A 144,179-nucleotide genomic window follows, 5' to 3' on the forward strand; every position below is an offset into this window, starting at 1 on the left:
CAACTGCCCATGTGGCACCATCGAGAGCTTGTATACATCGTGGTTGACCAATCATTGTGACAGGAATCTTTGTGGAAAAGTATCCAACTGGTCTGTATCGATCACCTGGTTTTTGACACAGTACTGCTGAGTAGGTCTCATTTCCCACCCTGGTCCACAAATGGAATGGCAATCGTCCATCGGGAAGTCCCAAGGCTGGGGCTGATGTCAGTTTCTCTTTCATAGATGTAAATGCTTCCTCAGCTTCTGGTGTCCAGGTTATCTGCTCCACTCCAGGCTTTCCTCCCTTATACAAGTCGATGAGAGGACTAGTGATGCTGGCAAAATCTGGTATATACTGGCGACAGTAGTTGAAAAGTCCCATCACCTTCCGTATTCCTGTAACTGTTAGAGGTTTTGGGAGTTGCCGTAATGCCTCTACACGCTCTGTTGTCATTCTCCTTCCCTCGACAGATATTTCTTGGCCCAAGTAGATAACCTTGGTTTTGGCCAACTGTGCTTTGTCGGGGTTGACTTTGAATCCTCCTTTCCTAAGGGCTTGTAGGACAACATTCAGAGCAAATATATGGCTGTTTTCATCTGGGCTTGCAATCAACAAGTCATCAACATATTGGATGCAAACACTCCCTGAACTCTCAATTTCAGCTTTTCACTCCGTTAAGAACTGATCCAAAGTTCTATGGAATACCACAGGAGATAAATTTAGCCCTTGTGGGAGTCGGTTCCAGGCAAACTGTTTTGCCCCCACTGTGAAGGCCAATTTCTCTTGAGATTTTTCGTCAATAGGTATAGACCAGAAAGCCGACAGTACATCTAGTACCGTAAAAATTCTTGCATTTCCTGGAATATCATTCAGAATGGTGGCTGGATTGGCCACAATAGGATGCGGTTTTGGTGTTACACTGTTAAGTCTTGTATAATCGATGGTTAATCTCCATGAGTTATCCGATTTCTTGACAGGCCATACAGGACTATTAGTGGTTGATGAAGTTTGTCTGATGATTCCTTCAGCTTCCAAGTCTGCCACTATCTCTTCAACAGCTTGTCTTGCTTCAGGTCGGATAGGGTATTGTTTATGAGGGGCATGTATCGGTCCCTCAATAACAACAGGGTCAATGTTGGCTTTACCACAATCCAATTTGTGTTTAGCCCAAACATCTGGATATAAACTGCACAGAAGTCCCCACACACCGTCTTTTCCCCAATCTCTGATAATTGGTTTTGCTATACCAACAGACGTTAGATTACATGTGCGATCTTCGTGTGGTATTTTCCCAGCTGTTGTAGCGATTTGACGACTGTCGGTAAATATGATCATGTTCAACAATGGAAGAATGTCCATGCCAATAAGGCTTCCTTGTGAATTCGGACCCACCCAGAAGGATGTCCATAAGACTTCATCTTCATGTATTTGCAAAGGAACTTGTATACTTTTGCGAAATTGAGTGATACCTCCTCCAACTCCTTCAACTTCCATAGTTTCATCTGTTGTAGGTAGGTTCAGATCTGTTATCGAAATCGCTGCTCCTGTGTCAACCAAAATGTCACATGGGTGGCCCCCTATCAATGCATTGACGAAAAGGCGATTGTCTCTTTTCTTACTAATACAGGGGGCCGCTGATTCCTATTGCGGATGCATAATTCCCTCTATGAGCTGACGGACTTGTGCTTCAGTCCACGTCTTCCCTTGAGAGGTTTCATCATTTTTTTTCGCACTGACTTGTTTAAATGATGGACCTTGACCTTCTGCTCCACCTCCTTTAGCCCAACAATCTTTTATTGAGTGGCCACGCTTTCCACAGTTGGTGCAGAAAATCATCCTCTTCTTTGTGTCCATGTTGTATTGAGCTGTTGCCACTCCTCTTCTATTTGGCTTGTTCCCTTCTTCCTTGTTTGATCTCATAGCCATCTCTAAGCGGCCAGCCCATTGCATAATTTGATCAAATGTCTCACCTGGATTGACTCCAAGTGATAAAGCTTGTTGGTATTTTGTACTAAGTCCATCCACAAGTGTGTCAGTGAACTGTACATCATCTCTGTCAGGTTGTTTCTTAGCACAGAGAGCCCATCTCTCATAAGCGTTCCACTTACGCAGAGCATATTCATCTGGAGATTCATCATCCTTTTGCTTAATCAATGTCACTAATGTGAAAGGAATTTTTCCGCTGCCCAAGATTTCTTGGATTTCTTTTCGAAACACATCTAATGCTTGCCAAAGACCCAGGGGTCGCCCTTGGTCATCAACCCACAAATTTATCCATTGGGCTGTGGTTATCGAAGCTGGCAAGCGTTCCCATCTGTCTCTTGGGATTTTAGCTTTCACAATGGTGTGTATGTCTTTTAACCCTCTGAGGTCGACAAACGCGCCGGCGCGTTTTGCTGGATTTTCTCCACATTGTAGCACTATAAACTTAAATTTCTCCGTCATTTATGGTCATACAGAAAAAAGAAATATAAAAAAAGAATCTGTGGTATTTCTACTTTTGTATGTGTCCACTTCCAATCAAATCAAAACATTGTGCTTTTGTAAAATAAAGAAAATAAACAGTGTGTGCGTTCTGCCTCTCCGTCGCGGTGAACTTTTTTTTCTTGAGCACGTCTATAAACTGAAACAAAACTCAGCGAATACTTGTCACACATTTATGAGCCATATACCTTTATAAACATTTAAGTGTGTACTTTTAAATGATCGGATTCAAAACGAAAACAAATATTCTCTGTTTAAGTAATTTGTATAAAACCAACAAGATGTCCAGCTTCTCAAACGCTTCCTAATTATTTTTAATTCGGCCACACCCACTCGCGCAAAAGATATTCACATGCAAATCTCCACATGGAACGCGATCGCCCTCATTACCTCAACAACAAAACACTTCACTTCACTTTTCGTCGAGTTTGAAAGACGTGCCTGAGCTTACATTGGATTTACATCAGAAGAAGAAGAACGATATTTGAAGACAAGAAAGATAAGGTAAGAAATTCTTACATATTAGTTTGCTATTGTTGCATACATTTCACGTTGCAGTTGAACTGTTGCTAGATGGTGAACATTATAATATTTAGACCCGTGTTTACTGTTACTGTGTTTGTGGATATCTGCTCAAACGTAGATATGTATATGGTAGGCCTAACCATAATGTTTTATATTTGATCGCGATCGCGTTTTAATGTATCATATTTTTGATCGCGATCGCGTTTTAATGTATCATATTTTTGATCGCGATCGCGTTTGAATGTATCATATTTTGGAAAAGCAAAACGCTCCAAACGGCTTCATGTTTTTACTATTATCTCATTTCATATCATCATAACGAATGGAAACATTTGAAGTAACATGATAATCAATATATTTTTCTCTAGCTTAGTTGTTACTGAAATCTTTTTGAAAATATATATAGGCTGCTATATTGTTATTATTTTATGCAGCACTGCGCATAGCCTATACCTACAAGGCACAACAAACCTGGTGTTCATTATATATTGTTGGAAACATTTGTGTGAGTGTGTGTGTGTATTCTGTGAATTTTAAAAAGCAATTTTAACAAGAAAAATCTAAAATGTATTCCCAAAATCGTGCAGGCCTTTCTCTTGATATCAGTATGTGCACTTTTTTTTTTTTTTTTCAGGGCCCAGATGCCACTGAGTCCTGCTGACTTCAACATTCACAGTACATGTCTCTGTACATGAACATGGTAAAGTGAAAATCAAACACCTTAGAAAATGAAAGGTATGTACAATGTTTTTAGGAATGGCACAAAGGTCTCTTTCTTCAATAAGTGCTTTTTTGTTGTGTATCTTTGGATTATGTTGTGTTGTAAATAAATCCAAACAATTTTAAAAGCCATTCTTTTTTAAATCTCCTCATTCTTTGTGCAAGGGTGGTCAGAATGATGGGCCCTGATAAGCTCCTAATAGGGCCATTAGGGAGGTTCTTTGTCTTTCTCAGGTGTGGAAAGCTTTCATATTAATGAGATGATCCGCCCCTTCGCATATTGCTTTCTAACACAAAACACGTCGTAAATTTTTTAAATCAATATATTGTCTTCTCTGAATGAGCAGTCAGGGTGATTCTCACATAGTTTTAGAGCAAATATTCTAGGCTACGTCATACAATTTTCAAAAGTCTTGTGAAGAAATAATCAGTAGGGGTTTCATGACCTTATTTCAGTGAGAATTTATTTTTGTATTTTCACAAACCACGCATAAATGTCATTATCTCAAAACTACAAACTTTTACATACATGCTGCTGATATATTATTGTAGCAGAGTTTGTGCTGAATACAGTGTAATTAGACTTTAGCCATGAAAATGTCACAAGTAACAGAAATAAGCACAAATGTCAGAGCATGTCAGAACACCTCCAGGGCCCAGAAAACAGCTCAGACCCCAGAGGGTTAATGTCATTTGATGTGCTTCAACCAGAGAGTCTAATTCTCGCCAAAAGTTCTCCTGGTGTGAATGGTCTCTCTTCTGTCATCATTTCAGATTGTAAGTCTTCCCTTTTAACAACAGGTGAAGAAAATTCAGGACCGATCTTGTCAACTGTGATCATGTCGTCATCTCTTGTCTCATCACCCCAGTCAGATCCATAATTACGAGCTGGTGTACATCGTAACATGTCTCTGTTCGGCTGGGCTGATTTAGATCTTGTTATTACTGGAGCTGCTTGTGCAGATGCAATGTACATTTTGTCAACTGGACCTCCATTTGATCTCGAAGCTTGAGGCTGTGTCAGAGGTTTAGATGAACATATATATTGTTCAGGCAAAGCTGGATAAATTGGTTTGTAAGGAGGAGGCGTTACTGTGGCAGCGGATTTCACTGGTGGTTGTGAATATTTTCTTTCCGCTTCAGTTATTATATTTGTCCAATCTGGATCAAACGAATCATCATTGGTTGTATTTTCTCCATCTGAACATTTAATAGACATGATTTTGTTCAACTTATTAAATGCTTCAATTTGAGGCTTCATTGCTTCAGCAAGTGGAACTGGACCGCCATTTATATCACAACAAATTCCACCTTGCTTTACAATCCAGTGAGCTGCCAGTATTGGAAATGCTTGTGATTTTATCTTGTCTTTTTGAGACTCGAACCAGTGTAACTGTGCATCGATATTTGCATTTATGTCAAGTCCTTTTTTCAAAAGCTTAGCTTGTTTTTTGTTCTTTCTTTCAAGGTACCAAGTTGAAATTGATCTACTGTTACAGTCACTTTCTGCCATCTTGCAAAGTTTCTTCGTGCTGCTCAGAACAGCAGGGATGTGTGTGTCTGTGAGTGTGTTTCTCTAAGGGTGGGGCTATGGTACTCTGCTTCTCTCTCTCTCTGTATGTATGTGTGTGCGCTCAGAACTGCAAGCCTATGTATGTGTGTGTATGCATATGTGCATGTATGTATGTGTGTGTGTGTCAGAGGCTGCCCTTCTTCTCTCTCTCTCCCTCCCTTCTCCAAACTACAGTATATGTGTGTGTGAAGGTATGGAGCAAATTCTGAAGGGAGGGGCTGCCTCACTCTCTTTCCCTCTCTTCACTTCACAGAACAAAAGAAAATTTTAGAGAAAAGTTAACTTAAATTTTTTCAATATTTTTTGTTTAGTTTCCAGTTAACTCGAAACAGTTTTTTTCTCTTTCTTTTCTAAATATTTGTGGATTTTATCTCAAATTAATTTCTTTGTTTTCTTTTTCCTTTTTTTCTTTTCTTTAAGCTTATTCGGACCAGTACCCTTAAATATTTGAACAGCTTTACGGTCAAAATTGGAATGCACGCGATCCTAACTATTTTAACTCGTATTACTCCAGTGTATTAACGTGCTTTAGAGTTTTACCTGCCATCGTTTTAAACAGACTCGCCACACTTTAACCACTCATGTCAATCGAGCTTTGCTTGTGTTTCACCTCCTCGCCTCGAGTACGAATCTTCCGTGATGGGTATACCTCTTTAGGGATTATCCCTCACCAAACAGTGACAACCAGCAAATAATAGTTTTACCGTCTTACAGCTAATTCTCCCAAATTTTGACTAGATGGTCTTTTTTCTAAAAAAAAAAGATCCATCTCAATCCCAGCATATCAAATAACTTTAGAGGTTTACTTTTCAGAGAACTTAAATAAGCCAAATTAAATTGAATTATTTTTATTTTATTATACTATGTTTTATAATCATTGGCAAAACCAAAGGTCCCTTAAACAACACAGTTCTTTTTAGCAGTTACAGTCATTGTCTCTAATCATCAGGCAGACTTAGAACTTTTATATATAAAGAAAAAAGTCTTACCTTAATGATTAGACCAATGCCTGGGTTATGCAATCCGGTTCTTAGTGACGCCAAGCTGTTGATTTAAAAATCTGGCTTTCCCCTGTTGTTTAATTTCATGGAAACAGACACCTGTGATTTTGCCAAGAGATCTCTTATTTATTTGGTTTATAAAACATAGGAGGGAGAGACAATGGACTAAGCGAAGATCTAATTCAGCTTCTCAGTCATCTTTCCTACATTTCCATCTCTTCCTGATTTTCGGACAAAAGGCTTGGTCTTTATACCACTGACCAAAGAAAAAAACATCACCATAGGAACACATACATTCAGCAGAAGAACATATGGTTTCCATTAACATAGGAATGTATACACTACATATACATTTCAGTCTCCAACTCAGCACACAATTCAGTCCAAAGTCTCCCTTTCTCCCTTTCTCACAAAATACATTGAGTACAAACAATTATGAATGTATATAAAAAGTAATAAAAGAGATACATAATACTACTGATTATGAATATTAATAAAAAGTAATAATAATACTAAAAAACATTAAATGATGAAATTTGAGTCTTCAACCGGTATGATTAAACCGTAAACTTTAAGTGGTTATATATCGTCAGGAAACAAAACGCGGACACATTGCCTGCGTATGTGTCTATCACAGCAATGAGTGAGCAAGTGAGTATGACAGTAATAACAGCAACAATAAATAATAATAAAACAATTAAATAATAATAAAAAAAAAAAAAAAAAAAAAAAATTGCACCGGTATATGTAGCAGGGCTGGTCAGAGCCAAAATATCGATAGATTGTGTATATCCAGAATATCTAAATAAAAATAAACTCAGAACAAAAATTATAAGTTAATAATTAGGGACAAATACCTGTAAAAAAATTAGGAGAGAGGTCCACGTTCATATCTTGTAACTCTGAAGGTAAACTCTCAAAAGATAAGGCTCATATAAGTGGTCCAATTAGCAAACCAGTTAAATAACGAAAAATAGTCGCCCAGTATCCATCTCTTCCGATGCTGTCCCATGTCAGCAGTCACAGACGATATAACCTTTCACTCCTCATCTTCCGTTCGGCAAAAGTTTAGTCACTGTCTAGGCCTACTGTATAAATCAGGTGAAAAAAGATTAAATTAAATCAAATAAGAGAAAACAAAGTTATCCATATATTCCACACGCGGAATTCACCATTCTTGCTCAGGAATTCCTCTGCTTCTCGTGGGCTTTTAAAAGAGCGTTCCTCTCCGTTGAAGATGAAGCATAAGCTGGCCGGGTAGCGCATCTGGAAACGTAGTCCTCTCTGGATGAGGCGTTCACAGACTCCATTAAACTGACGCCGGGACTCCCTCACCTGGATTGATAGGTCCTGACGGATGTTAATCTTGTCGCCTTGGTAAATGATCTCACCTTTCTTTCGGACTGCGGCGAGGATTTGTTGTTTGTCACTGAAATTGTGCAGCTTGATAATAACTGGTCGATTATAGTTTTTCTTCGGCGGGCCCAAGGCTCTATGTGCCCGATCAATTTTAATCGAGCCTCGCTTGGTTTCTAGACCCAGTACATCTGGAAGCCATGACCCAAAGAACTTGACGGCCTGATTCCCCTCTGTACCTTCCTTAAGACCGAGAATTCGAATGTTATCCCTGCGGCTCCTGTTCTCGCTGTCTTCGGCTCGGTCGGTAAGGATCTTCACTCTCTGTTCAAGTTCAGTTAACTTGTTTTCCAGGGTGGTTGTACGGTCCTCGCCATCAGAAATGCGGTTCTCGGCCTCAGTTAAACGCTTTACGTTGTCTTCTACACGGCTGCTTAACTTGTCCAAGGTAGAATGCAGCTCGGTGAACTTCTGATCCATGAGAGCGCCGATCTTTTCAGTGACAGTTTTAGAAACTGTGTTAGCCACGCTTTCCTCAAACGATATGTCGCCATCATCCATGCTAGCCTCCGAGTTTGACGCGGACGGCTTCTTTGCTTCAGGACGAGCTCTACGCGATGTCTCCCGAGTATTAGTATTCCCTTTAGTGCCATACATGTTTTCCTCCGAAAGGAGCTAAAATAGTTGCGGTTTTGACCGTCAAAAATGAAGATTATCGGCTGAGGAAGCGAGAGGTCGGTAAAAACGATCCTCTCACTCTGAATGCATCACGTGACCGCCAACTTCAATTTTATTTTCATGAAAATGTTTCATAAAAATACATTTCTAATACCTTTACAAAATTTTGAAGCTATTTATAACTATATTTTTCATTATGACAATAATTAATTCTACATTTACAATAAACTGCCAGGTGTCAGCTTTCAAATGAGATCATACTTGTGCTTTTAGTGCAAAGGGATCATGAACTGCATCTGTTTCAGTTTGGGTATGTCATTTCTGGGGATTTTTCAAAAGTGGGGTTGCAGCTTAACAGGTTAAAACAAGTTAGGTAATGTATTTTACTTAGTTCTTTTAAAGATATCAGAAAAAAGGGTAAAGCCTGGTTCTAAAAATTTTTAAGCCTGATCATTTGAACATATCAAACAACAGCAGTTAAAAATACATCAGGCGAATATACAAAGTTTTTCCTTCACATACAACTTTAATAACTTTTTAAAATGATGCAGAGCTTTAAAATACAAAGGTGTAGGCTAGTATTTAAAACGTTATCAGAAAAAAATGTAAAACAAGTTAGAATGTTTTCCTTCACATACAGATTTTAAAACAAAAAAAGTCAACGTACAATCATTTAAAACAAGTTATAGAATGTCTTTCACAAACGACTTTTAAAGATACCAGACAAATGGTAAATTATGTTTTCCAAAACAATGTTTCAAACGTGAGCATCAAACATAACAAACAACAACAGTTAAAAAATACATAAAACAAACAGTTAAGCAAAACTTTTTAACATTACATTTTGCTACTAAAGTTTTGTTTAGTTTTTAGCTAAAATATCTCTTAGCCTACACTGTTCCGTAGGCATCCTTGAGATCCGAAAGCACAACACGAATGAGAAATAGACTGGCCTGTGAGGCGAGTCTCCGCCCTCCTAACACTCACCCCACCGCAGGAGAATACACGTGTGCAGAGGTAGCTACACATTTAAATGGTGGTAAATAATTAAACATAATAACTTTAGGTGCGCGCGCCGTCACTCCTCAACATGCATGGGGATTTATTCATATAAAAGTACACAAATAAACATCCAACTCGGTTCACAAAGAGAAAGAGACAAATAAAAGTTAGAGAACAAAAGTCGGCAGAGCGTTATCTCTTCTCCTGCACAGCTCTCGCATCTCATACGGACACACTCTCTACACACACACAAGCTGTTGTCATTCTACCTCACACTGCCGTGACTCCTCCAAGTGCCCATTACAATGTGTATGCATTAAACATATCATGCAACAGTAGTTAAAATATGTCTCAAACTATTTTTAAAAACATGAATACAACTCTTGCTTTACAAAAACTGGTATTACACTAAAACAAGACACAAAATTGTATATTTCATTTACCCCCACAGTTTTTCCCAGTTGGGCATATAGTTATTTCTTTTTCATTCTCTATTTTTACAGACCTAAAACCATGATGCTTCAAAGTATGGATTAGAAGTAAATTACCAAAGACACAAACAACTTCGAACATTTATACATTAGTGTGTTGCAAAAGCATAAGTCTATCTTCTTTAAATAAAGATTCATCTTTATTCATGCTTTAATTTCTTTTATTTCTGTGATTAATTGATTAGTAATGTTGCGAGAGGTTTCCTCAAACGAGTAAAAGTGCTTTAGATGTGTTTGTGACAAAACATTGTATTCACTTAGACTTTATAAATGTATGACCGATCCTTTTTTCTTCTGACCAACTTGCATTTCATATGAATTACCTGAGGCGTAACCAGAGCCGGCCCTAGACCTTTGGGGGCCCTATGCAAAATTTGGTTGGAGGCCCCTTTGATCATTTTAAGACCTAAAGAAAAGCAATGACTACCTAATAACTATACGGTACATATTATTATTATTATTATTATATCTACTATGTTTGATGTCTAAAAGAAACAAAATTATGATACCACTGACTGAGCTGAGTGGCAGTGCAAGACTGAACACACACTGAGGAACTTGCTGAATAAAAAGACTGATAAAGTGATTTTCACTGACCAAATATATTTGACAACAGACTTTAAGAGTCACAAACTACAGCATATATATATATAATTTAAATTAAATAGAGCAAATAGAATAACATTTAAATAAAATATTATATAATATAATAAATAGAACATTCAAATGTTTGAATTTTTCAAATAAACAAAACAATAACATCTAAAACACCACAAACAAGATCAATAGTAACAATAATAATAATAAAAACAATAAGAATAAGGTAACATTTCAATAGAACTATTCAAATCCAAACTTATTTAGTACTTATGTATTTGTGTGCGTCTCCTTGGGAAAAAGTAAGTCTATTTCTAGGTTAAAATAAAACACAGAACTTACCAACATTGTTAGCTTCTTGAGTGACATGACTGTGTTGTGAACTAGGAATATATGTGGTTGATGGAGCTGCAATGACTTAAAGAAAATAATTATATATAAAGGTAGAATTAATTTTTAAAATGCAGAAGGTTATAATTTTACAACCCCTTTATACTCACCAACAGCTGGTGCTTTGTTTACTGGTAGCATGTAACTTAACGTTACTTTAAAAGTGCTCCTGGACATAAGGGATAAATTAATGTTAACGTTAGCCCTTTAGTGTAGAAGCCAAACTGGGTTTATATTGCTGTTAAATGCTTTAACACCACATCGAATGATATAGGCATGATACTAAACTAATTTCATGCAGCAGCATTTTATTAGCATGTAAACACTGTAGCATAATGAAAGTTAACACAAGCACGATTTGGGCTAATGTTAATATGAAGCAATTCCTAACGACTTTTGTTAGTGCAGATAGGTTAACGTTATCCATACAGGTATCGGAAAATTAGGCTTACATACCTTTATCTTCTTGTTTATTCTCTTCTTTTGACATTTTTCATGGCCAGAAAGATGTTTTCTTTTCTTGTCAGACATCGTCAACGTCGGAGTCACTGTCTGACTGACCGACCAAGCAACAACGAGTGACATCATAGGGTCAAGACTCGCGGTCGCGGGAAAATTGCCAATCGCCATAATAAATAAATACTATGCTTATGATGCCAGATAAAGAGCACTGTAGGCCCATTTCTTTTTATTTATTTATTTTATGTTACTTTTGATGTGTGCTTTTTTTTTTCACCCACTAGCTAGCAGTGACTCTAGGGGGCCCTCTGCTGGTCACGGGGCCCTTTGCAATTGCAAAGGTCGCTTAGTGGCTGGGCCGGCTCTGGGCGTAACATTCGGCGTGCACATGAGAGCGGTTCTGCCCTGAATGCCATGATGAGTTCAACAACACTCGCAACGCGGATCATATCGTTCATATACGGACCGGAGCGAGCGCGTTTCACGTTTTTATGGACATTTTTCATATACTCTAGTGCTCTAAACATGAACCAGCGCCGCGTATGTGTACGTCTTCTTCACATGAAATGTATGTGCAAATAAGGACTACAGCTGTACGTCTGATCATGAATGTGATGACACGATGAATTATTCTGATACACAGAAGACAATGATGTAGACAATTCAAAGAACAATGGACACAAAAGTAAATACATTTATTCTTTCTGTTACACTGAACCATCATATGTTCAGAGACTGTAGTGCTCATAAATGTATGAATATATTATTATTAGACCTTTTTAATGTTCTTCAGTGTTTCTCCCTGTGATATATAGGGTTATATTTGTAAAATGCATCAAGGTGCCCTCAACTCAGTTTTTGCTTCCGCATGAGCTCCTCCAGCTCGCAGAGCCCAGACATCCCAAGTCATCCCATCCCCTCAACCGTCAGTGTGGGCGGGATTGTCCTCTCTCTCAATTGTCAGAGGGAGAGTGCCCCAAAAAGTCATGTTCTGTGGTGAAATGTCATATCCGAATCCCAACACCCCCCAACACCCCCCAACACCCCCCTTGCATGTGCTTTAAAACCTTGCCGGTTAATCATGTAATTCAAAACCCAATCTCACTATTGTGTGTATTCATGACTTAAATAATGGTAATATTTTAATTAATTGTTTTTATGTATGTTGTTGTGTTTGTATACCACTGTAACCTCTAAATCATTCTACAACATTCCCATAACCTATTACAATCAAAAATTGTCCTTACCTGCAGGTTAAAGATGCTGGAAGTTGTTTCAGAGTCCTCGGCGGTGTCCGATCCAGTTCAGTCTTGGGTCCGTTTCACTGGGCTTTTGCTTAGTATAAATATCTAAACTACAAAGTAAAGATACTTCTAGGGAAAAAATCTTGATCTTTCTAGGGAAAGAGACCTGTTTTAAAAGTTTTTCTAATCACCAAAAAAATGGTTTCGTTTTACTTAAAAAAGTTTCAGAATAATACAAAGACAATAAATTCAAAAAGGAAAAAATAACAGAAATGCGTATAGGTCTTCACCTCGAAATGCGGCTCCGAGCAACAGGAAACAAAACTTTTTATATGGTTTGATTGGGGCCATCTTAAGAGTTTGGGGCTGGCCATATAATGAAGCAATCCCTTACAAGGTAAAATAACTGGCCTGGAACTTTCCACAGTTAAAGCTATTATGCAATAAACACATATACATATCTCATCTTTTGCCACCTACACCTAAAAAGCTTAAAGGAGAACTCCGGTCAATTTTAACATTGAGCTCATTTTTTTGTACATTTGGAGTGCTGTCAGTACAGAGAACAACGACAAAAATCGGTGTTGCCTACACCGTGTTATCCTCTTTTTACAATCTTGACTTCAATGGGGCAAGTACTAAACCTGCTTTTAGCCTCTTAACATCCTTGATGTGTCATTACAAGTGCACAGGTCATGTGAGTGATTCCTTCAGAGTGAACACGGGTGAATCTGACTGCAGTAGATGTGAAAGATATGAATAAAAATGATGTTAATTCAGCCAGCGCACATACCTGTGTTTACATCCTGCTTTCGGTCGAAGTCCATAGTAATCGATTGTCGAGTTCACACGCATAGGTTTAGTTACCTATGATCACGCGACAATCGACTACTGTGGACTTCGACCGAAAGCAGGAAGAAAATACAGGTATGTGCGCTGGCTGAATAAATATCACTTTTATTCATATCTTTCACATCTACTGCAGTCAGACTCACCCGTGTTCACTCTGAAGGAATCACTCACATGACCTGTGCACTTGTAATGACACATCAAGGATGTTAAGAGGCTAAAAGCAGGTTTAGTACTTGCCCCATTGAAGTCAACAGGGTGCAAATTTTAAAAAGAGGATAACACGGTGTAGGCAACACCGATTTCTGTCGTTGTTCTCTGTACTGACAGCACTCCAGATTTACAAAAAAATGAGCTCAATGTTAAAATTGACCGGAGTTCTCCTTTAATATACATTTAACCGTTCTTTCACCTGCAGTTGTTAAAACATCCCGCCTCTCGCCTCCCCACAGGCTGTGAGGGACCTCTGTCTTTCTTCTTAAACTATGATAAAGGCAGGGCTGCCAACTTTTGAGTTTAGCTTGGAGTGAGAATTATGGGATGGGGTGGGATGGGGTGGGGTGGGGTAGATTGGTGGGACGTAAAAAAAAATCTTGCATCACAATAAGCGTATTGTTATTATCAAAACATCTTAGTAACTAAACTGAATTGTATTAGTTTTAGTGACAACATGTTACAATGTTTACATGGTACAATTTCTGGTAAGCTACAGTGTTTTATTATTGCTTAACACAAATTTCAGATTTCAATTCAATTCTTGTGATTTGATTTAATATTGACTCATTTGGATAAATATTAGGTACACAAGAAAAAAAAAGAAAAAAACTCACCTAATGCTGTAAACATACAGAGAGCCCTATTATTTAAGGTTAAAAATAACTCAAATTAAATATAATGCGGGTTTTTTTATTATAATAACTTTATTTAATGATATAAGTAAAAATATAATACATATGTATAGTACACATATTTAGCAAAATACTCTCTATAGTTCTTTTTTTCTAGCCAACTAACGTGCTATAGCTTATTATGGTCATTAGATGGCTTTCCTGAGGTAAATGTTATGTGACATAATTGTTCTCCAGCTGTTTTATTGACCCTTTCTGCGGTTGAAAAACACTGATTGATCGATATTATGTATGAGGCATACACCTTTCGGTAAGTTGTACGGTATCTTTCAACATTGTTCATTCGTGTTTATTTACTATTTATTTAATTTATTTATTTATTTATTTCGATCTCCATTAGCTACTCTTCCTGGAGTCGATACAATCCAACATGCCGCTTACAAGACTTTTACACCAATATTCAATGCATTACTTTTTGCAAAACAAAACACTAATGCAATTAAAAACACCTCTACTCACACATACCTACATACAAATCCAATACACCAGACCTAGTTTAGTCATAATTCTGAGATATTAAATAATCTTCTGTTACAATAATACAATTTGGTCATGATACTGTAAGCAAAAATCTATAGTGGAATAACAATTTACCATTTGCAATACATTTTAGTTTATGATCAGATGCCTTTTTAAAAGGACTTTAAACTGATGTTTACTGTGTGCATTAACAATGTCTCTGGGAAAAGTGTTCCAACCGGACATGGCTCTATACAACATAGTTCTCTTTCCATAATTTGTTTTTACTTTGGGTAGTATAAACTTACCCTCTGTAGCATGTCTAGTGGCATAATGGTGCTCATCAGAACTAAAGCATAGCCTATGATAAAGTACTTTTGGTAATTTAGTTAAAATAATGTTCCTTGTTAAATTTAGCAAGGAAACTGTAAATCTTTCTTTCACCTTTAGCCAGGACAGTGTGTTATGCATCCAGTTCACATTAGTTCTGAATGGACACTGAAGTACACATCGCGCTGCTCTATTTTGGACCATTTGCAAATCTATTATATGTGTCACAGCAGCACATGACCAAACCTCTGAGCAATAGTCCAACTGTGACAAAACAAGTGATTTCATAACATCTGCCCTCATGTTAAAAGGCAGCATGTGAGAACACCTTCTCACCATAAAAAGACCATTGCACATCCTGCGCACAACTATACTGATATGCTTCGACCATGATAAGTGGTTGTCGACTTCGATACCCAGAAGCCTCGTTTGTAGGACCTGCTCAACATACATATCTTTAATTACTAGATTCAATTTGGGTTCACTCAACAACATGTGTCTGGTACCAAAAACAATACTTTTTGTCTTGCCAACATTTAAGACTAGCTTATTATTTGTAACCCACTCTACTACAGACTTTAGTTCTTCCAATAACACAATTTCAAGGTCTTCAATTGTTTCTTGAGATGAATAGATAGTCGAGTCATCAGCGTACATAGCTATTTTTACTTTCTTTAAGACTAATGGCAAGTCATTTGTATATATAGAAAACATGAGTGGTCCTAGGCAACTTCCCTGTGGTACACTACAGTCAACTGCTCTTTCATGTGAAAAACTTCCATTGAAAAAAACAGTTTGCCTCCTATTTCCTAAATAACTCTGAAACCAAATTGTTGCTGTTGAGCTGAAACCATAACAGTGTAATTTGCTTAGTAAAAATTAGTGATCAATCAAATCGAAAGCAGCGCTAAAATCTAACAGTACAGCTCCTGCCAACGTTTTATTATCTAATGCTATTAGCCAGTCATTTGTCATTTGAGCCATAGCAGTGGTGGTCGAATGACCTGCTCTATAGGCATGTTGAAATTCTGTATTTAAATTATGATCAGAAAAATATTTCTGAATTTGTTCCACAACAATCTTCTCCATAATTTTACTTAAAGGCACAATATGTAACTTTTTTGCTTTAAAATTAGCAAAAATCACTATATCTACGTTATATATATTTTTTTTAGTTGTGTACTTACATTATCCCGACTGTTTCCAACAACTTTCAAACCAGGAGAAATTTTAATTTAATTTTTAGACACGGCACGTTTCTTTATTTCCGTTTTGTCTCAGTCAATGGCGTCATATCCGCGTGTCCCTGGTTTCCGCCTATGGTTTCCGCTCGTGCTGCCATGGTAACCAGAGCTATGAGCAGAGCCCTCTGATTAACCAAAGCGACAGACGCAGACAACTGTGGAGTTCGCAATGTCTATTTGCACGCTGTTGTTGTTTCGTTCAAACGTTACGGACCATGGCAAGCAGACTTTGGATAAAAAATGAGAACTAAAACGAGAATCAATATCAGCGCTGTGTTTTCGAGATGCCGAGAGCTCCCATAGACAGTATATAAACGAGAGCTCCACGTCCGAGACTTCGACCGCTCCTACATGTACTTTATTAAACAGGTGAGCACATTTACATAAAACTAATCAATGTTTTATAGTTCAACAATGATAAAATGTCAGAAAATGATCTGTATGTTATTCTAATGTTGATGTAGCTCACTGCTAGTCTCATACAGACAAACTAACACATACTTTTCAACACATTTAAATGCAGTTTAGTGTGATAGTGTAATGTTAGACCAGGTGAAACAGAGCTGCGTTACCTCACAAGTTTAATTTGTCTAATAAACTGACCTGTGAGTAGTAATTCTGCACTCGCGTGTAGTTCAGTAGAATGAAATGTCCATATTCCTTTTATATCCGCGGGACTCGCGTCGCGTGTGGAGCTGATAGCTGTCTCTTAGCAATCCCAACCGGCTTCATATCACAGTCACGATAAAAGCATCGATGTATTCACTCATCCATAAACATTATTAGATCGGCCGGCTTGACGTTGACGACAACATCCATAATTCTTAGCATGTGTTGCGTCATCAAACTACGCCTTTGTTATTGTAAAGAGGTTAGCGACCCCTAGTGGCGAAGAATTCCATACTGTATGTTTAATAATAGTGTTTCTTGGGTACTGAATTCATAGTTCTTTACAATGTGTATATGGGTATCTACCCCTTTAAGAGCATCGTTAGTGTTATAGTTTGGTTGTAATTTACATGTGCAAAACATGGGTTTTACCAGCAAGTTAGTGTTTGTCCGTTATTCATTGGTGAATAATTGAATAAGCTCGCCTGATATCTATGCAATGTGAAGTTTGATTGGTTCTTGAGAGAGAGAAAGAGGGGAGGCGAATGGTGCAGGTGTGTGTCGAAGCGCGCCGTTGTATGTGAGAGAGAATCTTAAATCTTAATAAATTATTTAGCAGTATTTGTTTTGTTTCCGCAAGGTTCGGTGGCTGTAAGCTGAAAGCTGAGTTAACTTTCTGTTTGTCTGTACACTTGTGTGAGTTCCAGACGAGTTAGTGCTCACTACAAACAAAATAGTGACTGAGTAGCTAAATACTAAAGTGGACTTTGAATATCAGCGTGAATAACAGTGATAAGGAGAAGCTGCACGATCAAACATCCAGGTAGCGCCCTGAAGGAACACACATTACATTTCAATTAAAATGGCAAAAAGGCACTATATTCCTGACCTAAATCTCACTTCAATTTCATCTAAATGTTGGGAGGGACAATAAACATAACATTCCTCACGAGCAATTTTTTGAAGGGGACACCAATAATATAGGCAAAATTGTACTTTCTATGGATGTGTGTACACAGAGGAAAGCCTTACTGCTATTATTAGTGGAGCTAGACCGTGCCATTATCCTTCTTCTCAAAGTTCTCTCTGGTTCATTGAAAAAGCTGACTAAATTGACCAAAATATTCCTCATTGGTGTGATCTCTATATTTTCAGGGATTTTATCGATAACGATAATTAGACAATATTTTGCTGAGTGTGTTATTGTGCTGGTAACTTGGCATGTTTAGGACTGCCGAGGACAGCCGACTCCAAAAGTTTTTGATATTCTTCATATTCTGTGTGGCGGTTCAGTTCACAGCAGTGGCAGAAATCATTTTTCCAATAAGTTTCAATAAATTTTTACCTTCATTGGCATTTTTACCTTTATAAATGTATTTTTAAACCTAAATATATGCATGCATCATCTTTTGTGTCAATTTCATACATTAAATTAAATTATAATAATAAGACACAATAGGGCTGTTACCAATCAAATTAAATAAGTATCAACAAAATCTTTGCAATGGAGTGGAACACAAAAGTTGCATTTGAAATGGCATTTAGATTTTACACAGACATAAATAATGTTTTGTTTAAAACATAAAACGTTGAATATTGATTTATAAAATTATTTAAAACATGAAAAGATACTTTAAATGTGAAATTAAAACCGCCAGTAGGTGGCAGCAATTCATTGTTAATGAGTGAGTCATTGTGATTCAACTGATTCGTTCAAAAAGCTGATTCATAGTTCAGTAAGGAAATACCTCAGTGTTTCTCAGAGACGCAAATACAGTGCTTTGGCTTAGTTTTAAACTATTTTCGTTGGCGAAATAGAGTTAAAACAGGCAATATGGTGTCTAAAAGTAAACTTTTCAATTATCAATTTATTAACATTTATTATCATGTTAATATCTGGAGAAAAACTGCACTCTTTGTGTGATATTATATTAGATTAACTATATTAAATTATATAAACTGACTAAATCACACAATGAAAGTGTGAAAATCTAAATGCGCACTTGTCTAATCTACAAGACTTGGTGTATGCGTACACTCTATGGGTGTGTGTGTGAGGAAACGGTTTTAAACAATCTAGGTAAACGCACAGACTGTATAAAACAAGGTTATAATCGCCAACATAGCGAGGCGGACTACATCGGTGACAAAAGTACATTGGTTATCATAACATTTTATGTCAATGATTTATTAATGACGCAGACGCAGCATATTCTGTATTAAAGAGAAAATAATCACTTCATCCGAGGTTTAAAGTGAATAAAATAGCCTTGACTTACTGCAGTTTATTGGAGTTGTTTGTGATGAGGTAAAAGGGGAGCGGGCAGTGGACCGAAGCACTGAGGCAAGGGAGGGGGGACTCAACATTTTAAAACGTTTATTTGTATTTGCCCCGTTTGCATTTTTATTGTTTTACTACTTAAACAATTATTTTAAGTATATAGGCTATCATTATATTATTTACAATACACATATTTTAATTATATTTTTAGGAGGGGACAACCCTCAGATGGGGGGGTCCTGACCCCCCCGACCCCCCCGCGATTTCCGCCTATGGGTTCAGGGTTCCCCTGGCAACGGGGATCGCGAGGATCGCCAGGACGCGCATATCAGTGAGAACTGAGTGAATAAAGTTTCCTAACGAGGGAGGATTCTTCACAAGGTATCCCATTTAATATTTATTTGGCTCTTCGGAGTGAAGCGGCCAATTATCTTTTTGTTTTTCGGCCACAACGCACGCGAGCAACGGTTACAGGCCTGCAACGAGGGGTGAGCGTGATTGTGTGTGTGTGTGTGTGTGGGCCCACGTGAGTTAATGTGTGTATACGTCAAATTATAACTGCCATTGTATTTCCTAAGAGGGGTTTGATTTATTAAATAATAAATCAAACCCATTCCTTTTCTGTTAAAGGGAAGTTTCATATAGCCTACATGTGAATAGATGGGCATTTAAAAAAGTGTAAAAACCATATTGAGAGACATTTGATTTATTATTGGGTAAAACAGTCATACTCAACTGCCAAATTCATATTCATCTGTAGATTGACATACAATTCTAAAAGTACATTAATCCGAGATTGTGTATCATATTAATATCCTAACTGCCCAGTTGTGATCATTTTAAAATAGGCAGTTAATTGTAGTTTACTGTTTATTTATTCTCCTTTTTGTTTAATATTTTCTATTTTTCATTTAAATTCATAGGCTATTTGTTTTAATAAACATTGTAATCGTTTACTTGCAGTGATTTCATCAAGTCTTACTGATTGGTTTGGTTGAAAGTTAAATTTAATATCTCTATTGGGTTAAATCATTCTCATAAAATGCATGGTTATAGCTAAACAGAGGAGATAGGGTGTTGTGCTAAAGGGTGTTGAGAGAGTTCCCTTATAATTAGTCGAGAGACTGCAAAGTTTGAACCCGAGTACCCGCCCTAACTGTGCGTTCACACCGCCGGCGGCGAGAGCGTCAAAGTGGCCGGAAGCCATTCATTTTCAATGAGAGCCGGCGGCGAGCTCCGGCGAGGGCGGCGCGGCGCGTCTTGGACGGCGAGAGCGGCGAGAAGAGTTGAAATCAAGTCAACTTTATGGTAATAAGCTATGACGCGGTTCGGCGGCAACCAGCGGCAACCAGTCGGAATGTAGAAGTCCTCCGCCTGAGAGGATACGAGAGAACACAATTCTGTAAACTTTGGTTCCCACCACATTAGTTCCTAAGCAAAATGGAGGAAAAATTAATCATTTCTGTTGCGGGTTTCCCGTTATTGTACGACTTGTCATCCATAGTGTTGTTAGTTGATTAGAAAAAGCTGCGCAACACTATTTATAGGCAACATTTTCGCGCTAGAACTTCTTTGAACTAAAAACGCTTGTTTTTTAAGCAGGAATGCAATTCATTTGCTCAAAATAATAATGATTTTGACCAATTGCAGCAACGGTTTTTGCGGCCCCTTTAAATGAAGTTTTTTATAAAATCACGCATTCTAATCTACGTCAGAGCGTCAGAGCGTCCCCGAATCTTTCTACGGCGTCGGTGGCAGGGCGGCGAGAGCGAATTTTGCCGCTCTCGCCGGCGGCGGTGTGAACGTACAGTCAGAGCTCAAGTGCATCATTACTGAGAGGGAAGAGGGTGCTACATGCGTAATGGAGATTCCAAAGCGCTCTTCTTTGGTCAGAACCATGGAGAGCAATCGCGGATTTACTTTTAACAATGCAACAAAATATTTAAAGAGCATCAAGCTATTAAAATCTATATTATGTACGCACAGATAATATACAAGTCAATAATTTTTTATTAGGTTAAGCAGTGATTGGATAACGTTTTTTTTTATTTAACGTTTTTAATTTAAGGCCCACCCACTGGCCCATCCAAAACTGGAATCCTGGCGCCGTGCCTGGTTGGACGTGCCAGTTTTGTGGTTATCAAATGTGTAAATAGCATCGCAAGAAGTACACATGACAAAGCCAGCACTTTGGTCATCATCTTTCATTATTTCGGCAAATGTCTCCCACACTTTGCTCTTTCTATTTGTGTATTTGCGGAGCTTCCACTCCCCAGTCTTCACCTTTCTCTTGCCGCCTCCATCTCTACCTGCAGACTGAGCTCGCGCGTCATCTTCGCGTCAGTGTAGGCCTGTGTATTTCATAGAAAATCGTGTCTAGTACTATATAAATTGCAAAGGTTTAATTGGCATCTTTATTTCAAACGACCCGACCGACCGCGACCCGAATATCTTTAAAAATATTTTTGGATGACTCCTAACCGCGGGTGACCGCAGGGACCCGCTCATTTTGGATCAACCCGCGCATCACTGGTGGGGGTGGATGTAATGGGTCCTTACTGAATCCATACACAGTGATCAAGGCCGGAATTTTGAGTCGCATCTCTTCTCAGTGATGTGTGTGAAAAATTAGGGTTTTACAAAACAAGGACCACCCCTTTGCATCCCCAAAGTGATGGCCTCGTTTAGAGGTTCAACAGGACACTGGCGGAACAGCTGGTCATTGTGTCTGCCAAGCATCAGCGAGATTGGGATACGCACTTGCCATTTATCCTAATGGCTTAATAAACAAACTACAGCTGGTCCAAAACGCAGCAGCTCGAGTTCTTACCAGAACCAGGAAGTATGACCATATTAGCCCGGTTCTGTCAACACTGCACTGGCTCCCTATTAAACATCACATCAATTTTAAAATATTGCTGATCACTTACAAAGCACTAAATGGTTTAGCTCCGCAGTGCTTGAGCGAGCTCTTAATGCATTATAGTCCTTCACGTCTATTGCGATCTCAAAACTCCGGCCAGTTGATAATACCTAGAATATCAAAATCGACTGCTGGCGGTAGATCCTTCTCCTATTTAGCACCAAAACTTTGGAACAGTCTTCCTACCATTGTCCGGGAAGCAGACACACTCTGTCAGTTCAAAGCCAGATTAAAGACACATCTCTTTGACCTAGCTTTCACATAATACATTATAGACTTCTATAATTTAATGTTAGGCTGCATAGATTAGGTCAGCCGGAACCGGGAACACTTCCCATAAATCCTGATGTACTCGTTACATCATGAGAAGAATGGCATCTACGCTAATATTAGTGTCTGTGTTTATCCCGAGGTTTTCCTGCAGCCTGCCGGATCCAGGCCGTATCCAGATCTGACGAAGGACCTTCGCCTGGACCCGATGTCAACGCAGTGCTGAAGTGCCAACTAGTCTCTCCCTATGGAGGATCCCACTACCACTCTACAGATAAGGCGTTGCCAGAAATTTGTTTTGCGTACCTACCCCCGAAGTGACAAAATAAAATAAAAGTCTGTATCAAAACTATAAGGAAACACCAGTACTTTGTTTAGGCTTGGCTTGTAGGGAATTCCAAACCTGCACACATATATTCAAACACACATAACTATAGAACCCGTTCTTAATGCTCATGTGAACGCCATCAGTGTTTCTCACAGGTTCGCGTTTAAAGTCTGTGTAGAGGGAATGGTGTCGTCTTAGCGGCCCCTAATTTAATAACAAATGATCGTTGCGACGGAAGCAAATCAATTAAAAATGAAGCTCTAGCATAAGTTCTGCCGGGAAGACTCAATTGTTAGGTCACTTATTACCTTCTCATCTATCCAATCATATTCCTATACTTATGGTATAAAATATTGGTACTTACACACGTCTGAGTTCGCAGATGCTGATGCTTCAATTCACCTCCATCCTCCCCACCACCACCAAGATGGGTCTTTCCCTCCATCCTCCCCAACACCACCAGGATGGTCCCTTCCTATACCTCGCAGGGGGTCGGCTGCGCCCCTGCCTTCGTCTTCAGGCAGGATATGCAGATCCGGACCCTCGGAGTGCAAGCTACGGACGGGGCCTACGCCAAAGAACTTGATTGCTTGTTGGGCTGTTAATAAATGTTAACTGTTACAGTATTTATTCTCCCGAGTCTTTCTGGTAGAACTAACTTTAGCTGGAAAATAACTTTATTAAAGAACCGCTATAAAGCCAAAACCATCTCTGTTACCTTAAATGATACGTTTGTCTCTGTAAAGCTGCTTTGAAACAATTTACATTGTTAAAAGCGCTATATAAATGAGGATGACTTGACTTGACTAATGGCGTGCCGATCCGATGTGCAAGACTCAACCTCTTGCACACCCGCCCTTTTGAAGTTGGGGTGGAAGATCAGAACACCTGGGGAAATGGCTTTTGGGGGGCCATCTGATGCGCCTGCTGTGCCCTGAGGCCCTGAGCCACTCAATTTTGTAAGGAAGCAGTTGTTAAAAGAGAGGACCCGGTAGAAGCGAAATTATGACCTGAAAGCAAAAGGGCGGCATTTCACAGTAGGAGAGCTAGTGTGGGTGTACAGCCCTCAGAGAAAGAAGGGCAGGTGCCCTAAACTGGACTCCAAGTGGGTTGGGCCGTGCAGTGTTCTGGAGAAGTGGTTTACTGAGTGCAGTTGCCTCCGAGGGGTAGGAAGGTGGCCATGCACAGAGACAGATTGGCACCTTATAGAGGAAGTGCCGCAACAGCCCAAACACCGGCCTCCTCCACAGTTGTGCCTACCCCAGAGGGTGGACCAGGACCCTAGTCGAGCACTTCCAGTCCCCTGGCAGACCCACGTACAGCCACACCAGTTCTTGAGCTGCAAACCTTGCATTCATATAGCCCGGTTTCAGTTCCACAGGAAGGGCAACTGTGGCTTCAGCGTGTCAGAAGGCCGCCGAGACGGTTCAGGGATCGAGGTCGAGGAACTTTGTGAAGGGGGAGCAGTGTAGCAAGTCTAGAGACTGTTTATCTTCAATATGATCTAGATGCATGTATTTTCTTTCATGTGTTATGTGTTCTGGTTGTGTGGGGCTTTAAGGAATGGGCTGTTCTTCTAAAGAACGAGCCTGCGCAGGTATGCGTGGGAGAAAGGGGAGTTCGAGAGTTTGTGGTTCGCTGGACTGTGTGAGGCTGGACTGTACGTAAGGGATACAGTCCTCCGCTCCGCGTCAGGGTCCTGATCAGCCTGTCGGGCTTGTATTCGCTATAACAACCGCCTCGCTCTACATTATCCCGCTTATTACATGGCTACCCACCAAATAAATAAAAAATTTGACACAAAATATTGATTTAAAAAGGAGTTTATTGATTTAAGTATTGCTTCCGCTAAAGAAAATAGTCCGTTCCGTCTCTACGGTTAGAATCCTGCGTCCTTAGCAACGCTCTGTTTTTCATGGCAACGGTGTGCTATACTCAGCAGTGGTCTGATATCAAGAAATAACACACCCCATTCTACATTAGAATTCAACCAAGCCATGTAATAAATAAATATATTTCACACCCCAGACTATACAATTGACTCAGATTTCACAGTTATCTGAGGTGTTTGATGTGTATATAATGTATTGTTTACTGCATTTGACCTGTTATGGATGCATTTATGTTTGTTGATTGTAACACGCTTTGAGCTTGGGAAACAATATATAAATAAACTATTATTATTATTATGAGCTGAAGCAGTAAATCAAGGTCTTGAGCAGTTAGGCTGGTGTGATGGAGCGAGGTGGAGCCGTATCAGAGCAGTACTAACAAAACAATGACATTTTTTATAATCATTTAATTTTTTAAAAATGATAAACATACATATATATATGCTAGTCTGTGCAAGTCATTGTCTGATCTCCCAACACTGATGTGCTGAGATGAGAGTTGAGTCCTCCTATAGAGTGGCGAAGTGCAGTCTGAGGTTCTTCAGGATCTGCTGAGTGTCCACATGTTCAGGGAACGCATCCTCAGACCTCTGAGCGGCCGTGTAACTGTTCTGGAGATCTCCGACCTTCAGGAACAAACAAACAGCATTAGACACACACATTTATTTAGCTGGAAATACACTTCAGGGGCCGTATTCACAAAGAATTTTAAGGCTAAAAGTAGCTCCTAAATGGCGAATTTAGGAGCAACTCCTAAAAATAATGGGCGTGGCACTCCTAACTTTAGGATTCCTAATTTTTTTGACTAAGAGTAATTCACGAAGCATTTTAGCCCTAAAAGTAGCACCTAAGCCTGGGACAGCTTAAAAGAAGTCGAGAGGACTCCTAACTCACTAAGACCTTCACAAAACGCTTTTGTGGCATTTCACGTTGCGATGTTCTGAAATGCGTATGCGGCGGCTACAGGAGCTTCCCATCGCGAGGAACAATTCTGCATTGTAGGCATAACTAGGGATGCAATAACGCCACCAACAACAACCAAAACTAGGCTACTCATTACATGTAAACTAACTGTAACGTTTCATTGTGAATCAAATTAAAATGTTCTTCTCTTTGCAAACGTAGGCAGAGGCATATAGTGACAGATTAATTCAATAATGTTGCAAAGATATTGCATCAATCCATATGTTTCATTAGGCTATAGGCTATTTTTTTGCCTTACTCTTTATTCATTTAGGCTATTTATTCAGTTATTCATCATCTTCCGTCCTTCGCACTACTTGTGTAGACCTGTCACCTGTCACTCATCATCGTAGGGGAGGGGTTTGAATCATTCCCGCGTTACAATCATCAGCCAATCAAGGTGGTCACTTCAGTCAAGCTCGTGCATGAGTAATGACGTCATCCATAGCAACGAAGACTCACTCTTAGTTTAGGTGTTGTCATTTTTCTTTACTAAGAGTAGGTCTGAAAGGCGTTGTGAATAACTTTTAAGAGAAAACTCCTAGCTAAAATCTTTTAGTGCGATTTAGGAGTACTCCTAGTGGTAAGATAAAATGCTTTGTGAATACGGCCCCAGAACTATTGTACATTAGGACTGTAAATATGGCTTTATTTTTGTTGTTTCAATTAGTAATACTTAATTATAACTAAAGATAATAAAAAATAATGGAGAAGGCATGTTCTCATAAAACAATGACAGAGTAACACACATCAGAATAACACAGTAACACACATCAGAGTAACACACATCAGAGTAACACAGTAACACACATCAGAGTAACACAGTAACACACATCAGAGTAACACAGTAACACACATCAGAGTAACACAGAGTGACACAGTAACACACATCACAGCAACACACATCAGAGTAACACAGTAACACACATCAGAGTAACACACATCAGAGTAACACAGTAACACACATCAGAGTAACACACATCAGAGTAACACAGTAACACACATCAGAGTAACACACATCAGAATAACACAGTAACACACATCAGAGTAACACACATCAGAGTAACACAGTAACACACATCAGAGTAACACAGAGTGACACAGTAACACACATCACAGCAACACACATCAGAGTAACACACATCAGAGTAACACAGAGGGCCCTATCTTGCACCCAGCGCAATTGACTTTGTACACCGACGCATGTATCATTCCTATTTTGCACCTGCGCAAAGCGCGTTTTTCCCTCCACAGAAGCACGTCGCTAAACTAGGGAATGAACTTGCGCTCCCTAGGCGGTTCAGCGCAAAAAAGGAGGCGTGTTCCGGCGCAAACGTTCCTTCATGCTATTTTGCAGGTTTAGAAAACAGTTGCGCCACTAACCAGGAAAAAATAGTTTAAAGTCAGTGGCGCGTTGCGCATGTTATTCATATGCTATTTTAAGGGCGCATGCTTGGCCATAATCAATGTAGCGTGTGCACAACGCGCATACACTTTGATTCTCTCATCTACACAGAAGCAGCAGTTTTCATTTTTGCAAATCATACATTATTACGATAGATAGATAGATAGATAGATAGACAATTTATTATAAAAGCATACATCTAGCTTACACATTTACCCAAATTATCATACGCCTTTTTAACCGAAGTTAATTTGGGTGGGTTTCTCCATCCCCAACGTCCCTGACGAGAGCGTTGCTCTCCTCGGCTGTGAACCGATCCTGGCGCGCGCCTGGCAAATCCGCCGTTATAATAGGAATCCGCTATAGAACAAGCGCGTCTGCTCTTAAAGGGAATGTGAGATGACGCTCTGATTGGTTTATTTCACGTTACGCCCAAACCACACCTATGAATAATGAAGCTACTTCAGACCAACACATTTTAGATTTGCGCCTGGCGCAAGAGTCATTTATCCCGCCGGGAAAATAGCAACAGCGCCAAGACCCGCCCACAAAGTTACTTGCGCTTTGACACTTGCGTTTCAGATCGTTAAAATAGGGCCCATAGTGACACAGTAACACACATCAGAGTAACACACATAGAGTAACAGATCAGAGTAACACACAGTAACACACATCAGAGTAACACAGAGTAACACACATAGAGTAACAGATCAGAGTAACACACATAGAGTAACAGATCAGAGTAACACACAGTAACACACATCAGAGTAACACAGAGTAACACACATAGAGTAACAGATCAGAGTAACACACACAGAGTAACAGATCAGAGTAACACACAGTAACACACATCAGAGTAACACACATCAGAGTAACACACACCAGAGTAACACAGAGTAACACACATAGAGTAACAGATCAGAGTAACACACAGTAACACACATCAGAGTAACAGTAACACACATCAGAGTAACACAGTAACACACATCAGAGTAACACATCAGAGTAACACACATCCGAGTAACACACATTAGAGTAACACACATCCGAGTAACACAGTAACACACATCAGAGTAACACATAGAGTAACACACATCAGAGTAACACACATCAGAGTAACACACATCAGAGTAACAGACATCAGAGTAACACATCAGAGTAACACACAGTAACACACATCAGAGTAACACATCAGAGTAACACACAGTAACACACATCAGAGTAACAGACATCAGAGTAACACATCAGAGTAACACAGTAACACACATCAGAGTAACACACATCAGAGTAACACATCAGAGTAACACATCAGAGTAACACAGAGTGACACAGTAACACACATCAGAGTAACACACATCAGAGTAACACAGAGTGACACAGTAACACACATCAGAGTAACACAGAGTAACACACATAGAGTAACAGATCAGAGTAACACACTTTAGAGTAACACACATCAGAGTAACACAGAGTAACACACATAGAGTAAAAGATCAGAGTAACACACAGTAACACACATCAGAGTAACACAGTAACACACATCAGAGTAACACACATTAGAGTAACACACAGTAACACACATCAGAGTAACACACATCAGAGTAACACAGAGTAACACACATCAGAGTAACACACATCAGAGTAACAGACATCACAGTAACACACATCAGAGTAACAGACATCAGAGTAACACACATAGAGTAACAGATCAGAGTAACACACAGTAACACACATCAGAGTAACAGTAACACACATCAGAGTAACACACATCAGAGTAACACACATCAGAGTAACACACATCAGAGTAACACACAGTAACACACATCAGAGTAACACACATCAGAGTAACAGACATCAGAGTAACACATCAGAGTAACACACAGTAATACACATCAGAGTAACACACATCAGAGTAACAGACATCAGAGTAACACATCAGAGTAACACATCAGAGTAACACAGAGTAACACACATCAGAGTAACACACATAGAGTAACAGATCAGAGTAACACACAGTAACACACATCAGAGTAACACACATCAGAGTAACACACATTAGAGTAACACACAGTAACACACATCAGAGTAACAGACATCAGAGTAACACATCAGAGTAACACAGAGTAACACACATCAGAGTAACACACATCAGAGTAACACAGAGTAACACACATCAGAGTAACACACATCAGAGTAACACACATCAGAGTAACACACACACCAGAGTAACATGCATCAGAGTAACACTCACCAGAGTAACATACATCAGAGTAACACACATCAGAGTAACACAGAGTAACACACACCAGAGTAACACACACCAGAGTAACACACATCAGAGTAACATACATCAGAGTAACACACACACCAGAGTAACACGCATCAGAGTAACACTCACCAGAGTAACATACATCAGAGTAACACACACACCAGAGTAACACGCATCAGAGTAACACACATCAGAGTAACATACATCAGAGTAACACACACACCAGAGTAACACGCATCAGAGTAACACTCACCAGAGTAACACACACCAGAGTAACTCACAGAGTAACACACACACCAGAGTAACACGCATCAGAGTAACACACACCAGAGTAACACACATCAGAGTAACACACCAGAGTAACACACATCACAGTAATACACACCAGAGTAACACACACCAGAGTAACACACATCAGAGTAACACACACCAGAGTAACACACAGAGTAACACACACACCGGAGTAACACGCATCAGAGTAACACACATCAGAGTAACACACACCAGAGTAACACTCAGAGTAACACTCAGAGTAACACACATCAGACTAACACACATCAGAGTAACAGAGTAACACACATCAGAGTAACACAGAGTAACACACATCAGACTAACACACATCAGAGTAACACACATCAGAGTAACACATAGAGTAACACATAGAGTAACACACATCAGACTAACACACATCAGAGTAACACACATCAGAGTAACACACATCAGACTAACACACATCAGAGTAACACACACCAGAGTAACACACAGAGTAACACACACCAGAGTAACACACACACCAGAGTAACACGCATCAGAGTAACACACACCAGAGTAACACACACCAGAGTAACACACACACACCAGAGTAACACGCATCAGAGTAACACACACCAGACTAACACACATCAGAGTAACACTCACCAGAGTAACACACACCAGAGTAACACACAGAGTAACACACACCAGAGTAACACACATCAGAGTAACGCACATCAGAGTAACACAGAGTAACACACACCAGAGTAACACACATCAGAGTAACACACATCAGAGTAACACACATCAGAGTAACACACATCAGAGTAACACACAGAGTAACACACATCAGAGTAACACAGAGTAACACACATCAGACTAACACACATCAGAGTAACACACATCACAGTAACACATAGAGTAACACACATCAGACTAACACATCAGAGTAACACAGAGTAACACACATCAGAGTAACACATAGAGTAACACATAGAGTAACACACATCAGACTAACGCACATCAGAGTAACACACATCAGAGTAACACACACACCAGAGTAACACACGCATCAGAGTAACACTCACCAGAGTAACACACACCAGAGTAACACACACCAGAGTAACACACACACCAGAGTAACACACACACCAGAGTAACACGCATCAGAGTAACACACATCAGAGTAACACACACCAGAGTAACACACACCAGAGTAACACACACCAGAGTAACACACACACCAGAGTAACACGCATCAGAGTAACACACACCAGACTAACACACATCAGAGTAACACACACCAGAGTAACACACACCAGAGTAACAAACACCAGAGTAACACACAGAGTAACACACACCAGAGTAACACACACACCAGAGTAACACACATCAGAGTAACACACATCAGAGTAACACACACCAGAGTAACACACACCAGAGTAACACACACCAGAGTAACACACATCAGAGTAACACACATCAGAGTAACACAGAGTAACACACATCAGAGTAACACACATCACAGTAACACATAGAGTAACACACATCAGACTAACACACATCAGAGTAACACACACAGAGTAACACACATCACAGTAACACACACCAGAGTCACACACATCACAGTAACACACATCACAGTAACACACACCAGAGTAACACACATCACAGTAACACACATCACAGTAACACACATCACAGTAACACACAGAGTAACACACATCAGAGTAACACATAGAGTAACACGCATCAGAGTAACACAGAGTAACACGCATCAGAGTAACACACATCACAGTAACACACAGAGTAACACACATCACAGTAACACACATCACAGTAACACACACCAGAGTAACACACATCACAGTAACACACATCACAGTAACACACATCACAGTAACACACAGAGTAACACACATCAGAGTAACACACATCAGACTAACACACATCAGAGTAACACAGAGTAACACACATCAGAGTAACACACATCAGAGTAACACATAGAGTAACACATCACAGTAACACACATCAGAGTAACACACATCAGAGTAACACAGAGTAACACACATCAGACTAACACACATCAGAGTAACACAGAGTAACACGCATCAGAGTAACACACATCAGACTAACACACATCAGACTAACACACATCAGAGTAACACAGAGTAACACGCATCAGAGTAACACACATCACAGTAACACACAGAGTAACACACACAGAGTAACACACATCAGAGTAACACACATCAGAGTAACACACACCAGACTAACACACATCAGAGTAACACACATCACAGTAACACACAGAGTAACACACACAGAGTAACACACATCAGACTAACACACATCAGAGTAACACACATCACAGTAACACACAGAGTAACACACACAGAGTAACACACATCAGAGTAACACACCTCACAGTAACACATCAAGAGTCGCAAGTCGTACCTTCTCAGAGAGTGTGGCGAAGTTAAAGTGTGGCTCGTACATGTGAGGAGACAGTGCAGCAGCCGTTTGCAGGAAAGCCTTCGCCTGGGACAACACACAAGTCAAGTTACAGCGCTGTTCAATCCTGATACAACACAAGTCTTCGCTTGGTCTCACTCACTCGGATCTACCTCATTATTGTACAAGTGTAGAAACATTAGGAAACAAGTAATATGCCGTTAAATCTCATTATTCATGTATCATACACTAGAGTTGTGTGTGTGTGGGGGTGAATCACATAGACATAATAATTTCCCATAACTCTCATAATGAGAATTGAGAACAATGTCTGCTTGGTGTGCTGCTTGGGGCTGTGCAAATCACCACACAACTGAAGACAGGTCTCGGGGAATTACCTTTCACAAGCAAGACTGAGCATTTGCTTCTGGTTGTATTTGGTCATGATATAATTAGTAGTAGTAACGTTAGTTGGCCACCGGAGTCAGTCAGACTAAAATCGCTATTGATACATAAATGCTTGTGTGACAGTGACAGGATGTCCATCTTTAGACATACGGCCGATGCGTAGTAAGCCATACTCAGGGTATTTTTATTATATATATATATATATATATATATATATATATATATATATATATATATATATACAGTGCAATGCATAAGTGAATACACCCATGCTAAAGTTGACTAAAAAGAGGAATAAAAAATCATATTTTGGAAATTGAACTTAATGCCTTAATTAAAAAAATTAGGAAAAATCCAACCTTTAAGGACACCAATTTTCTTTGTGAATGAATAATGTATCGTAAATAAATAAATGTTCTTCCTTAAAATACATGGTGCATAAGTGAGTACACCCCTATGTTAAATTCCCATAGAGGCAGGCAGATTTTTATTTTTAAGTATTTTTTATTTATTTTTTTAGGATACTATGCATCCTGATAAAGTTCCCTTGGCCTTTGGAATTAAAATAGCCCCACATCATCACATAGCCTTCACCATACCTAGAGATTGGCATGGTTTTATTTCAGTTAGCCTAAAAGCTAGTTTGATTTGCATTGAGAGATGATCTTATGGAAAGTACCCCATGCCAATATCTAGGTATGGTGAATGCTCTGAAAAAACAAACTCCATCCACTGGTCCCTTAATGCTGGGTTCTTTGGGAATCTGTGCAGGGTTGTCTTGCCCTGGCAACCAAAAACCCACTTCTTTGGTGACATTGACTTCCCTAAAACCGAGCAGAGCGCTTGGATGAGGTACTGCTTTCGCTCTCTTCTCTGTCTGGTCTACGAGTGCGCGCGCGCCCGCGGAGAAGTGCCCTTAGGACCCATATAAGGAAATTCCGCTACATCTGACGTCACGAAGACCCATACTCGAAAAAAACTTTCTGAAACTTGTGACAAACCGGAAGGACAATTTTTGGCACAGAAATACTCCTTCAAACGTACAATTTAGTTTTTGAAACTTTGTCCATGTTTAACATGGGAATCCAACTCTTTACCAGTGTAAAAAACTCAGCATGCATGAAATAGCATTTCACCCCCCCTTTAATAATTCATTTTTTTTTCTCATACTAATGACACATGTAAGTTTGTTTGTGTGGAAAGCCCGCTTTTATTAAGCAACTGTAGGAAGGCATTCGGAAATGTCAACAGGATGAGTGCATCAGCGTGCACGGAGCAACAAGCACACTTAACACAGGCGCGCACGCACGTGTTTCGTTGTCACGGCTACATAAACAAATTTGCGCACACAGGAAGACAGATGTTATGGTAAAATTTTACATGTATTTTAATCACAAAAAAGAATGTTTGCATCAAGTGAAAGCATCAGGCACATTGGCTAACGTTACCTACATAATAAGCTGTTTTAAATTTAAAATGTTCAATGCCTTATCGTGCTGATGTGACCGAGCCCGACCCGAACCCGAACATAATCTCTAAATATCTGTCTGAACCCGGCCCGGCCCATCGGGTCCCGTCGGGCTCGGGTCGGGTATCCATCCTCTAATGTGTGTGTGTGTGTGTGTGGTAATGCATGTATGTGTGTGTGTGAGTGTGTGTGTGTGTGTGTGTGTGTGTGTGTGTGTGTGGGTGGGGGAGTAGTGTGTGTGTGTGGTAATGTGTGTGTGTGTACACATGTGTGTGTGTGTGTGTGTGTGTGTGTTTGTGTGTGTGGTAGTGTGTGTGTGTGTGGTAGTGTGTGTGTGTGTGTGTGTGTGTGTGTGTGTATGTGTGTGTGTTTGTGTATGTGTGTGTGTGTGTGTGTGTGTGTGTGTGTGAGTGGTAGTGTGTGTGAGTGGTAGTGTGTGTGTGTGTGTGGGTGGGTGTGTGTGTGTGGTAGTGTGTGTGTGTGTGTGTGTGTGTGTGTATGTATGTATGTGTGTGTGTGTGTGTGTGTGTGTGTGTGTGTGGTAGTGTGTGTGGTATTGTGTGTGTGTGTGTGTATGTGTGTGTGTGTGTGTGTGTGTGTGTGTGTGTGTGTGTGTATGTGTGTGTATGAGACGGTTAGGGAAGACTAAACTGACCTGCTCGATTCGGCCTTTCCGTAGCTCTAACACAGCCAGGTTATTGTAAGCTTCTCCATGGTTGTTGTTGAAAGCCAAGGCCAGTTTGAAGCACTGGTAAGCCAGAGTCAAGTCACCAATGCCCTGCGCAACACAGAAAAGACAAACATTTACATGATTAATAACTTGGCTCGTGGAATCAGATTATCCAAATGTTTCAGTAACACTTTATTTTTAGGTGACGTAGTTACTACACATATACTAGTCTAGTAATAACAGTAAATTGTGCATAATTTCAAGTAACTAAACCAAACCCTAACCGTAACAAGTACATGTAGGTAATCATTATACTCAGTACAATGTAACTACGTCACCTTCAAATAAAGTGTATCCAATGCTTCTGCTTTTGGGCACAATAGCAACATTTAATACTTTAACACTTTTCCTTCTCAATCAGTATGCTATTTTATTACAAACACAAACTTCTAATACAGCTGATAAAGACAATCTACAATAAAAGAGGGATAAAAAGTCATTATAGTTTGTTTGTAGAAGTATACCTATCTTTTGCTGCTCTATTAAATGTTTGGTTTCATTGAGTGAAATGATCTTAATCTCCTGACTCGATATGAATTACTAAGTGTGTAAATCACACGTTAGAGTAAGTCAGAGCTGCGATCACTCAGTCCTCGGGCCAGGGATTGTTTCGGCCAGGCTCTTCCTCGTCTGCAGACTGTCACACACGTGACCTAAAGCCTGTGTGAGTGTTTCTGCTCACCACTGCAACGTGTCCCAGATTGTACCAGACATCGGCCTGCTCCTCGTCGCTGGACGCCAGGGCTAGTGCTCGCTCGAAGGAGGACAGCGTCATGTCGTACTGCTGGGCGTAGAAGCAGCACAAGCCCAGGTTATTATACAGCTGGCAGTTAAACACCCCCATCTGCAGCAGACGCCTGGAGACAACACACAGAGGCTCACACTTTACTGTTTACCTGCACACTTTACTGTTTACCTCACACTTTACTGTTTACCTGCACACTTTACTGTTTACCTACACACTTTACTGTTTACCTGCACACTTTACTGTTTACCTGCACACTTTACTGTTTACCTTCACACTTTACTGTTTACCTGCACACTTTACTGTTTACCTGCACACTTTACTGTTTACCTCCACACTTTACTGTTTACCTGCACACTTTACTGTTTACCTGCACACTTTACTGTTTACCTGCACACTTTACTGTTTACCTGCACACTTTACTGTTTACCTCACACTTTACTGTTTACCTGCACACTTTACTGTTTACCTGCACACTTTACTGTTTACCTCCACACTTTACTGTTTACCTGCACACTTTACTGTTTACCTCCACACTTTACTGTTTACCTGCACACTTTACTGTTTACCTGCACACTTTACTGTTTACCTGCACACTTTACTGTTTACCTGCACACTTTACTGTTTACCTCCACACTTTACTGTTTACCTGCACACTTTACTGTTTACCTGCACACTTTACTGTTTACCTGCACACTTTACTGTTTACCTCCACACTTTACTGTTTACCTGCACACTTTACTGTTTACCTGCACACTTTACTGTTTACCTGCACACTTTACTGTTTACCTCCACACTTTACTGTTTACCTGCACACTTTACTGTTTACCTGCACACTTTACTGTTTACCTGCACACTTTACTGTTTACCTGCACACTTTACTGTTTACCTGCACACTTTACTGTTTACCTGCACACTTTACTGTTTACCTCACACTTTACTGTTTACTGTTTACCTGCACACTTTACTGTTTACCTGCACACTTTACTGTTTACCTCCACACTTTACTGTTTACCTTCACACTTTACTGTTTACCTCCACACTTTACTGTTTACCTCCACACTTTACTGTTTACCTCCACACTTTACTGTTTACCTTCACACTTTACTGTTTACCTTCACACTTTACTGTTTACCTGCACACTTTACTGTTTACCTGCACACTTTACTGTTTACCTGCACACTTTACTGTTTACCTCCACACTTTACTGTTTACCTGCACACTTTACTGTTTACCTGCACACTTTACTGTTTACCTGCACACTTTACTGTTTACCTCCACACTTTACTGTTTACCTGCACACTTTACTGTTTACCTGCACACTTTACTGTTTACCTGCACACTTTACTGTTTACCTCCACACTTTACTGTTTACCTGCACACTTTACTGTTTACCTGCACACTTTACTGTTTACCTGCACACTTTACTGTTTACCTGCACACTTTACTGTTTACCTCACACTTTACTGTTTACCTGCACACTTTACTGTTTACCTGCACACTTTACTGTTTACCTCCACACTTTACTGTTTACCTTCACACTTTACTGTTTACCTCCACACTTTACTGTTTACCTCCACACTTTACTGTTTACCTCCACACTTTACTGTTTACCTGCACACTTTACTGTTTACCTCCACACTTTACTGTTTACCTCCACACTTTACTGTTTACCTTCACACTTTACTGTTTACCTCCACACTTTACTGTTTACCTTCACACTTTACTGTTTACCTTCACACTTTACTGTTTACCTCCACACTTTACTGTTTACCTGCACACTTTACTGTTTACCTGCACACTTTACTGTTTACCTGCACACTTTACTGTTTACCTCCACACTTTACTGTTTACCTGCACACTTTACTGTTTACCTGCACACTTTACTGTTTACCTGCACACTTTACTGTTTACCTCCACACTTTACTGTTTACCTTCACACTTTACTGTTTACCTTCACACTTTACTGTTTACCTGCACACTTTACTGTTTACCTTCACACTTTACTGTTTACCTGCACACTTTACTGTTTACCTGCACACTTTACTGTTTACGTTCACACTTTACTGTTTACCTCCACACTTTACTGTTTACCTGCACACTTTACTGTTTACCTGCACACTTTACTGTTTACCTGCACACTTTACTGTTTACCTTCACACTTTACTGTTTACCTGCACACTTTACTGTTTACCTTCACACTTTACTGTTTACCTTTACCTTCACACTTTACTGTTTACCTTCACACTTTACTGTTTACCTGCACACTTTACTGTTTACGTTCACACTTTACTGTTTACGTTCACACTTTACTGTTTACCTGCACACTTTACTGTTTACCTGCACACTTTACTGTTTACGTTCACACTTTACTGTTTACGTTCACACTTTACTGTTTACCTGCACACTTTACTGTTTACCTCCACACTTTACTGTTTACCTGCACACTTTACTGTTTACCTTCACACTTTACTGTTTACCTGCACACTTTACTGTTTACCTGCACACTTTACTGTTTACCTGCACTGTTTACTGTTTACCTGCACACTTTACTGTTTACCTTCACACTTTACTGTTTACCTCACACTTTACTGTTTACCTGCACACTTTACTGTTTACCTTCACACTTTACTGTTTACCTGCACACTTTACTGTTTACCTGCACACTTTACTGTTTACCTCCACACTTTACTGTTTACCTGCACACTTTACTGTTTACCTGCACACTTTACTGTTTACCTTCACACTTTACTGTTTACCTGCACACTTTACTGTTTACCTTCACACTTTACTGTTTACCTCCACACTTTACTGTTTACCTGCACACTTTACTGTTTACCTGCACACTTTACTGTTTACCTGCACACTTTACTGTTTACCTGCACACTTTACTGTTTACCTGCACACTTTACTGTTTACCTGCACACTTTACTGTTTACCTCCACACTTTACTGTTTACCTGCACACTTTACTGTTTACCTGCACACTTTACTGTTTACCTCCACACTTTACTGTTTACCTGCACACTTTACTGTTTACCTGCACACTTTACTGTTTACCTGCACACTTTACTGTTTACCTGCACACTTTACTGTTTACCTTCACACTTTACTGTTTACCTGCACACTTTACTGTTTACCTTCACACTTTACTGTTTACCTGCACACTTTACTGTTTACCTGCACACTTTACTGTTTACCTTCACACTTTACTGTTTACCTTCACACTTTACTGTTTACCTGCACTGTTTACTGTTAACCTGCACACTTTACTGTTTACCTGCACACTTTACTGTTTACCTTCACACTTTACTGTTTACCTCCACACTTTACTGTTTACCTGCACACTTTACTGTTTACCTTCACACTTTACTGTTTACCTTCACACTTTACTGTTTACCTGCACACTTTACTGTTTACCTGCACTGTTTACTGTTAACCTGCACACTTTACTGTTTACCTTCACACTTTACTGTTTACCTCACACTTTACTGTTTACCTGCACACTTTACTGTTTACCTTCACACTTTACTGTTTACCTTCACACTTTACTGTTTACCTGCACACTTTACTGTTTACCTGCACTGTTTACTGTTAACCTGCACACTTTACTGTTAAACTGCACACTTTACTGTTTACCTGCACACTTTACTGTTTACCTGCACCGTTTACTGTTTACCTGCACACTTTACTGTTTACCTTCACACTTTACTGTTTACCTTCACACTTTACTGTTTACCTGCACACTTTACTGTTTACCTCCACACTTTACTGTTTACCTGCACTGTTTACTGTTTACCTCCACACTTTACTGTTTACCTGCACACTTTACTGTTTACCTTCACACTTTACTGTTTACCTTCACACTTTACTGTTTACCTGCACACTTTACTGTTTACCTGCACTGTTTACTGTTAACCTGCACACTTTACTGTTAAACTGCACACTTTACTGTTTACCTTCACACTTTACTGTTTACCTGCACACTTTACTGTTTACCTGCACACTTTACTGTTTACCTTCACACTTTACTGTTTACCTTCACACTTTACCTTCACACTTTACTGTTTACCTTCACACTTTACCTTCACACTTTACTGTTTACCTGCACACTTTACTGTTTACCTGCACACTTTACTGTTTACCTGCACACTGCACACTTTACTGTTTACCTTCACACTTTACTGTTTACCTCCACACTTTACTGTTTACCTGCACACTTTACTGTTTACCTTCACACTTTACTGTTTACCTTCACACTTTACTGTTTACCTTCACACTTTACCTTCACACTTTACTGTTTACCTGCACACTTTACTGTTTACCTGCACACTTTACTGTTTACCTTCACACTTTACTGTTTACCTGCACACTTTACTGTTTACCTTCACACTTTACTGTTTACCTTCACACTTTACCTTCACACTTTACTGTTTACCTGCACACTTTACTGTTTACCTGCACACTTTACTGTTTACCTGCACACTTTACTGTTTACCTCACACTTTACTGTTTACCTGCACACTTTACTGTTTACCTGCACACTTTACTGTTTACCTTCACACTTTACTGTTTACCTCCACACTTTACTGTTTACCTGCACACTTTACTGTTTACCTCCACACTTTACTGTTTACCTGCACACTTTACTGTTTACCTCACACTTTACTGTTTACCTGCACACTTTACTGTTTACCTGCACACTTTACTGTTTACCTTCACACTTTACTGTTTACCTGCACACTTTACTGTTTACCTTCACACTTTACTGTTTACCTGCACACTTTACTGTTTACCTGCACACTTTACTGTTTACCTTCACACTTTACTGTTTACCTCCACACTTTACTGTTTACCTGCACACTTTACTGTTTACCTGCACACTTTACTGTTTACCTGCACACTTACTGTTTACCTGCACACTTTACTGTTTACCTCCACACTTTACTGTTTACCTGCACACTTTACTGTTTACCTTCACACTTTACTGTTTACCTCCACACTTTACTGTTTACCTGCACACTTTACTGTTTACCTGCACACTTTACTGTTTACCTCCACACTTTACTGTTTACGTTCACACTTTACTGTTTACCTCCACACTTTACTGTTTACCTTCACACTTTACTGTTTACCTTCACACTTTACTGTTTACCTCCACACTTTACTGTTTACCTCCACACTTTACTGTTTACCTTCACACTTTACTGTTTACCTGCACACTTTACTGTTTACCTGCACACTTTACTGTTTACCTTCACACTTTACTGTTTACCTGCACACTTTACTGTTTACCTCCACACTTTACTGTTTACCTGCACACTTTACTGTTTACCTTCACACTTTACTGTTTACCTGCACACTTTACTGTTTACCTTCACACTTTACTGTTTACCTGCACACTTTACTGTTTACCTCCACACTTTACTGTTTACCTGCACACTTTACTGTTTACCTGCACACTTTACTGTTTACCTTCACACTTTACTGTTTACCTTCACACTTTACTGTTTACCTTCACACTTTACTGTTTACCTTCACACTTTACTGTTTACCTCCACACTTTACTGTTTACCTGCACACTTTACTGTTTACCTGCACACTTTACTGTTTACCTGCACACTTTACTGTTTACCTGCACACTTTACTGTTTACCTTCACACTTTACTGTTTACCTTCACACTTTACTGTTTACCTGCACACTTTACTGTTTACCTGCACACTTTACTGTTTACCTTCACACTTTACTGTTTACCTCCACACTTTACTGTTTACCTGCACACTTTACTGTTTACCTTCACACTTTACTGTTTACCTTCACACTTTACTGTTTACCTGCACACTTTACTGTTTACCTGCACACTTTACTGTTTACCTTCACACTTTACTGTTTACCTCCACACTTTACTGTTTACCTGCACACTTTACTGTTTACCTTCACACTTTACTGTTTACCTTCACACTTTACTGTTTACCTGCACACTTTACTGTTTACCTCCACACTTTACTGTTTACCTTCACACTTTACTGTTTACCTGCACACTTTACTGTTTACCTGCACACTTTACTGTTTACCTTCACACTTTACTGTTTACCTTCACACTTTACTGTTTACCTCCACACTTTACTGTTTACCTCCACACTTTACTGTTTACCTTCACACTTTACTGTTTACCTGCACACTTTACTGTTTACCTGCACACTTTACTGTTTACCTTCACACTTTACTGTTTACCTTCACACTTTACTGTTTACCTGCACACTTTACTGTTTACCTCCACACTTTACTGTTTACCTTCACACTTTACTGTTTACCTGCACACTTTACTGTTTACCTGCACACTTTACTGTTTACCTCCACACTTTACTGTTTACCTGCACACTTTACTGTTTACCTTCACACTTTACTGTTTACCTGCACACTTTACTGTTTACCTCCACACTTTACTGTTTACCTTCACACTTTACTGTTTACCTGCACACTTTACTGTTTACCTGCACACTTTACTGTTTACCTGCACACTTTACTGTTTACCTTCACACTTTACTGTTTACCTGCACACTTTACTGTTTACCTCCACACTTTACTGTTTACCTGCACACTTTACTGTTTACCTTCACACTTTACTGTTTACCTGCACACTTTACTGTTTACCTCCACACTTTACTGTTTACCTGCACACTTTACTGTTTACCTGCACACTTTACTGTTTACCTTCACACTTTACTGTTTACCTTCACACTTTACTGTTTACCTTCACACTTTACTGTTTACCTGCACACTTTACTGTTTACCTGCACACTTTACTGTTTACCTGCACACTTTACTGTTTACCTTCACACTTTACTGTTTACCTGCACACTTTACTGTTTACCTTCACACTTTACTGTTTACCTCCACACTTTACTGTTTACCTGCACACTTTACTGTTTACCTTCACACTTTACTGTTTACCTTCACACTTTACTGTTTACCTGCACACTTTACTGTTTACCTGCACTGTTTACTGTTAACCTGCACACTTTACTGTTTACCTTCACACTTTACTGTTTACCTCACACTTTACTGTTTACCTGCACACTTTACTGTTTACCTTCACACTTTACTGTTTACCTTCACACTTTACTGTTTACCTGCACACTTTACTGTTTACCTGCACTGTTTACTGTTAACCTGCACACTTTACTGTTAAACTGCACACTTTACTGTTTACCTGCACACTTTACTGTTTACCTGCACCGTTTACTGTTTACCTGCACACTTTACTGTTTACCTTCACACTTTACTGTTTACCTTCACACTTTACTGTTTACCTGCACACTTTACTGTTTACCTCCACACTTTACTGTTTACCTGCACTGTTTACTGTTTACCTCCACACTTTACTGTTTACCTGCACACTTTACTGTTTACCTTCACACTTTACTGTTTACCTTCACACTTTACTGTTTACCTGCACACTTTACTGTTTACCTGCACTGTTTACTGTTAACCTGCACACTTTACTGTTAAACTGCACACTTTACTGTTTACCTTCACACTTTACTGTTTACCTGCACACTTTACTGTTTACCTGCACACTTTACTGTTTACCTTCACACTTTACTGTTTACCTTCACACTTTACCTTCACACTTTACTGTTTACCTTCACACTTTACCTTCACACTTTACTGTTTACCTGCACACTTTACTGTTTACCTGCACACTTTACTGTTTACCTGCACACTGCACACTTTACTGTTTACCTTCACACTTTACTGTTTACCTCCACACTTTACTGTTTACCTGCACACTTTACTGTTTACCTTCACACTTTACTGTTTACCTTCACACTTTACTGTTTACCTTCACACTTTACCTTCACACTTTACTGTTTACCTGCACACTTTACTGTTTACCTGCACACTTTACTGTTTACCTTCACACTTTACTGTTTACCTGCACACTTTACTGTTTACCTTCACACTTTACTGTTTACCTTCACACTTTACCTTCACACTTTACTGTTTACCTGCACACTTTACTGTTTACCTGCACACTTTACTGTTTACCTGCACACTTTACTGTTTACCTCACACTTTACTGTTTACCTGCACACTTTACTGTTTACCTGCACACTTTACTGTTTACCTGCACACTTTACTGTTTACCTTCACACTTTACTGTTTACCTCCACACTTTACTGTTTACCTGCACACTTTACTGTTTACCTCCACACTTTACTGTTTACCTGCACACTTTACTGTTTACCTCACACTTTACTGTTTACCTGCACACTTTACTGTTTACCTGCACACTTTACTGTTTACCTTCACACTTTACTGTTTACCTGCACACTTTACTGTTTACCTTCACACTTTACTGTTTACCTGCACACTTTACTGTTTACCTGCACACTTTACTGTTTACCTTCACACTTTACTGTTTACCTCCACACTTTACTGTTTACCTGCACACTTTACTGTTTACCTGCACACTTTACTGTTTACCTGCACACTTACTGTTTACCTGCACACTTTACTGTTTACCTCCACACTTTACTGTTTACCTGCACACTTTACTGTTTACCTTCACACTTTACTGTTTACCTCCACACTTTACTGTTTACCTGCACACTTTACTGTTTACCTGCACACTTTACTGTTTACCTCCACACTTTACTGTTTACGTTCACACTTTACTGTTTACCTCCACACTTTACTGTTTACCTTCACACTTTACTGTTTACCTTCACACTTTACTGTTTACCTCCACACTTTACTGTTTACCTCCACACTTTACTGTTTACCTTCACACTTTACTGTTTACCTGCACACTTTACTGTTTACCTGCACACTTTACTGTTTACCTTCACACTTTACTGTTTACCTGCACACTTTACTGTTTACCTCCACACTTTACTGTTTACCTGCACACTTTACTGTTTACCTTCACACTTTACTGTTTACCTGCACACTTTACTGTTTACCTTCACACTTTACTGTTTACCTGCACACTTTACTGTTTACCTCCACACTTTACTGTTTACCTGCACACTTTACTGTTTACCTGCACACTTTACTGTTTACCTTCACACTTTACTGTTTACCTTCACACTTTACTGTTTACCTTCACACTTTACTGTTTACCTTCACACTTTACTGTTTACCTCCACACTTTACTGTTTACCTGCACACTTTACTGTTTACCTGCACACTTTACTGTTTACCTGCACACTTTACTGTTTACCTGCACACTTTACTGTTTACCTTCACACTTTACTGTTTACCTTCACACTTTACTGTTTACCTGCACACTTTACTGTTTACCTGCACACTTTACTGTTTACCTTCACACTTTACTGTTTACCTCCACACTTTACTGTTTACCTGCACACTTTACTGTTTACCTTCACACTTTACTGTTTACCTTCACACTTTACTGTTTACCTGCACACTTTACTGTTTACCTGCACACTTTACTGTTTACCTTCACACTTTACTGTTTACCTCCACACTTTACTGTTTACCTGCACACTTTACTGTTTACCTTCACACTTTACTGTTTACCTTCACACTTTACTGTTTACCTGCACACTTTACTGTTTACCTCCACACTTTACTGTTTACCTTCACACTTTACTGTTTACCTGCACACTTTACTGTTTACCTGCACACTTTACTGTTTACCTTCACACTTTACTGTTTACCTTCACACTTTACTGTTTACCTCCACACTTTACTGTTTACCTCCACACTTTACTGTTTACCTTCACACTTTACTGTTTACCTGCACACTTTACTGTTTACCTGCACACTTTACTGTTTACCTTCACACTTTACTGTTTACCTTCACACTTTACTGTTTACCTGCACACTTTACTGTTTACCTCCACACTTTACTGTTTACCTTCACACTTTACTGTTTACCTGCACACTTTACTGTTTACCTGCACACTTTACTGTTTACCTCCACACTTTACTGTTTACCTGCACACTTTACTGTTTACCTTCACACTTTACTGTTTACCTGCACACTTTACTGTTTACCTCCACACTTTACTGTTTACCTTCACACTTTACTGTTTACCTGCACACTTTACTGTTTACCTGCACACTTTACTGTTTACCTGCACACTTTACTGTTTACCTTCACACTTTACTGTTTACCTGCACACTTTACTGTTTACCTCCACACTTTACTGTTTACCTGCACACTTTACTGTTTACCTTCACACTTTACTGTTTACCTGCACACTTTACTGTTTACCTCCACACTTTACTGTTTACCTGCACACTTTACTGTTTACCTGCACACTTTACTGTTTACCTTCACACTTTACTGTTTACCTTCACACTTTACTGTTTACCTTCACACTTTACTGTTTACCTGCACACTTTACTGTTTACCTGCACACTTTACTGTTTACCTGCACACTTTACTGTTTACCTTCACACTTTACTGTTTACCTGCACACTTTACTGTTTACCTGCACACTTTACTGTTTACCTCCACACTTTACTGTTTACCTGCACACTTTACTGTTTACCTTCACACTTTACTGTTTACCTTCACACTTTACTGTTTACCTGCACACTTTACTGTTTAACTTCACACTTTACTGTTTACCTTCACACTTTACTGTTTACCTGCACACTTTACTGTTTACCTGCAAAAGATATTGTTAAATATATCATTTTTAGAAGGTTGTGGTTTAAAAATAAACATTCTGACATTATGGTTTGTGGTTTAAAAATAAACAATAAACAAACACTCTCTGGGCCCTATCTTGCACCCAGCGCAATTGACTTTGTACACCGACGCATGTATCATTCCTAAAAAGCGCGCTTTTCCCTCCACAGAAGCACGTCGCTAAACTAGGGAATGAACTTGCGCTCCCTGGGCGGTTCAGCGCAAAAAAGGAGGCGTGTTCCAGCGCAAACGTTCCTTCATGCTATTTTGCAGGTTTAGAAAACAGTTGCGCCACTAACCAGGAAAAAATGGTTTAAAGTCAGTGGCGCGTTGCTCATGTTATTCATATGCTATTTTAAGGGCGCATGCTTGGCCATAATCAATGTAGCGTGTGCACAACGCGCATACACTTTGATTCTCTCATCTACACAGAAGCAGCAGTTTTCATTTTTGCAAATCATACATTATTACGATAGATAGATAGATAGATAGATATACAATTTATTATAAAAGCATACATCTAGCTTACACATTTACCCAAATTATCATACGCCTTTTTAACCGAAGTTAATTTGGGTGGGTTTCTCTATCCCCAATGTCCCTGACGAGAGCGTTGCTCTCCTCGGCTGTGAACCGATCCTGGCGCGCGCCTGGCAAATCCGCTGTTATAATAGGAATCCGCTATAGAACAAGCGCGTCTGCTCTTAAAGGGAATGTGAGATGACGCTCTGATTGGTTTATTTCACGTTACGCCCAAACCACACCTATGAATAATGAAGCTACTTCAGACCAACCCATTTTAGATTTGCGCCTGGCGCAAGAGTCATTTATCCCGCCGGGAAAATAGCAACAGCGCCGAGACCCGCCCACAAAGTTACTTGCGCTTTGACACTTGCGTTTCAGATCGTTAAAATAGGGCCCTCTGGATGTTAAGTGAATCTGTAAGTCATGCTGTTTACTTCTTAATATATTATTTAATTCTGGTGCGCTTAACAATATCGCTACTGGGCAATTCCACGCAAAGGTCATCCTTACCCTGAAAAAATAAAGTTTTTACCTAAAGATCAAAACCCCTTTTAAGTTGTCCATTTAGGTCTGTAATATACTGTATTAATGTGCTGTATCAGAAATTTTAAGAAAATTGCCTTGTTTTTCCACCACATATGAGGTGAGCAACAATGCTAAAATTTTAATTTCAACCAGCCATATTTCATGCTTTCAAAAGAGGTATCAAAGACCCCCCTTTTAAAAACTTAATTTGAACATAAAGCATTTTGCTGAAAGATGGAGGCATGCCTGAGAAATAAATATACTAATTTGGTCATAACAGCACTGCCTGTTGAATTTATAAGGGCTTTAATAAAGAGGTCTGGACGCTTCAGTGCTCTGTCACGTCCGTAACGTTTTAAAGATTAAGTTTATATAATATAACAATTATAAATGCAAATAACTTGAAACTTTATATGCAAAGCTAAACTATGTTTATGCTTACTAGGATCGACATTTCATTCCACTACTTTGCTTTGAACAACCATAATAATGCGTTACGGACGTGACCGTTACGGACGCTTCACATCAAATCATATGCACTTGTGATCGGTTGCAGGCTTACCATATATTCAGTGCATATCCAATAATCGCAATAATATTTGTGCTTTGTTAGTTTTAATATGAAAAAATGTCTCAACTTTCAAATTCAGTCTATTTTATAACAAAATGTAAACAATAGAGACCGCTCTTTAATACGGCGTGGTATATTTCTGTATATAGCAGTGCGCGGTGGATAAAGCGCACATGAACGGATCTTCTCTTCCTCTGCCAGTTACAGAACGAAATATGAATATCAGAAGGTAGTATATGATACAGTACAACTTTAAGAGCATATGTCTTATAGCCATAGGACACTTCCTTCGGGATGTCGCGTTTTTCCCTCTTGGTTAAAACATGAATATTCATCATAATCCCGCGATCAAGCTGACAAAATAACAGTGATATTGCAATCATTTTGACTCACGACTTAAAAGTAGTTTAAAAGTAGACATTTCAGACGTCCTATAGATAGGTATATTTCTCAGGTATGTGAGGCAAGTAGCCTACATTATACGCGGAGTTTCGGTTCATTTATGAGGCGCGCTCCACTTCACGCGACGGCGCCTCCGTGTCCTGATTATATTGTCTGCTATAGCCTATTTTCTTCTTATTTAAAAAAATCCAGGCAATTGGTTGATGAAACATTGATTAAAATTAAGATACAATTTATACAAAACGAAATTCACATTAAAGAAAGGCTTTCTACAAAAAAACTAAAAAAAACTAAAGAATTGGTCAAAATCATGTCTGCCCACTGATATACCGTATGATACGGTCCGTATCCGATATATTTGCATCTTATGATCTTACTCATTCTGTTATCCTTTCATATAATCAACATATGAAATAAAAAATACAATTATTTTATTTAAACATTAATATGAGACTAAATGCCTACTCAAATGTAATGTTGGAGCTGGATTTGAGTGAACGCGTCTTACCGGTGAGCATGTTGGGGGAGAGGTACGATTTTCGAACAAACATCGAATATTATTTTTGCTTTTAATGCCAATCCTTAATATTTGGTGTTTTAAATGCCTGTTTGAGGTCTCTGTGAACGTTTTAAGCAGTATTTTAGTGCCGCTTTCAGAGCGGTCACGTCCGTAACGTCACGTCCGTAACATTGTTTTTTCCTCATAAATGCGAAAACGAAAAATAACATAAAATGAATATTTTATGTTCTGTGGAGAGCCAACCCTTCTTCATTCGGTGGGTACTATTACTTTTGGTTTGCGCAGTGTAATTCACAGAATTACTTAAAAATATTTTGGCAACAAAAAGTTAGAGATTTTTTTTGTCACGTCCGTAACGCATGTTTATTTCCCTCATATTAAATATAAAACGCATGCGTAGACTGATATTTTTCTAATGTCTGGACTCCTTTATTAAGGTAGTATGGAAATATAAACAGATGTTTACAATATATTGGTATTAAATGCATTTTCTGAGAATTAAAAATTCAAGTTTTGACTGCAAATGTCACGTCCATAACGCTGGAATTGCCCTACTGTTTAATAGTAGCCTATGCTAAGTCTCTTTCACGGCCATCATTTGTAGTAAATGCTAATATATTACTGTGTCATGCGCGTTGAAGTTAGCCTGTAACTATGTGATGTTTAATATGTTAAATAGTTGCCCTGCCTATTCAACAAGATAGCTCTAGGCTAAGCAGGCTTAAACAAGGTTAACTATCCTCTTACCAATCGTGACGGCAAATCCCCATCAGCTGTTACTTTAGGCCGGCGTGGCGTGTCCATTTTTATTTCGGCTCCCATGTTACAGAGAGAGGATACGCAAGGCAATGCGTCATGCACGTAATGCTCAGTCAGTCGAAGCCCGAGAAGCTCGGCTGAAGCTGAGGAAGAGGACGAACGCAGTGCTTGGCTGGCAAGTGACGCTACTCACCATGCTTACATGAGTGATAAGGAAACACCTGAGATACGAGCGGATCGCCAGATGCATGACTGTTAACGACACAACCTTCTGAGAGAGGAGGAGACCCCTCAGCAGCAAGAGGAACGACGAGCAAGGGATGCCACGTGCTGTCTGGAAAAGGCACGAAAAGCCAATCGCAACCTTGCTCGATGTGACGATACAGACTTCTTCCAAGAGGAACTTCATGGTGATTATAGGCACATGCTGAGCAAGACCTCACTGTTTGAATCTCCTACATGCTCACAGTGTGGTGCCTATGTATGGAAAGAGGAGAGAAAGGGATTCTGCTGCAACTCCGGTAAGATTAACCTGACATATAACGCCACAAATCCCAAGCCTGGCTCAATCCCACCACAGCCTCCAGATAGGGGTGTAACGGTACACAAAAATCACGGTTCGGTACGTACCTCGGTTTTAAAGTCACAGTTCGGTTTATTTTCGGTACAGTAAGGGAAAGAAATGCAAACATTAAACTGCAGGTTGTTTATTACTATAAACTTTTTTTAACAATTTGTTTACACTTTTTTTAAACACTTTCTAATAAAATATAATAAAATAGATATAAAATAAAAAAAGAATAAGAAATAAAATACTGCTGCAAAGTTCTCCACTAAATAAAATACTCTCAGTCTCAAACCAATATCACATAAAATATAATGAAAAATATAAATAACTATGATTACAGTGCAGCATTACCAATCCCAGCTTGTAGGCCTGCTCATATTTAAAAATTAAGGCTGGGAATCGATAAAAATTAAAAAAAAGAACTAATTAATTGCACAATTTGCTGTAATTAAAGGGATACTTCACCTCTGGGAAGATGAATGTGTATTTAAAATAGGTCATTTAAGTAGAAGAAATGTGAAGAAATTTTTGAATTTGGAGCTTTCTAGACTGAGAAAAGCCAGAAAATGTATTTTTGGCTTATGTGGATGAAAGACAACAACTCCCAGAATGCACTTGCTTCGCTGCCTTAGGAGGCCACGCCTACCGGTAAGAGTGCGTAGGCTAGCAACAACAATAGCTAGCCTACGTGATGAGTTTGCGAGGGATTAGAGATCGTCCAAAATGTCCGGGATTCGGCTTTTGCGTTCTACAGTCGCCATTCATTCATCATGTTTACTATGGCGAGCAGGACGAGGCTGATGGCCGCGGGAGAACAGCGCGAGGCCGGTGCAATGATTTCTGAGACGCGCCGGGTCTCGCATCTCTCACGGAGGAGTGGGAATTTTTCTTAACAATGGTAAAACGCACATCAACCGATCACTTGTTTAGCGTTCATGTAAACACTACATTCAAATTCACCAATCGGAATGAATTCAGTTAGATTGAAAGGTGTGCATGTAAGTTGACGTTAAACAATGAATGGCGACCGCAAAAAGCAAAAGCTGAATCCCGTACATTTTGAACGATCGGGCCGGACAAGCCGGACAAGTCCGGGGAAAGGAGGGTGGTTACTTACTCAGCTTTCTCCTACTATTCAGCTTTCTCCACAGAACAAGAGCCTGCTAGCTTAGCTTCCAAAGAAAGACGGCTGACACTGTACATTCTGTGAGTGAGATCCCACCCTGTATGGGCGGGCTGAAAACATGCGGAACAACGCCATCTACTGGCTGTAGTCTTTAGCCTCTGTCCAGAAAATCCTCCGATGATGCAAAATGACGATTTTTGCGTCATCGGAGGATTTTTTCCAGACAAAAAATACATAAATCTCTCCTCTCAGGGGGATATGAGGATGGAAAGCATGGTAATTCGAAAATACTACAGGTTTTCTACTAATACAAAGCTTAATGCTAAATCCTGAAGTAACCCTTTAATTGCAATTCCTCCAAGCTTGTAATCATCAATAATTAAACTTATAAATCACCTAATTAAATGAAACACGGGGAAAAAAAGGAACAGAAAATAGCCTATATTAAAATAATATTAAACATAAATATATCAATGTATTATTATTTTTCAATAATCAATCAACATAATCAATTTAAGTTTTTTGACTAATTATCAAAATAAAATATAGTCCAAAGCTATAGTACAAAGCTATTATTACCAGAGCATGTGATCAGAGCAGGTCATTTTACCATTGTTGCCAGCATGACTATACCAGCTCAGCAAACAGAAGTCTACTACTGAGAAATTTCACCTTATTTGAGCGGACTTTGCTTTTCCAGTGCGTGATCGGTACATGATTGGAGTGTTTGGGCCGTTAACCACAGAGCAGAACGCGCAGCGCAAACACGGACTCGAACATTGAGCAGAGAGCGCAGCGGGCCGCGCGAGGAACGGAGAGTGCGGCGGCGCACACAGAACGGAAAAGCTTTTTTTCGCCCTGCAGTCTATTTCATTGGTTTAGTTTACAGTGACGACGGGTAAAACACTGGTAAAACATTAGAATCAGCTGCAGGGCGGGATTTGCACTGAACACGGAGACTTCCGCCACTTAATATGTTCGTGTGGAAACACGAAAATGTACCTATGTTCCGCACACAAAATATTGCATTCAGTCATTCGGTACACACGTGCACCGAACCGAAAGCCCTGTACCGAAACGGTCCGGTACGAATACACGTACCGTTACACCCCTACCTCCAGATGCTATTAAGGACCTTTTCCTTGATCAAAGTTTTGTGAAGCAAGCAAAACAATACAACAATGCGCTGGCAATGGCAAGTATTGGTATTAAAGAGGTAGCTATGCCTGGCTTCAACCCAGGTGTGCATATTAGGCAAAGTTTATCATTACATTGCCGGCCCCCTTCCTGAACAAGGTCGCACACCACTCTTTGCTCAGATCTATTTCCACGATCCTGCTCATGAGCTGGAAAAGCGTCGAGCCCATGCCTCAAACAGTGATCTGAATGAAGATTTTACTGAGGACGCAAGAGGCCATTCACATGTGCAATCCATACGTGCAACAGTTTAAGTCAGCCATTGAGTATGTGACCCAAAATGACAATGCCAATGAATTGAAAATCGTCCTAACAGCTCGCACACCACGTCATGACCTTCATCGTGGCACTGTGAATCTTCCATCACTAAACAGAGGTGTGGCTGTCATTGCTCCAGGAGTAACAACTACACAGCAGTTTGGGAAACTGGCTGTCACTCTTCACCTCAGAGGAGGAAGGCTTCAGACAATCGACGCCATGCATCCAGCATATGACCCATTGTCATATGTGCTTCTTCTGCCTCAGGGTTCCCAAGGACACCACACTGAGCTGGCAGGTATCACACCAACATGCTTCTACCGTTACCATCTTCAAGTGCGTGACATTGCTCAACACTTCAATTTGCTGCTTCGTGGTGGGAGACTGACACAGCAATACGTATGTGATATGATGGAAAAAATTGAGTCACACCGCCTCAACTGGATCCGCCACAACCAGAAGTCTATCAAGGCTTAAAAGTATAAAATCATTGTTGATGCCCTGAATAGTCACTCTGAGATCATTCCTGGACGCCTAACCATCCTGCCACCCACAATTTACGGATCAACCTGATGGTACACCAAGGAGTTCCGAGATGCCATGGCCTTGGTACGAATCAAAGGAAAACCTGACTTCTTCCTCACCTTCACTTGCAACCCGAACTGGCCTGAAATCACAGGATCACTTTTTGAAGGTCAACAGACCAAAGACTATCCCAAACAATTGAGACAGAACACAAGCTTTTCACACAACTCCTACCCACTGTACCGAAGACGAACAGAATGAACAGGTCATCATGTTCAATGATGAAGGCGCTGCCCAGAACCTGTTGGACTCAGGGCCGCCTGCCACCACCTCTTTTGAAGCAATGTCTCTTCATCCACACATGCAACACATTGTGTACCCAGATGTGTTTCAACTCTTCACATACACACAGAAGAAATTTCAATTGCGTAAAAAAAGACTGAGTTCTCACGATGAGCGCATGGCTGACACCGTTGGACGAACTCCAATGATTGCCTTCAACCCTCACACTGCTGAACTATTCTATCTCCGCATCCTTTTGTACCGCGTGCCAGGGCCAACATGCTTCAAAGACCTCCGACGAGTTGGAGATGTGGTCCTGGACACCTATCTGGCAGCTTGCATTGCGCATGGCATTGTTGACAATGACCAAGAAGTAGATTCTGTTATGGAGGAGGCTGCAAATGTGCCATTTGGCTCAGCACTGCGTGAGGTATTCGCCAACATGCTAATGTTTATTCTTAGAGGGGAACACTTGCAGTTCTGGGAAAGGCACAAGCATGTGCTGTGTGAAGATTTCATGCACAGGGCCGATGTGAATGAGCCAGATGAATTTATTGTGACTCAAGTGCTACTTGACCTTAAGGACCATGTTGAAAGACATGGTTTTACTTTAAATGGGAACTTTGGCCTCCCTGAGCCTGATCCACTTCACGTCCGGAGTCAGATTCCCCGCATCATCCAGCATGAGACTGAGCACAACATTGAGGAACTTCAAACTATCATTACTAACACAGAAAACAGCCTCAATGACGAACAGCAAAAAGTTGTCGAAAGTGATGGAAAGTGTGGAACAGGGACTTGGAAAAATGATATCCCTTGATGCAAGTGGTGGAACTGGGAAAACATTCATATTGTGCCACATCCTTAACAAAGTGCGTGCACTGGGCAAAGTAGCTCTTGCAACCGCTGCAAGTGGTATTGCAGCTACCCTACTGCCCAAAGGCACAACCTTTCACAGTAGGACAACATGTCCTCTCATTCTCGCCGACGAGTCCACTTGCAGTATGAGTGAACATGACAGCACTGCAACACTCATTAGAATGACGCATCTCATGGTTGTGGATGAAGTGTCAATGATGGATCGCCGTGCATTAGAAGCAGCAGATCGTACATTCCAGTGGCTCAGAGGTTCAGACAAGCCATTTGGTGGCATCACAATGGTTTTCAGCGGTGACTGGAGGCAAATCCTTTCTGCTGTCCCACATGGTAGCCAAACCCAGATCATAGGCAGGTGTTTCAAGAGCTCACACCTATGAAAAAATGTTGAATTCCTTTTGAACCTTGGTGAGGGGAAAACTCCTGTGGTTCCAGAAGAGGGTGAATTTGCAATTGAGCTCAATGAATCACTATCAATTTCTGGCGAGAAACTCGAGGACATTGTCAATTGAGTATATGATGACATGACAGTCAACATTTCCAACATTTCAGCCATGGTCAGTTCTACACTGTAGCCAGCAGAGTTGGCAGATCAAGCACACTTCGTATTCAAGATGATGAAACAAACAAAAAGCGCCACTTTCTGAGCAATGTTGTCTATAAAGAGGTGCTGACACAATAGCAACATGTAATCTTCAAGAACAGTAAGTCTGCACTAACAAAACACAAATATCCACTCTAAATATATCCTCCAATGCATCATTATGTCAGGATAAGTATTTGCTTTCGACCATGCACAATTAAAATGTCACTGAACTTTTGCTGCGTAATTGTAATAATGAGCATTCAAACACACCAAACCAACAATTACTAAAAACACACACAAAAACTGATTTTGCACGGCCACTTTGCACTTGTTAATTTAACATAGTAAATCTGCATCCTAACTCGAGCTAATACTACTGTCAACTCACTGTCAAATATGCGTTTCGAGACAAAACATGTAATATTAATATTGCAGCCTGCACTGCAAACTGTGCTGAAGATACGTGCCATCAAAGTCAGGCCACACAAACCTGTTTCAAGACTTGAAACAATATCCCCCACTAGCACATGCAGACACTAAGACATACATTTTACTATTAAGATATTTAATATAAATATCTCTCCTGTAGCTCAAACAGTGGAGCGTTGGCGCTTGCAACGCTGAGGTCATGGGTTCGATTCCCAGGGAAAGCAAGAACTGAGAATGTAAAATGTGTATCTTGAAATGCAATGCAAGTCGCTTTGGATTAAAGCGTCTGCCAAATGCATAAATGTAAAATGTAAATTTATTTTGTTAAGGAAAAATGACAAATGTTTGAATGTTCTACCTCAGACTTGTGAAGTGTTCTCCTGTTTGGCAAGAGTTTGGCAAAAATCTGCCTTTAAACTTGAAAGAAATAAAGATTTGACATTTATCGTGATAATTATCGATATCGACTGATATAAAATAATTATTGTGATAATTGTTTGGGCCATATCGCCCAGCCCTACGATTAATCCTCAAAGCGCAAACATCATTTAAATCACCGCAGACAGTTTTAGTAGTCTGATGATTCAGAGTGTGTTCGATGGCCTATCCTCATACAGTGCATGAACAGCGGGAGAGTCTGTGCGTGAGCGGCCTGTCTGATCAACGCATGCCTGCAGTGAAAGAGCGAGGTCTGCGTGAGGAAGAAATGAACGTTTACGGAGTTTCAGTGACATCACTAAAGCAATGAGGCCCTTGACAGCGTGATGTACAGTGGATGTAGAGCAGCTGAGGGGCGTAGTTAGGCTTGACGCGGAGTAAAACCCCTCAGCTGCTCTAAATACAATGTAAATCACGCCATCAAGAGCCTTATTGCTTTTATAAAACGGTTACTCCATAAAAATATTCATTTAATATTTATTTTATTCATAAAATAAACACCAGCAACAAATGTATAACGTTATAACACATGTATTCCTCCGCCAAGCGATGTAGTTCCAGAGAGGTTGCTAAGCAACACAGCATCACACATCACTCGCACACACAGTAATAACAGAAAACTCTCTTCTTTATTTTGGCTTATAGTAAATCGTGATAGTATCGTGATTTGTATCGAATAATGACATGAGTGTATCAATACACCCCTATTTATAGTACTTTTTGTTATTATTTTATCTAGGAAAATGATATTGTGATAATTAATGTGTTATCGCCCCGCCCTCCTGAGAACTGCTGTCAGAACTACTCGACCACCTGACAAGCCCTGATTAGCTCATGTGTGTCTTTGTTCTGGTGTATTTATTTGTGCTATTGCCTGTAGTTTGTAGACACGGGTCAACAACAACAAGATTTTATTTATTTAATCACTTTTTTGTGGTGGTGCCAGTGGAAATGATTAAAGGATTAGTTCAATTATGTTGAAAAGGTCACGATTGAAATACGCAATTATGTTGAAAAGGTCACGCTTGACGTGTTCACAAATGTGCTGAAGGAGGACCATATACACATATTCAAATGTCTTTGTGTCAGTTTATCATTTAAAATGCCCATTTCGTGTGCGTATCCTGGGGGTTTTAAATATTAAAAAGCCTAAAAGAAAATTTCAAGCGTGACCTTTTGAACGTAATTGCGTATTACGTGACGTCACGAACGCGCATCACAGAACAGAGCAAGGCGAGCATTTGTGCTTATAAAACTTAAACTTTTTTATTTATTTTTTAAATGACCGATCGTTTCGCTAGATAAGACTCTTATTCATCGTCTGGTATCGTTTCGCTAGATAAGACCCTTATTCATCGTCTGGTATGGTTTCGCTAGATAAGACCCTTATTCATCGTCTGGTATCGTTTCGCTAGATAAGACTCTTATTCATCGTCTGGTATCGTTTCGCTAGATAAGACTCTTATTCATCGTCTGGTATCGTTTCGCTAGATAAGACCCTTATTCATCGCCTGGTATTGTTTCGCTAGATAAGACCCTTATTCATCGTCTGGTATGGTTTCGCTAGATAAGACCCTTATTGATCGCCTGGTATCGTTTCGCTAGATAAGACTCTTATTCATCGTCTGGTATGGTTTCGCTAGATAAGACCCTTATTCATCGTCTGGTATCGTTTCGCTAGATAAGACTCTTATTCATCGCCTGGTATGGTTTCGCTAGATAAGACCCTTATTCATCGCCTGGTATGGTTTCGCTAGATAAGACTCTTATTCATCGTCTGGTATCGTTTCGCTAGATAAGACTCTTATTCATCGTCTGGTATGGTTTCGCTAGATAAGACTCTTATTCATCGCCTGGTATGGTTTCGCTAGATAAGACCCTTATTCATCGTCTGGTATGGTTTCGCTAGATAAGACTCTTATTCATCGTCTGGTATCGTTTCGCTAGATAAGACTCTTATTCATCGCCTGGTATGGTTTCGCTAGATAAGACTCTTATTCATCGCCTGGTATGGTTTCGCTAGATAAGACCCTTATTCATCGCCTGGTATGGTTTCGCTAGATAAGACTCTTATTCATCGCCTGGTATGGTTTCGCTAGATAAGACTCTTATTCATCGCCTGGTATGGTTTCGCTAGATAAGACTCTTATTCATCGCCTGGTATCGTTTCGCTAGATAAGACTCTTATTCATCGCCTGGTATGGTTTCGCTAGATAAGACTCTTATTCATCGCCTGGTATGGTTTCGCTAGATAAGACCCTTATTCATCGTCTGGTATCGTTTCGCTAGATAAGACTCTTATTCATCGTCTGGTATCGTTTCGCTAGATAAGACTCTTATTCATCGTCTGGTATCGTTTCGCTAGATAAGACTCTTATTCATCGTCTGGTATGGTTTCGCTAGATAAGACCCTTATTCATCGTCTGGTATCGTTTCGCTAGATAAGACCCTTATTCATCGTCTGGTATCGTTTCGCTAGATAAGACTCTTATTCATCGTCTGGTATCGTTTCGCTAGATAAGACCCTTATTCATCGTCTGGTATGGTTTAGCTAGATAAGACTCTTATTCATCGCCTGGTATGGTTTCGCTAGATAAGACCCTTATTCATCGCCTGGTATGGTTTCGCTAGATAAGACCCTTATTCATCGCCTGGTATGGTTTCGCTAGATAAGACCCTTATTCATCGCCTGGTATCGTTTCGCTAGATAAGACTCTTATTCATCGCCTGGTATCGTTTCGCTAGATAAGACCCTTATTCATCGCCTGGTATCGTTTCGCTAGATAAGACTCTTATTCATCGTCTGGTATCGTTTCGCTAGATAAGACTCTTATTCATCGTCTGGTATCGTTTCGCTAGATAAGACCCTTATTCATCGTCTGGTATCGTTTCGCTAGATAAGACCCTTATTCATCGTCTGGTATCGTTTCGCTAGATAAGACCCTTATTCATCGCCTGGTATCGTTTCGCTAGATAAGACCCTTATTCATCGTCTGGTATCGTTTCGCTAGATAAGACTCTTATTCATCGTCTGGTATGGTTTCGCTAGATAAGACTCTTATTCATCGTCAGGTATCGTTTCGCTAGATAAGACCCTTATTCATCGTCTGGTATCGTTTCGCTAGATAAGACTCTAATTCATCGCCTGGTATCGTTTCGCTAGATAAGACCCTTATTCATCGTCTGGTATCGTTTCGCTAGATAAGACCCTTATTCATCGTCTGGTATCGTTTCGCTAGATAAGACTCTTATTCACCGTCTGGTATCGTTTCGCTAGATAAGACTCTAATTCATCGCCTGGTATCGTTTCGCTAGATAAGACCCTTATTCATCGTCTGGTATCGTTTCGCTAGATAAGACTCTTATTCATCGTCTGGTATGGTTTCGCTAGATAAGACTCTTATTCATCGTCTGGTATCGTTTCGCTAGATAATACTCTTATTCATCGTCTGGTATCGTTTCGCTAGATAAGACTCTAATTCATCGCCTGGTATCGTTTCGCTAGATAAGACCCTTATTCATCGTCTGGTATCGTTTCGCTAGATAAGACTCTTATTCATCGTCTGGTATCGTTTCGCTAGATAAGACTCTTATTCATCGTCTGGTATCGTTTCGCTAGATAAGACCCTTATTCATCGTCTGGTATCGTTTCGCTAGATAAGACTCTTATTCATCGCCTGGTATCGTTTCGCTAGATAAGACTGTTATTCATCGCCTGGTATCGTTTCGCTAGATAAGACCCTTATTCATCGCCTGGTATCGTTTCGCTAGATAAGACTCTTATTCATCGTCTGGTATCGTTTCGCTAGATAAGACTCTTATTCATCGCCTGGTATCGTTTCGCTAGATAAGACCCTTATTCATCGTCTGGTATCGTTTCGCTAGATAAGACCCTTATTCATCGTCTGGTATCGTTTCGCTAGATAAGACCCTTATTCATCGTCTGGTATCGTTTCGCTAGATAAGACTCTTATTCATCGCCTGGTATCGTTTCGCTAGATAAGACCCTTATTCATCGTCTGGTATCGTTTCGCTAGATAAGACTCTTATTCATCGTCTGGTATCGTTTCGCTAGATAAGACCCTTATTCATCGTCTGGTATCGTTTCGCTAGATAAGACCCTTATTCATCGTCTGGTCTGGTATCGTTTCGCTAGATAAGACTCTTATTCATCGCCTGGTATCGTTTCGCTAGATAAGACCCTTATTCATCGTCTGGTATCGTTTCGCTAGATAAGACTCTTATTCATCGCCTGGTATCGTTTCGCTAGATAAGACCGTTATTCATCGCCTGGTATCGTTTCGCTAGATAAGACCCTTATTCATCGTCTGGTATCGTTTCGCTAGATAAGACTCTTATTCATCGTCTGGTATCGTTTCGCTAGATAAGACCCTTATTCATCGTCTGGTATCGTTTCGCTAGATAAGACCCTTATTCATCGCCTGGTATCGTTTCGCTAGATAAGACCCTTATTCATCGTCTGGTATCGTTTCGCTAGATAAGACTCTTATTCATCGTCTGGTATCGTTTCGCTAGATAAGACTCTTATTCACCGTCTGGTATCGTTTCGCTAGATAAGACCCTTATTCATCGTCTGGTATCGTTTCGCTAGATAAGACTCTTATTCATCGTCTGGTATCGTTTCGCTAGATAAGACTCTTATTCACCGTCTGGTATCGTTTCGCTAGATAAGACCCTTATTCATCGTCTGGTATCGTTTCGCTAGATAAGACTCTTATTCATCGTCTGGTATCGTTTCGCTAGATAAGACCCTTATTCATCGTCTGGTATGGTTTCGCTAGATAAGACTCTTATTCACCGTCTGGTATGGTTTCGCTAGATAAGACTCTTATTCACCGTCTGGTATCGTTTCGCTAGATAAGACCCTTATTCATCGTCTGGTATCGTTTCGCTAGATAAGACTCTTATTCATCGTCTGGTATCGTTTCGCTAGATAAGACTCTTATTCACCGTCTGGTATCGTTTCGCTAGATAAGACCCTTATTCATCGTCTGGTATCGTTTCGCTAGATAAGACTCTTATTCATCGTCTGGTATCGTTTCGCTAGATAAGACCCTTATTCATCGCCTGGTATCGTTTCGCTAGATAAGACTCTTATTCATCGCCTGGTATGGTTTCGCTAGATAAGACTCTTATTCATCGCCTGGTATGGTTTCGCTAGATAAGACTCTTATTCATCGCCTGGTATGGTTTCGCTAGATAAGACCCTTATTCATCGCCTGGTATCGTTTCGCTAGATAAGACCCTTATTCATCGTCTGGTATGGTTTCGCTAGATAAGACTCTTATTCATCGCCTGGTATGGTTTCGCTAGATAAGACTCTTATTCATCGCCTGGTATGGTTTCGCTAGATAAGACCCTTATTCATCGCCTGGTATGGTTTCGCTAGATAAGACCCTTATTCATCGTCTGGTATCGTTTCGCTAGATAAGACTCTTATTCATCGCCTGGTATGGTTTCGCTAGATAAGACTCTTATTCATCGCCTGGTATGGTTTCGCTAGATAAGACCCTTATTCATCGCCTGGTATGGTTTCGCTAGATAAGACCCTTATTCATCGTCTGGTATCGTTTCGCTAGATAAGACTCTTATTCATCGTCTGGTATCGTTTCGCTAGATAAGACTCTTATTCATCGTCTGGTATGGTTTCGCTAGATAAGACCCTTATTCATCGTCTGGTATCGTTTCGCTAGATAAGACCCTTATTCATCGTCTGGTATCGTTTCGCTAGATAAGACTCTTATTCATCGTCTGGTATCGTTTCGCTAGATAAGACCCTTATTCATCGTCTGGTATGGTTTCGCTAGATAAGACTCTTATTCAACGCCTGGTATGGTTTCGCTAGATAAGACTCTTATTCATCGTCTGGTATCGTTTCGCTAGATAAGACTCTTATTCATCGTCTGGTATCGTTTCGCTAGATAAGACCCTTATTCATCGTCTGGTATCGTTTCGCTAGATAAGACTCTTATTCATCGCCTGGTATCGTTTCGCTAGATAAGACCCTTATTCATCGTCTGGTATCGTTTCGCTAGATAAGACCCTTATTCATCGTCTGGTATCGTTTAAAGCCCTTTGAAGCGGCACTGAAACGGTCATTTGGACCGTGAACCGTTTGGGGCCCATTGGAGTCCATTATATGGGGGGAAATCCTGGAATGTTTTCATCAAAAACCTTAATTTCTTTTCGACTGAAGAAAGAAAGACATGGACATCTTGGACGACATGCGGGGTGAGTAAACTATCAGCAAAAGTTTAACTGAACCGAACTGAGAAGGAATGGAGACGTCAGTATGTACTGTGTGTTGAGATCTGACGGATCAGATGCTGAGTTTCAGAGATCAGGTGACCAGAGTCTGATCTCATGAGTGTTTCTGCGTGTGTGTGTGTGTGTGTGTGTGTGTGTGTGTGTGTGTGTGTGAGGGAGAGGAAGAGCAACAGAGATCGGCGTCACCTGTAGAAGCGCAGGGCGATCTCGGGCTGGTCTGTGTAGAAGTGGTTGCTGCCGATACAGGCGATGGCCTCCACGTGTGTGTTGTCCTGCTTCAGGACCTCTCTATAGTACTCAGTGGCCGAGGTCATGTTATTCATTTCCTGCAGGACACAGTTAGACAGATCAGCACAGAGCTCATCCAGCGAAGGGAAGATGAAGACACAGTACCTCGTGTATGCGTGCGATCCCCGTGAGCAGCGTGACCTCGGCGGGGAAGTGATCCAAGCCCTGCTTAAACACGTTCAGGGCCGTGATGGGCTGATCCAGACGCTGGTACACCTGCACACACACACACACACACACTCTCACTGGTCTTACTGGTCTTACCGGGACACAGGTACCGGAGCAGCAGCACTGACCTCACCTTGGCCAGGTAGAGGTATGAGTCCACGAACTCCTGCTGAGCGAGCGCGGACCGGAACTGCTTCTCTGCCTCACGGTGCAAGCCCAGTCTACAAACACACACACACACACACACTTCACACTAAATCTCTTAATGCAGGTCACAATGATCCACACACTTCTGTAAAACAGGCTGCGTCTACACACAGAGAATCCGATCTCTTACTCGCGTCGGACACAGATCGGGGTTTGTTGCACACGTGTAAACACACACATCCGCACGGGATCCGATATTCCCGCATCCGATCTGAGCCGCTTCCACATGTGGTTTTAAATCAGATCCGTATCCGATATCTGGACATCCGACCTCTAAACACGCATATCCGCTTCCCCTCGAGCTCAAGCCACCCCAGGGCGAGCAGGACACGTTAGTTCACACAGAGCTTTGTAGTGTTGATGGGTCGTCTCTGTGTGCGCTCGCCTAACCCATCCTGAGGAGGAGCTTTACATCTATCTGTGGGAACACGGGAACACTCCGGATCTGGTGAACCTCTGCCCGTGACGTCACTGCTGACACCTACACTGTATTCCTCAGAGCTCTAGATCTGCGCTGGAGATGAACAGAACTTCCTCCTGGACTGTACATCTGTTCCTCATGACGGCTGATATCGTGTCCACGCTGGCAAATACCCATGAACACCTGACAGGAACTTCATACATAGCTTCAATAGCACGGCCATGCACAGGGTCATGAGCTTAGTAAACCCATCACTGAAAATCATTTTGGGCGGGAATGAATGTAAACACAGATCTGGATCTCAGTCCTGTCTGGAGTGAATGTGCACAGGCGGATCCGTTATAAAGACGGGATCTGCAGTCGCTGACTCTGACCTGTAGTAGCACTTCCCCAGCTGGACCTTCCACCACCAGTCCCTGAACTGAGCGTGCTCCGTGGCCACCGCCGCCAGATCCAGCGCCTGCGCAGCGGGAGACGAGCGTTAGTGTCACACACACACACACACACACACAGCTGCTACACTACATCACACACACACACACACACACACACACACAGCTGCTACACTACATCACACACACACACACACACACACACACATCTGCTACACAACATCACACACACACACGACAGCTGCTACACTACATCACACACACACACACACACACACACATCTGCTACACAACATCACACACACACACGACAGCTGCTACACTACATCACACACACACACACGACATCTGCTACACAAAATCAGACACACACACGACATCTGCTACACAACATCATTACAGACACACACACACAGCTGCTACACAACATCACACACACACACACACACACACACACACACACATCTGCTACACAACATCACACACAGACACACACACAGACAGACACACACACACAGACGACAGCTGCTACACAAGATCACAGACACACACACAGACACACACACACACAGACACACACACACACACACACACACACAGACAGACAGACACACACACACAGACACAGACGACAGCTGCAACACAAGATCACAGACACACACACACAGACACACACACACACACACACACAGACGACAGCTGCTACACAACATCACACACACAGAAACACACACACAGCTGCTACACAACATCATCACAGACACACACACACAGCTGCTACACTACATCACACACACACACACACACACACACACACACACACACATCTGCTACACAACATCACACACACACACACACACACACACACAGACACACAAACACACAGCTGCTACACAACATCACACACACACAGACACACAGCTGCTACACAACATCACACACACACACAAACACACAGCTGCTACACAACATCACACACACACAAACACACAGCTGCTACACAACATCACACACACACACACACACACACACACACAGACACAGACACAGACACACACACACACACACACACACACACACACAAACACACAGCTGCTACACAACATCACACACACACAGACACACAGCTGCTACACAACATCACACACACACACAAACACACAGCTGCTACACAACATCACACACACACAAACACACAGCTGCTACACAACATCACACACACACACACACACACACACACACAGACACAGACACAGACACACACACACACACACACACACACACACACAAACACACAGCTGCTACACAACATCACACACACACAGACACACAGCTGCTACACAACATCATGCCAGGCCTACTTACATTCTTCACATCGTTTTCATGATGAAAGATGTACTCAAACAAGGTCTTGTGTTCGAGGGGGAGAGACAGAGAGAATACATTACATTATTTAATATATGATTTCAGCGAGTCATGACAAACACTTGATGATTGTGTGCTAGTAATAATTAGATCACGGATATTACATTATTAAAATGTAATAATTAAATAATTAAAAGGAATTACTTCTTACACAATTAAATAAGTTTGCCATGCCACTGATGTTCATTTAGGGTCAGGGTCAGGGTCAGGGTCAGGCAGAATGACTCCAGGTCAGGGTCAGGGTTAGGTTTAGGTTTAGGTTTAGGTTTAGGTCAGGGTCAGGGTCAGGGTTAGGTTTAGGTCAGGGTCAGGGTCAGGGTCAGGGTCAGGGTTAGGGTCAGGTTTAGGTCAGGGTCAGGGTCAGGGTCAGGGTTAGGGTTAGGTTTAGGTTTAGGGTTAGGTCAGGGTCAGGGTTAGGGTCAGGTTTAGGTCAGGGTCAGGGTCAGGGTCAGGGTTAGGGTTAGGTTTAGGTTTAGGGTTAGGTCAGGGTCAGGGTTAGGGTCAGGTTTAGGTCAGGGTCAGGGTTCGGTTAGGTTTAGGTCAGGGTCAGGGTTAGGTTAGGTTTAGGTCAGGGTCAGGGTTAGGGTCAGGGTCAGGGTTACACTACCTTGGCCATGTTGGGTCTCTTGGCGTACTTGGCGAGGTTTATCCTGGCGAGGTTAATGAAGGGTCCATCGGGGTGTGTTAGCATGGAGGCCTGAGATGAGGACAGAAGCACAGGATCAGGACCTGTGTGTGTGTGTGTGTGTGTGTGTGTGTGTGTGTGTGTGTGTGTGTGTGTGTGTGAGGAATTGAAAGCAAGCAGAATACGAGTGTTTCTAAAGCACACGCAGCGTCATCACGCATCTGTGTTTAAAAAGCTCAGACTCGACCCTGAACCCTAGAGAGATCATCTAGAACACAATATCACACTTATAAAACATAAACTGTTGTTTCCTGAGTGTGTAAGCGCCTCCTCTGCTCTACTCTCGCGTGTCACGTGACCGGAGTGAGGGTCTCCTACCGTGCCCAGCCGCACGAGTCTCCCCGAGGCGCTGGTGCCGGGCCGGGCCGAGCTGGCGGTGCGAGGGGTTCTGATGGCCTGCTCCATGGTCTCGGGTCTGCCGGTCAGGGTGCTGGGTCTCACGAAGCCTGTGATGGGCCGGCCCGACTGAGTCATGGGTCTGCGCACATTACACAGGTGAAGCACAGGTGAGCCCATGCCAAACACAGCATTAAAGGGTTCGTAAACTCTGTCAGTAATCACTGATGTCCAACCCGTCAGACTCTCGCTCATCTTCTACTAACTCTCTGGGCCGGCAGATCTCGACCCCAGAGAAGCCTATGGAGGACAGAGCCAGCTCTCAGATCTCATCAGAAATATCTTCATTAGTGTTCTGAAGATGAGAGTCTGACGGGTTGGACAACATGAGGGAGAGTGATTACTGACCCTGTGAACGAACCCTTTAACAACAACAAGATCACACATCCTGATACTTCTGTGAGCTTATGTCAACCAGAACATTAACAAGAACAACATCAAACATCATCTTACAGAATGCTACAAATAAACAGCAGAGTGAATCTTTATTCAGTTATTATGAACCAGTGAGGTTTATTCTCACACGCCAAGCAGCTTCGCTTAACCTTCTGCTTATCTTCCCTCATCAATGTTTTAATGTGAGCAAAAGCCTAAACTCAATCTGTTCGTCATGTAAACCGCTCGAATCATATGAATCAGTTTCTCGATCTCTTTATGAGCGTTTAGAAGCGTCACAGTGGTAGTGGAGCTGTCAGTGGAGGGACAGAAATCACTCAGATTTCATCAAAGATCTTCATTTGTGTCATGTTGTCTTACGGGTTTGGAGAGTAAACAATGGCAGAAATGTCATCATTGGGTGAACTATCCCTGTAATTCTCGACTCAGATCCCTGTGGGAGTAATGACAGGGAAGCCCAGCAAAATCTGCTTTACTCTGAGAACTGCTGCAAACAGATCTAACTCAAGACCCACTCGTGTGAGTCTCGGGACTCATTATACAGCAGTAACATATTTCTAGTGTATTTACATTCCTGTGGGATAGCAAGGTAGTCTTGGTTAACCTCTCAAGGCTTCAATTTTACATAATAGCTTTTGAGTTTGGGTATATTTTACAACAGATGTTCTGCTTTGTAGTAACTTGTAGTAATACATATTTAAAAAGAAGTGAATTACATGAATGTAACTGGGAGACAGTGCTATAATAGCGCACTCATACTGCATTATACAGTGCAGACTATGGCTGTTTCTCAGTGTGTGTTCTTCAACGGTCTTGTGTTCTCGACCACACCATCATCAACGGTCCGACACTGAAGAGACCAGAACACAGGACTCGTGACCGGATGAGCTCTTGATATCCAGATCATCCAGTGCAGACCGAGAGGATCGAACCGTTAGAGATCCCAGACGACAGTCGAAGTACGGAAGCCTGTAAGCTTTAATCTTCTCGTTCTCGCTAAAGAGATTCCCGCTGAAAGCTCGGAGTACGTGACGCAGTTTGAAGAAAACATTTGGGCATAATTTGAATGAAGTTATAAATACCTGGAGAAATCCTACAGAACTTTTTAATTGGCTTATTTATTTTAGATATACAAGCGTATAATATACTAGCACCCTCCACTCTCACAAAGATGCGCTCTGTGTCCGAGCTCCTTCTGAAAAACACACGCTTCTCTCCAGTCTCAGAGAAACTGCGTGTTTAACCACAGATCCTGCTCATTATGATACTCTTCTGTTTGAAATGAGCAAACTTTAAATAATGAGGGATAAATCCTTCCTTCAAAAGGTGTTTTAGCCAAAGCTCGCTGAACAGCTGAAGCTAGAAGCTTTTAGCCGCAGCAAATGAGCAACACATGAATCATTCAGAGGAATCACTCTATATTAGGGCGTCACGATTCTGGGAAAATGTCATATTGCGACTATTGAGGTCAATATTGCGATATGCGATACACACTCACCTAAAGGATGATTAGGAACACCTGTTCAATTTCTCATTAATGCAATTATCTAATCAACCAATCACATGGCAGTTGCTTCAATGCATTTAGGGGTGTGGTCCTGGTCAAGACAATCTCCTGAACTCCAAACTGAATGTCAGAATGGGAAAGAAAGGTGATTTAAGCAATTTTGAGCGTGGCATGGTTGTTGGTGCCAGACGGGCCGGTCTGAGTATTTCACAATCTGCTCAGTTACTGGGATTTTCACGCACAACCATTTCTAGGGTTTACAAAGAATGGTGTGAAAAGGGAAAAACATCCAGTATGCGGCAGTCCTGTGGGCGAAAATGCCTTGTTGATGCTAGAGGTCAGAGGAGAATGGGCCGACTGATTCAAGCTGATAGAAGAGCAACTTTGACTGAAATAACCACTCGTTACAACCAAGGTATGCAGCAAAGCATTTGTGAAGCCACAACACACACAACCTTGAGGCGGATGGGCTACAACAGCAGAAGACCCCACCGGGTACCACTCATCTCCACTACAAATAGGAAAAAGAGGCTACAATTTGCACGAGCTCACCAAAATTGGACAGTTGAAGACTGGAAAAATGTTGCCTGGTCTGATGAGTCTCGATTTCTGTTGAGACATTCAGATGGTAGAGTCAGAATTTGGCGTAAACAGAATGAGAACATGGATCCATCATGCCTTGTTACCACTGTGCAGGCTGGTGGTGGTGGTGTAATGGTGTGGGGGATGTTTTCTTGGCACACTTTAGGCCCCTTAGTGCCAACTGGGCATCGTTTAAATGCCACGGCCTACCTGAGCATTGTTTCTGACCATGTCCATCCCTTTATGACCACCATGTACCCATCCTCTGATGGCTACTTCCAGCAGGATAATGCACCATGTCACAAAGCTCGAATCATTTCAAATTGGTTTCTTGAACATGACAATGAGTTCACTGTACTAAAATGGCCCCCACAGTCACCAGATCTCAACCCAATAGAGCATCTTTGGGATGTGGTGGAACGGGAGCTTCGTGCCCTGGATGTGCATCCCACAAATCTCCATCAACTGCAAGATGCTATCCTATCAATATGGGCCAACATTTCTAAAGAATGCTTTCAGCACCTTGTTGAATCAATGCCACGTAGAATTAAGGCAGTTCTGAAGGCGAAAGGGGGTCAAACACAGTATTAGTATTGTGTTCCTAATAATCCTTTAGGTGAGTGTAATAAACGTGGTTTCATGAGTCAGCTTGCTTGTTTCTCAAGGACACTGCACACAGATCAGTGATAATGCTGGAATGGGTATTTCTCAACTCAAACTAGCAACAACAACTAAATGCAGTGTTTTCAAATTAAAATGTAATTTTTTACAAAATTAAATAATGACTTCTTTGCATTAATTGCGAACTTGTTATTGTCTCAATAATACAACAGTATAAAATAAATAGAACAAAAATAAGAACATTTGTATGCTCTTTACATACAGAGACTCTGTCCAGGCGTACAGGGACATGTAAGCAGCACATGCTTTATAAACTTCATCTTCTGAAACCACGCTTTGCTAACGGTGTGGACATCATGTCTCCTGCCAAGCGGTGCGTAATGCAGTCGGGGATCTCTCTCTATACCTCTGTGAAGACTTTACATATGGCGCAACACTGGCAAACACATCTGGAACCAGGCACGTGCACACATAGACATCAAAGGGGGCTTGAGCACCTGCCCTTTTTATTCCTGGAGAGAAAGTGCCCTTTTTTCTGGGGTGTTTTTTTTTTTTTTTTTTTTTTTGAAAAATAATATATATTCCTTTTTGCGCACAGCTTCCCTGTCAAACAAATATATTTATTGAAGAATAGTATATCTAAATATCAGGGCAGGAGTTCTGAAGCGCTCCCTCTCTCTCTCTCCAGATTAAAACCCGATTGTATTGCTTCCGCTAAAGAAAATAGTACGCTCCGTCTCTACGGTTAGAGTCCATAGCAACGCTCTGTTTTTCATGGCAACGGTCTGTTATACTCCGCACAGCGGTCTGATATCAAGAAATAACACACCGCATTCTACATTGGAATTCAACCAAGCCATGTAATAAAATAAGTTAGTAATAAAATAAGCATATATCACCACCAGGTGATATGCTTTAGTTATTTTGTTTATCCTATTTACCTGCATTGCCCTGTCAATTAGATGCAAATGTGCGCATTTTAACTAGTTGATGCCTAATTTGCATACAGAACGTCCCCAGTCCCCAGTCCCCAGACTTACAAGAGTCTTGTAAGTCAAGAGTCTTTCCCCCTGAAATTTAGAAATCTAAATTGGTGAATTTAGAAGAAATCTACAGATGCAAACAGATGGAGGATACACTCTAAAAAATGTAGTAAATCTGAGTAACTGCATCTGGTACATTAACCCTCTGGGCTTCTTCATAATTGGGTCACACTTAGCTTCCTCCCGCCCGAAAACGGGCGAAGCCTTAAAATTGTACTTAACTTTGTCCTAGGATAACCATTCAAATATTGTTTTGTTCTATAATGTTTTCTGATTATTATATAGAATTTTTAGAATTTTTTATGATACTTTGCATTAATTATGTAATTTTTATGAGCTATTTTTTCCATTAGAATTAATATATATATTTTTATTTTATTTATTTTATTTTATTTTTCAATAAATGCAACATTTCACATCAAATTAGAGTGCAGGCCTAAAAAAAAAAAATATTTCAAGTGAGAAGAGCGCCACCTAGTGGCTTCAAAATGTATTAATTTGTGTCATGTCCTATAACCGCCCATAGGCGGCCTATAGCTTTTTTATTTATTTATTTGATTTATTCCCATTCGGAAAGAAAACAATTTATTACTAATCAACCACTGAATGGAACAACACAAATTATATATCATTTTAAAGCTTAGAATGTCAGCTTTTTAATGCATCTAATTAAATGTATTAATTCCTAACGAGTGCTGAGTAATCCCTCTAAAACCAAGTGTACCGCCAGCAGGCGCCACCTAGCTGCGAAAATATTTATTACCATATTTTTCAAAAATCTTGCCTTGATAAACACAAAGTTGATGTCATTTGAAAGCTTAGAGTCTGAACTTTACAGTGAATGTATCCACTTTGAAAAACTCTTAAGTATTGCTGAGTTATTTGCTGATACATAGAATTTCTCTTTTTTTCATAATCTATAAAATAATGTACTGCAATGTGTCAAAAACATCATACAGCTCATGAAACATTCTCAGATAATTGAAAATGGCACTTCATTTTTTACAGCATATTATTACAATTAAAATGAGCCCAAAATTAACATAATCTATTGCTTTTATGACAAGATATTCTTCATGGAGAAAAAATTGCCCATGAGGGGGTGTGAAAGACTGTACAAAAAGGCTATCTCTTTTCAAAATGCTGTAATTTTTGATTCCTTTATCCAAAAATTATTATTTTTTTATCCAGATGCAGCTAACATGTAGGGGGACTTCACTAAAAAAGAATTTTCCTCCTACCTTATTTCCTTCCTGAGTTATTCCATGACAAATATGAAAGATATGCAAAATCATAATAAAAATTATATATATATATTGTCTTTTATCCACCGTTTCTTGGCGGGACAATGTCCAAATGTAATGTAATTTATATTTTCAAAAAATTTAAAAAGAGTTCTTTCAAACGATACCTACCTTTTGACTCTCCTTGCTATAGTTTTGGAGTTATTATGATTATATAATTGTTATATAGTTTGGGGCAAAATTTGCTGTTTCAGTCTTACCAGTTCATTTCTCTGTGTGTGTGTGTGTGTTTGTGTGTGTGGGTGTGTGTGTGGGGGGGGGAGGGTGTCTTTTTTGCACTCTTGATGTTTTAGAGTGTCACCCCTTCATTGCTGTACACTTTTTTTCAGCACAGTGGCTGATCTGTAGCTTGTACCACCAAAAGTTTCTCTGAGTTTTCCTATTTTTTCGTATTTCCCATTCATTTCCTATGTCGCCCGTTTTCGGGCGGGAGGAAGCTAAGTGTGACTTTTTTTTTTACGACCCTTTAACATATCAGAATCATCTCCTTGATTTTTTTGTGTGTTCATATAGGTAATAAAATAAAAGTCACCAAGTTTCACCCCCATCCGATGAAGCAAAAAAATTAAACAATTCGAAACGTTCAAGTTTTCGCCCGTTTTCGGGCGAAGAAGCCCAGAGGGTTAATAAATAAAACTGAGTAGAAATAAGTTAACATTAAACATTAAAAATAACAATATTTATAAATTAACTTTTTATTTATGAGTAATTTAACTTTTTTTATTTTCTCTAAACCTTTATAAAATAGTATTCCATACAACCACAAATACATACATGACATTGGCTTTTATTGAATTTTTACTCAATTATTTTGGTAAGTTTAATTCAAACAATCAAGTAAGATTTTCAGAGATTTTATTAAGTTAATAAAGTTAAATCTTTCTGTAATATTTACTAAGCCACAGAATATTTTTAAGAGTGTAGTAGGTTTAAAACAAACTCCATCTAAATGTGGATTTTGAAGGTTTTATTTGATGATAGTCCTCCCTGCTCCTCAAATGTGAAACTAAGTCCATGTCAGTCACCATCAGTTATTGTGTATGTGTCTGTGTGTATATGCATAGCAATAATAATATTAATGTATTTGATTAAAACATTAAGGCAATTCAGTATTCTGATGCTTGGTTGTGTTAAGCTAAAAAGTTATTTTGCTTGTGAAACAAAAAGTATTTAAACAATTAATAAATATATACTTGAAACTAGTAGCATAGAAAATGTTTTCAAAACATGCACATTGTGGAATGGTTTCCTTTGCTGCTCTATAAACCTAGTGAATACTAAGGAGACCATGGTTTCTGTGTGAACTGATTATTTTGTAGACATCTTTTGAAAATGAAACAATTGCGTGAGTTTGAGGAAGATAAAATTAATTAACTTTTTAAATTAATTTTTTAAAAAGGAAGTTAGAGTTGCGTACATATATATACTTTTTTGTTTAAAAAAAGAAAAAAAAAACGTAATTATGAGAAGTGCCCTTTATTTCACTTGAGCCCCTGCCCCTCAAAATGTCTGTGCACGTCCCTGTCTGGAACTGTGGTTTGTTTAGTTGTTTTGTTCAGCTGTTTCTTTACTAACCTGGGCTTCCTCCTTCATGCGATATGATTAATCGTGCAGCACTGTTTTATATTGAACAAGTCAAAACATCCTCACCTACTCATCAGACCTAGTTATTCAGATATCTGTCTGTCTTTCATTATTTATTGATTTATTTCTTTATTGGCAATGATGAGATGTTCAGCGTGGACACACACATCCAGAGCCACACCAAAACACTGTTGCTCTGCAGCTTTATGCTGTAATAGCGAGAGGGCAGAAGGTTACAGTGTAGCTTTAAACAGCAGAGGTCAGAGGTCACCTGACAGCTGGAGTGGGCGCTCCGCCCTGGCTCGTTCCCAGAAGTCTCAGCGATGTTCCTGGACCTGACAAAACCAAAACAAGAGGGAGAGCGTCAGTTCCTGCAGATGTAATGCCATCGGCGTCAGGGGCTCACAGACAGTAGGGGGCGCTGTCACACCACTTCTGAGAGAGTACACAGACAGTAGGGGGCGCTGTCACACCACTTCTGAGAGAGCACACACTCTCCTGATCAAACACAGGAGAATCAGCAGGAAGCGGGAGAACGCACGTTATAATATTTGATGAAAAAGCTCTTTTCTCAGCGTTTTGTTCAAAATGTTGATTTTTTTTATGAAACTTACCCACATTCAAGAGTTGATAAAAAATAATGCATGAAGCTGGAATAAAACGGTGTTTTGATTAAAAGCAGAGGCTCTGTCCTTTCTTTGATATATTGCTTACTCAGATATTCAGACAACACAATATTCTGACGGCCACACTTTAGTGATCAAACGTGCTGCTGGTGGCTGGACACTTCTGAAGCGCTGACGAGGAGAGAAGTGCAGTTCCTGTAAAGGCCTAAAGATGACTGTGTCTTGATGTGTGTGTAATGTGTGTGTGCATGACTGTACTCACGTGCCACCTGGGCGATGGAGCTCTCGTCCAACATCATCTCAGCGATGCCCTCCTGATCCACCTCCACCTCATCCACGAACACCATCTCCGTCAGAACCCGAGTCTTCAAGCTCCACGCCGCCTGCAACATCATCATCTTCATCATCATACTCTTCATCATCATCATCATCATACTCTTCATCATCATCATCATCATCATACTCTTCATCATCATCATCATCATCATACTCTTCATCAGCATCATACTCTTCATCATCATCATACTCTTCATCATACTCTTCATCATCATCATACTCTTCATCATCATCATACTCTTCATCATCATCATCATCATACTCATCATCATCATACTTTTCATCATCATACTCTTCATCAGCATCATGAGAACGCAGTGGAGAACGCTGGACTTGAGTCTGCGCAGTGGTGAACGCTGGACCAGAGTCTGCGCAGTGGTGAACGCTGGACCCGAGTCTGCGCAGTGGAGAACGCTGGAGCCGAGTCTGCGCAGTGGTGAACGCTGGACCCGAGTCTGCGCAGTGGTGAACGCTGGACCAGAGTCTGCGCAGTGGTGAACGCTGGACCAGAGTCTGCGCAGTGGTGAACGCTGGACCAGAGTCTGCGCAGTGGTGAACGCTGGACCAGAGTCTGCGCAGTGGAGAACGCTGGACCCGAGTCTGCGCAGTGGTGAACGCTGGACCAGAGTCTGCGCAGTGGTGAACGCTGGACCCGAGTCTGCGCAGTGGAGAACGCTGGACCCGAGTCTGCGCAGTGGTGAACGCTGGACCCGATTCTGCGCAGTGGAGAACGCTGGACCAGAGTCTGCGCAGTGGTGAACGCTGGACCCGAGTCTGCGCAGTGGAGAACGCTGGACCAGAGTCTGCGCAGTGGTGAACGCTGGACCAGAGTCTGCGCAGTGGTGAACGCTGGACCCGATTCTGCGCAGTGGAGAACGCTGGACCAGAGTCTGCGCAGTGGTGAACGCTGGACCCGAGTCTGCGCAGTGGAGAACGCTGGACCAGAGTCTGCGCAGTGGTGAACGCTGGACCAGAGTCTGCGCAGTGGAGAACGCTGGACCAGAGTCTGCGCAGTGGAGAACGCTGGAGCTGAGTCTGTGCAGTGGTGAACGCTGGACCAGAGTCTGCGCAGTGGAGAACGCTGGACCAGAGTCTGCGCTGGACCAGAGTCTGCGCAGTGGTGAACGCTGGACCAGAGTCTGCGCTGGACCAGAGTCTGCGCAGTGGTGAACGCTGGACCAGAGTCTGCGCAGTGGTGAACGCTGGACCCGAGTCTGCGCAGTGGAGAACGCTGGACCAGAGTCTGCGCAGTGGTGAACGCTGGACCCGAGTCTGCGCAGTGGTGAACGCTGGACCAGAGTCTGCGCAGTGGAGAACGCTGGACCCGAGTCTGCGCAGTGGTGAACGCTGGACCCGAGTCTGCGCAGTGGTGAAAGCTGGACCAGAGTCTGCGCAGTGGTGAACGCTGGAGCCGAGTCTGCGCAGTGGTGAACGCTGGACCCGAGTCTGCGCAGTGGTGAACGCTGGACCCGAGTCTGCGCAGTGGTGAACGCTGGACCCGAGTCTGCGCAGTGGAGAACGCTGGACCAGAGTCTGCGCAGTGGTGAACGCTGGACCAGAGTCTGCGCAGTGGAGAACGCTGGACCAGAGTCTGCGCTGGACCAGAGTCTGCGCAGTGGTGAACGCTGGACCAGAGTCTGCGCTGGACCAGAGTCTGCGCAGTGGTGAACGCTGGACCAGAGTCTGCGCAGTGGTGAACGCTGGACCCGAGTCTGCGCAGTGGTGAACGCTGGACCAGAGTCTGCGCAGTGGTGAACGCTGGACCAGAGTCTGCGCAGTGGTGAACGCTGGAGCCGAGTCTGCGCAGTGGTGAACGCTGGACCCGAGTCTGCGCAGTGGTGAACGCTGGAGCCGAGTCTGCGCAGTGGTGAACGCTGGACCAGAGTCTGCGCAGTGGTGAACGCTGGACCCGAGTCTGCGCAGTGGTGAACGCTGGACCAGAGTCTGCGCAGTGGTGAACGCTGGACCAGAGTCTGCGCAGTGGTGAACGCTGGAGCCGAGTCTGCGCAGTGGTGAACGCTGGACCCGAGTCTGCGCAGTGGTGAACGCTGGAGCCGAGTCTGCGCAGTGGTGAACGCTGCACCAGAGTCTGCGCAGTGGTGAACGCTGGACCCGAGTCTGCGCAGTGGTGAACGCTGGACCCGAGTCTGCGCAGTGGTGAACGCTGGACCAGAGTCTGCGCAGTGGAGAACGCTGGACCAGAGTCTGCGCAGTGGTGAACGCTGGACCAGAGTCTGCGCAGTGGTGAACGCTGGACCAGAGTCTGCGCAGTGGTGAACGCTGGACCCGAGTCTGCGCAGTGGTGAACGCTGGACCAGAGTCTGCGCAGTGGAGAACGCTGGACCAGAGTCTGCGCAGTGGTGAACGCTGGACCCGAGTCTGCGCAGTGGTGAAAGCTGGACCAGAGTCTGCGCAGTGGTGAACGCTGGACCAGAGTCTGCGCAGTGGAGAACGCTGGACCAGAGTCTGCGCAGTGGTGAACGCTGGACCCGAGTCTGCGCAGTGGTGAACGCTGGACCAGAGTCTGCGCAGTGGTGAACGCTGGACCCGAGTCTGCGCAGTGGTGAACGCTGGACCAGAGTCTGCGCAGTGGTGAACGCTGGACCAGAGTCTGCGCAGTGGTGAACGCTGGACCCGAGTCTGCGCAGTGGTGAAAGCTGGACCAGAGTCTGCGCAGTGGTGAACGCTGGACCAGAGTCTGCGCAGTGGTGAACGCTGGAGCCGAGTCTGCGCAGTGGTGAACGCTGGACCCGAGTCTGCGCAGTGGTGAACGCTGGACCAGAGTCTGCGCAGTGGTGAACGCTGGACCCGAGTCTGCGCAGTGGTGAACGCTGGACCAGAGTCTGCGCAGTGGAGAACGCTGGACCAGAGTCTGCGCAGTGGAGAACGCTGGACCCGAGTCTGCGCAGTGGAGAACGCTGGACCAGAGTCTGCGCAGTGGAGAACGCTGGACCAGAGTCTGCGCAGTGGTGAACGCTGGACCCGAGTCTGCGCAGTGGAGAACGCTGGACCCAGAGTCTGCGCAGTGGTGAACGCTGGAGCTGAGTCTGCGCAGTGGTGAACGCTGGACCCGAGTCTGCGCAGTGGTGAACGCTGGACCCGAGTCTGCGCAGTGGTGAACGCTGGACCCGAGTCTGCGCAGTGGTGAACGCTGGACCCGAGTCTGCGCAGTGGAGAACGCTGGACCAGAGTCTGCGCAGTGGTGAACGCTGGACCCGAGTCTGCGCAGTGGTGAACGCTGGACCCGAGTCTGCGCAGTGGTGAACGCTGGACCAGAGTCTGCGCAGTGGAGAACGCTGGACCAGAGTCTGCGCAGTAGTGAACGCTGGACCCGAGTCTGCGCAGTGGTGAACGCTGGACCAGAGTCTGCGCAGTGGAGAACGCTGGACCAGAGTCTGCGCTGGACCAGAGTCTGCACAGTGGAGAACGCTGGACCAGAGTCTGCGCAGTGGTGAACGCTGGACCCGAGTCTGCGCAGTGGAGAACGCTGGACCAGAGTCTGCGCAGTGGTGAACGCTGGACCAGAGTCTGCGCAGTGGAGAACGCTGGACCCGAGTCTGCGCAGTGGAGAACGCTGGACCAGAGTCTGCGCAGTGGAGAACGCTGGACCAGAGTCTGCGCAGTGGAGAACGCTGGACCCGAGTCTGCGCAGTGGTGAACGCTGGACCCGAGTCTGCGCAGTGGTGAACGCTGGACCCGAGTCTGCGCAGTGGAGAACGCTGGACCCGAGTCTGCGCAGTGGAGAACGCTGGACCAGAGTCTGCGCAGTGGAGAACGCTGGACCAGAGTCTGCGCAGTGGTGAACGCTGGACCCGAGTCTGCGCAGTGGAGAACGCTGGACCAGAGTCTGCGCAGTGGTGAACGCTGGACCAGAGTCTGCGCAGTGGAGAACGCTGGACCAGAGTCTGCGCAGTGGAGAACGCTGGACCAGAGTCTGCGCAGTGGAGAACGCTGGACCAGAGTCTGCGCAGTGGAGAACGCTGGACCAGAGTCTGCGCAGTGGTGAACGCTGGACCAGAGTCTGCGCAGTGGAGAACGCTGGACCAGAGTCTGCGCTGGACCAGAGTCTGCGCAGTGGTGAACGCTGGACCCGAGTCTGCGCAGTGGTGAACGCTGGACCAGAGTCTGCGCAGTGGAGAACGCTGGACCAGAGTCTGCGCAGTGGTGAACGCTGGACCAGAGTCTGCGCAGTGGAGAACGCTGGACCAGAGTCTGCGCTGGACCAGAGTCTGCGCAGTGGAGAACGCTGGACCAGAGTCTGCGCTGGACCAGAGTCTGCGCAGTGGTGAACGCTGGACCAGAGTCTGCGCAGTGGTGAACGCTGGACCAGAGTCTGCGCAGTGGTGAACGCTGGACCAGAGTCTGCGCAGTGGTGAACGCTGGACCAGAGTCTGCGCAGTGGAGAACGCTGGACCAGAGTCTGCGCAGTGGTGAACGCTGGACCAGAGTCTGCGCAGTGGAGAACGCTGGACCAGAGTCTGCGCAGTGGAGAACGCTGGACCAGAGTCTGCGCAGTGGTGAACGCTGGACCAGAGTCTGCGCAGTGGTGAACGCTGGACCAGAGTCTGCGCAGTGGAGAACGCTGGACCAGAGTCTGCGCAGTGGTGAACGCTGGACCAGAGTCTGCGCAGTGGAGAACGCTGGACCAGAGTCTGCGCAGTGGAGAACGCTGGACCAGAGTCTGCGCAGTGGAGAACGCTGGACCAGAGTCTGCGCAGTGGTGAACGCTGGACCAGAGTCTGCGCAGTGGAGAACGCTGGACCAGAGTCTGCGCAGTGGTGAACGCTGGACCAGAGTCTGCGCAGTGGTGAACGCTGGACCAGAGTCTGCGCAGTGGAGAACGCTGGACCAGAGTCTGCGCATAAAACGGTGTCGAAAATCTTTAGCATCTTCTTTGCGACTGAATAATAATAATGAGACCCGTTTATAAACCAAAATAAATTTAGATTTTGTTCCGCCAAAATAAAAGCTTGATGCAGTTTCCATCAAAATAGAAGATCATGTGTTTATCTTTATCAAGTTTACCAAACTATAAAAATTTGTACAAAACTAATTATGAAAGTTTCCTTTATTTCTCAGTGCATTTGTTTTACAATATGGCTATTACTGTCATGGGATTAATATTATAGCTATTATTATGTTAGTGTAATGTAGACACTGTACCTACAAGAGGTTTGAGTTTTTCTTTGTTCAATTTGCACTGACTATGGCTGGAGCTCTTCATTTTGAACTCTCAAAGTGCACCAGACTGATGAATCTAACATTAAAATGCACACAATTTTCTTACGGGGAGCATGCCCCCCACCCCCCCACACACCGTATAACACTGGGAATACTGGGAGTATAACACTGGGAATACTGTGACTATAATACTGTGACTATAATACTGGGAATACTGTGAGTACAACACTGGGAATACTGGGAGTATAACACTGGGAGTATAACACTGGGAATACTGTGAGTATAACACTGGGAATACTGTGAGTATAACACTGGGAATACTGTGAGTATAATACTGGGAATACTGTGACTATAATACTGTGACTATAATACTGGGAATACTGTGAGTACAACACTGGGAATACTGTGAGTATAATACTGGGAATACTGTGACTATAATACTGGGAATACTGTGAGTATAATACTGGGAATACTGTGACTATAATACTGTGACTATAATACTGGGAATACTGTGAGTACAACACTGGGAATACTGTGAGTATAACACTGGGAATACTGTGAGTATAACACTGGGAATACTGTGAGTATAATACTGGGAATACTGTGACTATAATACTGTGACTATAATACTGGGAATACTGTGAGTACAACACTGGGAATACTGGGAGTATAACACTGGGAATACTGTGAGTATAACACTGGGAATACTGTGAGTATAACACTGGGAATACTGTGAGTACAACACTGGGAATACTGTGAGTATAACACTGGGAATACTGGGAGTATAACACTGGGAATACTGGGAGCATAACACATCTGAGAGCCTAATGAACGGGTGTCAGACAGCTAACTTTACCTCAGACACTTGAGCACCGCCAGACTCCTTGGCAAACAGTAATAGTGAAGAAGAGTGTGAACACTTCATTTATATTTCAAACACTGATGTGAAGCAGCACATGATCAATGAAAGCTGGCTGTTATTACATTAGCCAGTTTAATAAACTCTGATGATCGCAGCAGTAGATCTATAATGAGCTTATGAGCGCTAATCCTCGGCTAGCCTGCTAACTGCGCACGCACCTGGTCAAACGGGCTCTCCGAGAGGATCTTCGAGCAGATATCAGCACTTCTCTGCAGCTGGCGTCTCCTGCAGCAGCTCCAGGCCAGGAACAGCGGGTCCATCGACACCGACACCTCCATTACACGCGGGAACACACGAGAGATCTCTCCGAGAAACCCTGACCGAGTCCGGCGAGCGAGCGATCCCTGTGCTGCTGCAGCTGACGTCAGCACGCGTCACGTTTCCCTGGCAACGCGGGGGCGGGGATACAGCACGTGCTCAACAAAACACAACAAACACACAGAAACACATTCACATTAAATGACATAACAAATTATTTGAGAAAAAATCTGTTGTGCAATACCAGTGCAATCATAACAATTATGCGCTTTGATGACAATAATAAAATAATGACATTAACCTTTTAATAATTTCAGCGGATTTTGGCGTATATGTTGTGCTAATAACTCCACACAATATGCAACTGCTGAAACTAACAGAGTGTTTTCAAAAACACTATTACATCAACACGATTCCCGCCATAATGTGTCGACTCCGGAAGTGACGTGTTGTTGCGGTCCGGAAAGCTCTTTCATCGGCTTCATGCGTTAGGGTCGGCGTGTTTTTAACCACGTGATTTCTACAGCGTGCGCGTTGTGTGTGCGTGTTGTGTTTGTTTAGTCTGTTTCTGCAGTGTGTGTTGTGTTGTGTTGTGTTGTGTGATGATGGATCAGTGTGCAGTAGACGAGCTGTACGAGGCGTTCGCTGTTCTGGCGGGAAGTGACCCTGATCACTGCTCTTACCCAAAGGTAACACACTACCTGTGTGTGTGTGTGTGTGTGTGTGTGTGTGTGTGTGTGTGTGTGTGTGTGTGTGTGTGTGAGACCCTGATCACTGCTCTTACCCAAAGGTAACGCACTACCTGTGTGTGTGTGTGTGTGTGTGTGTGTGTGTGTGTGTGTGTGTGTGAGACCCTGATCACTGCTCTTACCCAAAGGTAACACACTACCTGTGTGTGTGTGTGTGTGTGTGTGTGTGTGTGTGTGAGAGAGACCCTGATCACTGCTCTTGTGTGAGACCCTGATCACTGCTCTTACCCAAAGGTAACACACTACCTGTGTGTGTGTGTGTGTGTGTGTGTGTGTGTGTGTGTGTGTGTGAGACCCTGATCACTGCTCTTACCCAAAGGTAACACACTACCTGTGTGTGTGTGTGTGTGTGTGTGTGTGTGTGTGTGTGTGTGTGTGTGTGTGTGAGACCCTGATCACTGCTCTTACCCAAAGGTAACACACTACCTGTGTGTGTGTGTGTGTGTGTGTGTGTGTGTGTGTGTGTGTGTGTGTGTGTGTGTGTGACCCTGATCACTGCTCTTACCCAAAGGTAACACACTACCTGTGTGTGTGTGTGTGTGTGTGTGTGTGTGTGTGTGTGTGAGAGAGACCCTGATCACTGCTCTTACCCAAAGGTAACACACTACCTGTGTGTGTGTGTGTGTGTGTGTGTGTGTGTGTGTGTGTGTGTGTGTGTGTGTGACCCTGATCACTGCTCTTACCCAAAGGTAACACACTACCTGTGTGTGTGTGTGTGTGTGAGAGAGACCCTGATCACTGCTCTTACCCAAAGGTAACACACTACCTGTGTGTGTGTGTGTGTGTGTGTGTGTGTGTGTGTGTGTGTGTGTGTGTGTGTGTGTGTGAGACCCTGATCACTGCTCTTACCCAAAGGTAACACACTACCTGTGTGTGTGTGTGTGTGTGTGTGTGTGTGTGTGTGTGTGTGTGTGTGTGTGTGTGACCCTGATCACTGCTCTTACCCAAAGGTAACACACTACCTGTGTGTGTGTGTGTGTGTGTGTGACCCTGATCACTGCTCTTACCCAAAGGTAACACACTACCTGTGTGTGTGTGTGTGTGTGTGTGACCCTGATCACTGCTCTTACCCAAAGGTAACACACTACCTGTGTGTGTGTGTGTGTGTGTGTGTGTGTGTGTGTGTGTGTGTGTGTGTGTGTGTGAGACCCTGATCACTGCTCTTACCCAAAGGTAACGCACTACCTGTGTGTGTGTGTGTGTGTGTGTGTGTGTGTGTGTGTGTGTGTGTGTGTGTGAGACCCTGATCACTGCTCTTACCCAAAGGTAACACACTACCTGTGTGTGTGTGTGTGTGTGTGTGTGTGTGTGTGAGAGAGACCCTGATCACTGCTCTTACCCAAAGGTAACACACTACCTGTGTGTGTGTGTGTGTGTGTGTGTGTGTGTGTGTGTGTGTGTGAGACCCTGATCACTGCTCTTACCCAAAGGTAACACACTACCTGTGTGTGTGTGTGTGTGTGTGTGTGTGTGTGTGTGTGTGTGTGTGTGAGACCCTGATCACTGCTCTTACCCAAAGGTAACACACTACCTGTGTGTGTGTGTGTGTGTGTGTGTGTGTGTGTGTGTGTGTGTGTGAGACCCTGATCACTGCTCTTACCCAAAGGTAACACACTACCTGTGTGTGTGTGTGTGTGTGTGTGTGTGTGTGTGTGTGACCCTGATCACTGCTCTTACCCAAAGGTAACACACTACCTGTGTGTGTGTGTGTGTGTGTGTGTGTGTGTGTGTGTGTGTGTGTGTGAGACCCTGATCACTGCTCTTACCCAAAGGTAACACACTACCTGTGTGTGTGTGTGTGTGTGTGTGTGTGAGAGAGACCCTGATCACTGCTCTTACCCAAAGGTAACACACTACCTGTGTGTGTGTGTGTGTGTGTGTGTGTGTGTGTGTGTGTGTGTGTGTGTGTGTGTGTGTGTGTGAGACCCTGATCACTGCTCTTACCCAAAGGTAACACACTACCTGTGTGTGTGTGTGTGTGTGTGTGTGTGTGTGTGTGTGTGTGTGTGTGTGTGTGTGACCCTGATCACTGCTCTTACCCAAAGGTAACACACTACCTGTGTGTGTGTGTGTGAGACCCTGATCACTGCTCTTACCCAAAGGTAACACACTACCTGTGTGTGTGTGTGTGTGTGTGTGTGTGTGTGTGTGTGTGTGTGTGTGTGTGTGTGTGTGTGTGTGTGTGTGTGACCCTGATCACTGCTCTTACCCAAAGGTAACACACTACCTGTGTGTGTGTGTGTGTGTGTGTGTGTGTGTGTGTGTGAGACCCTGATCACTGCTCTTACCCAAAGGTAACACACTACCTGTGTGTGTGTGTGTGTGTGTGTGTGTGTGTGTGTGTGTGTGTGTGAGACCCTGATCACTGCTCTTACCCAAAGGTAACACACTACCTGTGTGTGTGTGTGTGTGTGTGTGTGTGTGTGTGTGTGTGTGTGTGTGTGTGTGTGTGTGTGTGACCCTGATCACTGCTCTTACCCAAAGGTAACACACTACCTGTGTGTGTGTGTGTGTGAGAGAGACCCTGATCACTGCTCTTACCCAAAGGTAACACACTACCTGTGTGTGTGTGTGTGTGTGTGTGTGTGTGTGTGTGTGTGTGTGTGTGTGTGTGTGTGTGTGAGACCCTGATCACTGCTCTTACCCAAAGGTAACACACTACCTGTGTGTGTGTGTGTGTGTGTGTGTGTGTGTGTGTGTGTGTGTGTGACCCTGATCACTGCTCTTACCCAAAGGTAACACACTACCTGTGTGTGTGTGTGTGAGACCCTGATCACTGCTCTTACCCAAAGGTAACACACTACCTGTGTGTGTGTGTGTGTGTGTGTGTGTGTGTGTGTGTGTGTGACCCTGATCACTGCTCTTACCCAAAGGTAACACACTACCTGTGTGTGTGTGTGTGTGTGTGTGTGTGTGTGTGAGACCCTGATCACTGCTCTTACCCAAAGGTAACACACTACCTGTGTGTGTGTGTGTGTGTGTGTGTGTGTGTGACCCTGATCACTGCTCTTAACCAAAGGTAACACACTACCTGTGTGTGTGTGTGTGTGTGTGTGTGTGACCCTGATCACTGCTCTTACCCAAAGGTAACACACTACCTGTGTGTGTGTGTGTGTGTGTGTGTGTGTGTGTGAGACCCTGATCACTGCTCTTACCCAAAGGTAACACACGACCTGTGTGTGTGTGTGTGACCCTGATCACTGCTCTTACCCAAAGGTAACACACTACCTGTGTGTGTGTGTGTGTGTGTGTGTGTGAGACCCTGATCACTGCTCTTACCCAAAGGTAACACTACCTGTGTGTGTGTGTGTGTGTGTGTGTGTGTGTGTGTGTGTGTGTGTGTGTGTGTGTGTGTGAGACCCTGATCACTGCTCTTACCCAAAGGTAACACACTACCTGTGTGTGTGTGTGTGTGTGACCCTGATCACTGCTCTTACCCAAAGGTAACACACTATGTGTGTGTGTGTGTGTGTGTGTGTGAGACCCTGATCACTGCTCTTACCCAAAGGTAACACACTACCTGTGTGTGTGTGTGTGTGTGTGTGTGTGTGTGTGTGTGACCCTGATCACTGCTCTTACCCAAAGGTAACACACTACCTGTGTGTGTGTGTGTGTGTGTGTGTGTGTGTGTGTGTGTGTGTGTGTGTGTGTGTGTGACCCTGATCACTGCTCTTACCCAAAGGTAACACACTACCTGTGTGTGTGTGTGTGTGTGTGTGTGTGTGTGTGTGTGTGACCCTGATCACTGCTCTTACCCAAAGGTAACACACTACCTGTGTGTGTGTGTGTGTGTGTGTGTGTGTGTGTGAGAGACCCTGATCACTGCTCTTAACCAAAGGTAACACACTACCTGTGTGTGTGTGTGTGTGTGTGTGTGTGTGACCCTGATCACTGCTCTTACCCAAAGGTAACACACTACCTGTGTGTGTGTGTGTGTGTGTGTGTGTGTGTGAGACCCTGATCACTGCTCTTAACCAAAGGTAACACACTACCTGTGTGTGTGTGTGTGTGTGTGTGTGTGTGTGTGTGTGTGTGTGTGAGAGACCCTGATCACTGCTCTTACCCAAAGGTAACACACTACCTGTGTGTTTGTGTGTGTGTGTGTGTGTGTGTGTGTGTGTGTGTGTGTGTGAGAGACCCTGATCACTGCTCTTACCCAAAGGTAACACACTACCTGTGTGTTTGTGTGTGTGTGTGTGTGTGTGTGTGTGTGTGTGTGTGTGAGTGTGTGTGTGTGTGTGTGTGTGTGTGTGTGTGTGTGAGACCCTGATCACTGCTCTTATCCAAAGGTAACACACGACCTGTGTGTGTGTGTGTGTGTGTGTGTGTGTGTGTGAGACCCTGATCACTGCTCTTACCCAAAGGTAACACACTACCTGTGTGTGTGTGTGTGTGTGTGTGTGTGTGTGTGTGTGTGTGTGTGTGTGAGAGACCCTGATCACTGCTCTTACCCAAAGGTAACACACTACCTGTGTGTGTGTGTGTGTGTGTGTGTGTGTGTGTGTGTGTGAGTGTGTGTGTGTGTGTGTGTGTGTGTGTGAGACCCTGATCACTGCTCTTATCCAAAGGTAACACACGACCTGTGTGTGTGTGTGTGTGTGTGTGTGTGTGTGTGTGTGAGACCCTGATCACTGCTCTTACCCAAAGGTAACACACGACCTGTGTGTGTGTGTGTGTGTTTGTGTGTGTGTGTGTGTGTGTGTGTGTCTGTCTGTGTATGTGTGGGGAAGTGACCCTGATCACTGCTCTTATCCAAAGGTAACACACAACCTCTGTCTGTGTGTGTGTGTGTGTGTGTGTGTGTGACCCTGATCACTGCTCTTACCCAAATGTAACACACAACCTCTGTGTGTGTGTGTGTGTGTGTCTGTCTGTGTGTGTGTGAGGAAGTGACCCTGATCACTGCTCTCAGGTGTGTTTGTTGTGTTGTTCATGTGTGTGTTGTGTGTTGCAGGGCTACATGAAGAGGCAGGCGGTGTTTGCGTGTAACACGTGTGTTCAGGAAGGCATGGATCCGGCCGGTGTGTGTCTGGCGTGTGCAAACGCGTGTCATGATGGCCATGATGTGTGTGAACTTTACACTAAAAGGTCTGAGAGATTCATCGCTCGTCTCCAACTCTCTAGAGTGTCTGAGGAGGAAACATTCACTGCATTTACTGTCTGGTCATGTGTTTGTTTTGTCACAGGAATTTTCGTTGTGATTGTGGCAATGAGAAGTTTCATGGCTTCAGATGCAGACTTCATGCGGTGAGTGTTATGAAGCCGACCCGATGTCTGTCCTCATCATCAGTGGCTCAGATCATCAGGAATAGCCGCGTTTCCACCGAAATTACATGGAACAATTTGTCCCAGAAACTGTTTCCCCCAGAGCTGTTGCTGTCTGCGTTTCCACCGCGGTCTAAAGTGCCGGGAAGATTACGCAACTTAGTCCGGTGATGCAGTTCCCGCTGGATTTCATCCTCTGAATTTAAGATTAATTAAGCCTGAACCTCGTCGTCGGCCTATCAGTCGTATTTTTTAAACTCCATTGTTAATTTGAATAGCAAACAACTGTTACTACACACAACGCAACAGACAGTGGTTGAAATAAAATGCTGCGTGTAGTCAGCCAATCAAAACCATGTTCAGCGCCCAAGTCCCACCCCTGAAAGTTCCTGAACTTTGAAAAAGTACTATCTTGCAAGCAGGGACTTTTTAAGGGAGAAATATTTACCCGGAATTTCATTTAGACCCTGATTCCTGAGGTGGAAACACACCGAGTACCAGCCCGAAGTCCCTAGTTCCTGCGATGGAAACACACCGAGTACCAGCCCGAAGTCCCTAGTTCCTGCGGTGGAAACACACCGAGTACCAGCCTGAAGTCCCTAGTTCCTGCGGTGGAAACACACCGAGTACCAGCCTGAAGTCCCTAGTTCCTGCGGTGGAAACACACCGAGTACCAGCCTGAAGTCCCTGGGGTGGAAACACACCGAGTACCAGCCTGAAGTCCCTGGGGTGGAAACACACCGAGTACCAGCCCAAAGTCCCTAGTTCCTGGGGAAAGTTCCTGCGGTGGAAACACACCGAGTACCAGCCGGAAGTCCCTAGTTCCTGGGGTGGAAACACACCGAGTACCAGCCTAAAGTCCCTAGTTCCTGGGGTGGAAACACACCGAGTACCAGCCTGAAGTCCCTGCGGTGGAAACACACCGAGTACCAGCCCGAAGTCACTAGTTCCTGCGGTGGAAACACACCGAGTACCAGCCCGAAGTCCCTAGTTCCTGGGGTGGAAACACACCGAGTACCAGCCCGAAGTCCCTAGTTCCTGGGGAAAGTTCCTGCGGTGGAAACACACCGAGTACCAGTCCAAAGTCCCTAGTCCCTGCGGTGGAAACACACCGAGTACCAGTCCAAAGTACCTAGTCCCTGCGGTGGAAACACACCGAGTACCAGCCCAAAGTCCCTAGTTCCTGCGGTGGAAACACACCGAGTACCAGCCCGAAGTCACTAGTTCCTGCGGTGGAAACACACCGAGTACCAGCCCGAAGTCCCTAGTTCCTGCGGTGGAAACACACCGAGTACCAGCCCGAAGTCCCTAGTTCCTGGGGAAAGTTCCTGCGGTGGAAACACACCGAGTACCAGCCCAAAGTCCCTAGTTCCTGAGGTGGAAACACACCGAGTACCAGCCCAAAGTCCCTAGTTCCTGAGGTGGAAACACACCGAGTACCAGCCCAAAGTCCCTAGTTCCTGAGGTGGAAACACACCGAGTACCAGCCCGAAGTCACTAGTTCCTGCGGTGGAAACACACCGAGTACCAGTCCAAAGTCCCTAGTCCCTGCGGTGGAAACACACCGAGTACCAGTCCAAAGTCCCTAGTCCCTGCGGTGGAAACACACCGAGTACCAGTCCAAAGTCCCTAGTTCCTGCGGTGGAAACACACCGAGTACCAGTCCAAAGTCCCTAGTTCCTGCGGTGGAAACACACCGAGTACCAGCCTGAAGTCCCTAGTTCCTGGGGTGGAAACACACAGAGTACCAGCCTGAAGTCCCTGCGGTGGAAACAAACCGAGTACCAGCCCGAAGTCCCTAGTTCCTGCGGTGGAAACGCACCGAGTACCAGCCCGAAGTCCCTAGTTCCTGGGGTGGAAACACACCGAGTACCAGCCTGAAGTCCCTGCGGTGGAAACACACCGAATACCAGCCTGAAGTCCCTGCGGTGGAAACACACCGAGTACCAGCCCGAAGTCCCTGCGGTGGAAACACACCGAGTACCAGCCCGAAGTTCCTGCGGTGGAAACACACCGAGTACCAGTCCAAAGTCACTAGTTCCTGCGGTGGAAACACACCGAGTACCAGTCCAAAGTCCTTAGTTCCTGCGGTGGAAACACACCGAGTACCAGTCCAAAGTCCATAGTTCCTGCGGTGGAAACACACCGAGTACCAGCCCAAAGTCCCTGCGGTGGAAACACACCGAGTACCAGCCCGAAGTCCCTAGTTCCTGCGGTGGAAACACACCGAGTACCAGTCCAAAGTTCCTGCAGTGGAAACACACTGAGTACCAGTCCAAAGTCCCTAGTTCCTGCGGTGGATACACACCGAGTACCAGCCCAAAGTCCCTGCGGTGGAAACACACCGAGTACCAGCCTGAAGTCCCTAGTCCCTGCGGTGGAAACACACCGAGTACCAGCCCGAAGTCCCTAGTCCCTGCGGTGGAAACACACTGAGTACCAGCCCGAAGTCCCTGCGGTGGAAACACACCGAGTACCAGCCCAAAGTCCCTAGTTCCTGCGGTGGAAACACACCGAGTACCAGCCCGAAGTTCCTGCGGTGGAAACACACCGAGTACCAGCCCGAAGTCCCTGCAGTGGAAACACACCGAGTACCAGCCCGAAGTTTCTGCAGTGGAAACACACCGAGTACCAGCCCAAAGTCCCTGCGGTGGAAACACACCGAGTACCAGCCCAAAGTTCCTGCGGTGGAAACGCATCGAGTACCAGCCCGAAGTTCCTGCGGTGGAAACGCATCGAGTACCAGCCCAAAGTCCCTGCGGTGGAAACACACCGAATACCAGCCCAAAGTTCCTGCGGTGGAAACACACCGAGTACCAGTCCAAAGTCCCTAGTTCCTGCGGTGGAAACACCGAGTACCAGCCCGAAGTTCCTGCAGTGGAAACACACCGAGTACCAGTCCAAAGTTCCTGCGGTGGAAACGCATCGAGTACCAGCCCGAAGTCCCTGCAGTGGAAACACACCGAGTACCAGCCCAAAGTTCCTGCGGTGGAAACACACCGAGTACCAGCCCAAAGTTCCTGCGGTGGAAACACACCGAGTACCAGTCCAAAGTCCCTAGTTCCTGCGGTGGAAACACACCGAGTACCAGTCCAAAGTCCCTAGTTCCTGCGGTGGAAACACCGAGTACCAGCCCGAAGTTCCTGCGGTGGAAACACACCGAGTACCAGTCCAAAGTTCCTGCGGTGGAAACGCATCGAGTACCAGCCCGAAGTCCCTGCAGTGGAAACACACCGAGTACCAGCCCGAAGTTCCTGCAGTGGAAACACACCGAGTACCAGCCCGAAGTCCCTGCGGTGGAAACACACCGAGTACCAGCCCAAAGTTCCTGCGGTGGAAACACACCGAGTACCAGGCCAAAGTCCCTAGTCCCTGCGGTGGAAACACACCGAGTACCAGTCCAAAGTCCCTAGTTCCTGCGGTGGAAACACCGAGTACCAGCCCGAAGTTCCTGCAGTGGAAACACACCGAGTACCAGTCCAAAGTTCCTGCGGTGGAAACACACCAAGTACCAGTCCAAAGTCCCTAGTTCCTGCGGTGGAAACACACCGAGTACCAGCCTGAAGTCCCTGCGGTGGAAACACACCGAGTACCAGTCCAAAGTCCCTAGTCCCTGCGGTGGAAACACACCGAGTACCAGCCCGAAGTTCCTGCGGTGGAAACACACCGAGTACCAGTCCAAAGTTCCTGCGGTGGAAACACACCAAGTACCAGTCCAAAGTCCCTAGTTCCTGCGGTGGAAACACACCGAGTACCAGCCTGAAGTCCCTGCGGTGGAAACACACCGAGTACCAGTCCAAAGTCCCTAGTTCCTGCGGTGGAAACACACCGAGTACCAGCCCGAAGTTCCTGCGGTGGAAACACACCGAGTACCAGTCCGAAGATCCTGCGGTGGAAACACACCGAGTACCAGTCCAAAGTCCCTAGTCCCTGCGGTGGAAACACACAGAGTACCAGTCCAAAGTCCCTAGTTCCTGCGGTGGAAACACACCGAGTACCAGCCCGAAGTTCCTGCGGTGGAAACACACCGAGTACCAGTCCGAAGTTCCTGCGGTGGAAACACACCGAGTACCAGTCCAAAGTTCCTGCGGTGGAAACACACCGAGTACCAGCCCAAAGTTCCTGCGGTGGAAACACACCGAGTACCAGTCCAAAGTTCCTGCGGTGGAAACACACCAAGTACCAGTCCAAAGTCCCTGCGGTGGAAACACACCGAGTACCAGTCCAAAGTCCCTAGTTCCTGCGGTGGAAACACACCGAGTACCAGTCCAAAGTCCCTAGTTCCTGCGGTGGAAACACACCGAGTACCAGTCCAAAGTCCCTGCGGTGGAAACACACCGAGTACCAGTCCAAAGTCCCTAGTTCCTGCGGTGGAAACACACCGAGTACCAGTCCAAAGTCCCTGCGGTGGAAACACACCGAGTACCAGCCCGAAGTCCCTAGTTCCTGCGGTGGAAACACACCGAGTTCCAGCCCAAAGTCCCTAGTCCCTGCAGTGGAAACACACCGAGTACCAGTCCAAAGTTCCTGCGGTGGAAACACACCGAGTACCAGTCCAAAGTCCCTGCGGTGGAAACACACCGAGTACCAGCCCGAAGTCCCTAGTTCCTGCGGTGGAAACACACCGAGTTCCAGCCCAAAGTCCCTAGTCCCTGCGGTGGAAACCCATCGAGTACCAGCCCGAAGTTCCTGCGGTGGAAACACACCGAGTACCAGCCCGAAGTTCCTGCAGTGGAAACACACCGAGTACCATCCCGAAGTTCCTGCGGTGGAAACACACCGAGTACCAGCCCAAAGTCCCTAGTCCCTGCGGTGGAAACACACCGAGTACCAGCCCGAAGTTCCTGCAGTGGAAACACACCGAGTACCATCCCGAAGTTCCTGCGGTGGAAACACACCGAGTACCAGCCCAAAGTCCCTAGTCCCTGCGGTGGAAACACACCGAGTACCAGCCCGAAGTCCCTAGTTCCTGGGGTGGAAACGCGGCTTATAGAAAGCGTTTCTAAAACAGAATGATTGTGGGGGTTATTTTGGACAAAATCCCTGATTAACGTGGAAAAGGCAGCTTTTATTGACCGTCACATGACGTCTGGTCGGCAGTGTGTGTGTGTGTGTGTGTGTGTGTGTGTGTGTTCGGATCTGATGTTGTTCTGTCATGTGATGTTCAGGGAAAAGAAGGGCGAAACCTGAAGAACTCGTACAATCACAACTACTTTGGGCGCTACTGCTCGTGTGACCGGCCGTATCCGGATGAAGGCGATCAGGTGCGTGACGCTCCTCATCCTCACTGAGGGATGAAGCTGCAGTGGATTATGAGCTGTTTCTACTCTCTCCAGGTGAACGAGGAGATGATCCAGTGTGTGGTGTGTGAGGACTGGTTCCACGAGAAGGTGAACTCGCACACACTGTTATTCCTCTCTCCCTCTGATCCTCAGGGGCCGGTTGCACCAGCTGGACGTAAAAAAGTTGGATGTAAGCTCTACGCTGGACTTAGTTACGTCCAGCTTTCCGATGAATATTTACATCTGTTGCACAGTCTAAAACTACGACTAGGCACAGCTACGCTTAGCATAGACCAGGGTTTCTCAAACGCGGTCCTGGAGGGCCACTGTCCTGCACAGTTTAGATCCAACCCTGATCAAACACACCTAGCTATGAGTTTCTAGTGATCCTGAAGACATTGATTAGCTTGCTCAGGTGTGTTTGATCAGGGTTGGAGCTAAACTGTGCAGGACAGTGGCCCTCCAGGACCAAGTTTGAGAAACCCTGGCATAGACGATGCTCATACACGCTGACATGTTCTACCGCACTGATAGTTTATTGGCTCCAACGAATAGATGACACAACATGACTGCTGAGCCGAGAAAAAGAAAATTAAATTACTCAGATTGTGAAACAAGAAAAATTGAGCTATTAAGTAAGTATGCATATTTTGGTATGCAAGCATTGGCATAAAATAGATGCGCCATTGTCTCAACGTATTTATTTATCTTTATTTTCACCAGGGAAACAAGTCGAGACTTCTAACTTTACCCCTACCTTTGACTAGATGTAAGATTTAGTATCAGATGAGCGCTACGCGCAGATGGTGCAACAGGGATTAATTCTACGCAGGAAGTTTAGTCTTATGACCGGGTGTACGTCAAGCTGGTGCAACCGGCCTCTGGTGTTAAAGTGTGTCCTCATGTTTCAGCATCTGGATTCTCCAGCGGCTGACGGAGAGGTGCTGACGGAGATGATCTGTGTGCGCTGCATGGAGCGAGTGCCGTTCCTCTGGGCGTACGCGGCTCGATTAGCAGGTCTGGAGGAGGTGCGCTCCTAAAGAAACATGGGCCGCAGGGTCGGTTCTGCAGTCACTGCGCTGTTGTAAACAGGATCTGTTTTGTGATCTCTTCCAGGTTCTGCTCTGAATAAACAAGCCCTCTGTGAAGAGCATGTGAGCGCCGATCAGGCGCCAGGTGACAAGCAGTCGGATGCTGCTGGAGCCGCGGGTCGAGGTGATTCAGGGATGGCTCCTGCGGATCAGCAGATCCCAGACGGCAGTGGATGTGTGTGTAAAGAGCTGAAGGCCGGACCCTCGGGTCGAGGTGATTCAGGGACGGCTCCTGCAGATCAGCAGATCTCTGACGGCAGCGGATGTGTGTGTAAAGAGCTGAAGGCCGGAGCCTCGGGTCGAGGTGATTCAGGGATGGCTCCTGCAGATCAGCAGATCTCTGACGGCAGCGGATGTGTGTGTAAAGAGCTGAAGGCTGGAGCCTCGGGTCGAGGTGATTCAGGGACGGCTCCTGCAGATCAGCAGATCTCTGACGGCAGCGGATGCATGTGGAAAGAGCTGAAGGCCGGAGCTGCGGTGTGTGTGAGAGAAGCTCCGGTGTTCTGGCCGTATCACTGGAGAGAGAAACTCTGCCGCTGCACAGACTGCAAGGTGTCGTTCACAATCTTTATTCTAGAGGATCTCATACGCTTGATTGACGGATATGAGTGAATCACTGTTACAGAGCTCTGTTTCTGTAATATTTTAACTGTTTTTAATGTTCTATATATTGTGTGTAGAGAATGTATGTAGAGACGGGTGTTCCTTTCCTGCTGGACGAGTCGGACACACTGCTCGCATACGAGGAGAGAGCCAAAGCTGAAGCGCTGAGGAGCGACGACCTGCTGCTGTCCTGCCTGACCTCTGTGACCCCTCTGACCTCTGTGACCTCTCTGACCTCTCTGAACCACGTGCAGCAGCTCGAGGTCATTTACCGTAAGTGTGGCTCTGTCATTAAAATCACTAGTATTAGTAATCACGGGGGGGGGGGGGATCCAGCGAGAATCCAGCAAGTGTGACCGTTGTTTCCGGACGGCCCGTTTTCACTGTTGCACAGCGGTTTTCTCTCTGACTGAGTGAATTACGTTGTAGCTCCGTATAGCTTTGTTTTTAAACTCTATCTTCTATCTTCCCTGCCTTTTATATTGCTTAATAATCATCGCAATTTACTTCATCTCGTTTTGTCTGTCATTTTGACATCGCTAGCTTTAATCTAAATCGCCATCGTTATTAACATTTTGCTAGCCAGTTAATCTGCCATCCGTGTTTGCCGTCTTTTTTTCTCTTGCGCCTTTTACGAGTCCATCAAACAACTTTGGTGAGTATGATCAGTCAACAAACACTGGGAGTCGTGTCTCCTCTTATTGTCACCTGCACCTCATGTAACATGTATAGCATAGCCTTTTCTGCCAGCACAGGATTTATATGTGTGATAAATGCAGGGAGATAGTAAAGCTGACGGGGAAGATCTCAGAACTAGAGACATGCATCCAAACTTTGTAAGAGTGCAAGGGCTTTAGATACTGCTTTGGATGCGACTAGCTTAGTGAACTCTGTACACTGTTCGGTTCCAGCTGAAGTAGAGCCCGTGCAGCAGGGCAACTGGGTGACGGTGAGGCGCTATAGTCGCGGGACAAAACACCGCTCTTCCGTTCCGATTACTTCTTCAAACAGATTCTCCCCTCTCAGTGAAACACCCACTGAGAATCCTGTTGAATGTGCCCTAGTTATTGGTGATTCGATCACACGGGATGTGAAAATAGAGACACCAACCACCATAGTCACATGTTTGCCGGGAGCCAGAGCGCCTGACATCAAAGCAAATTTAAAAGTGCTGGCTAATGCTAATCGTAAATTCTCTAAGATCATTGTTCACGTCGGCACTAATGATGTTCGACTCCGCCAGTCGGAGATCACCAAAATTAACATTAAAGAGGTGTGTGAACTCGCAAGTACGATGTCAAGCACTGTAATTTGCTCTGGCCCCCTTCCTGTTCGCAGGAGTGACGAGATAGTTAGTAGACTGCTCACTCAATGTCTGGCTGTCGCGGTGGTGTCCGCAAAATAATATAGAATTCATAGACAATTGAAAAAGTTTTTGGGCCGAAAAGATCCGGGCCGTATCCAGATCAGATGGAGGACAATCTGTATTGTAAAAAGCGCTGTATAAATAAAGATGACTTGAAGTGTGTGTGTGTGTGTGTGTGTGTGAGAGAGAGAGAGAGAGAGAGAGAGAGAGTGTGTGTGTGAGTGCGTCTGAGTGAGCGTGCGAGAGTGAGTGTGTGTGATAGACATGTACGAGTGTGTTTTAGACAGGATTTGTTATAGAAGTGCCTTTGCTTGAAATGTTTTTCTTTTTTTTCTTTCTTGTGTCTAGAGTTCAATGAGTTGAAAGACGAGCTACGTGAGTTTCTTCAACAATCGTCAGACCAGAGGAAGGTAAAGATGAGAATCAGTTACTGAGATCAGTCAGAAGTAAAGCTCAGTTTTAATGATCTCTGGTTTGGTTTTAGGAGGTGACGCCTGAGCGTTTGCGGGACTTTCTGGAGGAACTGCAGGCCAAAAAGAGGCGGCGGTTAAACTGAACCAATCAGCAGCGGTTCTCGGTTAATCTGAACCAATCAGCAGCGGTTCTCGGTTAAACTGAACCAATCAGCAGCGGTTCTCAGTTAAACTGAACCAATCAGCAGCGGTTCTCGGTTAACCTGAACCAATCAGCAGCGGTTCTCGCAGCAATATGGGCCTTAACATCCACTTTAATAAAATTCTAGAGCAAAAACTATCGCTTGTGTGCAAATACTTCTTAATTATTGCTCTTCGTCGCAGATTCTCTCTTGTAGCTCATTATCAGTACGTCTCCATGTTCAGCATCTTTGCTCCAGTCTTTGAATCTGATTGGTCGAGCAGGAGTGCTGTATAAATCTGTATCATCCTCACAGTTGAGCTGCAGGTCTGAATATGAGCTGTGATTGACCTTTGACCCCTGTGCTGGGATCTGCAGCACATAAACATGAAAACAGGATGGGATACTAAAGTGTCCATCATATACACACTTCAGAATCTCACCGGAAGTATTCGCTCATCCGGGGATTTTTTTTGCCAACGCTCTTATGAGTACTGTGAAGTCAGACATACTTCTATTGTCATACTGTGATACTGTTTTTTTTTCTACTATATAGACCTTATGTAGCTCCGCCCCTTTTCAGCGCTGCGCTCATTGTCTTTTGACTTCCGGTCTGTATTTTCACAGCGTTTTGCGTGTTTATTAATGAACGGCTCGTTTTAAAATCTTCCCGGTCGATTTACATTTGTTAAGTCATCTGCTTTAAACATTACAGTCCTCATGATAACTTTCGTTAACTTTACATTAAGTAAATCCACTTAAAAAGCTAATTACTCCTGGACAGAAATGCCATATAAATATACAGAGCGACCGCAAAACGGAAGTTAAAAGACAATTTTCCAAAGATGGCGGCGCCCTTGTTTCTCTGGTGCATAAGGTCTATAGCAGGGGAGTGTGTGATTTCAGATGCAGCCACTGACTCTTCTCACTGGTTGAGATTCATGTGCGTTTGACCAATCACAGGCTCCGGCACTGATCCCAGACCTGCAGCTGGACACTCTTGTATTGTGGAGATCAACACACATCATTACAAAACACCTTTACAGTATTTAATAATATACAAATACAGTATAACAACATAATAATGAATGTATGATTATTGTAGGCTTATGAATCTGTAAGGTTTTGTTTAATTATAACAGTTGGTGGAGTGATTAGCCTAATTACTATCTGGTGCCACTTTTAAATTATACGGATATATAACAGGGTTTAAGATTTTATCTCAGTATTTCATACTTTTATATATCGCCTGTAGTGTAACTAACTGGACACTAGAGGGCACTCCGGTTCATGTGAATGCCATCAGTGTTTCTCACAGGTTCGCGTTTAAAGTCTGTGTAGAGAGAATGGTGTCGTCTTAGCGGCCCCTAATTTAATAACAAATGATCATTGCGACGGAAGCGAATCAATTAAAACTAACTTTAGATGGAAATAACTTAACTCTGCTGTAAAGCCGAAACAATCTCTGTTACCTTAAATTATACGCTTATCTCTGTAAAGCTGCTTTGAGACAATCTACATTGTTAAAAGCGCTATATAAATGAAGATGACTTGACTTGACTTGACAGACCCAGGCCGTCCGCAGGGCTTCATCTCTCTGACACAGCGCCGTCTGAGTTCAGGTTAGAATAAAAGGAGGAGGATGCATAACAGCTGCAACAGCTAAAGCGGCTCGCCATGCTTAGAGTGAACCCTTGGTGTTTCTGATGTGATCTGAGTGATCTGAGTGATCTGTTGGGTTTATTATCATATAAGTGTGCAGAATAGTAATAAGAGATGTTGAGACTAAGGAGGGGATGTAGTGTAACCAACTGGACACTAGAGGGCACTCCGGCTCAGTGAAGGTTATAGAGAGAGATGTATAGGGGAGAATAAAAATAAATGGATGTTCAGTAACTGAGCTGATGTTCCACCCCAGAGTTTAAGACATAATCATCTGTTACACCCACCCCAAAGCACTTACACTAAAGGGTTAATTGAAAGCGATGCCATAATACTCTTACAAGAAGAACATTACAGAATGTCTTCAGTCCTCTTATAGTGTTCAAGCCAAAGGAGAAGAGTAAATATGAGGAAACGCTTGAGAATCCAGCAGTGGGTTATAGTATAATGCCAGCCTTTATGTACATGTGTTAGTTTCAGTGATGGGTATAACAGCGTTATAAATAAACAGCATTACTAACGGCGTTATTTTTTCAGTAACGAGTAATCAAACGACTGACTGTTTCCCCGTTACAACGCCGTTACTGACAATAAACGCTTGAGCTCACTGAAGCGGTCTTCATCTGATCGGCTCTCTCTCTCTGTGTGTGTGTGTGTGTGTGTGTGTGTGTGTGTGTGTGTGTGTGTGTGTTTGAGGTGCCGGACTGCAGAGCCCAAGTGTGTCCGAGTGCGTGAGAGAGGCCGAGTGTGTCCGAGCATAATATAGTTTGTTTATAAATAAATGACACATTTCAGCATTGGGATAATATCTGCAGCCTATTGGTATCATCTGCAACGTTTTAGTTAGTTTACATGGTTTTAAAATAAAACTCCAAAATAACCTGCAGGTTCCATTCAAAGAAAACATCTTTGTCTTACCGGTTGTGAACACGTGCGGCAAACACGACTAGACTTTGGCTTGAATAATGAATAATGGCTTGACGACGTTCTCTGTAGGTTATTAAAATAAACCCCAAAAATATCACCATCTCTATCTCAGTCCCTCTAGCGCCACCAACTGTCAAAATTTTGACTTGTTTATGCAAATAACTTTTCAACTATAGGGGTGAGAAACAAATAATCTTTCCTCTGATTCCTTGCTTGCACCACATGATGTTTTGAACAAGATTATCTTCAGATTCACTTTGATTCGTCAAACTTGTCCTGAATTCAGTGAAGAGTGTGCCAAAATGGACATAGATCTCCACAATGCTTAGCGTATTCTGCCCAAACTTGGTGTGTGTGATGACAGCCGTGACCTGAGGCTAGCTGAGCAGTTTCAGCACAGTGCCACCTACTGGTCAGGAGATATGAAAAATGTACATTTTTGCTTAACTTCTGAAAGGTTTGGCCAAAAATCACAAAACTGATCTCTTTAGATTCGGTGTGGCATGCTGAGTCCAACAATACACACTTTTCCCATATCTGCCATTTTTGGCACCGGTCATTTAGAATTTTGCTGTAAAATGCATATTTCATATTCTGTCAAACTTCCTGTCCGCCAAATTTGTTTTCTTTTAAAACCTACTTTTTCAAACTTTTCCTAGACTGTTCGACTCATCTTCAGACCGCGGGGCAAAAAGTTATATATAAAAGTTTACGAAAACGTTTTCATAGAGTGTGTTAATACATTAGATGGCATGATGCCACACCTCTGAGGCGTACGGGTAATAAACTGTACATGTGTCACTGCGTTTACATGCGAACAAATCATCCGTTACTGACGGCTCAGTTGCACTGAAAAGCCTTCGTGTAAAACACCGTAATCGATCCGATTGAGCTCGACCCCACTGAGATTACGATCCGACTGAAAGGAGTGTTTATTCCTTTTCTAATCCGATCGAGAGAACATGTGAACACTTGATCGGATTGAAAACCGAAACTGAAAGGACTGCGCATGTGCAATGACAGAAATAGCGTAATGACGTAGAAATAGAAATAGCGTAATGACGTAGAAATAGAAATAGCGTAATGACGTAGAAATAGCGTAATGATGTAGAAATAGCGTAATGATGTAGAAATAGCGTAATGACGTAGAAATAGCGCAATGACATAGAAATAGCATAATGATGTAGAAATAGCGTAATGGCATAAAAATAGCGTAATGACGTAGAAATAGAAATAGCGTAATGATGTAGAAATAGAAATAGCGTAATGACGTAGAAATAGCGTAATGATGTAGAAATAGCGTAATGATGTAGAAATAGCGTAATGACGTAGAAATAGCGCAATGACATAGAAATAGCATAATGATGTAGAAATAGCGTAATGACGTAAAAATAGCGTAATGACGTAGAAATAGAAATAGCGTAATGACGTAGAAATAGCGTAATGACGTAGAAATAGCGCAATGACGTAGAAAGAGCGCAATGACGTAGAAATAGCGCAATGACGTAGAAATAGCGTAATGACGTAAAAATAGCGTAATGACGTAAAAATAGCGTAATGACGTAAAAATAGCGTAATGACGTAGAAATAGCGCAATGACGTAGAAATAGCGCAATGATGTAGAAATAGTGTAATGACGTATAAATAGCGTAATGACGTAGAAATAGCGTAATGACGCGTAATGACATAGAAATAGCGCAATGACGTAGAAATAGCGCAATGACGTCGAAAGAGCGTAATGACGTAGAAATAGCGCAATGACGAAGAAATAGCGTAATGATGTAGAAATAGCGTAATGACGTAGAAATAGAAATAGCGTAATGACGTAGAAATAGAAATAGCGTAATGACGTAGAAATAGCGTAATGACGTAGAAATAGCGTAATGACGTAGAAATAGCGTAATGACGTAGAAAGAGCGCAATGACGTAGAAATAGCGCAATGACGTAGAAATAGCGTAATGACGTAAAAATAGCGTAATGACGTAAAAATAGCGTAATGACGTAGAAATAGCGCAATGACGTAGAAATAGCGCAATGATGTAGAAATAGCGTAATGACGTAAAAATAGCGTAATGACGTAGAAATAGCGCAATGACGTAGAAATAGCGCAATGACGTAAAAATAGCGTAATGACGTAAAAATAGCGTAATGACGTAGAAATAGCGCAATGACGTAGAAATAACGTAATGACGTAGAAATAGCGTAATGACGTAAAAATAGCGTAATGACGTAGAAATAGCGTAATGACGTAGAAATAGCGTAATGACGTAGAAATAGCGTAATGACGCGCTGAACGAGCTGTCCTCCTGATGAATAAAGTGTGGTATAAACGAGTGTCCCGTGCTCCTGTAATCCTCCTGTTGTGGAGCAGGAGTTAACCCTGCGCGTGTGTGAAGTGGAGCAGGACGACGGTCCTCCAGCGCTGCTTCAGAAGCTCACACACACACACACACACACACACACGACTGGTTCTGGGCAGTTTTACTGCATGATCAATATTAGCAGCGGCACAATGGCTCATATGATCATTATCTCCAAATTATGACCAGAAATGGATAAAACCGATAAAGAACTGTAGGAGAACAGTTATTATGCACAAACAGCGGGAAATGTGTATCTGTGCAGTGAGCGCATGTCAAACAATATATTCCGATCTGAAGCTTGTGAAATATAAACACACACATCAACCCTTCATGTAAACACTTCAGATTCATCAATCAGAACGAATTCAGTCCGACTGAAACAGAAGTTGTGCATGTACTGCCACTGTCACCTGACTCTGACCACTTCAGTTCGGGCACAGCGCCACCTATTGGTCGAAAGTGATAAACCTTTAAATCATATTACTATAGTGACTGTATGATTTTTCAGACATTTTGCCTAAAATCATTAGCCTGGTTAAAACCAGACCATTCTCAGTAGTAACTGAGTTATGGTCTGGCAAAGCTCCTTTAATAACTAATTTCCAAAGGGGCGTCACCAACGGACGTCGCTCAAATGCCTCTGGGCGCAGTTGGATAGACCTAAAACTCCTAAAACCAATCAGAGCGATCGTCATCGTGTAAAGCCATATGCTGTGTCCCAATTCGCCTAAGTTACACTACGCCATAAAAGTATGTAATCTTTTTGTGAAGAAAATGTATTTACTTTTGAATGTGTAGCAAAAAAGTAGGCAAGCTTTGGGACATACTACTTCTTCATCTTTATCGGACGGATCTGTCGCGTGCATCCTGTCACGTAAACTGCCCTGTCAATCATCGTGTCACAGTTAAAATCCTCTATTAAATCTAATTTAATTTCCTACCGTTTCGGAGAGAAATGTAGTAGCACGTTCATCTGCCAGTGGGTTCATTTGCCAGACTACTTGCAGAGCAAATCTAAATTTGCCGGAAGTTGTCTGGGTTTTCCCAGGCTATAAAATCATCTTAATATGACTTTCATTTCTCATTCTGCAGTGGGTCTGATGCCAGCCATGACTGCATGTGTTCTTTGTGCTTGGCCCATTAATGGCTGCTATATTTAATCACTTTATTTTCTTTCCTTTGTTCTATTTTCCATATTGTTTTAATCTCTTTCCAATGAGAAACAAGATGTCAGTGAAGTTACGCTTATTTTTCCGTTGATACAGTAAATACTGATGTTGTCGTTTATGTTTCATGAGGGATGAAGGATCTTGACATGTTCAGTGATGATCTGATCTGAGAAAATAAAACAATTCATCTTTCTTATTCAAATCCATGTTTAGTGATGAAGATTAAAAGTCAAATAGAGAATGTTTATTTTTGCATTCATTCATTAGCAGACGCTTTTATCCAAAGCAAATTACAAATGAGGAGAGCAACAATAGATTCATCCTAAAGAGGCAAAAACACTTAACAAACAATGAAAAGTGCCAAATGGGGTCTGGAAGGGGAAAACAATCCTGATTTTGTTTTTTCTAAATGTTTAAGATTAAGATTCTCATGGAAAAGATAGACACCAGTTCATCCGTTTATTTTGAAGCCACTGTTGCAGAAATATCAAGCACAGAGAAGACTGATTTACGTGTAAAGGCGGATGAAGTCAGTATAGGCTATTGATCTGCTCGCGGAAGAGTCCATTATCCAGATACAGGAGAGAGCTGTGCGGTGTCAAACCCGGACCCGTGTGTGATGTGCATTAGCGAAGAGGGGTTTAATCACGTGCAGATGCTCACTGAGAAGCGGGTTTAATGCAGATGTTCGAGGTTGTCTGTAATGCAGATGTTCGAGGTGATCTCTCCTGAGCTTCTCCTCAGTGGTTTCACCTGAACACCTCATCCGCTCCTGCGCGTGCCCGCGTCAGATCTGCTCCATGAACCCGGGGACGCGCTAACATGTCTACGAAGGCAGAGCAATGTAAGTATCATCCAGCTCGCTGTTTTCTCGTGTATAGATGTAATAGCAGATAATATAATGTTTTCATAAGGGTGTGTGTGTGCGCGCGCGATGGGAGCGGCGTTGTCAAGGCAACAGTCTGAACGAGCGCGAGGGCAAATGATGACGAACATATGGTTAAATACATACAGTAAAACACGAGATTACAGTGTCGGAGATTATAGATCATGCAGAAGATGCGGTGTCTGTATGTCAAGGTCGAATACTCAGATCATCACTGCAGTAAAGCAGAGGCACATCACCTGCGTGTGTTTGCTCATCTGATCACATCTGTTATTGTGGTGAAACAGATGATGATGATGATGATGATGAAGATCAGCTGGTCGGTCGGGGCGCCATCTGCTTTCCCCCATCACAAACACAAGACCTGCAGACTGAGCTTAAGCTGAGCTCTCACTGATGTTGATCTGGGCTCATCTAACCCAGTCTCACAGAGAAGACTCATAACTGATGAACTAGGGTTAGATAGGGGAAGTGCATTTACTTCTGCACATAATAAATGGCAATAAAATTGTAACATATCTTGATATTTGAAGTTTAGTATGTGCAGGATGGTGATTCATCAGCCAATGGGTTATTATAAACATTTGCTAATTTAGTTGTTATTGCACAAAATATAAAATATTTAAAGAGTGGTAACTTTTACAGAATGTATGACTTTTGATATCATTCCTATTCATATTTATATATTTTTAAAGTGTTAATGTAAAATACTAAATCAATTATTCTATTTAAACTTAAATTTGGATAATTTATTTGATAATGATTGAATAACCAATGAAAGCAGAATCACTGTAAAAGAGATTCACCTACATTTTAAATTATTCTATTACTTACTGTATGTATATGAATATTAATCCTACTCATTGAATTTTCCATATTTTAATTGAACAAATGTCATAATAGCAGAGACACAGAATTAGATAAATTAACCTCAAAACTGTTTCGGCTGACTAAATCTCACAAATGTTGATATCCAGATGAAATTACAAAATTAAGAATAGCATATTCATCAAGAGTGATGAGATGAGAGTTTGTGTCATCTATTGAATGGTCAGGAGACATAATTAAGGTGGGTCATCTTACCCTTAATTTACCCTATTATATAAGCATTTACTCTATAATCTTAATATAATGTATATATACAGGACTCTGGGTCTGTGTGAGCTGAATATGGGCTGAGATAAAGAGATCTGCAGCAACTCATCATGTAAACACTGTATACATAAAAGTTGACTGTAATAATTCAATTCAATTCACATTTATTTGTCTAGGGCTTTTCACAAACACATCTACAGTTATTTACAGTTTACAGTGATCTGTTATCAGAGGAGACCGTCTAAGTTCTGTATTTCAGAAAAGTAAACAAATCATACAGTTAGCTAATAATGTATTTATCAAAAAAAATATTAATTTAAGGCAGAAACAATGAGCTCAATGAAGTAATGAACATGTTTGTTAACAAATTATATAATAATTGTTCATATTGTAATCATTTCCTCAGAATGTAACAAAATTGTGAGCATATTATGTAAAGTTTTTGACTCATTATAGTAACTCATAATTAATAATAAAGCATAATTTTGTAACTGCATAATCTAAGTTAAATGCAATAAATGTTCATTATGTAATAATGTTCTCAAAATGCCATGTGCATCCTGTAAAAATCTAATTACATAATATGACAGGTTATTATAATTATGAATAATGTATTACATTTTGAACTCAACAAAACACTTTTTATGAAAAATTTAATATGGAAACAAAATATACAAGAAAGCCTTTTGCATTCCTTTACAGTAGTCCATTTTCTTTCATAATTACCCATGGAAGCACAGTGCCATGTTATGTCGTTTGACAGATTCGAGTCTTTATCATGTCCTCAGCATCTCGAAAACGCCACGCTGATATTGATTTTTGTTTAAGTTCTCCTTTTGTACCAAAGTCTGCTTGCCATGGTCCATAATGTTTGAACGAAACTACAACAGCGTGAGCGCGCCGCTAGACATTACGCAGTTGTCCACGTCTGTCGCCATGGTTACTATGGCAGTACGAGCGGAAACCAGGGATAACGCGGATATAGTCAGGGACGAGCCATTATTAAAAATCGGAATTTCTCTGAAATTAAAAATCTTTGGGAACTTTTGGGATATTGTAAGTGCACAACTGAAAGAAATATATCACACTGTGCAAGTGCTTTTTGGATATTTTATTACAAAAATCGTACATATTGTAGCTTTAACTTAAGTTATCTCAGCTAACTTCGAAACGCTTGTGTTACTGATGTACCCTCGGCTCCCTGAGATTTCCCCTCTCTCGTGGGAAACTCCATTTCCTGTGAATGCTGAAGCCTGATTGGTTGACGCCTGTGGCGGGGGGGCTGACTCTTGCTGCTGCATGGATCAGAGGAGAAATGCTCTGTTCGTGAGTTGTCTGTTATTTATTTGATTCGCTGTAACAGTGTAAAGAGGTCTGGGCTCCAGTACTGGCAGCAAACACACCGCCTCCAACGCAGGGTTTTGGAGAAGATCACATGGTCTCTTTGGAGGCGGTCTGGCCTCGGCGGGAGTTATCCTTCTCCTTGTTCCCGAAACATCCGGCGGCTTGCGTGGCTCAGGGTCCAGCTCTAGCTCAGGGCGGTCCTGGCGCTCGGGAAACGGGTTCTGCCCTGTGCTGGCGTGAGCGCTGGGCGACTGGAAGCCGCTGAGGAACTCGCTCTCTCGGGCAGAAAACGCTGCATGGCCTGCGATGTGTTCTGCGCTGCTGTGAAGTCGTCCACTGCAGGACCGAACAAGCCCGAGGGGGAACGCCGAAGCTGTGTGGTCAGCGTCCTTGATCTCCGTCAAGCTGGGCCAAAGTTAGCGCACGATGTCACCAGACTGGCCATGGTGCGCCCGATTGCTGTGGCTTTAGTAGCGCAGGTCTCTGAAGTAGTGCTGGGCGGGATGACCAAAAATTAAAATTTCATATCATAACAAAAATAAACACCAGTACTCGGTATGAACCGGTATTCCGCCCAGCACTACTCTGAAGGCCGCCGGATTTGGCCGTGCTCGTCCGCGAGGAGCTTGAAATTTTTCAAATTCCATTTGTCTGAAATTCACAGACGTGAACCAATCAGGCTTTAGTGTTCTGAGACAGAGAGAGGAAATCTCCCACTCAGCGTGAGTGAACCGTATCGAAAGGGAGCGTGGAATATAGATTGAGATTGAATATGAACTACAGTTATGACTCTTTCAGGATTTAAGACAAGAATCAGAATTATAACAAATTGAAGAGTCCATATTTCATCTCTGGAAGCCGGCCTAAATGAGCAAGCACTGTAACTTGTTACAAGCACAGGCACCTCTCATACCCCTTTTCCACCAAGGCAGTGCTGGAGCCGGTTCGGAGCCGGTGCTCACACGCGAACCAGTTCTTTGTGTTTCGACAGCCAGGAAAACTGGTTCCAAAGCGGCACCAACTCTTTGCTGGACTAGAACCGTTCTTTTACCACGTCATGCTGACGTCGGGGGCTGGGGCCGGGGTTATTGTCGGACTTCTTTCCTTTCTTTTAACGTACCTCTGTCTATAGTAATCCAGACGAGCAGCACAAATGTGTTCTAAACGTCTTCTTCTGAGCCCAATATAGGATCGCAAAGCCAGGAGAAACATTTGCAGAAAGACGATGTAGTCCGCCATTGTAATTGTTATGCTTGAAGTTGGCGCAAGTGTTTCTGGGAAAGCTAAGACGTATGGCAACGTACACAGTGACGTAACGACGTCGTTCGCTGGGCTCTCTAGTCAATGGAAAAACAAACAGGCTCTGAGAAGGTTCGCAAGTTGAACAAACTCTGAACCAGCACCACTTCCGAACCAGTTCTTTTTTGGTGGAAAAGGGGTATCAGATATTTAAAACCAACATTAGAGAATACATGAAAGAACATTTCAGTAATCACACTCCTAAGAAAGTAAAATCAAAGTAAAATAGTTGAAGCTTAGAGAAGTCATTCAACTATTTAGAAGGAAAAATATTGATTAATACCTTGATTATAATCACTCATTAGACATACATTGAAGCAGCAGTGGATTCCAGAATCAGAAGTGTGTTGTTGATCTCTGTTCACGGTGTTCATTCGACGTCCCGAACTATCTGATGTGGAAAACAAACTTCAAATGGCAGCAAGTTTGAAAACATGTCTCGTTTCAGCTGTAACGGTGTGAAAATACAGACTTGAATGCTTCAGAAAGATGGACTGATTTACTGATTTACTGTTCAGTCAAAGCCAGTGGATTGTTGAACAATGCTGAATGTTAATTATGTGTCACTTTGCTCTTTATTTGTTTAGTTGGCTCTAAGATTCGATACTTGCAAGAGTATCACAACCGTGTGCTTCACAATATTTACCCAGTGCCATCGGGAACAGACATTGCAAACACTCTGAAATACTTTTCCCAGACGCTGCTCAGGTAAGTGCACTACACTGGAGATAGGGCAAACACACACTGCATTCGCTCTGACAGTAACGATAGGCAGAACTAGAGTCAGGGTCTCAGCCGCCACAGAGACATGCGATATGCAGGGACATCATGGCAAAAGTTATGCAAAGGACACATTGTAAACAAACTGTTCAAGAAGAGAGACAAACATCAACTTGTTTTCCAATTCAGTCAAGGAAGTCTTGACTCGAGTGTTGTTTTGTTTGTCCTTAATTTTTGTCTTTTAAATGTCAAAGCTTTTAAACTATAATATTGGCTACTACTGAACTATAGGTATACTCACGAGTTCATGTTATTTAGGCCTATGTGTAGGAGCACTTTTTCATGTTTATTGTTCACATATCAATTCAAACAATTAACTCTTTCCCCACCAGCGTTTTTTATTTAAGTGTCCAGCCGCCGCCAGTATTTTGGATAATTTTCACAAAACTTTCATGGCCTCTAGAATATTTGTGGTATGAATGTCTTAACATGCAATATATCAAAAGAAAGAACAGAACTTTTTCTTTTAAACAAAAAAACATTTTATTTTAGCAACTTCATGTAATCGTTTTTATCAACACTTGAATGTGGGTACGTTTTATTTATTAAAAAAAGATCAAAGAAAAGCACAAAGACTTCAATGTGCATAAGCAATGCTTTTATCGCTTGTTTCTTCTTCTTCTCCTGTGTTTTGATCTGGAGATTCTGTACTCTTTCAGAAGATGTGTAATAGCGCCCCCTACCGTATAACAGTGAAAGCCGGAAAACTCTGTCAATGGCGGGGAAAGAGTTAATGAAGGAGCATGCGCTGACACTAGAAGACGTGCTCAATAATGTAGAGAAAGTTTAGCATCTGAGAACATTGTGTAGTTGCGCGTACAGTATTTGTATGTGATTCCTGTTGTGTTTTTATCAGTGTTTGTGTGTTAAAGTATCTGTCATAAAGAGTTAATAATGAGTGTATTGTCTGTGAGTATGCAGGGACTGATTTACATAGTTTTCAGTGGGTTTAAAATGTCAAGAAGCTGTTCTTCATGTAGCATTCTGCAGTCGAACCACCTCTCATTCCCTGACAGACGGGGCCTTTAGCTTTGATCAGAGGAATAGTACACCATCCTGTTTTATGTAACGCACATCAAACTACGCTCTCCTCTCCTCTCCCTCCAAGACCATCACAGACCAAATTTCTGCAGAGGTAGAAGTTGACAGGGGACAGCAGACACAAACACCCTCCACATCCCTCCACAAACATGACACATTGCTTTCGAAACCAGTGTATTCCTTTTCCATTACAGTTTTCCCCAGCCCTAGACTAGCTACATTTCTGTTAGAATTGAAATCCATATGCCTGTCGAACCATTATTTCTCTTCCCTGAAATGATACTGAGGCAGTATCATAATGTATTTACATACAGACATTCTTTTTGACGGTGCAATAAACATGTGTTGTGACCAGGGAGCTTTTAGTCTAACCTCACATACATGTTTATTACTGGCTGAAGCATGTTTCTGAAGTGTCATCTCTGTATCGTCCTCAAAACTAATTATTTCGAGATTGCTCTCATCTCTGACAGCCCCTCCATTGCTCAGTATTTCCCTACGGCTGACCGGCCCGCGCCGCTCGTCCTCCGGGGATTGGCCGCTCGGAGGGCGCGTTGCGTGCGCGTCAAAGGCGAAGTACGGGGCTGCCACTGAAAACATGCCATTTTTTATAGTTTTGCTCCTTGTCACCAGATACGCATGAGATGCAGTGATCGGTGCGTATTTGCCAAGCGCCCGTTTGGTGGCTGCTTGAGTTTCGATCTGAACCAAAACCAAATTTCAAGTGCAAAGATGATTCTGGCACATCCAAAAGTCTGTGGAGACACTGCATCCTATGTGGGGAATATCTGGCTTTGGTTCTTTTCTACTTACGCTGTCTCTGTAGAGCCATTTCAATGTAATGTGCTGTTTCTTTGTGTCTTTGTTGTCTCTTTTTTTCCCCTGTTCCCCTCCCTCCCCCACCCTCCCTCGGAGCAGCATCCTGTCCCGTACAGGCAGAAAGGAGAGCCAGGAAGCTTCCAATTTGGCCGTGCCCATGACCATGTGTCTTTTTCCTGTGCCATTCCCACTCACCCCATCTCTAAGACCACAAGTCAGTTCCATCAACCCTACAGTTACTCGATCCCTCCTTTACAGCGTTCTGCGGGACGCCCCGGCCGACCGGGCTGGCGCCCCCCAGCAGAGTCGGGAGGTTCAGCTCTCAGATTACCCCTCACTGGACTATCAGGGGCTCTATGCCACCCTCGTCACCTTGCTTGACCTGGTGCCCCTGCTACAGCACGGTCAGCACGGTGAGTCTACGCCGCTTCCCACCCTCAGGTGCTCCTGGCCACGTCTCTCAGAGCGAGATCCAGTTTAATCATCAGGTGCTTCTGGCCACGTCTCTCAGAGCGAGATCCAGTTTAATCCTCAGGTGCTCCTGGCCTTGTCTCTGAGAGAGAGATCCAGATAATCCTCAGGTGCTCCTGGCCTCTTCTCTCAGAGCGAGATCTAGTTTAATCCTCAGATTCTCCTGGCCTTGTCTCTCAGAGCGAGATCCAGTTTAATCCTCAGGTGCTCCTGGCCTCTTCGCTCAGAGCTAGATCCAGATAATCCTCAGGTGCTCCTGGCCTCTTCTCTCAGAGCGAGATCCAGTTTAATCCTCAGGTGCTCCTGGCCTTGTCTCTCAGAGCGAGATCCAGTTTAATCCTCAGGTGCTCCTGGCCTCTTCGCTCAGAGCTAGATCCAGATAATCCTCAGGTGCTCCTGGCCTCGTCTCTCAGAGCGAAATCCAGTTTAATCCTCAAGTGCTCCTGGCCTCGTCTCTCAGAGCTAGATCCAGATAATCCTTAGGTGCTCCTGGCCTCGTCTCTCAGAGCGAAATCCAGTTTAATCTTCAGGTGCTCCTGGCCTCGTCTCTCAGAGCTAGATCCAGATAATCCTCAGGTGCTCCTGACCTCTTCTCTCAGAGTGAGATCCAGTTTAATCCTCAAGTGCTCCTGGCCTTGTCTCTGAGAGTCAGATCCAGTTTAATCCTCAGGTGCTCCTGGCCTTGTCTCTGAGAGTCAGATCCAGTTTAATCCTCAAGTGCTCCTGGCCTCGTCTCTGAGAGTGAGATCCAGTTTAATCCTCAGGTGCTCCTGGCCTCGTCTCTAAGAGTGAGATCCAGTTTAATCTTCAGGTGCTCCTGGCCTCGTCTCTGAGAGTGAGATCCAGATAATCCTCAGGTGCTCCTGGCCTCTTCTCTCAGAGCGAGATCTAGTTTAATCCTCAGATTCTCCTGGCCTTGTCTCTCAGAGCGAGATCCAGTTTAATCATCAGGTGCTTCTGGCCACGTCTCTCAGAGCGAGATCCAGTTTAATCCTCAGGTGCTCCTGGCCTTGTCTCTGAGAGAGAGATCCAGATAATCCTCAGGTGGTCCTGGCCTCTTCTCTCAGAGCGAGATCCAGTTTAATCCTCAAGTGCTCCTGGCCTTGTCTCTGAGAGTCAGATCCAGTTTAATCTTCAGGTGCTCCTGGCCTCGTCTCTGAGAGTCAGATCCAGTTTAATCCTCAAGTGCTCCTGGCCTTGTCTCTGAGAGTCAGATCCAGTTTAATCCTCAGGTGCTCCTGGCCTTGTCTCTGAGAGTCAGATCCAGTTTAATCCTCAAGTGCTCCTGGCCTTGTCTCTGAGAGTCAGATCCAGTTTAATCCTCAGGTGCTCCTGGCCTCGTCTCTCAGAGTGAGATCCAGTTTAATCCTCAGGTGCTCCTGGCCTCTTCTCTCAGAGCTAGATCCAGATAATCCTCAGGTGCTCCTGGCCTCTTCTCTCAGAGCGAAATCCAGTTTAATCCTCAAGTGCTCCTGGCCTCGTCTCTCAGAGCTAGATCCAGATAATCCTTAGGTGCTCCTGGCCTCGTCTCTCAGAGCGAAATCCAGTTTAATCCTCAAGTGCTCCTGGCCTCGTCTCTCAGAGCTAGATCCAGATAATCCTTAGGTGCTCCTGGCCTCGTCTCTCAGAGCGAAATCCAGTTTAATCTTCAGGTGCTCCTGGCCTCGTCTCTCAGAGTGAGATCCAGATAATCCTCAGGTGCTCCTGGCCTCTTCTCTCAGAGCTAGATCCAGATAATCCTCAGGTGCTCCTGACCTCTTCTCTCAGAGTGAGATCCAGTTTAATCCTCAAGTGCTCCTGGCCTTGTCTCTGAGAGTCAGATCCAGTTTAATCCTCAGGTGCTCCTGGCCTTGTCTCTGAGAGTCAGATCCAGTTTAATCCTCAGGTGCTCCTGGCCTCTTCTCTCAGAGCTAGATCCAGATAATCCTCAGGTGCTCCTGGCCTCTTCTCTCAGAGCGAGATCCAGTTTAATCCTCAGGTGCTCCTGGCCTCTTCTCTCAGAGCTAGATCCAGATAATCCTCAGGTGCTCCTGGCCTCTTCTCTCAGAGTGAGATCCAGTTTAATCCTCAAGTGCTCCTGGCCTTGTCTCTGAGAGTCAGATCCAGTTTAATCCTCAGGTGCTCCTGGCCTCGTCTCTGAGAGTGAGATCCAGTTTAACATGTGTTAATAAGATTACAACTAGATGGGCAGAGCTTTCAAGCCAAACAAATACGTTCAGCGCTCTAAGAACCGGTGCCTGCTGTTAACTCTTCCTCCGCCATTGACTGAATTTCTCGTCAATTCATGTTTTACTGTTATACGGTTAGGGGTCACTGTTTTGCATCTTCTGAAAGAATGTAAGTCAAAGAAGAAGAAGAAGAAACAAGAGATAAAGGCCCTGTCCCAAATGGCACACTTCATATGCACTTTCGGTCTTGTGAACTTACAATGGCTGCTGCGTGCGCGTGTCCGTTAAGTCTCAGAGACCATGGGGTGTTCCATTTGTCATTTTAGGTTTCAAATGGGTGCTCGCAAATGGCCCCTTTGCGGTCGATATGCGCCCCCGATTCGCACTTTTGCTGAGCCTGCACTGATGCGATCTCCGCAGAAAGAAATTACAGTATTTTTGACCTCACAAGGAATTATTCCTTGTGAGGTCAAAAATACTGTAATTTCTTTCTTACTTTTCAATCTAGTGGTTACTTTTCTTAAATGAGACCACCTTGATGATGTACAGTGCATCGGGAAAGTATTCAGAGCGCTTCACTTTTTCCACATTTTGTTATGTTACAGCCTTATTCCAAAATGGATTAAATGCATTATTTTCCTCAGAATTCTACAAACAATAGCCCACAATGACAATGTGAAAGAAGTTTGTTGGAAATCTTTGCTAATTTATTAAAAATAATAAACGGAAAAAAAATCACATGTACATAAGTTTTCACAGCCTTTGCCATGACACTCAAAATTGAGGTTTCAGGTGCATCCTGTTTCCACTGATCATCCTTGAGGTGTTTCTACAACTGGATTGGAGTCCACCTGTGGTAAATTCAGTTGAATGGACATGATTTGGAAAGGCACACACCTGTCTATATAAGGTCTCACAGTTAACAGTACATGTCAGAGCACAAACCAAGCCATGAAGTCCAAGGAATTGTCTGTAGACCTCAGCGACAGGATTGTGTCGATGCTCAGATCTCGGGAAGGGTACAGACACATTTCTGCAGCATTGAAGGTCCCCATGAGCACAGTGGCCTCCATCATCCGTAAATAGAATAAGTGTGGAACCACCAGGACTCTTCCTAGAGCTGAGCGATCGGGGCAGAAGGGCCTCAGTCAGGGAGGAGATAGAGAACCCGATGGTCACTCTGACAGAGCTCCAGCGTTTCTCTGTGGAGAGAGGAGAAACAACATTCTCTGGTCTGATGAAACAAAGATTGAACACTTTGGCGTGAATGGCAAGCGTCATGTCTGGGGGAAACCAGGCACCACTCATCACCTGAACAATACCATCCCTACAGTGAAGCGTGGTGGTGTGGGGGTGTTTAACAGCAGCAGGGACTGGGGAAAGATGAATGCAGCAATGTACAGAGACATTCTTGATGGACCTCAGACTGGGGCGACGGTTCATCTTCCAACAGGACAACGACCCTCAGCACACAGCCAAGATAAGAAACGACCCTCAGCACACAGCCAAGATAACACAGGAGTGGCTCCGGGATAGCCCTGTGAATGTCCTTGAGTGGCCCACCAGAGCCCAGACTTGAACCCGTTTGAGCATCCATCTCTGGAGAGATCTGAAAATGTCTGTGCATCGACGCTCCCCATCCAACCTGATGGAGCTTGAGAGGTTCTGCAAAGAAGAATGGCAGAAACTGCCCAAAAACAGGTGTGCCAAGCTTTCAGCACCATACTCAGAAACACTTGAGGCTGTAATTGATGCCAAAGGTGCTTCAACAAAGTATTGAACAAAGGCTATGAATACTTATGTACATGTTATTTATTTATTTATTTATTATAAATTTGCAAGGATTTCAAACAACCTTCTTTCACGTTGTTTGTAGAATTTTGAGTAAAATAATTAATGTAATCCATTTTAGAATAAGGCTGTAGCATAACAAAATGTGGAAAAAGTGAAGCGCTGTGAATAGTTTACGTATGCAACCTCCAAATGTGCCTTCCGGAGGATGCAGCCTCTGAAATGAGACGGAGCAAAGCATTGCTGACGCACATGTAATATAATGCGGTCATTAAACAGCATATAAATAATAACTCTATCCATACCATCTGTATTTTGATCATCGTTCTGAATCTGATCTGGATTTAGGCTTTGACAAAAACACTATTTTCTCATCTTATTGTTGTTTATAAACGATGGCGGAGAAAGAGTTAAAGGCCTTTTTCACCCAAGAATCATTATTCTGTCATCATTTATTCACAGTCATGGTTTGTCATGTTTGGTTGCCAACATTCTTCAAAATATCTTCTTTTATGTTCCACATAAGAAAGAAAGCACTACAGGTTTGGAACCACATTGAGAGCGAGGAAATGATGGCAGAATGATAGTTTTTCGGTGTACTGTCCGTTCAAGTTCCTCGGTTTGTTTCTCAGGAAATGAAAATAACAGTTCAACGAGTCGATGTTTCCCGAAAACATAGTTCCAACAAACATTCGCAAACAGCATCGCAGAGTTGTGTGTTTGGAACGACAGATCTCGACCTGCGGTTAGAAGCAGAGTTTCTTGTTTGCATGACATGTGGGCTCAATAAATCCTTATCTTGAGCCAAATAAGCAAGCTGACATCTGTACAGTACAATCAGTACGATCTGTATCTTTTATTTAGAATACATACAAATTTAATTTACGTCTTTTAGTTTGTCAAGGGATTTAAAGCGTCGTTTTTGAAGAGTGCGCATGTGCGAAAGTGCTCTAGTGTGTAAGAACGAGTCTATGATTGAATCTGGAAATAAAGTAAAATAACTGAGAAAAATGAGAAATAGTCCTCAGATGCCAGTCCGTAATTTATAGCAAAACATCTAGCGTTAATTCCATCTCAGACAGATTCATTAACAGTAGTTATTACTCCTCCATCTGCGTGACGTCATTAACCAACGTGGTTGAACAACCAATTTGCGGCAACGCGGTTTCGGGAAACAGTCGTGACTAGCTAGTTAGTTAGGCAGCAAGTTACGACGTTGTACTGGAAACACCCCTGGCTAATTAATCAGCCAATATTTGTCCAATAGTCGTTCCATCTAGTGACATTGCCAATAAAAACTGCTTTCAGACAGCTTGATCTCATAGTTACTGGAGTTATATCTAAACTCAAACTCTGCCATCGACTGCTTTCATTTTACAATTACAATTCCTTTTCCGATCGAAACACTGGAGTCTGAGCTTTCTTCTATCTCAGTCTTCTGTCAGTCAGCGCAGAGAGCTTTGACTGGATAACAACTCGTACAGTAGGAACAGCTAAAGATGTGTTTGCTAGTGTTTCATTATATAGACTTTAGATGCATTTTGGAGAAAACCCAAAGCTGTAAATATCATCGTGACATCGGAGACGAGCGTTTGTGAAGCTGCATGGATCTTGGTTTGCGGTTGTGGAGGACGTGCTGCTCATTCGCTCATCTGCTTGTCTTTCAGATCTGGGGCAGGCCATATTTTACACCACAACATGCCTTCTGCCTTTCCTTAGTGATGATATTCTCAGCACTTTACCCTACACCATGATCTCCACTTTAGCCACCTTCCCTCCCTTCCTGCACAAAGACATCATAGAGTACCTGAGCACATCCTTCCTGCCCATGGCCATACGTGAGTATATATGACCGAGAGAGGTTTCTTCAGAGAAGAGTATTTGAGCTGCGTTTGAAAGACGTATGCAACATCATGTGACACCCGTGCACTTTGAAGTGAGGAAATGCGTTGTGTGTTGCAGTGGGTTCGACTCGAAGAGAGGCCGGCGTTCCAGCGTATGTCAATCTGTCCGCCTCCTCCATGCTGATGATCGCCATGCAGTACACCTCAAACCCAGGTACATGCGCACCGATCAGCCTCAGGGCTCGCCGTCTCTACCCCAGCGCAGCGTTTCAGGGCGGTGTCTGGGCTCTAATGTTGTGCATGTTCCTCTGCTTGTCTCCAGTGTACCACTGTCAGCTTCTGGAGTGTCTCATGAAATACAAGCAGGAAGTGTGGAAGGTATGATCGGTTCTTCATGTCTTTTGGAGATTTCTCCAAAAGCTCTTCCCACTGACTTAGAGATGGCTGTGTTTTTAAAGGATCTTCTGTACGTCATCTCGTACGGCCCGTCCCAAGTCAAACCTCCGGCGGTTCAGATGCTCTTCCATTACTGGCCCAACCTCAAGCCTCCAGGTGCCATCAGTGAGTACCGAGGCCTGCAGTACACAGGTGAGACGCCACCCTCGCCGCAGTTCGGCTCAGTGCCGTCGAGTTCAACATCTCAGACAAACCCAACTCAGACAAAGCCATACGCAGGAACGTACCTGTATTGAGAATAGAGATGCACCGATATTACATTTCTCAGCCAATACCAATAGCCCATGATTCTGAATGATATCAGCTGATGCCGAGACCCATACCGATACCGATAGTTAGTTTTTTCTTATGAAAAAAAAAAAAAAACTCTCCCAAATAATGCTGCAAACTATACAGGGAACTATAAACCCTCTCATTTGGTACACTGTAATATTGGTTGCAATTAACAACAGAGGTATTATATGTAATATTATAAATAATAGATATAATAATTACACCCAAATAAAAGCTTAAATGTTTGTATACAACTCAGTTGCACATATAAGTTAGTTTTCATAAGCACTTGTCTTCATGGCAAAGTTTTCAAACATTCATATATAATTAACAGTAAATAAGCTCTACTCTAGGTTTTTTTTATAGCTAACTAACAAACGGGTGACTTTCCTGAGGTATATACCACCTTAAGTGATAATTGTTCACAAGCTGTTTTATTGGCATCTTTCCACGGCTGAAACACTGATTGAGATAATAAATGAGACATGATACGGATTTCGGTGAGTTGTACTATATCTTTCAACATACCTTCTGGTATTCATGCATGTTTTTCTAGATATAATTTGTATTAAAGTGGAAGAAAACACTTGCGCTCCACGCTGTTGCTTGAACTGAGGATCTCACGGCACATTTAAGAGCGTCAAAACGGCATTTATTTTTTGAATTTCGTGATAAAAAGGACAGAATTTGAGAAGATGACACTTTGTTTCTTTTTAGAAGTAACCGAGCACAAAGCTCTATGCGATTACTGGATGAGAGGCGCTGCTAACAATGTTTAGTATAGGGAAAGACTGCAGATCCGGCAACCCTGGCCTGAACTACAGGGGATGCATAGGGTCAAATAAAGCCTGCTTTTAGGTAGCTGTTTTTAACCCTCTGGAGTCTGAGCGGTTTTCTGGGCCCTGGAGGTGTTCTGACATGCTCTGACATTTGTGCTTTTTTCAGTTATTTATGAACATGTTAATGGCAAAGGTGTAAATTCACTCTATATAGCACAAACAGGGCTACCAAAATATGTGATCACCATGCATGTATATTTTTTAATTTTTAAGAGAATAATGTTTATGCGTGGTTATTGAAAAAAATAAAAATGAAAGTTGCTGAAATAAGACCACAAAACTCATAATAAATATGTGTCAATAAGACTTTTGACTAATGGATGTTGTTCCTTCGAGTTCTGGCTTCAAAATTATGTGAAAATAGTCTTGCTTTATCGTTCACATAAAACAATACATTGATTTAAATTGATGTAAAACAGGTTTTTGCTTGGAAAGCCAATATGCGAGGGGGGCCTGAACAAGGAGTGGTTTACACCTGAGAATACAATGTCCCACCCACTCTGCATAATGAGCCATTCATTCAGGTGTGACACTGACTGAGCCACAATGCAAGGACAAAAGATATATTTAGAAGAAGACTTATATTGACCATTTAAGATTTTGCTTACATCTATCTTGTAAATATGTTTTGCTATTTTATTAAAAAGGTTACAATTACAACAATAATTACAATTTCAACAATATTTCAAGTGTACTCTTTCTTTGTAAAAAAAAAAAAAAGATTATAGGCCTACATTTTATCTATGTATTCATTAGTTTGAATATAGCCAACATTGGAACAGCTAACATCTTAGTTGATGACTTTATTTTTGACAAAAATAGTATTTTATATACCTATATAGAAATTGCTAAACAAAAGCTTATTTGATGTGGCAGTATATTCTACAGTAAAAACTGTACCCAAATCTAGTCAACAAAATGTTGTCTTTCATACTTCGCCTGACTGTAACGTTGTTTTTATGAAATATTAGGGCATATAAATGTTAATTTGCAGTTTAATACGTTGCTTATACAAATAGCCTACATTTTATTTCAACATATTTCAGTCGATTTTTACTCATGTCAGTATAGCAATACAGTTTGCTAAAACATCATCATTCATTCACACACGCCATTTAAATTTAAACTGTCTTTTTGCGAGCTGTGGTAAACAGCGCATCTCTGCCGTTCATTCATTCATAAACAGAAACCCGATTCAAGTGAGAAGAAAAAAAACTTACTAGTATTCCTCAGCTCAGTCGGATCCTTGCTCCTCGAAATACCCGCACTTCTGAGGGACATTTTCCATTATTGTTATTCCTCACAGCGCTGCGAGACGGTGTAAACAAGTAATGATCTGAATAAACTTGTGTTTTCTCGAGCTGATATGGGGGCGTTCACAGGATTGCGTGGATTACCTCAGCCATTTGCGTTTGAATAGCGTGCGCTCTCCGTGGGCGGAGTCACATTACATTTGAATCAGCTGTAATGAGCTCGACTGGAATCGCTCTCTTTTAATACAGATTTCACAAGATGAGAATATTTGTTTTTTATATAAATTACTTCATTTAAAAGAAGAGAATTCAAGCTTCATGCCTGTGTGTCTGTTTGCCTGTTTGACTGAGTATTCGCTGAGTTACAGTTCATTTTCGGACGCGTTTCAGAATGGACTACACTGACAGAGAGAAGGCAGAACTCACATCATGTTTATTTTTCTTTATTTGGCAAAAAGCACAACACTTTGTTTTTATTGTGAGTATACACAAAAATAATACACATTTAACAGAATCGATTGATGTATGAAACTCCTATGGAAAATCAAAGTCAACAGAGTATTTATGAGTTTCTTTTACACTGATAAAAAAAAGCGAGCTGGTATCGCCGGCGATACCGTCGACCTCAGGGGGTTAACTGTTAAAGCCTTATTGTCGCATCAACTTAATTAACGCCCTAAATTCAACACGAGAGATTTTCTTAGTGATAGCGAAAATAATAGCTTTTATCCGCCGAGACGGATTATTGACCGATACATCGGTGCATCTCTAACTTACAATTATTCTGGGGTTTTCCTGTTGCTCAGATATCTGAATTTGTGCTGTCATCATTTTATTGTCATCAGTGTTTCATTCAGGAAATGTGAATAACTAATATTGATTAGGTCTTGATTAAGTTTTACCATTTGGCCAATAGAGTAGGACTCTACGTCTCTGATACTGTACATCCAGCTCTCTCGACGCTTCTCTGCGTTTCAGAGACGAGACAGTTCTCAGGTCAGTGTACTGTTGACCCCAGAACTGCTCGAGAGAGAGCTCGGTTTATGAATCAGAACTGTGTGTTCAAAGCAGAGTTTGCAGAAGCAGCTCTAGATCACATTTCTGTCGGATGTGTTGGAGAGACCGGTTCACTCACTCCGCCGTCTCGTCTGATCACAGAGTCACAGAATCACAGATAGCCGTTCTGAAGCTTGTCTTGTTTGCAAACGTCACTGCTCCAGTGGCTCGAGACAGGCCTTCTCCTGACATCTAGACATGTGTGTGTGTTTCAGCCTGGAACCCCATCCACTGCCAGCACATCGAGTGCCAGAACTCCATCAACAAGCCGGCTGTGAAGGTACTGTGGCTCCTCTGACCACGGCTGTGGCTTTAACATCGTCTGATATATCGAGGGTTTTGTGGGATTGTGTGTTTTCTAGGGAAGGACTGTGTGAATGAGATGGCCCTTAAAATGGCCAAGACTTTGATGGAGACGCAGCCTGGGAAAACATGAGGGCTGTAAATGAACAAAGACACAACATGAGCTAGAAACAAGAACCTCAGAATAAAAGCAGGCACATCCCAGAATCAGAGCACTAATACTCCCAGGAAAGGGTTGATAGACTGTTCCCGGTCACAGAATTAGAGCCGGAAGAGACGCGCTGTAACTCGTTTACCGTTCCCATAACCATCATCCGTCACAGAGAGACACTTCACAAGATCCTGCAAATCAACAGTCTCACGCTGTCTCAGAGCTGGAGCACTATGATCATCACTAACCTGCAGTGATGGGTAATTACTGTAATTACTGCTGTTAATATATCACAGGAATACTTCACTCAGCAATTCATTTACACCACAATACAGTTGCCCCAAAAGACAGAAGATGCACATAATAGAACATGCAGAAAACTCTACACAGAGCTCTCGCTGTTCTGCCTCTCGAACACATGGTCCATCATTAACGTATTGGCAGTGACACCAGTCTTGTGTTCTGCAGAGTTCGCTGCTTCAGTATTTGTAGATTATTTGATCACATGTTTCTATGAGATACTGGAAAACAGTTATGCTTTTATTGGCAGAAGTATTGAATGCAGAGAGCAGGGGTTGCACACACTAGTGGAGTTTATTGCTCTGCCGTGACGCTTCAAGCCTGACGTCGACGAGTCGCTGGTCGTGGCCTATAGAGGGCGCTACAGGATAACACATCTCAGAAGTCCACTTTTATGCTTCTTTCCAACAGTTAAAACGACAAATAAATGCATTCTCAGAGATATGCGCTCCACAAGATATGTTTGATTATACTATCTGGATGCTCAAAACTTGTCGATGATCCACTTCAACCGTACTAATAAGCAAAAATGACTTAAGTTAAACATCACATATGTGTTTTTATTGCTGAAGTAAGAGTGCTGAAGTTTCTTCTTCTGTGGTCCAGAACGGCAGCACTGAACGGTTTGTGTAAACGGCGCCCTCTACTGTTCAGGAGTGAACGTGTGTTTCCTTCAGCCTGAGGATTATTCACTTCACTTTAGCTGTGACAAGGCCTTTACAATTGACAATAATATAACTTTTTCTTTTGCCTCTGTCCCTGAAGTTCTCGATCCAGTAAATGGTTCATTCAGGTGCAATATTATTGGCAGAAATGTCACTGCATGCGAGGCCATGTTGATGCACATGGGTGACGGCTGCACATGGGTGACGGCTGCGCATTGGTGACGGCTGCGCATGGGTGACGGCTGCGCATGGGTGACGGCTGCGCATGGGTGACGGCTGCGCATGGGTGACGGCTGCACATCGGTGACGGCTGCGCATCGATGACGGCTGCGCATGGGTGACGGCTGCGCATGGGTGACGGCTGCGCATGGGTGACGGCTGCGCATGGGTGACGGCTGCGCATGGGTGACGGCTGCGCATGGGTGACGGCTGCACATCGATGACGGCTGCACATCGATGACGGCTGCGCATGGGTGACGGCTGCGCATGGGTGACGGCTGCGCATGGGTGACGGCTGCGCATGGGTGACGGCTGCACATCGGTGACGGCTGCACATCGATGACGGCTGCGCATGGGTGACGGCTGCGCATGGGTGACGGCTGCGCATGGGTGACGGCTGCGCATGGGTGACGGCTGCACATCGATGACGGCTGCACATCGATGACGGCTGCGCATGGGTGACGGCTGCGCATGGGTGACGGCTGCGCATGGGTGACGGCTGCACATCGGTGACGGCTGCGCATGGGTGACGGCTGCGCATGGGTGACGGCTGCGCATGGGTGACGGCTGCACATCGATGACGGCTGCGCATGGGTGACGGCTGCGCATGGGTGACGGCTGCGCATGGATGACGGCTGCGCATGGGTGACGGCTGCGCATGGATGACGGCTGCGCATGGGTGACGGCTGCGCATGGGTGACGGCTGCGCATGGGTGACGGCTGCGCATCGGTGACGGCTGCGCATGGGTGACGGCTGCACATCGGTGACGGCTGCGCATGGGTGACGGCTGCACATCGATGACGGCTGCGCATGGGTGACGGCTGCGCATGGGTGACGGCTGCGCATGGGTGACGGCTGCGCATCGGTGACGGCTGCACATGGGTGACGGCTGCGCATGGGTGACGGCTGCGCATGGGTGACGGCTGCACATCGATGACGGCTGCACATGGATGACGGCTGCGCATGGGTGACGGCTGCGCATGAGTGACGGCTGCGCATGGGTGACGGCTGCGCATGGGTGACGGCTGCGCATGGGTGACGGCTGCGCATCGGTGACGGCTGCACATGGGTGACGGCTGCACATCGGTGACGGCTGCGCATGGGTGACGGCTGCGCATGGATGACGGCTGCGCATGGGTGACGGCTGCGCATGGGTGACGGCTGCGCATGGGTGACGGCTGCGCATCGGTGACGGCTGCACATGGGTGACGGCTGCGCATGGGTGACGGCTGCGCATGGGTGACGGCTGCACATCGATGACGGCTGCACATGGATGACGGCTGCGCATGGGTGACGGCTGCGCATGAGTGACGGCTGCGCATGGGTGACGGCTGCGCATGGGTGACGGCTGCGCATGGGTGACGGCTGCGCATGGGTGACGGCTGCACATCGATGACGGCTGCGCATGGGTGACGGCTGCGCATGGGTGACGGCTGCGCATGGGTGACGGCTGCGCATCGGTGACGGCTGCACATGGATGACGGCTGCACATGAGTGACGGCTGCGCATGGGTGACGGCTGCGCATCGGTGACGGCTGCACATGGATGACGGCTGCGCATGGGTGACGGCTGCGCATCGGTGACGGCTGCGCATCGGTGACGGCTGCACGTGGGTGACGGCTGCGCATGGGTGACGGCTGCGCATGGGTGACGGCTGCACATCGATGACGGCTGCACATGGATGACGGCTGCGCATGGGTGACGGCTGCGCATGAGTGACGGCTGCACATGGATGACGGCTGCGCATGGGTGACGGCTGCGCATGAGTGACGGCTGCACATGGATGACGGCTGCGCATGGGTGACGGCTGCGCATCGGTGACGGCTGCACATGGATGACGGCTGCGCATGGGTGACGGCTGCGCATGAGTGACGGCTGCACATGGATGACGGCTGCGCATGGATGACGGCTGCGCATCGGTGACGGCTGCGCATCTCTGAGGGAGTTACAGTCACAGGAGCACACTGATGGAAGCTCTTCTTCCCTGCTCTTACTGCCATCGGTCTGCTCCTGTACTCCAGCCAGAGCGCTCACTGATCACTGAGGATAGTTCTCCTTCACACTCTCCTCGTGATGCGGAGGATATCATTAGTGAAATCATCCCAAAAAACAGTGAAATTTGGGTTTCTGGGATAAAGTTCATTGTTTTGGAGGAAGCTTTCTGCAGGTGTTAACATTGAATCTGATCACAACAATCAAGGAATAATGTGAATCAACACAACAACTGAAGCAGCAAACAAGATGTACAGTGTGTGTTTGCTCTAGTGTATGTGTGTGTTGTGTGCGGTGTGTGTGTGACGTAGTGTGCGCTGACGGTGTGTGTTTGCTCTAGTGTATGTGTGTGGTGTGTGTGTGATGTAGTGTGCGCTGACGGTGTGTGTGTGCTCTAGTGTGTGATGTAGTGTGCGCTGACGGTGTGTGTGTGCTCTAGTGTGCGGTGTGTGTGCGCTGACGGTGTGTGTGTGTCTTCCAGATGTGCATTGACCCGACGCTCTCGGTCGCGCTGGGAGACAAGCCCCCGCCGCTCTACATCTGTGAGGAGTGCAGCCAGAGGATCGCCGGGTGAGCCGTCCTCATCACAGCTCATCTCACAGGGTCATGGGGTCAACTTACAGGGGTCATGGGGTCATCTCACAGGGGTCATGGGGTCAACTGTAGAAAATAGGTTGTGATAGCACAGTGTCAGAGAGACAGGACTGGGGAACTCGATCACTGTTGATCTGTATGTCAGGGATGTTTAGCTTGAAGTATAATACACACTAGCAGCAGTGGACCGGACAGCGTATCACTCACCCCGGATCTCCACCGGCTGCGGATCGGCTGCGTGTCGGCTCCGCGCTCCGCCGTCCTTCAGGACCCACCGGCTGCAGCCGAGACTGACAGCTGAGGTCACGAGGACCCACGAGATCTCGCGAATTCTCATATGATGGTGCAATATAAGTACTTTATATACTTTATGCGGAGCTCTCCGGCATCCGGCAGAAATAGAAGCGCTGGGGATCTGCTCCGGAGGGCTGGGGATCTGCTCCGGAGGGCTGGGGAGTCGGAGCCGGAGTCGGAGCGCAGCCGTTCTGCAGTCGGTGGAGGGGTAATGCAGATGCTGTGACGGCACGGGTGCACACTAGAGAACAAGACGATCTGCAGCATGCTGAAGCCCTTTGAGCACTCATGCTCTAATAATGAACTCCAAAAGATCAGGCAATGTTTGATTCTGTATGTGTTTCTGTCCGCCGTGGAAAGAGTGTGTGTTCAGCTCAGAGTAGATGATCAGCGAGTGTGTGTTCAGCTCAGAGTAGATGATCAGCGTCAGAGAAGGAAGAGAATGTGTGTATGAAGGTTCCTGAAGCTCTGTTGATGTTCACAGCGATCACGCCGAGTGGCTCGTGGACGTGCTCCTGCCGCAAGGTCAGTGTCAGAACACACACTGCACACACACACACTCCTCTGAACATCAGAACACACACTGCACACACACACACTCCTCTGAACATCAGAACACACACTGCACACACACACACTCCTCTGAACATCAGAACACACACTGCACACACACACTCCTCTGAACATCAGAACACACACTGCACACACACACTCCTCTGAACATCAGAACACACACTGCACACACACACTCCTCTGAACATCAGAACACACACTGCACACACACACACTCCTCTGAACATCAGAACACACACTGCACACACACACTCCTCTGAACATCAGAACACACACTGCACACACACTCCTCTGAACATCAGAACACACACTGCACACACACACACTCCTCTGAACATCAGAACACACACTGCACACACACACTCCTCTGAACATCAGAACACACACTGCACACACACACTCCTCTGAACATCAGAACACACACTGCACACACACACACTCCTCTGAACATCAGAACACACACTGCACACACACACACTCCTCTGAACATCAGAACACACACTGCACACACACACACTCCTCCGAACATCAGAACACACACTGCACACACACTCCTCTGAACATCAGAACACACACTGCACACACACACACTCCTCTGAACATCAGAACACACACTGCACACACACACACTCCTCTGAACATCAGAACACACACTGCACACACACACTCCTCTGAACATCAGAACACACACTGCACACACACACTCCTCTGAACATCAGAACACACACTGCACACACACACACTCCTCTGAACATCAGAACACACACTGCACACACACACACTCCTCTGAACATCAGAACACACACTGCACACACACACTCCTCTGAACATCAGAACACACACTGCACACACACACACTCCTCTGAACATCAGAACACACACTGCACACACACACACTCCTCTGAACATCAGAACACACACTGCACACACACACACTCCTCTGAACATCAGAACACACACTGCACACACACACACTCCTCCGAACATCAGAACACACACTGCACACACACTCCTCTGAACATCAGAACACACACTGCACACACACACACTCCTCTGAACATCAGAACACACACTGCACACACACACTCCTCTGAACATCAGAACACACACTGCACACACACACTCCTCTGAACATCAGAACACACACTGCACACACACACTCCTCTGAACATCAGAACACACACTGCACACACACACTCCTCTGAACATCAGAACACACACTGCACACACACTCCTCTGAACATCAGAACACACACTGCACACACACTCCTCTGAACATCAGAACACACACTGCACACACACTCCTCTGAACATCAGAACACACACTGCACACACACTCCTCTGAACATCAGAACACACACTGCACACACGCACTCCTCTGAACATCAGAACACACACTGCACACACACACTCCTCTGAACATCAGAACACACACTGCACACACACTCCTCTGAACATCAGAACACACACTGCACACACACTCCTCTGAACATCAGAACACACACTGCACACACACACTCCTCTGAACATCAGAACACACACTGCACACACACTCCTCTGAACATCAGAACACACACTGCACACACACACTCCTCTGAACATCAGAACACACACTGCACACACACACTCCTCTGAACATCAGAACACACACTGCACACACACACTCCTCTGAACATCAGAACACACACTGCACACACACTCCTCTGAACATCAGAACACACACTGCACACACACTCCTCTGAACATCAGAACACACACTGCACACACACTCCTCTGAACATCAGAACACACACTGCACACACACACTCCTCTGAACATCAGAACACACACTGCACACACACTCCTCTGAACATCAGAACACACACTGCACACACACTCCTCTGAACATCAGAACACACACTGCACACACACTCCTCTGAACATCAGAACACACACTGCACACACACTCCTCTGAACATCAGAACACACACTGCACACACACACACTCCTCTGAACATCAGAACACACACTGCACACACACACACTCCTCTGAACATCAGAACACACACTGCACACACACACTCCTCTGAACATCAGAACACACACTGCACACACACTCCTCTGAACATCAGAACACACACTGCACACACACTCCTCTGAACATCAGTGTGAGCTCTCCTGTGGATCATGGGAAGATAGTTTGAAGAATGTTAGGAACAGTTTCGCTAGCTGACACATGCTTCAACATATCTTCATTTCTGTGTGTGTTAAAGACAGAGAGTCACACACATGATGGCAGATATCCAGAGGAGTACATCCGTGTGCAGGCTCCTCACGGCAGGCGTGTGTTACGCTTTCCAATAGATCAGTTTTAGGAACTGTCAATCAAAAACACATTTTTACATCATTTATTAATCTAGGTTAATGTTAATTTATAAATCATTGTTAATCCATGTTCGTGCATTAGGATGTGAACTGTTAATGTATGAATGTATTAGGAGATGTAGGAATAGATTAATAAATGCTGTGATTGTTGATGTCAAAGTGAACACATCTTACTCTGTGCTCATGCTTTCACAGCGGAGATCTCTGCTATATGCCAGAAGAAGGTAAGAGGAATATGGTGGAGTTGTCGTGTGTGTGTGTGTGTGTGTGTGTGTGTGTATGTGCGTGAGTCGTGTATGTGTGTGTGTGAGAGGAGGGTCATCACTATCAGCTCATCTGTCCATCACTGCATCATCTCACGTTTCAAAGCAATATAGACCCAAGCGAAGAGCTGTTCGACTCCGGCTGACCCGATTAGCTCTAGCGGAGCCGAGTCAGTGTTTAATGAGGAAGATGTTTTGTTGGATGCTGGCATTTCCAAATTGTCAACCAAGAGGAAAAATCCAGAAAATAAATCAAAAAACTGAACAAGTTACAGAAGTCCGAGTCGAGTCGTCTGAGCTGTTCTCCGCCAGATGATGGGCTGATGAGCACTGGGTCTGAGGTGGTGTTAGTGGACACACAGATGTGGAGAGGGATTACTCTCTCACCAACATTCAGCCCTCCTTTGTGTCTTTTTTTTTGTGTGTGTATTAACCTCTCTGTTTTGTTTAAATGCAAATTAATATTTGATATGTGTGACATAAAGCTGGGTTCTTTAAACATTAATGGTGCCAGAGAGGATGCGAATAGAGTTTCCCTTTTCAGTTTGTTTAAAGAAATTAAAAGTGTAAAAATGACTTTCATCAGTGTGTTCAGCTCCATCTGGAGGCACAGAAAGGTCTGTTAAACTCTAAATACTGTGATGTTAATGCAGCTCTAGACAGACAGCACCAGAGCCACATGAAGCCAGCAAGAACTGTCTTGTTAAATGAATTGAGACGAATGATCTATGTGATGTTTGAAGGCTTTTTCATGCTACTCAGCGTCAGTATACTTGGACTCGTGTTAAAGATAATTCTTTGGCTAGGCTTGACAGGTTCTACTGTTTCAAACATCAGAGTAATGTACTCAAGGGTTGTTCAACACACCCAGCTGGTATTCCAGATCACTGCCTTGTACAAGCTGCTGTCTTTGTTAAAGATGTGAAATGCAAAAGTCCCTATTGGCATGTGAATGTGTCCCTGCTTTATGATAATGGTTTAAAATATGTTTTTAAGTATTTTTGGAGTGGTTACACAGAAAACACTTCTTTACAGCAGTGGTGGGACATTGGGAAGGTCAATATAAAACAGCTGTGCCTACAGAATACTCTCAATGCCACAAGGGACATGACTAGATCTCCCTCCCCCCCCCCCTCCCTCTCTCTCCCTCTCTCTCCTCTCTCCCTCTCTCTCCCTCCCTCCCTCCCCCCTCCCTCCCTCTCTCTCTCCCTCCCTCCCTCCCTCCCTCTCTCCCTCCCTCCCTCTCTCTCTCCCTCTCTCTCTCCCTCCCTCCCTCTCTCTCTCCCTCTCTCTCTCCCTCCCTCCCTCTCTCCCTCCCTCTCTCTCTCTCTCTCCCTCTCTCTCTCCCTCCCTCTCTCTCTCCCTCTCTCTCCCTCTCTCTCCCTCTCTCTCCCTCTCCCCCCTCAGAACTGCAGCTCTCACGTCCGGCGCGCTGTCGTCACCTGCTTCTCGGCAGGCTGCTGCGGTCGCCATGGCAACCGGCCGGTGCGCTACTGCAAGCGTTGCCATGTGAACCACCACAGCAGTGAGGTGGGGGCGTCGGCGGAGACTCACCTGTACCAGACGTCACCTCCGCCCATCAACACGCGCGAGTGCGGCGCGGAGGAGCTGGTGTGCACCGTGGAGGCCGTCATCAGGTCATCACACGCTCCTGTCACTGAGAGCACTTTCACTCAGGCCTTTCTTTATTTCATACAGCTACAGAGCTGTTAGCAAACTAGGTATCGCCAGGTCTAAAGCTGCAGTAATAATACTCTTGATTAATATATTTCAGTTTGCTTGATTGTGAATAAGACACATTTCCACTGCATGTCTGAAATACTTTTTGATATAAAACAAGCATAAATGAGAGTGATCTGATGCATGTTGGCAGTCTTCTGAAAGAGGCTGAGATCCACGCGGAGCTGCGGGAGTTTGAGCTGAACCGCCGGCGTCAGATGGGTCTGTCTTCTTCCCATCATTCCCTGGACAACCTGGAGTTTGACAACAAAGAGGACGACCAGCATGACCAGAGACTGCTCAGTCAGTTCGGCATCTGGTTCCTGGTGTGTGACACGTTACATACATGTGTTTCTGCACACGCTCACTTCACAACACCCTCTCTACGCTCTCATCACAGAAAAATAACAACCATATACATCATGATTAGTACTCAAAAAACGAATAGTCTTTATACTCATTTCCAAAGTATCAGTAGACACAAATTTGATGAAAATGTACTTTTATTTCTGCTATTCCATAAGCGCGCTTGGATTTTCATTCAGTCTCCTGCGTTTGTTCAGAACAATTATTTTTAACATACATAATCATTTATGATCATCCCTTTTTTTACAAGTGTGTTAACATTAGACATTAGTGTAGTTCTATTCTAATTTCAGAATCTTCTGAAATTATTTAAACTGCTGATTCCAGAAATTAAGACCTGATTTAATAGAATATAAGGATAGTTCTATTAATGACTATTATATTGACCTCCCATCCTTCACACAAGCTGCTTCTGCACCAGCACATCTATTACACCTGCTTCTTATTGAGTGAAAACCATGAAAATGTTGAGTTGTGCATATGTGGAACTACTGTTCCCATTTAGTTGGTACAACACGTGACTATGGGAGATCTCACTCTTGCGCCATCTGCTGAAGACACCTTTATTCACACCTGAAAGGCCAATGACGCATGACACCGTGGGCGAGACCAGCCCGGTTAAACTCAAGGGACAAGCACTGCCACATACCTATCTTTCAAGGGAGCGACGGCCCTGGGTTAAAGAACCCCTGCGCTGAGCACCAACTCAGCTACCATTGCTGCATCTAGCCGGTAAACCGGCGTGCAGTGGCGCTTTCCCATGACGTTTCCATGCCACTCGTAGAGTTGCACACACACCCTTCCAGACAGAACCAACTCCTTATCTACTATAGAAATAGCTTTCTACAATCCAATGCAAAACATGATGCTTTGAGAGTGGCTTCCCACTGGCAGAGTTAGAAAACACATCAAAAAGCTGGTCAGACGAGCACATAGCCTGCATCTGCTCAATGTACCTGTGTATAACTCGCACAGAGTCTCCTGTCTTCCTCTGAGTCAGAGAGGGCAGCTCGAGAGAGAGAGCGCACTCCCGACACACTCCAGACACACTCCCGACACACCCCCAACACACTCCTGACACACTCCAGACACACTCCAGACACACTCCTGACACACTCCAGACACACTCCCGACACACTCCCGACACACTCCCACTCCAGTCACACTCCCACTCCCAACACACTCCAGTCACACTCCCGACACACTCCAGGCACACTCCCGACACACTCCAGACACACTCCAGACACACTCCCGACACACTCCCGCTCCAGACACACTCCCGACACACTCCTGCTCCAGACACACTCCCGACACACTCCAGACACACTCCTGACACACTCCAGACACACTCCCGACACACTCCAGGCACACTCCAGGCACACTCCCGACACACTCCCGGCACACTCCCGACACACTCCCGACACACTCCCGGCACACTCCCGACACACTCCAGACACACACCCGACACACTCCCGACACACTCCCGACACACTCCCAACACACTCCAGTCACACTCCCGATACACTCCAGGCACACTCCCGACACACTCCCGACACACTCCAGACACACTCCAGACACACTCCCGACACACTCCCGACACACTCCAGGCACACTCCCGACACACTCCCGACACACTCCAGACACACTCCAGACACACTCCCGACACACTCCAGACACACTCCCAACACACTCCAGTCACACTCCCGACACACTCCAGGCACACTCCCGACACACTCAGGCACACTCCCGACACACTCCCGACACACTCCAGACACACTCCCGACACACTCCAGGCACACTCCAGACACACTCCAGACACACTCCCGACACACTCCAGACACACTCCCAACACACTCCAGTCACACTCCCGACACACTCCCAACACACTCCAGTCACACTCCCGACACACTCCAGGCACACTCCAGACACACTCCAGACACACTCCCGCTCCAGACACACTCCCGACACACTCCTGCTCCAGACACACTCCCGACACACTCCCGACACACTCCAGACACACTCCCAACACACTCCAGTCACACTCCCGACACACTCCCGGCACACTCCCGACACACTCCCGACACACTCCAGACACACTCCCAACACACTCCAGTCACACTCCCGACACACTCCCGGCACACTCCCGACACACTCCCGACACACTCCAGACACACTCCAGACACACTCCCGACACACTCCCGCTCCAGACACACTCCCGACACACTCCTGCTCCAGACACACTCCCGACACACTCCCGACACACTCCAGACACACTCCTGACACACTCCAGACACACTCCCGACACACTCCAGGCACACTCCCGACACACTCCAGACACACTCCCGACACACTCCAGACACACTCCCAACACACTCCAGTCACACTCCCGACACACTCCAGGCACACTCCCGACACACTCCAGACACACTCCAGACACACTCCCGACACACTCCCGACACACTCCAGACCAACTCCCGACACACTCCCGACACACTCCAGACACACTCCAGACACACTCCCGACACACTCCAGACACACTCCCAACACACTCCAGTCACACTCCCGACACACTCCAGGCACACTCCCGACACACTCCAGACACACTCCAGACACACTCCCGACACACTCCCGCTCCAGACACACTCCCGACACACTCCGGCTCCAGACACACTCCCGACACACTCCCGACACACTCCAGACACACTCCTGACACACTCCAGACACACTCCAGACACACTCCCGACACACTCCAGGCACACTCCCGACACACTCCAGACACACTCCCGACACACTCCCGACACACTCCAGACACACTCCCAACACACACCAGTCACACTCCCGACACACTCCAGGCACACTCCCGACACACTCCCGACACACTCCAGACACACTCCAGACACACTCCCGACACACTCCCGACACACTCCAGGCACACTCCCACTCCAGACACACTCCCGACACATTCCAGACACACTCCCGACACACTCCCGACACACTCCAGACACACTCCAGACACACTCCCGACACACTCCCGACACACTCCAGTCACACTCCCACTCCAGACACACTCCAGACACCCTCCCGACACACTCCAGGCACACTCCCGACACACTCCAGACACACTCCCGACACACTCCAGACACACTCCTGACACACCCCCGACACACTCCAGGCACACCCCCGACACACTCCCGACACACTCCCAACACACTCCAGACACACTCCCGACACACTCCCGCTCCAGACACACTCTCGACACACTTCTGACACACTCCCAACACACTCCCGACACACTCCAGACACACTCCCGACACTCTCCCGACACTCTCCCGCTCCAGACACACTACCGCTCCAGACACACTCCCGACACACTCCCGCTCCAGACACACTCCCGCTCCAGACACACTCCCACTCCAGACACACTCCAGACACACTCCCGACACACTCCAGACACACTCCCGACACACTCCCGCTCCAGACACACTCCCGACACACTACAGGCACACTCCCGACACACTCCCGACACATTTCAGACACACTCCAGTTACACTCCAGACACTCTCCAGACACACCCCCAACACATTCCAGACACACTCCCGACACATTTCAGACACTGTCCCGACACACTCCCGACACACTCCGACACACTCCAGACACACTCCAGACACACTCCCGACACACTCCCAACACACTCCAGACACACTCCCGACACACTTCCGACACACTCCCGCTCCAGACACACTCCCGATACACTTCCGACACACTCCAGACACACTCCCGACACACTCCCGACACACTCCAGACACACTCCCGACACATTTCAGACACACTCCCGACACACTCCAGGCACACTCCCGACACACTCCCGACACGTTTCAGACACACTCCAGTTACACTCCAGACACTCCCGACACACTCCAGACACACTACGACACTCTCCAGACACACTCCTAACACACTCCATACACACTAACGACACATTTCAGACACTCTCCCGACACACTCCCGACACTCTCCCGACACACTCCCGACACACTCCGACACACTCCAGATACACTCCCGACACACTCCCGACACACTCCCAATACACTCCCGACACTCTCCCGACACACTCCCGACACACTCCCGACACACTCCCGCTCCAGACACACTCCCGATACACTTCCGACATACTCCCACTCCAGACACACTCCAGACACACTCCCGACACTCTCCCAACACACTCCCGACACAATCCAACACACTCCAGACACACTCCCGACACACTCCAGACACACTCCCGACACACTCCCGCTCCAGACACACTCCCGATACACTTCCGACACACTTCCGACATACTCCAGGCACACTCCCGACACACTCCCGACACATTTCAGACACACTCCAGTTACACTCCAGACACTCCCGACACACTCCCGACACACTCCGACACACTCCAGACACACTCCCGACACACTCCAGACACACTCCCGACACATTTCAGACACACTCCCGACACACTCCAGACACACTCCAGACACACTACGACACTCTCCAGACACACTCCTAACACACTCCATACACACTCCCGACACACTCCCAACACACTCCAGACACACTCCAACACACTCCAGACACACTACGACACTCTCCAGACACACTCCTAACACACTCCATACACACTCCCGACACACTCCCGACACACTCCATACACACTCCCGACACTCTCCCGACACACTCCCGACACACTCCAACACACTCCAGACACACTCCCGACACACTCCAGACACACTCCCGACACACTCCCGCTCCAGACACACTCCCGATACACTTCCGACATACTCCAGGCACACTCCCGACACACTCCCGACACACTCCCGACACACTTCAGGCACACTCCAGTTACACTCCAGACACTCCCGACACACTCCGACACACTCCAGACACACTCCAGACACACTCCCGACACATTTCAGACACTCTCCCGACACACTCCCGACACACTCCAGACACACTCCCGACACACTCCCGACACACTCCAGACACACTCCCGACACACTCCCGACACACTCCAGACACACTCCCGACACACTCCCGACACACTCCCGACACACTCCAGGCACACTCCCGACACACTCCAGGCACACTCCCGACACACTCCAGACACACTCCCGACACACTCCAGACACACTCCCAACACACTCCAGTCACACTCCCGACACACTCCAGGCACACTCCCGACACACTCCAGACACACTCCAGACACACTCCCGACACACTCCCGCTCCAGACACACTCCCGACACACTCCTGCTCCAGACACACTCCCGACACACTCCAGACACTCCTGACACACTCCAGACACACTCCCGACACACTCCAGGCACACTCCCGACACACTCCCGGCACACTCCCGACACACTCCCGACACACTCCAGACACACTCCCGACACACTCCAGTCCCACTCCCGACACACTCCAGGCACACTCCCGACACACTCCCGACACACTCCAGACACACTCCAGACACACTCCCGACACACTCCCGACACACTCCAGTCACACTCCCACTCCAGACACACTCCCGACACACTCCAGACACACTCCAGACACACTCCCGACACACTCCAGACACACTCCAGACACACTCCCACTCCAGTCACACTCCCACTCCCAACACACTCCAGTCACACTCCCGACACACTCCAGGCACACTCCCGACACACTCCCGACACACTCCAGACACACTCCAGACACACTCCCGACACACTCCCGCTCCAGACACACTCCCGACACACTCCTGCTCCAGACACACTCCCGACACACTCCCGACACACTCCAGACACACTCCTGACACACTCCTGACACACTCCAGACACACTCCCGACACACTCCAGGCACACTCCCGACACACTCCCGGCACACTCCCGACACACTCCAGACACACACCCGACACACTCCCGACACACTCCAGACACACTCCCAACACACTCCAGTCACACTCCCGACACACTCCAGGCACACTCCAGGCACACTCCCGACACACTCCCGACACACTCCAGACACACTCCAGACACACTCCCGACTCACTCCCGACACACTCCAGTCACACTCCCACTCCAGACACACTCCCGACACACTCCAGACACACTCCAGACACATTCCCGACACACTCCAGACACACTCCAGACACACTCCCACTCCAGTCACACTCCCACTCCAGACACACTCCCGACACACTCCCGACACACTCCAGTCACACTCCCACTCCAGACACACTCCAGACACACTCCCGACACACTCCCGACACACTCCAGGCACACTCCCGACACACTCCAGACACACTCCCGACACACTCCAGACACACTCCTGACACACCCCCGACACACTCCAGGCACACCCCCGACACACTCCAGGCACACTCCAGACACACTCCAGACACACTCCCGACACACTCCCGACACACTCAAGACACACTCCCGACACACTCCAGACACACTCCTGACACACTCCCGACACACTCCCGACACACTCCAGACACACTCCCGACACACTCCCGACACACTCAAGACACACTCAAGACACACTCCCGACACACTCCAGACACACTCCAGGCACACTCCCGACACACTCCAGACACACTCCCGACACACTCCCGACACACTCAAGACACACTCAAGACACACTCCCGACACACTCCAGACACACTCCAGGCACACCCCCGACACACTCCAGGCACACTCCAGACACACTCCAGACACACTCAAGACACACTCCCGACACACTCCAGACACACTCCTGACACACTCCCGACACTCTCCCGACACACTCCAGTCACACTCCAGACACACTCCCGACACACTCCCGACACACTCCCGACACACTCGTCACACTCCCGACACACTCCTGACACATTTCAGACACACTCCCTACACACTCCCGACACACTCCAGGCACACTCCAGACACACTCCAGACACACTCCCGACACACTCCCGACACACTCCCTACACACCCTCGACACACTCCAGACACATTTCCACAACTCCGTGTGAGGGTGATAAATCGTGCCCCCTGCTTGGGACAGCAGGTCCCTCCTGATCGGAATCTCCATGGGAGAGCCGTCTAGAAGGGACACCAGGTCCGAGAACCAAACTCAATATTTAATTTGACTGGCCCACTCGAGGACTGACTAGGCATGCTCTACTCCCAAACAAGCAACACAAAGCTGATGTGTGTCTCCACCCGTGATGAAACGAGGGCATGGAACACCACATCGCTTGAACTCTTGCTTGCTCGTCATAATAATATATAATATATAATATATATATATATATATATATATATATCTCACACAGATATATATATATATATATATATGAGTGTGTATATATATATATATATATATATGTCTGAAATATTGTGCTTGGAATGACAGACAACAATAAATAGACAGGTACAGTATACAGAGAGTGCTTGCTGAAGGCACAGAAGCTAACACGGTCTGTTTTCAGGTGTGCTTTATAGTTTCCTGGTCGATGACGTCACCCGCCTATGATGTCTCGTCTTTCCATTGGACTGATTATACACGTGCTTCACTACGCAATCACGCAGAGGCGTTCCCACCGCGTCTCGACCCAGCTCGAGTTCCCTTGAAAGGAACTCAAGGGAGGATCAGTGCTGAGGATTGTTGAGGATCAGTACTGATGGCTGTCGCAACGATGAGGCCTTCACAGGGGATAGTCTAGTTGACACAATCTCTGCTGACACTTAAGGGATGCGTTGGGGTCGTGTCTAGGAGCAGGTCCTCCATCTGATCTGGATACGGCCCGGATGCAGTAGGGAAAATGCCAGTATTGAGGGATGAGTTGATGATGTGTGTGAGTGCTGGAAGAAGAGATGGAGAGAGAAGAGATTGATACATTTAAAAGATAGATGTGTCTTTTTATTTTTGCACCATTTCCTCTCCGCTGCCCTGAGTTCAGTCCGGTGTTCACGAAGAACCTCAGATAACCAGGGGTTAGAGGGTCCAGCGCGTGCAGGCCTGGAGTTGAGAGGGCAGATATTGTCTAAAGAAGAAGTTAAAATGGAGCACAAGGTATCCGTTGCAGTATTCATTGTGAGGGTGAGGGAAGAGAAGATGACACAGCAGAGGAAAGATGGGTGAGCACAGGTTTCGTCTGAAAGTAACTGGTAGGGGGTTGGTGGTGCACGGGTAGAGAGTTGTAAACTGAAAGTAATGAGGAAATGATCTGAAACATGGAGGGGTCTCACCAAAATGTTGTCTGTGATGCAGTTGCATGTGTAAACCAGGTCCAGTTGGTTGCCTGATGTGTGAGTACCTGTGGTAATGAGCCGTTTGAGATCGAATGAGGCTAGGAGAGAGATGAAGTCTGTTGCATATGGTTTCTCTAGATGAATGTTGAAATCACCAAAGACTACAAGTGGGGTGTCATCCTCAGGGAAAGATGACAGCAGCACATCCAGCTCCTCTACACAGTTTCCCAGTTGACCTGGGGAGCGATATATATGACTACAATATGGATCTTACTGGGAGTTTTAAGTGTAATAGCATGATATTCAAACGAGTTGTTATTGCATAGAGAAGAGAGAGCTGAGTATTTCCAATTGTTAGAAATGAGAAGACCTGTACCCCCACCCCTCCCAGACTGGCGAGGGGAGTGAGAGTAAGAGAAGTTGTTTGAGAGAGCAGCGGGGGTCTTCTGGACGAATCCAGGTCTCAGTCAAGCCCAAGATACTAAGAGTAGATTGAGATGCTAAGGCTGGAATAAATTCAGCTTTTTTGACTACTGACTGACAATTCCAGAGACCCACAGAAAGAGAGAGAGGTGTGTGTGAGGATGAGAGAATGGGACGCAGATTAGCAGTATTGCGCTGCCTTCTGTGCGTGATGAAAGAGCGTTGTCCAGAGACAGTAGGAATGTATTGAAAGCACATGATGAGTAAGGAAAATAGGATAAAAGTAGGAAAGGAAAGGGAGAAGAAGATAATTAAGTGCCTTATTATTAATATTATTATTATATCTTAATATTCCGAAAATGGGAGAAATTGAAACTAGCTTTTGGACAGCGCTACACTTAAGTGCAATAAAATTCAAACTGCAACACTTTTCAGACGCGGCTTGTGGCAGATAGTAAACTGAGCAACAGGAGAACTGGATATTAAGAAAAAAACACTTGCACGCTCTTGCCGTATCCACAGACTGACTGCTTGTCCTTGCGTTGTGGTCGTGTCTAAGTGCAGGTCCTCCATCTGATCTGGATACGGCCCGGATCCGGCTGACTACATCATGTGTTGTGGTCTTGTCTAGTTGCAGGTCCTCCATCTGATCTGGGTACGGCCCGGATCTGGCTGACTACAAGCGCTCCTAGGCGTGTCTAGGAGCAGGTCCTCCATCTGATCTGGATCCGGCCCGGACTTGGCTGACTACATCATGCGTTGTGGTCGTGTCTAGGCGCAGGTCCTCCATCTGATCTGGATCCGGCCCGGATCTGGCTGACTACATCATGCGTTGTGGTCATGTCTAGGCACAGGTCCTCCATCTGATCTGGATACGGCCCGGATCCGGCTGACTACATCATGCGTTGTGGTCGTGTCTAGGCGCAGGTCCTCCATCTGATCTGGATACGGCCCGGATCCGGCTGACTACATCATGCGTTGTGGTCGTGTCTAGGCGCAGGTCCTCCATCTGATCTGGATACGGCCCGGATCCGGCTGACTACATCATGCGTTGTGGGCGTGTCTAGGCGCAGGTCCTCCATCTGATCTGGATACGGCCCGGATCCGGCTGACTACATCATGCGTTGTGGGCGTGTCTAGGCGCAGGTCCTCCATCTGATCTGGATTCGGCCCGGATCTGGCTGACTACATCATGCGTTATGGTCGTGTCTAGGCACAGGTCCTCCATCTGATCTGGATCCGGCCCGGATCCGGCTGACTACATCATGCGTTGTGGGCGTGTCTAGGCACAGGTCCTCCATCTGATCTGGATCCGGCCCGGATCTGGCTGACTACATCATGCATTTTGGTCGTGTCTAGGCACAGGTCCTCCATCTGATCTGGATCCGGCCCGGATCTGGCTGACTACATCATGCGTTGTGGTTGTGTCTAGGCGCAGGTCCTCCATCTAATCTGGATACGGCCTGGATCCGGCTGACTACATCATGCGTTGTGGTTGTGTCTAGGCGCAGGTCCACCATCTGATCTGGATACGGCCTTATGCTCTGATGGCACAGCAGAACCAACACCGCTTCTGCACAGTTTGCAGATGTGCACGGCACTATAGGGACCTAAAACTTTTTTGGCAATCCCCTGAAAGGAGACCACCAAAATTTCCTGTGCCCGGAGAGGATTGTGGCAATATGCATCGGGCAAATTAACTGATGTAAAATGGGCAGAGGGCATAACAGGTGACATACTGCAAACATTTAGAACTTGTAACACCTTAAAGTGTTTGTTCAACTCTAAGATTTCCTCCCTTTTCTTTGGGAGGAGGAAATAATGTCCTCCACCTTCCCTAGTGGCACCACCTGAATTGCTTCTTTGCTTGGAGAACACAGATTTCCCTTCTCAGTGCAGGGTAAGCCCTTTCGGACATGGAAATTGCAATTAATCCACCAAAACGGGGCCAAAAGAAACCTCAGTGCTCTGCCCTGCTTGATAGCAGAGCATTATCAGGCTGCGGGTACACAGTTACGTCAGAACATTCCTCGTCCGCATCCAGCGAGACAGTCTCACTCAGACTTAGGGCAGCCAGAGGAACCTTGTCGTGAACACAACACTGACACTCTTTACCCTCTACACGATTCTCCCTACTCTTCATGACCTCCAAAAACGGCGATCGACGCATCTGGATTAGCACCCGAAGACAGGAGCGGACCGTGTTTGGCCACTGCCCCGCCAAGCACGTGCTACACGCTTCTCAAGTGCTAAACGATAGAGCTGCCGGCAGTGCACACATGCAACTGGATTGAAGAGATCCAGCCTAGTGCAGACAATTCCAAACACACTGGACAGTGTTGTATACTATAAACATCCACATGCCATAAGATAGGGGCGATGACTTATACTCGGATATTTCTCATGAAAAAGATTATTAGCCATTTGTTTTCTTGTGAATGTGGTGTGATGGTGTTCTAGCAGTATGATGAGGAGCTGAAGAACAAAGGGAATACAGATGCTGTGGGCAGGAGCCCCGCCCACATCGTCATGTGTCATTGGCCTTCAGGCGTGAATAAAGGTTTCTTCAGCAAATATCCCATAGTCATGTTTTGAGTCTTTTTGAGCGATTCAGCTCGATTCATTCAAAGCTTCGGCTCATTAGAGTGATTTGTTCATGTGTCTGTGTTCACTGCTCATGCTGAATGTTTGTTTTATTATGCTGTTCTTTGTATCTCATCACAATCTGTTCGGTCCGCAAACTCACATTCACAACTCAGATAAAGATAAAAACAGAACAAATATGATTTAACTGTGATAGTTGATAAACGTATATCTGCTGGCGCAGGTGAGTCTGTGCACGCCCAGCGAGAACACGCCCACCGAGAGCCTGGCGCGGCTGGTCAGCATGGTCTTCCAGTGGTTCCACTCCACCGCCTACATGATGGACGATGAGGTGGGGAGCCTGGTGGAGAAGCTCAAGCCTCAGTTTGTCACCAAGTGGCTGAAGACAGTGTGCGACGTGCGCTTTGACGTCATGGTCATGTGCCTTCTGCCCAAACCGGTGGAGTTTGCCAGGGTGAGTGAACTGAGCGCCTGTGTTACAAACATACTGCAACGATTGATGTGCTGTGGTTTCAGCGTATGTGTGTGTGTGTGTGTGTGTGTGTGTGTGTGCAGGTGGGAGGATACTGGGATAAGTCGTGCAGCACGGTGACGCAGCTGAAGGAAGGACTGAATCGAATCTTGTGTCTGATTCCCTATAACGTGATCAGTCAGCCGCTGTGGGAGTGTTTCATGCCTGAGTGGTTGGAGGCCATTCGCACTGAAGTTCCTGACCAGCAGCTCAAAGAGTTTCGTGAGGTCCTCAGGTACAGACGCACCTGTTACTGTTCCACGCAAACACACTAGTGACACCTGTCTGTGTCTCCATAATCTCCATCTGAGTGTTGCAGTTTGGTTTCATGTCTGTCATGTTTTCTGTCTTGTCATGTGATTCCCTTGCCCTCATGTGATCCTGCCATGTGCTTCCCTAGTCTCTTTTCTCATGTTGTCATTGGTTAATTGTCTATCATGTTCACAGGTCTGTCTTGTTTAGTCACTAGTCCTTGTGTGCATTTAAGCCCTCGTGTTTGCCATGTGTCTCGGTCAAGTATTGTTATGTGTAACCACTGTTGGTAAGATCATGTTAGATCATGCACTTGGGTTCTGCAAACTTGCCTCCAGTGGACGTTGATTACAGAATACTTGACCGACCATGAACCCAGCAGTTGCCCTCCTTGGCCTTCGGCAAGGCAAACAGCCCATTGAGAGGGTTATGTCAAGGACTTTTGTGAACTCTGTCACCAGGTAAATTTCAATGACGTTGCCCTCAAGGGCATTTTTCGCAATGGACTTGATGATCACTGGAATTACCTAATGCCAGAAAGTGACATTCCTGGAACACTTGCAGAGTATATTGACTTTGCTTTATTAATGAGCGGTTCTTCATTTACTGTGGGTATTGTGGACGAGTATCCTGCAGTACCCGCTACCGTCAAGCCTGTGCTTCTTCACGTCTTTCCTGCCGAGCCGGAGCTTCTTTACGTAATGCCTGCCGAGCCTGAGTCAGCTCCGGATGATGCAGCGCTGATCATCATGGCCACGGCTATTTTGTGTGTGTGGGCAGCACACACATCGGCTCCAACCCGTGAGCCGGCCGAGCCAGAGGCCCCCGGCTAAGATGACCTCCGTTCCAGAGTCTCGTCCCAAGATGGCCACCGTTCCAGAGTCTCGTCCCAAGATGGCCACCACTCCAGAGTCTCGTCCCAAGATGGCCACCGTTCCAGAGTCTCGTCCCAAGATGGCCACCGTTCCAGAGTCTCGTCCCAAGATGGCCACCGTTCCAGAGTCTCGTCCCAAGATGGCCACCGTTCCAGAGTCTCGTCCCAAGATGGCCACCGTTCCAGAGTCTCGTCCCAAGATGGCCACCGTTCCAGAGTCTCGTCCCAAGATGGCCACCACTCCAGAGTCTCGTCCCAAGATGGCCACCGTTCCAGAGTCTCGTCCCAAGATGGCCACCGTTCCAGAGTCTCGTCCCAAGATGGCCACCACTCCAGAGTCTCGTCCCAAGATGGCCACCGTTCCAGAGTCTCGTCCCAAGATGGCCACCACTCCAGAGTCTCGTCCCAAGATGGCCACCGTTCCAGAGTCTCGTCCCAAGATGGCCACCGTTCCAGAGTCTCGTCCCAAGATGGCCACCACTCCAGAGTCTCGTCCCAAGATGGCCACCGTTCCAGAGTCTCGTCCCAAGATGGCCACCGTTCCAGAGTCTCGTCCCAAGATGGCCACCACTCCAGAGTCTCGTCCCAAGATGGCCACCGTTCCAGAGTCTCGTCCCAAGATGGCCACCACTCCAGAGTCTCGTCCCAAGATGGCCACCGTTCCAGAGTCTCGTCCCAAGATGGCCACCGTTCCAGAGTCTCGTCCCAAGATGGCCGCCACTCCAGAGTCTCGTCCCAAGATGGCCACCACTCCAGAGTCTCGTTCCAAGATGGCCACCACTCCAGAGTCTCGTCCCAAGATGGCCACCACTCCAGAGTCTCGTCCCAAGATGGCCGCCACTCCAGAATCTTATCCCAAGATGGCCACCACTCCAGAGTCTCGTCCCAAGATGGCCGCCATTCCAGAGTCTCGTCCCAAGATGACTGCCACTCCAGAGTCTTATCCCAAGATGGCCACCACTCCAGAGTCTCGTCCCAAGATGGCCGCCATTCCAGAGTCTCGTCCCAAGATGACTGCCATTCCAGAGTCTCGTCCCAAGATGACTGCCACTCCAGAGTCTTGTCCCAAGATAGCTGCCGCCACGCAAGAGCCCTCTGCCAAGATGGCCGCTGCTCCTGAGCCCTCTGCCAAGATGGCCGCCATACCAGAGTCTGCTGCACTGACTATTGTGGCCACAGCCATATTGTGTGTGTGGACCACACACGCATCGACTCCAGTCCCTGACCAGCGTCCAGAGGGGAATCCAACCCTTGAGCCCACTCCAGTCCACAACCCCATAGCTCAGCCAAAGAACATTTTGGGGGGGGTGCCATATATCAGTGGCCATAGTGGCCAAGCCAAGCTCCTTGGCCCAGGTCCAGGTCTAATTCCCTTGCCTTCATGTGATCCTGACATGTGCTTCCCTAGTCTCTTGTCTCATGTTGTGTGCATTTAAGCCCTCATGTTTGCCATGTGTCTTGGTCAAGTAACCACTGTTGGGTAAGATCATGTTTGTGATGTGTGGTGTGTGGTGATGATGTGTGGGCCATATTGTGGCCCACACACACAATATGGCTGTGGCCACAATAGTCAGTGCTGCAGACTCTGGCATGGCGGCCATCTTGGCAGAGGGCCAAGCCATGAAAAAGCCAAGCCAAGTCTTTGTTTTATGTTTGATCATGTTTGAGTATAATTAAACTGCACTTGGGTTCTGCACACTTGCCTCCAGTGGACGTTGATTACACTGAGCTTCATATCACTGTGTTTGATCACAATTGTTTCTGTTAATTTTATGTCTCGTGGATTTGTTTCTCTTTGCAGTAAGATGTTTGATATTGAGTTGTGTCCGCTGCCCTTTTCCATGGAGGAGATGTTTGGATTCATCAGCTGTAGATTCACTGGATATCCAGCATCAGTGCAAGAGCAAGCGCTGCTGTGGCTTCATGTGAGCACACACACACACACTCACACACACACACACACACACTCACACACACGTCTGTATTGGTCTGTGGAGTGTGAGCTGGTGCTGTATCCGTGTTCTGCAGGTTCTGTCGGAGCTGGATATCGTGGTTCCTCTGCAGCTTCTCATCGGCATGTTCTCTGACGGTGTGAACTCACTGAAGGAACTGGCCAATCAGAGAAGAGCTCGTGCTGCAGACCTGTCAGGACCCCGCAGGGTGAGAGACGCCTCTCCTTAAAGGGACAGTTCAGACAAACATTCAGTTCTGGCATCAGTTACACACGCTCAGGTTTGGGTAAACAGACTTTTAATGGAGGGACAGGAATCTCTCAGATTTTATAAAAAAATCTTAATTTGTGCTCTGACGCGAGCATAGGTAACTGATGACAGACTTTATATGTGAACTATATTTGGAGAAATTCATCACCAAGTATAGACGGTTGTTACGCCAGAAAGCTGAAAGCTACATGAAGCAGTACATGTGGCCTAATGAGTAGAAAGGCAGCCGTTTTCTCAGATGTGTGATATTTTATTTCTTCTTAAGAACTCTCCTGTTCAGCTGACTGTTTCCCCGCAGGTCAGTGTGGTTTCAGACCCCGGCAGACGAGGGCAGCACAATAACCTGAGCCCGTTCCCCAGCCCGTTCCGGAGCCCGTTCCGGAGCCCTCTGCGCTGCAGCCCCTTCAGGAACCTGGGCCACGCCGCCGGGAACTGTGCCCTGGACCTGGACTGTGATGATGACGACATGAACCTGGGCTGCTTCATCCTCATGTTTGACCTGGTGCTCAAACAGGTGACATCACTCACTCATGCTCAGGCAGATCTCTGACGTGTCTGTGTGTGTGTGT

At 44.5% G+C, this 144,179-nt stretch overlaps 3 protein-coding genes and 1 long non-coding RNA gene across 9 annotated transcripts in view; 2 read left to right on the top strand and 2 right to left on the bottom strand.

Moving 5' to 3' along the window:
• Positions 1 to 10,695: 10,695 nt before the first annotated feature.
• Positions 10,696 to 11,290, bottom strand: LOC307148266. Its single transcript, XR_013819429.1, has 3 exons — positions 11,257 to 11,290; positions 10,911 to 10,969; positions 10,696 to 10,818 (listed from the first exon to the last, which is right to left on the bottom strand). It is a non-coding gene; the product is annotated as an uncharacterized lncRNA (long non-coding RNA).
• A 13,222-nt stretch (positions 11,291 to 24,512) lies between these two features.
• On the bottom strand, positions 24,513 to 80,307 carry ttc8 (tetratricopeptide repeat domain 8). 2 transcript variants are annotated; one of them, XM_079852699.1, is made up of 15 exons: positions 80,080 to 80,307; positions 79,856 to 79,882; positions 73,745 to 73,865; positions 73,128 to 73,191; positions 65,742 to 65,901; positions 65,346 to 65,435; positions 64,679 to 64,723; positions 63,296 to 63,381; positions 62,427 to 62,514; positions 62,231 to 62,341; positions 62,024 to 62,163; positions 35,228 to 35,402; positions 34,471 to 34,593; positions 31,943 to 32,026; positions 24,513 to 25,222 (listed from the first exon to the last, which is right to left on the bottom strand). In XM_079852699.1, exons 1-15 carry the CDS (start codon positions 80,197 to 80,199, stop codon positions 25,106 to 25,108), a joined length of 1,551 nt encoding a protein of 516 aa, XP_079708825.1. In that variant the 5' UTR covers positions 80,200 to 80,307; the 3' UTR covers positions 24,513 to 25,105. The 2 variants fall into 2 exon arrangements, with proteins under 2 accessions (XP_079708825.1, XP_079708826.1); XM_079852700.1 differs by lacking the exon at positions 79,856 to 79,882.
• Positions 80,308 to 80,630: 323 nt separating this feature from the next.
• Positions 80,631 to 95,692, top strand: LOC307147755 (putative E3 ubiquitin-protein ligase UBR7). The gene is made up of 10 exons (XM_079852701.1): positions 80,631 to 80,868; positions 85,883 to 86,016; positions 86,115 to 86,175; positions 91,362 to 91,457; positions 91,530 to 91,583; positions 92,387 to 92,492; positions 92,592 to 93,118; positions 93,247 to 93,442; positions 94,884 to 94,945; positions 95,020 to 95,692. The coding sequence occupies exons 1-10, from the start codon at positions 80,782 to 80,784 to the stop codon at positions 95,089 to 95,091; spliced, it is 1,395 nt and encodes a 464-aa protein (XP_079708827.1). The 5' UTR covers positions 80,631 to 80,781; the 3' UTR covers positions 95,092 to 95,692.
• Positions 95,693 to 101,884: 6,192 nt separating this feature from the next.
• unc79 (unc-79 homolog, NALCN channel complex subunit) overlaps positions 101,885 to 144,179 on the top strand; it is an 87,773-nt gene continuing 45,478 nt past the window's right edge. For 2 of the 5 annotated variants that reach the window (XM_079853768.1, XM_079853770.1), the window contains exons 1-18: positions 101,886 to 102,095; positions 106,463 to 106,583; positions 108,615 to 108,928; positions 114,613 to 114,783; positions 114,908 to 115,003; positions 115,112 to 115,167; positions 115,248 to 115,377; positions 118,882 to 118,946; positions 122,779 to 122,867; positions 123,670 to 123,710; positions 126,318 to 126,346; positions 127,793 to 128,022; positions 128,259 to 128,430; positions 139,975 to 140,205; positions 140,307 to 140,497; positions 143,190 to 143,313; positions 143,417 to 143,548; positions 143,909 to 144,124. In XM_079853768.1, coding sequence (XP_079709894.1) covers positions 102,074 to 102,095; positions 106,463 to 106,583; positions 108,615 to 108,928; positions 114,613 to 114,783; positions 114,908 to 115,003; positions 115,112 to 115,167; positions 115,248 to 115,377; positions 118,882 to 118,946; positions 122,779 to 122,867; positions 123,670 to 123,710; positions 126,318 to 126,346; positions 127,793 to 128,022; positions 128,259 to 128,430; positions 139,975 to 140,205; positions 140,307 to 140,497; positions 143,190 to 143,313; positions 143,417 to 143,548; positions 143,909 to 144,124 — 2,430 coding nt within the window. In that variant the 5' untranslated portion in view covers positions 101,886 to 102,073. Of the gene's footprint in view, positions 102,096 to 106,462; positions 106,584 to 108,614; positions 108,929 to 114,612; positions 114,784 to 114,907; positions 115,004 to 115,111; positions 115,168 to 115,247; positions 115,378 to 118,881; positions 118,947 to 122,778; positions 122,868 to 123,669; positions 123,711 to 126,317; positions 126,347 to 127,792; positions 128,023 to 128,258; positions 128,431 to 139,974; positions 140,206 to 140,306; positions 140,498 to 143,189; positions 143,314 to 143,416; positions 143,549 to 143,908; positions 144,125 to 144,179 lie in introns of those variants that run through there. The other 3 variants (XM_079853767.1, XM_079853769.1, XM_079853771.1) reach the window with 3 other exon arrangements.

This window comes from Squalius cephalus (genome assembly GCF_949319135.1).
Source record: "Squalius cephalus genome assembly, chromosome: 20".
Lineage (NCBI taxonomy): Eukaryota > Metazoa > Chordata > Actinopteri > Cypriniformes > Leuciscidae > Squalius > Squalius cephalus.

What these genes read in the sequence shown, in the direction of transcription:
- ttc8 (XM_079852699.1), bottom strand. Translation starts at nt 80,199, where the DNA reads ATGGAGGTGTCGGTGTCGATGGACCCGCTGTTCCTGGCCTGGAGCTGC. An exon ending in CGGAGAGCCCGTTTGACCAG is followed by an intron (nt 79,883 to 80,079) that starts GTGCGTGCGCAG and finishes CTGTTTGCCAAG; the next exon opens with GAGTCTGGCGGTGCTCAAGT. An exon ending in GGAAAGGCCGAATCGAGCAG is followed by an intron (nt 32,027 to 34,470) that starts GTCAGTTTAGTC and finishes GTGTTGTCCCAG; the next exon opens with GCGAAGGCTTTCCTGCAAAC.
- LOC307147755 (XM_079852701.1), top strand. Translation starts at nt 80,782, where the DNA reads ATGATGGATCAGTGTGCAGTAGACGAGCTGTACGAGGCGTTCGCTGTT. An exon ending in TCAGATGCAGACTTCATGCG is followed by an intron (nt 86,176 to 91,361) that starts GTGAGTGTTATG and finishes TGTGATGTTCAG; the next exon opens with GGAAAAGAAGGGCGAAACCT. An exon ending in AATCGTCAGACCAGAGGAAG is followed by an intron (nt 94,946 to 95,019) that starts GTAAAGATGAGA and finishes GTTTGGTTTTAG; the next exon opens with GAGGTGACGCCTGAGCGTTT.